Genomic DNA, 119840 nt, shown 5'->3' on the forward strand with positions numbered 1-119840 from the left:
CGTATACCGCGCGATCGGAGCTGTAAGTCCCGCACCTTGAATATACCGGTAGCCTGAACTCGATGTCACGCGAGTCAGCCCAACGGGATATGACCTCCTCGGACTCCTCTCCACTTGGCGCTTCAGGCTCGCATTTCTGAACGGAAACCTCATCCGCGGGTAGGTGGTCGTCCATGTTGATCGTACCGTTCACGCTATCCGACGAATAATGCTGAGGTCTCGACACGTGGAGTGACGCCGTATCGTGGAGATGCACCTACCGGACACGAAAGTTGGGATGTCGATCAGTCAGGGGATCACCGAGTCGTGTTAAGCGTGACACACTCACAAGGCCAACGGCAAAGTGTATGGCTGTAGAGTCCTGTTGCTGGAGTCCCTCAGTTACTCTGCCATGTCTGGAGCATGTCGCGCACTACTCACCTAGGCACGTTGTCCTAGACCGGCGTCGGTCGTGAGATGGGACAACACCGAGGGGTATACGCAGGGGAGAAGGTGGTGCGCCGTGGTTGGCGCAGTGAATGCGGATGGGACTTTCCTCTGGGATGGGGCGGACGGGCGAGAGGTCAACCGGTCAAGCTCAAGCTTCATAGAGCGCGACACCGGCGTTCTCAGGCTGCGCTTGAGATATCAGCGCAGACTCAGATTACATACCGCCTCGGTGCGAGTTTCGAGGTGCCCGGCCGGCACATGCTGCGCTACAGATAGAGTTAGTGTTCGCTCCACACAATGTCCATCCTGAGCGGATGTTTGATAACTTTGATTGAACGTTTGACTGGGACGTCGCGGCGCCGGGGCCTGCCGGGGCGCGTCGCGCGACACGGTGTGCACGTGATCGACGCGTCTTACGCGGGCGAGGCCTGCGCCGCCGCTGCAGTGCCCCTCTCACATGTACAGCCTGTTCCATATCTCCTTCCTGAACTCATGGCTTTTCATTCAGCTGCCAATCTACGTAGTGTCTGATACCGAAATGGCCTCATGAAGACACTCATGTCTTGGCGAAACTCAATGGCACAGTCACGGTGCGCGTTCCTCCCATCGTTTGGTAAATGGAAGTCGTCTGAACTATCCAAGTCATGGGTACTTGTGATTCGGAGTGCTGTGCTATTACCATAATGCAGTGTACTAACGTTGTGCAGACGGACCCGAAGCCAATCAAGCTATCCATTTGCTGGAGTACCCGAAGCTGGCAGGCAGTCTTGCGGTACAGCGGGCAGTGTCCGGGCCCATAGCTGAGTCTCGATAAGCTCTGTGAAGTGCATACCGAGTAGGAGCTGGCGGCGATGAAGGATGTTGCCCTAAATATGGACGTACTGATTGCACCTGTGCATAGCTGTGAGATCAGCTTCGATCTCAACAACGCTCTCAGCGCGCCCTGCACACGTTGCTGCCTGTTTATAACCTTTAGGTATGCTGTACTCGGATGCACGTCAGCATTGTGACACGGTTACATCTCAAGCTCCTCGACACCAGTGCGGTGCAGTACAGGGTACGCTCGGTATCCAGCTTGCTCCTCTCTGCGCCCACAAATTCGCTGCAGATTGTAGATGGTGGACTTCAACTACAACGTCGCAGGCGCTGTCACGGGCATCTTGGGGCTCGTACTCCCGTTCCTACTCTTCATACAGTGTCGCCCACGCCCCATGCTGAGAGCTCTCGAGGAGGCTCTCTTGGTGCTCGAAAAGGTTTTGAGCGACGGGCGCAATGATGGCATACCGGACGACGATTTCCCGTTCCATGGCTGGGAGCATGTGCAGCGGGAGTTTGAGCAGTGCGGTTTTTGTTCTGCTTTGTTACAAATGGGGATTCTGACGAGATACACAGGCATAAGAAGCACACCCATCTGCTTCGCAGCGACGTCAACCGGCTGACGTCGTATTTATCGGAAGCGAAGGCGATTCTACGCGGTTTGACATACCAGCTCTATATACGTCGTCGGAAAGTGCTCTCGACGCTAGCTACAGTCTCGGTGTGTTTTCGGAGTAATCGGCCTACGGCCTCATATAGCACGTTGCTCATATACACATGCATCCTAGGCAGCCGAGCTCCGTGAACGACAGCGCCAACTACTACATGAGTCGTGTTCTCAATCTACAAGTTTGACACGTGTCGTCGTCGCTGCACGATCTTCGGTCGTCGAGGCATCGAACGCCAACAGTGCGTCACGCACAACAGAATCCGGCATTGAGTTGTATACATTGTACGTCCTTCACATGTATTGAATACAAAATCATCTTTCCCATCATACTCCACAGACGCAACAGAAACATAGGTTCTGAATCAAGCATAGAAGACATTGACAGCCTAAGCGAGGTTTCCGCTTCGGGGCCACCCAAGTCGCAGGACGAAGGCACGGCTGTGAGTCTCGAGGATGGCAAGCGTGCGTTTTCATTCTCTTGTCTCGGACGCTAGCGCCTAGAACCTTCCTTGCGCAGGTACACTCGGCAGGATCACGGTTGACGACAATTTGAAGGTGCAGCCGGACAATGCTATCCGCATCCCAAGGTCGAATTGGGCTCGGCTCGCAAGGAGTGAGTGCCGTCAGACCATTCACACTTGCACCTGAGACTCTTGCTTACGATGATCATCTGCAGTTGACGGTGTTGAATATGGAGTTGACCTCGGATACAGCGCAGAGGCTGTCAAGGACGCTGCCACCGAGATGGCCCAGGCCGCACTCACGAAATGGCTGAAAAGTCAGTGAGATGAGCTTTCGCTTGATTATAGCCCCTGCAAGATGATGCTCACGATTGTTCATTGCATCGTGCAGAACTCTAGGTTGCAGACTCATGGATATTTTACATCCGGAGTTGAGTGAATGAGGTCAATCAAGGCAGTGTACGTCCTGGACCGACTTGAGCAGTAGGCATGTATAGTATCGTGTCAAGTTACTAGCTCCCCTTTCATTGTATGCCGCTCACTCTATCAAACGCCCTGACAATCGTGTTGCTTAGTTACAGATCCGTCATCCCATCCGGCTTTCGGGCTACTACCTGGTACCAGACAAGCCACTTTACCCGCTGTCCTGCTGACAGCTCGGAATTCGCAAATCTCTGAACATCGTACGTAGTTGTCTGTGTACTTGGAATTGGATTGCTCTTCGCTATGCAGGCAGAATATCACCGACATGAATGCGAGGATTGTTGAAATGCGAGGATTGATACACGCAGGATCCACAGACCGCACCGACACCTTGCAACCTGGAGTTGTATTTCAAAGTAATATCGCGTTCTCTCCCGCAGAAGGCAAACGTTGCGGCTTGCCTCATACGCCGATGTCAGTCGCCTTCAGTTGCTGCATACCAGCACCTCGAGCTAGCTCATATCAGGGACCACGGGATGACAGAGGCTGGCTGATGTACTGGGTGACGGTGTACATGGTACATGTGGTGAGACTTGGCAGGCAACAATCCTAGGCAACAGACCATGGAACTTGAGCAAAAGTTGTCGATACTAAATACATGAGTCTCCGTACGGGCTGCTTACATACAGTATACGCCAGGTACTGTATACGCTGGCTGGTGGTGAAGACACTCCCGGGTCCCGATATTGAAATCCAGAGGCCTTGCATGCGATGACCCATCATTAATCACCTCATCACACCCTCCAAGAACTTTGTCATTTCCGCATGCGCTATCCCGGCGGCAGCCTCTGCAGCTTCCTTCACAGCCTCCGCGTTGTAGCCCAAGTCAACTACGTATTCGACGTTGTTAACTAGCATGGATCACTGTGAGCACACATACCAAGCCACAATGGCAAGCAAAGATTCCACGTACACGTTGCTCGGAGTGGAGCCCATTGCAGCTCTGGCGGCGCCGAACCGCGGATGGCCTTCTTTGGATGCGGCTTGTCGTTGACCATTACCCTACCGACCACACCTGTTCACAGAGCATTTGATACACCAAATTCCCAGGAACAAGAGACAAGACGAACGCTTGCCGGCGTCGTGGCTCACAACCATGTCTTTCCCGGTCACTCGGGATGAGACCTCGGTCACGCTCACGGGATCTTCCACGTCTGTATGCGATCCTACATGTCTGTGGCGTCTGCGAAACATAACTGATTAGTAGGCGCATCGTATGCAACAAGAACAGAACGATCGTACAGCGTGTGTAACTCCACGCCGGTTTCCGGTTGATTGCACGGGACACTCACGCCGGCCGTGTCGATGGAAGACGTTTGGGCTGCGACTACGATGGACGTCAAATTTGAAGCTTGAGAATCCACTTCATGTTGCAATTGTCGCTGTCGTTCGCGGAGCTCCGCTGCCTAGTGTCCCATGTGTGTGAATAAGAATACGTTTGAAGTGGACCTATCTTAACTACGTACCGAGACCTCAGCTAACGTCGAAAGCACCTTTCGACGGCGGACGTACAACTGGTACGTCAAGCCGCGCGCAATCGCTTCCACTTCCGAGAAGCACGAAGTGAGTCTATTGACCTCACTACGCAGAATACGGGCGTGTTTCTTGTGCCTGTGGAGTATATGAGGATACCATTTTTGAAAGTCAACGCCAGATACCACTCTTCATATTCTTGTTGTACACGATCCCACCTGGGAAAGTGAAAGCAGTCGTCGGATATACCGTTACTTCGGCCGTCGCCCAAGACCTTCTCGAGATACAACAGACTCTCCTCGAGAGCCTGGAGCATTCGCCGTGGGCGAAACCGTATGAACAGGATGAATGGAAGAATGAGCCCGAGAATGCCTGTCACAGCGCCTGCGACATTGTAGTTCAAGCTGGCCATCTGCGAGCGGCTCAAGTAAAGCAGACCTTTGCCGCTCGAGATACGGGACGTGGCTTATAAGGAGACGGCAACGTGCGCTGGGCGTGCTGTGAAGACGGTAGAGCTCGAAGCTAACAACAACACAGCAATGCGCAGGCGCAATACTGCCATTGAACCTTATGATATGCATTGAGAGCGGCGTGGCCAACACGTCAGGCGACCATAATCATTTCCCTGGCTAGAATACCCACACCTTAATTGTGCTCTCAAGCTCCCTTGGAAGATATCCTACGACACATCCGAGCATCCGCAGGCCGCGGCCGACTGCAAGTGGCAACGTCTACGGCTGAACGCCACATTCTTCGTCGCTTCCTACCCGGCATACCCTGCGTTGAGCTTATCGGTAGCATACGCTGATAGCCCTGAGCACTCACCGCTATACCACCGAATGGGAAGCTCCGCGAACCCTATACTATCACGGTACCAGTAATGCAACTTTTTCACCTTTTGGATTCTACTGCACGGAGTACTTACCGGAAGCACTCGGAGTTTGCACCAGTAGATTTCTGAGGTTCGAGAGTATCTTGTACGATTTTACACGCCCTGTCTGGTGGGATGGGACGGATACCGAGAGGGAGCAACGACTGGAACAGTAATGCAACTGTTCTCCGAAGCTTGTCACGGCGATCGTCACAATGCCGACACGGCCGAGGTTCAAGATCCGCCGTGCCGAATGCTGCCGACCGTGGCTGAAGACGCGCTGGAACTGCAACTGCAGTGCCAGTGGTGCCGGAGCGAGGTTTACCGGCTGTTTACCTGCGAACGGGCGGACGCGGTACAAAAATGAGGTCGTGACGATAAAATCATGTCTTCTAGGCATGTAGTACAGTATAGTATGCACAAGATTCCGAAGTATGTACTCTTCGAATTATATCAGTGGATCGTAATGGTCTGTGCTACTAGGCGCGCTATTACATCGCCAAGTCGTGCGGCGGCAGGTTACTAGTAGAGCGGGGCTGTTCTCTAGGTCTATATACAATGTCAGGTGTGTCGTAATATGCAGGTATATAGGGTGAATATGCGTGAGGTGTCCCAGGTGCATACATCGCCACGGGTGGCATTATGAACGAGTCCGAGTCACCACGCGGCCGAAGGCCACACTGTGGCCTGAGCCGCTGGACCTTTTTGGCGATTGTGCGTTTACTGAGAGGGTGTCCAATTACGCTGAGATGTTTGATCCAATCAACAAAAGCCTTCTCCTGTCCAGGAGTGAGCAGCTGTTGAGAAGCATGGGCAGCTGAGCGAGGCTTTGTTTTCCCTTGGAGACGGCGAAGTAGAGTAGAGTAAGGTATGTTATGATGAGAAGCAACCTGTTTGATATTAACATCGCCGGATTGACCACGAATCTCTTTAACAGCTGAACTGATAGCAGCTTCGACTGCAGCTTTGTGTGCATGAGTACGAGCAGAGCTTGGCATCGACCTGCCATAGACAATTCTGGATGCGAAGACAGAGCTGGCCTTCCGCACTTGTAACTCACGGAGTCACAGCCACACATTGCCAAATGCCGTTCATCGGCAAGGAGCGGAGATGAGATCCTGGATCGTCGAGTGGCTGCTCATCACGCTCCGACCTCATCCAAAAGACATTTGCCTCCAGAGGTACGCTGCATGCACGGATCCCACCGGAGAATTTTGTAGAAGGTATCATGAGGTTGTAAATCCATATATCCAGCCTCTCAAAAGAATCGTACAGACCGCGGAGTCATCCGAGGCGATCTAAGCACTGAGATTGATGGACAACGGTATGGAATGAATTCTGTACATTCAGCCAGTTCAACAACACATCGTGCGAAGCGTGTAGTTGTAAGGAGCATGGTACAATACATGATATACAAAAATCCCAGAATATTTGGAGCAGGCAGTGTGTTCAGAATTGAGTAGTTGCATTACTATCCCAGTTGCATTACTGGTACCGTGATAGTACCATCGGCCTCGTGGTGTCGTGAGGCAGCGCTTCACAACGACATTAGCGGGGAGCGTACTCACGACTCGTATATCCGTTACACGGGCAGAAATCTGCCAGTAGGCAACCGTAGGGCGGGTAACGAGGCACCCGCAGGGGAATGATGATATTTTGACGGATAGCTTGACGGTGTCCTGTGAATCAAGGGTAGTGTCGCACCTGCAGGACGGGCCTGTGGTTTGCTTGTAGGTCTTACACGTGGGCCGCTGTGACATAATCCGCACCAGAAAGGGGAACCAAAGCCGGCCATAAGGACAAGGGGAAACTGTAAAAATAATTCAAACATAGCGGGAGTCGAACCCCGGTATGATATAATGGATGAAAGGCAACGTCGTAGCCAATTGAGCCATGCTGGCTTTGTTAGCATGACTCAACAACTTGTATATAAATGTTACTATTATCCATGCCCATACAACCTCTTCAAGTGCAAGTCCGGTCTTGACTTGCTTGACTCTTGAGCATGCTACATATGTATCGCGCGTTCTCAACGCGGAAGTCAGAATACGTGAGGATATAGGAAATCTTATTTCGGGCAAATTCATAATGTCTCTATGATCACAGTACCCTTGCAGCCTTGCTCACCACTCCAGTAAGTTATCCTCGCCTTGGACTTCGCGGTCGCTGCGAGTGCGTCACCTGACGCTACCCAAAAAGGTAGGTGCACCGTGCCCTCGGGTCCATCAAAGTACTCTGTGATATATGCACACGTAACCCGAGGGCAAAACGCCGACCTTGAACCGCAAGCAGATCGCATGCAGATCGCAGGCTGCTCATAGGCGGGACTGCGCGAAATTACACGGTACCTCCGCTGATAGGATTCCTCCAGATTTTTTTCCGGCCGTGTACTGAATATCAAATAGCGAGGCAGGCATAGGCAGCAGCACCGGTGGGAAGCTCTACACAGTCGGATGCGAAGGATTGTTGTTTGCCAGTGGCTCCTGAAGTGTGGGCTGGCAGCTCGGAGGCGGTACTTATATCGGATGTAGGGACGTGATGGGAAGTCGATGCTCACGCGTATCTGCGCGAGTAGGTGCACGGCTTGAAGGAGATAGACCTGGTCTAGGCCATCCAGTGCCGGCAATTGCAGACACTAGAGGAGAATACATTAGAAGGAGGTATGTGAGTAAGGGCGACGCGCCGTCACGCTGTGAATGAGAGGGCCGCACCACAGCATCTCACAGCCCCGGAATGTAACAGAGACAAAGGAGGAATCGGAGAGGGGAGGCGGTCTTCGCTATCGCGGCTTTGGTATGATCGCATACGCCCATCGGCCCCCACAGGCTGCAGATCTACCAATAAACACAGACCCAATCGTCGTCAGCGCGCGCATACAGTCACCTCAAGACAACTCGAGTTCATAAACGCATGATGGCTGCATCATCAGCACGGGCACTATCACCAGCATCAACATCGGCATCGGCACAAAGGTGGGCGGGGGCAAAGGCGGCGGTGGCCATAAGGACTGTGGTTGTGGAGACATGTTATGGCCTGCGGGTGCACGGTGCCCGTACGGCGTAGATCCATTCGGACCTCGACTGCCCTGACTGTGCGCTCGGGGGAGAGCCCGCCGCCGAGCGAGCATTCAGTGAGTCAGTTACTGCCCTGCGAGACCACGAGAGCGTGCTAGACCGGCGGGAGGAGCGGCGACGGAGGAGAGCCGATTATACTGTATCATACATATTCGCTCGTGTCGCTTGGCGCGACAGGAACAGGAGGGTCGACAGGTGCATGGGCAAGGTGTGGGCTAGCCATGTCGTCGCTGTCGATTTATCATTCTGGGCCGGGACGACAGGGACTGGCCCACGCATGCCATGTCCATGTCGTCGGGTCCGAGTCTGCGTCCGCGTCTGCGTCCGCGTCTGTGTTGATTCAAAAGGCGGGAAGACGGTCGAGACGTGCTAGTGATGAGTCGAATCTCGGACGGGGTGGGCATGCCGCGTCGTCGGTGCCCGGTTTGAGTATGAGGTTGGGTGTCAGGCCTTCAGGTGGGATGACAGGCATGCCACTCGAGATGTGCTAGTGGTGTTGGTGAGTGTCGTGCGGGACGGCGGGCGCGCGAGGCGGGTTGCTCGAGGTGTTGCGCGGTGACGAAGTTGTGGGTCGTGTCTCGGGCTTCGTACTGGGGGTACCGGTACTAGCAGTGTAGCACGTACTACCGGTTTTACCGATCATGCGTCAATCATGCGTAGTCGTACAGCGGCACTCTACATGTTCCCCAACGTAGGCCTTCACGTGACCCAGGTCTCCCCACGCGACTGGCGTCGGGAATGTGGCGCAAGTTGGGCGCAAGCGGCAGGCAGACACTTTGCAGAGTCCATCATGCTCTAAACTACATACTACTGGCGCAACTCTCGAGTTATTGTGCATCCTGGTAAGGATTAACCAATGAAATTGCTCAGAAGTGACGAGACGCGAAAATTTCCAAGCCCAAATCTGTCGCATGTCCTCGTTTCGCGATTCGGGAGCCACCTCGAGCTCGTCCTTTGTAAGTCTGACGGAGCATCTGGGACGAGAACAGCGTATCTCAAGCATTTGGGAACAGTAGACCCCTCGTTCTGCCAGTCCCAATTCCATCGTTTCGCGTCGAGGTGAAGCATTCGCTCGTACAGCTACTAGTCCTCCAGAAGCACCGGCACATCTCGTCTGGTTCAAGTTCACTAGGAAGATTACGCAGGTAGGCTACACGCCTTTGTGAACTGTCAGGAACTGAACGCTAACGAGACTCTGGCTGTGGGCTCAGGCATCGCAGCGTATCTGTCCCGCAGGCATTCGTCGCCCTCGCCTCGTAGGCCAGGATCTCACAAGCCATCGACCGTGAACCCTCCGAGCCGCGTCCATTGATTCCTATTCCGTTCCTCGCGACCAAGTATCTTACCTATGAGTGAGCCAGAGACCGACAGCAGCCCACCGCCATACTCTCCCACACCTCCCGATTCAGTCACCTTTGCCCAACTACAACGCGCAACCTCGACCCCGCAGTTCCAACAGCATCCCAATCGGCAAGTCCAACACCTCTCCGAGCCGACCTCATCTGCGACCCTCGCTCCTCAGGCCCTCTCGTCCATACGTGCGACCTCTCCTCCAACGCTCCCGCTGCCGAACCCGCAACCCAACGTGTCCGGTGATGAAGCCGACGAAACGTCAGCTTCGGAGGATGGCATATTGTACACCATGCCTCTGAGCCTAGCAGGGAGCCTGAGATCGCGTCTCTTGGGGCGCAAAGACCCGGGCCAGGACGGCGAGCGGTTGAGACCCATTACAACGGCAGCTGGCGTGCCCGGAGCGACGGAAACAGAGACGGAGAGCGATTCGGTGAGTCGATGAGACTTGCAGTGCCCCTGATGGCTTCGTGTCTTACTCGTTGATCGACCAGCCACGCAACCTTCCAACTGCTCGAATCACAGGTCCAGCACTTCCCGCTCCTGCGCCCTTCGCATGTCCACCCTGGGTCTTCGCATCTCTTTTCGTCTTCTCTCGTCTGCTCTCGATAGTCCCCGCTGTCTTCGGGACATTATGGAACATCTATCATATCGTTTGGCCCCCGAGTGGTCCACCGAGCCCTCTAAGCTGGCGTGTTGACTACTTCGTTAGTGTGTTATGGGTAAGTCCTTGTATTCTGCGCGACGCTTTCTAGTCAGGCTCATCATTTGGAGGCCAGTCTATTCTCACTGGTTGGCAGTGCTTGCAACTAACGACGGGAGTACTCAAGCGGTGGAGAGTTTACTACTCCCCGTTCGCCACTCTAATTCGGTTGTTCGCCCTCCAAAGTACGTTTCGAGCGTCACTTTGAAATCGCGATGCTTGACCCTCTGTGACAGCGATCTGCTGGCCAGCCACCCACCTGACGCTAACGCTCCTCAACCACGAGCAGCGCCCGGCCCTCTGCTGGGCTGTCATCGGTACAACCACATGTTACAGTCGTAGCATTCAGTTGTGGGTGACGTCCAACATAGGTCCCGCGCCCGCTCCTCAGCCACGAACTACCCAGCCTCCTTCGCCCTCGCCGCTTCGCCGATCGCTCCTTGCCGGCGCGAGCGGTATGCGGGAGGAATGGATCAAGTTGCGTCGTCGGCGCTGGGACTGGAACGAGGTAGTCGTCAAATGTGTCCTACCGGCGGGTGTGATCTACTTCATCATGGCTTGGGCTGACATGTTGAGGAGGGAGTGGGAGGTTTCGAGGTGCACCTTCGAAATGATGTAGTTAGTCTCGTATGTACTAAGGACGACTCTGTGTAACAAAACCTAATGTGGCATTCCTGTCACAACTGTCTGCTCACCCGTGTTACAGTACCATTTGGTATATGACACGATGCACTGGACCAGAAGTCGCCGCATATGGAGTGTTCAAGTTGATGCGGAGCGGCGTAGGCTTGCCTTTCAAGTTCCCCTGCCCAGGACGAAGCCGACGGCGTGTGGCCGTGACTCCGCCTTGTCTGTGGTAAGTACTCTAGGCGTCTCTATCGGGACGTCTTGGGACACCATAGAGCACTGTAAATCCGCATGCGGATTGGATGTCGGGACCAGGCTGAGACGCCTGTGCAGGCGGCACAGTGCGATAGCCTGTCGTCCCAGGTCGTCCCCGACTGCGGCTATGGCGCCTATTATCGCGGAATTCTTTGACTGCAACCACCGTCAAGTTGGTGCCCGCCGTCCCCCCTCGCCGCCACAAGACGGGGATTCCACTTTGGATTGTCGAGCAGATATATCAAGGACTAGAGTTTGCTCGGAATTACGGTGCGTGACTGTCGTCGTCGTGCGCGGGACATCAGCTCATTCTAGCTTCACTGTTCAGGTCCTACATCTGTACTCGGCGAAGACAGCATTCTGTGTTATACACGACTGCCTCGCTGCCTTGGAACTCATTATGACCGCTTGTGTAGTCCCCATCGAGGTGCTTGATGCCATTCTCGACAGCCTGGATGGCGATCCGGTTGAGCTGAGAACATGCAGCTTAACGTGCCATGCTTGGGTCCATATATGCCGACAGCGGCTTTTTCAATCCGTAGATCTCAGGTGCACCAAGGCGCGTTGTGACGGGTTCCTACGGGTGCTGCAATCGTCCGCCTCGACGGGTGCACCGATTGCTGACTACGTCCGCGAACTCACGCTCTACGGAGTCTTTTCTCCTAGCTTGGGCGGCGACTGCGACTCCTTATGTCGATTCATTGGCTTCAATATACTCGAGATGTTGACTTGTACAACCCAGCTCGTCCACCCTGGCCCCACTATCCGAATCACGCTGGGTCGTATACTGAAGCGACTTCATCGAACTCAGCTGCTGCGACTTGTTTGCTTCAATTGGACTGATATTGCACCTTTTGCATTCCGAGGCCAAGCCAGCGCAAGTTCGAGAGCCCTTGTGGACCTATTCGCCGGCATGCCCGCTGTGTCCTCATTGGAGGTCTTACAGTCGACCTTCCTCTCCCCTTCCGAACTCTTACGACTACTGGCTGCGTTTCCTGGATTATCCACCCTGACACTGCAAAGCATTCACTTCCATCCCGATGCCGATTCGTTCGATAGGCCAAACTCTGCGGCTCTCCGTCACTCAAGCGTCGGCGTCCGGCGCATCGAGAAGCTCTGCCTCGATGCAGATATCAAGATGCTGCCCTCGTTCGTCGAAGGCTTGTTGAGCCCACCGTTCGCCCCGGCGGTTCGTGAGATGTCAATCAACAGCTGCGTTCGCAGTGCCGAGAACTTGACCACTGCGATGCTCTTATCACGAACGCGGTCGACACTGGAGGTGCTCCGCGTGAACTACTATTACCCGGCAACGTTCCTGGACATACAACGTGAGTTGTACTAGATGATCTTCATGTATATACTTAGTTGACGATATGTCAAGTGTCCTTAAGGGAAGTGGACTGCTCACAGCACCACAAACTACGCGTCGTCACGCTCAGCTACTATTTCGACTCATCGAGGAGTATCCGAACTATTTGTCCCTACCTTCCTCAGTTCTTGAAATCGCTACCGAAGGGTATTCGACAACTCCAGCTTCGCTTCATTGTGCATTGTGTGGTTTCAATCTACCCCACTGTCTATCTAAACTTCACAGACTGGGATGTTCTGGACCAAGCGCTTGCCGAACTGCACGAGAGACTCACGGCGCTTCGGATTACAATCGACGTCAGGACTTTGAGGATTGACGGCCACCACATCGATGGGCTTCTCGATATCGTGCGGCCCATCATTGATCGCCTACCGATGAGCCTCAGAGGAGGGGCGCAAGTCTACCTTCTAGGCTCATGTTCACGAGGCGTGTATGTGGAGAGCGATCGTGAGCCAATCTGGCTCGGGTCGCCGTCTCTATGAATGGGCCTACCGAGCTCCTTGTGTCCACGCCCTCCCTCTGTGCGGACTTCACACTCGGTGAGTTCCTTGAATGTTCTGTGCTACAGTGCTGATTGCTTTGGACTATGTCTAGAACGCAAACGGGGTTTTCGGACCAACCGGGACACATGACGTGCATGCTGTTCCATAGATATTGGGTATCAAACACACGGAGATCATAGAGGGAGGGGAGGGTTGATCGGTCGAGTAAACGGAGAGCTGGTGCGTTTGACGCTGGCTTTCCGTGCGCCATTCGGATAATTACATGCACACGGAGTGATATCGTAACTTTCTTGCAGGGCCAAGTGCTGGGGTTGCCGATGTACACCACTCATACCCCCCAGTGTTGCTTCGTGCACTGCCTGGACTCGGACATGCTTTCTAATCCTATTCATTGCATCGTGGGTCATTGTCTGCAGGTACAACGTCGTATGTCGGTTGCTGTCCACCGAATTTAGGCAGCGTGTGGGCCCCCTTATGTCCTTTTGTTCCCTCGTACTCTGGCTCGCGCAAGGTCGCGCCTGGGTCCACGCGGTGTTTGATCCGATGACTGGAAGGCCAGGACTCACGAACCTCAGGGTACTATGTAGCGCATCGCGCACTGAGTCGTAATTGGCACACGTAGCGCAGGCATCGACCCGAAGCCCTCTACCCAATACGCTATCCTGCCGTTGAACGAGAGGCTCGTTGAGGTCACTTGCATTCTACAAAGTATATCGAAACGCGAAGCTCGTTGGCCCTCACGGCAGGTCGTATTACCTCGTCTCTTTGAACGCTACATGAAGCTGCAGAAATCGGCTTTGTACGAGATGTCGTCGGCACGACAGGAAGACTGGGACAAGACTCTGCTGGGGGTGTCAAGTTAGCTGGTAGAAGCTGCTGTAGCCGTGCATCCTCCGGCAGCTCTTATACCTTGCAGGCCTTAGCTTGTCAGCCGACAGGACTTACCAGCAACAGGACCTGTCAGCCAACAGGACCGGTCAGCCAAAAGAACCTGTCAGCCGACGGCTGAAACAAGAGTGCCGCTTCCGGATGACGCTGCATGTAGGCGGCACTGGAATCTATCACGCTTGGTTCGGCGATCGTATCCCGAAGTCTACTCATGTCGATAGAATTAGTTCTTCGTGACCAACTGGGTGGACGATGCAAGCATCACACGATCGTCAAACGCGAGATGCGCCAATATGCTGAATGACCATTATTGACGGACACGTCTATATATGCGTACAGCGGTCGGAAGAAAGGTCCTCGCATACAGGAACTCTTCCTACAGCAAATGTGAGTTACGGCCAAGTGTTCTCCAAAGAAAGACTCACATCGTCTCCCCTGAAGCTGATTTAGGACTTGAAGATAAGCTACGTGCGCCGCGGCGTCCTTCGCGGCGTCCTTGCTGTCGCCCTCACCACGTCCGTACTCAACGCCATTGACTGCATGGTCACAATATATAAATCGTTCACCCGGATAGTGACACAGAAGGGCACTCACTCATAGCGACCGCGATCCAGGGGCCCTGGTGGCCGTGGGCGGCGCTCTCTGCCCACGTCAGCTGTCCCAGGGGCTTGTTCTTCTGCAGTATGTTGTTCAGCTCCGTCCGCCAGTCTGCTCAATTGAAGCGGTGTCAGTCTGCCGTTCGTCTCGCGGTGTGCGGCCAACGCACGGATGACGGCGGTCTGGTCCTGGTTCTGGTTCTGGTTCGCAGACATGTCTTCCTTGTGTGCCGTGTGCTGTGTTGCTCGGTTTGCGTCGTCGCAAGTTGCTGACCATCGTGCGTCCGTTTCCAGGTTTTATACGGCGAGCGTAGGCATTCCATGATACTTCGAGACACCCAACGCGCAGTCCCGTGAAATCGCGGATGTCTTGAAGCATTTGTTTGGAGACCGGTATGTGGAATGAGGCCGTTCAGTCTGTTGTCCGAGGCGGGTCCGATCCTGCGACAAGACATCCACAGCGCTTCGGGCGGCGGACCACGAATAACGACGCCGAGACAGAATCGGCATAAGCGTGGACGGTATGTTGAGACCTGAACACCCAGATAACGTTGTGGTTGATTTCGCCCTCGAAGGGTAGCATGACCACGGGGTGTACGTCCAGTCACATCCACGCGTGGATTATGTAGCCAGTATCTGCTCGGATAGATGTGTTTGTCATGTACACAGTACACCGTCCTCACCTCCATCGAGCACACACGCCCCCCGTCAGGTCGTGGCCAATGACTTGCATGTGGCGAAACACGCCACACGAAGAGACCTATCGGCCCAGTCTGGCATCCGATGACATCCGAGGGAGCCAGCAAACAGCGGTATTAGGTACTAGTTCGAAATAACGAGACCGGTCAGCCTCATACCGCGCAATATGCCGCTTATATCAAACATTCCACAACTGCACTCACATGCTGCTCATATTTGGCCCAACTCTACCGCAGGAGTTGAGGGTCATATTGCGCGCGTCCACTGCTGGAGCGACGATACGGGGCATTCTTCTGCGACCTTGGATGCTACCAACCCGCTAAGTGGCGTCCCGTGGTGTCTCCCCGCCGACGCCCAAGCTCAATGAACGGAGGCGACACGGACGAGCTTGAGGGTTATTAAACCGGCAGCCAGAATGGTTCCCAGTGGGTATCGGCAACTAATCCTAACGGCATGCACGACAGCTCGCCCGAGCACGGTAAGTACGCACCGGCAGCTATGACATAACGCACCTTACTATCGACTGCCAGTGCCGCACCGAGTTCCGCGAGGCATTCAAAAATGCGTGAAATGGTGGCCAGGATCTGCAGGCTGTGGCCGGGTATGACGACGAGAAGCGAAGACGGGCTCGAATCCAATAGTGTTTGGCATCCGGAGGACCCACTGCTTGCCGGTATCTACTATCGAAGTCAAGATGTTCATCACGGCGAATGACTTGAAGTGCGGATGATTTCGTATAGAAGATGCGAATTCTGTGCGGACTACCTCTGGGGCAACTTTTGATAGCTTCGGATGCAAACGAGAGGCATTGTCCAGATAGCCGGTCGGTGCCCACCTCAACCAAACGTACCACCTATGTACTCCTGGGCGGAGCCTATAGCTCCCTGTTGTTCCCAGGTGCATTCGGATCATCAAACCTAGAACACACATTCGACGCAGCAAACGGTATGCACTCACACGTCAACTATGTGGTCCGAGTGTCTCGAGCCTAATTTAAAGCTTCAGAAGCGGGCCAACGGAGTCGTGCCTCGGCGACCTAGTGCAAGCACCAAGTCAGGACCCGAAATGCACGCCTGTCAAGTAGTGGCTGCCGCCTTCATGCAATTGCCACATGTACTTCCACGCATGCAAGCACACAGTGGACCTGGTGAACGTCGTCAGAGTTTGAGCCAACTAAGTTACAAGTCAACTCTCAGCCACAAGGCCGTGTCGGAGTTGACGCGGTTGTGGCGGTGGCTGAGCACCGATCGAGATCTCAACGCTAACGGTGCTAACATGCACGCGATCGTATGAAGCGTCTCAACACTCCATTGCTATAACTGCTAATGTTATCTCCAAAAACGGCTACGGCTCGTGTACGCATATGTAAACAACGTGTCGTGCCCGCATTCCAGCAGAGATGAGAGAAGAGGACGGGGAAGCTATCGATACAGTATCATGAGAACCAACGCCATTCAGAGAAATCATCGTGATATTCACTCAAGGCTCAGTTCCCTCCGTCGGCGTCGCCTCGCCGGCAAGCAATGAGGAGCTCGCCTCAGTTGCCGGTGACGCCGCCCGTCGCGCCCGTGTTGGCGATACGGCTCGCCGCATCGTCCTGCGTCGTGCACGTGATGCTCGTGCCCGCCTTGTTCACGAGGGGGAGCGCGAAGCAGCTGAGTGACGCTCCGCAGGTCTGCGTCACGTACGAGCCGCCGACGCACTGCGCAAACTGGCCGCCGACGCACGCCTCCGAGCCGTCTGCCGCGCACCGTTAGTAAGGAAGCAGGCCGTGCGAAGAGAGGGAAGACGTACCGTCGCAGGCAGAGCTCGCGCTGAGCGAGGAGAATTGTGCGTTCTGCTGTTGCGCTTGCTGGCCGTTCGAGAGCAGGAAGCCGCTGCCCGAGGAGCTGCTGCTTGTCGAGGACGCAGCAGCAGCGGATGAGGTCGCCGCCATCGCGATCTCCGTGTTCGCCGTCGGCGCCGCCGACGGCGACGCGACCGCAGAGGACGCCGCACCAGAGGACGAGGACGAAGACGAGCCGTCGCCGCTGACGCCACCGGTGGCACCCGTGTTCGCGATGCGGCTCGCGGCGTCGGACTCGGTCGTGCAAGTGATGGAGGTGCCGGCCTTGTTGACGAGCGGGAGCGCGAAGCAGCTGAGCGACGCCCCACAGCTCTGCATGACGTACGAGCCGCTGACGCACTGCGCGAATTGGCCGCTGACACACGCGTCGGTGCCCTCTGCGGTGGCTGCTCGTCAGCAATATTCACGGAGAGTTAGTGCGTGTGCATGCGTACCGTCGCAGGTGTCGTTCGCGGTCATCGTGGCGAACTGCGCGTTCTGCTGCTGGGCCATCTGACCGTTCGAGAGGAGGAAGCTGGAGCCGGACGACGACGACGGCGACGATGATGATGATGCCGACGACGACGGCAACGATGACGGCGACGAATCAGAGGCGGTCACAGTGGCTGTGACGACCACACACGAGCCGGTAGAACTCGCCACCGCGGCGACGGACGTAGCAGCCACAGAGGTCGCAACAGCGCTAGTGCCCCCAGCAGACGATGCAGCAGCGGTGGTTGACGCGACGGCGGAGGCGGAAGCCGAGCCTGAGCCTGAGCCGCTGGTAGAGCCAGTGCCAGGACTGTCGACGAGGTCGGAGAGCTGCTGGCCGTCGGGGATGGGTCCGCTGGGGTTCGCGGGGCACGAGCCGGCGGGGGAGACGGCGCTGGTCATACCGAAGGGGATGGTGCCGGGGGAGCCGACGGAGAGGCCCCCGACAAAGGTGTTCTCGTTCGCGCCCTGGAACTGGCACTGGAACAGCCCATCGAGCTCGGCGTTCTTGGGCGCACTCTGGCAGTAAGGCACGGCTTGTGAGGTCGGCTGCAATGTACATCCTTGATCAGCATGACAGGTGGACTGTGCGGGATGGTTGCCTACTGACCGTGTTGCGAGGCTGCTGCGCAAAGATCTGGGCAAACTTGATCATGTCAGCGTCGCTGTTAAGCTGCTTCGCGAGATCGATCATGGTGTCAGCGGCATCTTGTTGACCGCAGGCGTCAGCGGCGGCGAGGAGGTTGCCAAAAGCATTGACGGCGATGGTGTTGCACTGAGAACCTCCACCTGCGGCATCCTGAGCCACTCATCAGCAGTGGTCGCGCGCAGACAGCATAACTGGAGACGTACACAAGCCGCCTCCCACTTTGTGGTAGAGTCGGAGATGGACTGGGCAATGCGCTTTTCGAGCGGAAAGCCGTGCACATTGACGGCGACAGAGACGAGAGCGACGAGAAGAGTGTTGAAGATGCGGGCCATGGCGAGACACGTTATGCGTCACGTTAAGAATGAATGGATGGTGCTTGACTAGCAGCAGGGAAAGGTCAGTGCCGGACTCGGACGCTAAGAATGGCCAGAAGGAGTGAAAGCCGGGAGAAACAGTGGCGAGCGCAGCTCGGGAGGCGCGACGTCAGGGAAGGAGAGGAAGGGAGAGAGGGAGGAATGGTGGGGAGAGCGGAGGGAAGACGCGCCGTTATATATGTGCACTTTGCAAGTGCGTAAAGCGAGAAGCCGGTGATGTTGGGCCATGTGGATGCAAAGCGCGAAGAGAGGGGCCACATGAGGACAATGGCAACAAGGAGAACAAGCACGAGGAGGCAGTTGCCGGTCGCCAGGCGGCCATTGTGCCCTGTGGAGCCGCATTAGAGTGTGTGGGAGAGTAGTGCCAAGCAGCCATCCAGTGCCTTTCCGCCTCCAAGCGTCGTTCAACGCCCAATCGATTGTCCAGCACAATGTCCATCGCACAATGGGCGCGATCAGCACAATAGTCTCCGGAAGGCCCCGCTGGTCATGCGTATAAATAGGCGCCAATGCACCGTGGTGAGATGGCCGAGTGGTCTAAGGCGCCAGACTAAGGTGAACTCATGGAAACATGATAATTTAACTCATTCAGCCATGGTTATCTGGTCCGCAAGGGCGTGGGTTCGAATCCCACTCTCATCATTTTGCTCGAGGTATGTACGTGGTATGTTTTATTTCCGTGAGCCAGCAAACCGCGGAGGAGACGAGAGGCAAGACGTCGATCTGCCTCGGAAGGTTGCCCCACCACCGGATGAAACTTTCGATCCTTCAAGTGAAAGATCGATAAAATTGACAAAATCTTTTTCACGATATTTCGTATGAAAGATTGTCAATAAAAGTCAGAAACAATCAATTAATCATTCAGACTCGAAGTATCAGGAACAGATCACAGAAGGATTCATTGACAAGTGTCTTTGATCTGTTTGTGATCCTCTAGGCAAATGATTGAGAACATGATATTCAAAAATTCTTGGACACTATGTGGCTCAATTGTTCTGAAAGGATTGAAAACAGATTGTCACATGGGGTGTTACAATCTTTTCTCAATCTTTCAGGCTGTCACAATCTGTTTCAAATCCTTCCAGCTGTTGATATCTTGGTGAGATTGGAAACAATTTGTATCCCAGGGGTTCAAAACAATTTGCCCAAAAGGATTGACAAGAGATTGTGACACTAGCTGTGACACTGTGCCACTTCCCTATGACAGAGCAGTGAAGGCAATTATGCCAAACCTATGATAAGCTGCCTTCTGCTGGTATGCTCAGTCATTTTTGGTCCCTCATTCATTGCCTGCCATCACATGAGTCTCATTAGATGCACTCAGTGTACAGGGTTGTACTTGTGATTGTACATTCCTAGAGATGTGCATCTCATTGTATGACTAATGAACATGTCCCAGACCTGTGCATGTCCAGATGCAATGAAAGAGGGACCAAAATTGACTGAGCATACCAGCAGAAGGCAGCTTATCATAGGTTTGGCATAATTGCCTTCACTGCTCTGTCATAGGGAAGTGGCACAGTGTCACAGCTAGTGTCACAATCTCTTGTCAATCCTTTTGGGCAAATTGTTTTGAACCCCTGGGATACAAATTGTTTCCAATCTCACCAAGATATCAACAGCTGGAAGGATTTGAAACAGATTGTGACAGCCTGAAAGATTGAGAAAAGATTGTAACACCCCATGTGACAATCTGTTTTCAATCCTTTCAGAACAATTGAGCCACATAGTGTCCAAGAATTTTTGAATATCATGTTCTCAATCATTTGCCTAGAGGATCACAAACAGATCAAAGACACTTGTCAATGAATCCTTCTGTGATCTGTTCCTGATACTTCGAGTCTGAATGATTAATTGATTGTTTCTGACTTTTATTGACAATCTTTCATACGAAATATCGTGAAAAAGATTTTGTCAATTTTATCGATCTTTCACTTGAAGGATCGAAAGTTTCATCCGGTGCACAGTAGCCGATGGACGCCCAAAGCATGCCCGAAGCATGCCCGATCGTCCGCCCAAGACACTACATAAGTATGCGACCTAGTAGTAGTACTTGATCGTACCAGCCACGTCACTGCCTACTTGCTTTGGCAACATTAGGATTGTTGGAGTTTGCAATCTCGTGCGTACAGACGAGTGCTTGGTCAGCATACATAGTATATAAGCTCGTTGCTCATCTGTTTGTACCTTACGTGTTTGACAGAGCTCAGACAAACGCGATATTCAGTCGTTGCACGGTCTGTCCGCGGTCGCTACGAGAAACTTCAATAAGGATTATGATGATATCGTTGGAGTAAGTTAACAAATGTCTTGTGGTGGAAGCTCTGACAAGTCGAACTCAAGACACGGATTGTTCCGACGACTCGGATGGCAGTGTACTACTAGTAGTAGTAGTAGGGATGATGAGAAGGAATCAGAATCTACCCTCTCATCCTGCTTTTATCATCCTTTTTCTATCATTCGCGAGTTATGTGGGTCCGGTCAAAGATAAGTAGTGATGCCTCTCGCGTTTGACGATCGTGTAAGTACTACTTGATAGTACTCACGTTTGGAATCCACGTAGTGCCAACTGTCGGCCTCCGAGGTACCAGACACAAACGCTAAGCGATGCAGCCTTGAGCTCGTTCAGACAGCTTCGCCGCCGTGTCTTCATCATCTTGGTCACGACTCGTTTGGAAGGGTTGGATCTATGTAGTAAGTAATGATACAGTTTGCCCTCGTGTGGCGAGCCGAACTGTTCGGCATTACCGTCATGGTAGTCTACAACAGCAAGAGATGATACGACGAACGAGCCCTTGCAACAATACTAATGTATGTCCATTACCAGACGACGCATCTACTCTGACCCTGTCACCTTGCAGTAATCCTGGGAAACCCGGCGTGAGTAAGCGGTAAGGACAGCAGTGCCATGTAGACATACCGCGTTACCCTCAGGGTTGAGTGCCCAATTCGGGAAGTTGACGGTGACACCACCTGCTCCCGCAAGCGCGAACGAGAAGATGAACACAAAGATCTGTGCGCCACCATCGACGGCAGCGCCGAACAGGTACTACAAAATATGCAACCTCAGCACGCGGGTCGCCATGGTGAGCGACAGGACACGACGTACGTTGTACTTCCTGAACCAGCCTGCGCGGTACTTCCGGACGTAGAAGTGCGAGGTGAGACCGATCGCCATCCAGGTGTTGATGTAGCCGTTGGTGCCACCAGCGAGATCACCGATGTTGTCTGCATCGCGTCGTCAGCAGCCATATTTGCCAAGAACTTCATGGTATACGCACAAGCAAGGACAGAGGTGTTGACGAGGGTGAGCCAATGCCAGCGGTACTTCCTATAGAGAAGCCACGGGATGATTGGAAGCCCAAGGCCGATGACGATACCGAGCGGCACGATGAAGTAAGGTCCGCCAGGGCCGTCTGTCGCGAACGAGTTAGTATCGCGTTGTGAAGGGGCTGTAGCAGCGGCACGTACAGATCTCCTTGCCGAGGGCACCCCAGAGGATGGCGTTGGCGTTGTACGACTGCACCTGTTGTCCGCTCCAGACGCGAGTACCCTCGTTACTCAGCTACAAATTCACTGAGATCAGATCGTGTCCATGCATCTGACAGATGGACGACGTACGAGAATCTCGCGCTCGTTAGAGATAACGGTCTGCATGATGACGTCTAGATATAAACGTGAGCGATTCATATCACCATGGTAAGTATTGGTGGACGCACAGTTGAGCAGTGCGCCAACGACAGTGCCAGCCATCTGTACAGAGAACGTGGTCCTGGGGGGCACTGCGAGAACGGCTCAGATGAGTTGCACATGAGACACATCACGCAAGAACATACACTTCGTGTACTGGCCGAGCTTGAGGTCGCCAAGCATGGACGCGGCTTGCTTCAGCGCCTGACTGGAGTAGAGCTCAAAGTACATGTTCGCCTGAGACGACCCTGGGATGAGCGCAGCGCCCAGCATCTGGAACATGTTCTGTATGACGGGCTTGAACGCAGCGACGGCCCACATTGCACCGTAGAAGGGGAGACAGAAGGCCGCGATGATCAGCGCGACGATGAGTGCCCACCAGGGCAGGCCTGACTTCTCCGTGTACGCACAGACCATCGCTGTCACGAACGCGGCGAGGGTGGTGGCGCCATACCACCACATTGGGACCTCGCGGTAGACCTGCATGCGCTGATAGTGGTAGTCGTCGATCGGGCGGCGGTGGACGTAGTCCATGAACGTCGCCCAGATCTCCTTGCCATGCCAAAGCGCGATGTGGACGAATGTCGCGCCGATAGACATGTTGATGCCGAGGTTGTAGATGACGGTCGACCCACTCTGCCAGGGCTGGCCGTGGATCTCGAACGCCGTCTTGTTGAGCGAGAAGTCCGGGTTGAGAATGAGGGACTGGTTGTAGATGCTGCCGTCCTCGTTGAACAGGTTTTGCGAAATGAATGGGAAGCTCTTGGAGTGCCACACGTTGCTGGCGAAGATGGCGGGGAGGAGGAAGTAGTTGATCAACCAGCCTACGTAGTTGGAGATCTGCGTCGAGAGAGGGGCGTAGAAGGGAGTCGAGGTGATGTTCGCCCAGTCGATGCCGAAGCCCATGAGCCCCATTCCCTCGTTACCCTCCGCACCACCGAAAATGTACGAGACCCAATCCGAGTGGCGCGCACAGAGGCACACGATGTTGAACGAACCGAGTAGAGGTGCGATCCACTCCGGGAACCACTCATACACGAAGATGGCGCCAGTGACGATCCAGAAGAACCGGAGACGTTTGCCCTGGAGAACCTCACCCTTGGAACGGTGCAGGACATCGAACAAGTTGACGTAGATGAGGTTTTGCGGGTACAACATCACCGTGGGGTAGACCAGGAACGCACCTTACGTTTGATGGTTAGCATGACAGTATTTGGAGGTGACACCCGTCACTTACGGAACAAGCCAGCGAAGCCATACCCAATCAACTGAGAGGCCAAGAGAGTGAAGATGGCGTTCCCAGGCTGTATGCAAATGTCAACGATATGTATATGAGAGTCGTGTCATGAGACACTGACGTTGACAGTAATGCCGTAGAACAGGTCATCCGACGCGAACACAAAGCAGGCTTGGGCAGCAGTGGCGGCTGTGTTTGCCATGATCTGCGCTGCAACATGCTCCTTCAAGTCTAGCATGAGATAACGATTAGCCCATATGTACGATACAGTAACTATGCAGGAGACTTACTGAACGGGCCAGGGTTCACCCAGTTCCAGAACCAGTTGCCATTGTGGAAGCGCGACCCAGGGCCTGGGATAGCAGCCTCAAAGAAGCGTCCGAGCATGTAGGCGAGCAGCTGCAGGAACAAAGCAGACACATCGATAACTTGTGGACGGAATTGCTACAGGGAGCAATCAGCGCTCAGCTGACAAGAGTTGATCATTCCTACTCACGAAGAGCATGCCAAGGACAGCGCCAAAGACAGCGAGGCCCAGTCCAGTAAACCACATACGGAACGTATGGATCGGAAGGTTAGGATCGTCCTCGCTGCTGACCAGTGCCCGGGAGAAATCCGCCGCCGTCTCGAGGACCTTCTCGTTGCCCTTCTCATCGTGGGGAACGCCGTCGAGCTCGTCGACGTCGACGGAGTGGGTCGTCGCCGATTCCTTGCTGGCCAGCTGCTTCTCGTCGAGCACGTCCTGCGACTTGCTTTCGTGGGCGTAGTGGGGGAGCTGGTCGACGACTTCAGCCGCGTCGCGCGCCTCGATGGGCGACGCGAGCTCGGGATCCTGACGTGCCATGGCGAGGGAGCTGTTAGACGCAACTGAAGAGCAAGGTCAGTGCGGAGCAAATGAAGGGCTCTGGGCGCGAAAGGGCGGTCGCATGGGCGTGCTCGGTTGGCGACATGGGGTATATGTACACGGCCGGTAGCCCGGTTTGTCGAGATCAGGACAGGGTCTCCATACGTAGGATGGCCTAGGAACGACTCCAGAACGGGCGATACAGTTGGAGATAGCATGTGGGTATGTCGCCGTCCTCATGCTTCGCGAGCGGCGCCTTCCACAGAATTGAGATGGAACGGGTCCGCAAGGGCTTACCGCGGCTTCCACCGGTCTTGGCAGCAGCCCCGGGCGTCGCACGGACGCTGCGATAAGCTTACGCCATATTGGCAACGCCCGCGAAATGGCCTGCTTCCGCGTCGGTGGCACGCCACACGCGAGACCTGGTGGCGTTCTGAGCCATTCGGACCGCCGATCAGCCCCTCCTCCCGCCCGTGAATCGCGCTCGATGCACCCCCCGCGCCTTCCACCTACAGCGTCCATCTGGTTCTGTGAACGAGTTCATCCTACGCGGTAAGTTCGGGGCAATCGCATCCTTGAAGGCAAACACACCGATCGCGCACATGTGGCCAGATCAGAGTAGATCTAGCGCCAGATTTCTCGCTCACGATATCTAGATCCCGCGGCGGAAAAACAGCGCCAGCAGCACCGCACTCAGCACCGTCGTACCCGGAGCAGTGCGCTGCAAGTTTCATTTTGGACCCGGTCCTACCTGGCTGGTCTCTGTAAGTAGTATGCCATCGCCGCCGGATTCGACCCGGTCTTTGCTGCCCGGACACTGAACGGGTTCTTATCATTCGAAGCTCCGAGTTGCGGCCATGCTGCCATGGTCACTCATGATGCGGGGCCATGTTGAGCTGACGCTGATTTGCTCAGGTACATACGGTCGACAATTGATGCGGGGAGGCAGGCAAAAGACAGGAGCATTCAGGCTGTCGCCCAACTGTCGCCTGCGCGGGACCGGGAACTATCTGGTTTCTGGTAGGCGGTGCATCCACACCGAGCGGCGCAAAAACACTCAAGGCTATCTGTCCGTAGTTCCTGAGGACTCATCATTACAGTACTAGTAGGCCGTAGGTTTATTTTTAGACTCACGTACAGCCAATGGCAAGACTTCGCGCAGACCTGCTCGTACATGCACGCAAAACGCAACATCCAGCACGAAAGCTGAGGTCAGACTCCGCACGAATCAGCGAAATGGAGCGACACGGCGCACTTCTCGTCGCCACACGCACCGTCCGCTTCTACGCGCTACGACAACGCAGGCAGCACCGCCTTCGAGCCATCATCTGCTCCCACCCCCTGCGTCTCACCCTGCGCCGCCTCCGCCTCCATGCGCCTCCCCAGCTCGTCCGCCACGCGCATCAGCTCCTCCGCCTCTCTCCGGAGCTGCTCCAGTGCCCCGCCCTCGTCCGCCGGCCCCGCCGCGCTCTGCACGCCCCGCTCGCCCACCGCGCGCCGCACGACCCCCGCCCACGTCGTGCCCTCGCGCGCTAGGGCCTCCGCGAGCTCGTCCTTGATGCGCCGGCACGTGCCGACGCCCTCGTACGCAAACCGTGTGTACACCTGGACGGCTGCCGCGCCCGCCCTGGCGTAGTCGAGGGCATCCGCGCCGGACGAGATCCCGCCGCACCCGATCAGCGGCACGGACTCTGGCAAGAGCGCGCGCAAGGTCCGGAGAGTCGCGAGCGTGTATGGCTTCAAGGGCGGCCCTGACAGCCCGCCGACCTCGTCTTTGTTCGCTGATGCCGCGCAAGATTGTCGTGGCAGGAGGATTGGTTTATTCGAGAGGTGAGCGGCCCGTTGGTTCCATGACGTATGTCGACGTGGGAATGTACCCGAGGAATGGCGAAAGTTCGAATTCAGTTTTGAGAGGATGGCGCAGGACGAACAGGTACGTACGGTCACCCAGTTCCTTCGGACGACGAATAGTGGTGTTGCTCACGATGACGCCGTCCACCCCACTGGAGCGTACGGCTCCTGCAATGGCCGCCAGTTCCGCCTCATCCAAATCAGGGGCGATCTTCAGCACCAGCTTCGGCTTCGTAGTTCCCGTGGAAGCGGTTGTTCCGCTGGCCTCGGAAGGCACGAGAAGTTCGTCCCGGGCACGACCCACGCCGTCGAGCAAGCGTTCGAGAAGCGCCCGCGTTTGGAGAGATCTGGTCCAACAGTTAGCCAGGCACACAGACGAGAGACCCCGACGTGAGAGCATTGCAATGATAGAGTATGATGGTCGTGTTATCTAGGCGCAGGAGTGGGGGATCATCGTAGGCAATCGTGCCGCGAATGACAGCACCCCATACAAGGTTTTATCGTGGTTCGAATATGAGGCGTGGCATGGCCCCAATCGAGAGGTTCCTGACGCTGAAGCGACTGACAGTAGATGACACTTTGTTGCCAAGAACAACAATTGACAGTTGGATAGCAATGAAAAAGAACATACCGAAGACCGGGGGTGTTTGGACTTGATACGTTGATGACTAGCACGTCCGCATATGGCCCGAACATGTGCACTCCTTGCACGAAGTCGTCAATGGAGTCGGCAGGTGACGACTTATTCTTCCCAAGGTTGACGGCGAGCAATGCGTCCGGACGGAGCGACGCGTGTTGTGCGGCGGCTGCATCTGGGTCTTGGAACAGGGGTAGACGGGCTCGCAGGCGTGCTAAGACGGCAGTGTGTCCGTCCGAGGGGAACCCATAGCGGTTGATTATGGCTTCATCCGAGGGGAGCCGGAAGACTCGCGGTTTGGGATTACCTGGCTGGTGTTGGGTCAGCGGACCGACGGAAATGCGAGTCAATAGGAAGGAACGTCAAAAGGGAAAGCCCCTCAAAGATACGAAAACACCTTTAGAGAGCTGGAGCACATCAAATTCATCCGTGTTCTTTAGTCCAGCATCTCATGGTAGGGCATTAACAAGGCAACCGCGTCGAATGCAGCCTCGTACGGTTTGAGGGATAGTATACTGACCTGCGGTCTCGGCGTCACGCTACCAATCTCGACCCAGCTGAACCCGAGGTTGAATAGGCCTAGTCGTATGGCGACCCATCAACAGGATAGCGGTCAGGAGCCAGTGCGGGTACTCACCATCTGTCGCTTCCCCATCCTTGTCGAAGCCTGCTGCCATGCCAAGCGGATTACTCAGTTCCTCTCCCCAGAGCTACGACACGAGCAACAGTCAGGGCGAAGTGGCTGGCCAAGGGGGTACGGACGTACGCTCGTTCTTAACCGCTCGTCATCCTTCTGCGTATCCCGAGGTGCCAGCCCACTTCCGAGCACCCTGAGCGCGAGCTTGTGGCTCGTTTCCGCATCCAGCAGAGTCCTCAGCACAGGCATTACGACATAGCGGTGCATGGCGGCACGAGAGTCGACATAGTAGGCGACGAAGAGGCCTGTAGAGACGACAAAGACGGAAGCATAGATGCCTGAGCGCAGTGAAAACAGTCCTGAGGTTGCCGCTGGCGAGCTCGTAGACGCATGGCGGATTGAAGTCGTCGGGTGTCGTTCGACGAGACGGGGGTCGCGCCTCAGAGCGCGACGTGGCAGCAGCCGGAGAGACGCCATGCACGAAGACCAGCCGAGGAGAGGATGATTATGGATGGGGATTGGCCACCGCGCGAGGAAGCTAGGGTCGGGGCCGTCTGCTGTCCGGCAATATGAATGTGAGCGTTGCGTCCTCGCGGCGTTCAAGCTGCGCAGTGCGCGAAGGTGAAAGTGGCCGATGCCCAGCGCCAATCGTCCCCAGATCGGCGGGGCCGGCGGAAGCGGTGTGATCGGGGCGCGCAGTGGCGATCGCGCGTCTGGCCTGAAATGGAAATGCTTGGAAAATGCTGACAGTATAGAGCTGGCTGGCCACGGTGAGGGTTCAGACAATTCTGTAGAGAGACCGTGGCGTTATCCTTCATGGCAGCCCTCAATTCTGTGTAACGTCTGGCTTTGCCTTATGTAAACAGAGTTCTTGGAATTCAACCGACGCGCATATTTATCAAGTACTGGGAGCAACTTGAATCCTATCGTAATGGACCCGTACAATCATGGTTCCAAGTCAAGTTCATACGAGGCACCATGCCCCAATCTACGTCAGCTCACTCTGGCCCTTGCCGCACACTCCAGCTTCAAGCGTACCAATTATAGGCTGTAGGAACGTCATAGGGACACGCACGTTGACGTCTGGTGGCGCCGCGGCCAGCTTCCGCTTCATATGCATGAGCTCATCGCCCGTTCGTGCTGTATATAAGCACGGCCCTGTCTGGCTTCCCTCACCACTTTTCACGACCTGCGCATCCACCTCGCGCCCACTCACGACCTTCACGACCTCTACACGCACAACCTCAGAAGAATCATGGTGCGTACCACATATCATGACTGTGCTGCGACACAGACGCTGACCGCCACGCGCGCAGGGTACCGTCATTTCCGCTATTGTAGGCGCCATCGAGGCCGTCGTCTCCGCCATTGCGAGCGTGATCATGATTATCGTGAGCGTCATCGCGACGGTACGTGCTCTCCCCTGCCCTCCCGCGCCCCCGCCTCAGCACGGCCTGACCCACATGCGTACACAGATCATCGTCACCATCTTCGATGTCATCTTCGACATCATCTGCTGCAATTGGTTCGGAGGCCGCACACGGAGAACCGGCACACATTCATACAGGTGGGGGCTGTGAGACCACACGATTGTCCAGAGACATCCGACTCGGATAGTCAGCCTGCTCCCATTGTACACTTACCTTATACGATTTGTCGCATCCAAATCATCAGCTGTGGTATTCTGGCCTAGTGTGACGACATATTCATTGAGGTGTAAGACGCTTTGTCCGAACTTCGGTCTTTAAATAGCCGTCTAATAAATAGCACTTGCTGGTGTACAGATACATAGTCAAGTCGGCATGGCTGACATCGGATATCATCAATGCAGGTATGAAATCCAGGACGAACGAATGGTGCAACCACAGAGCAGCGAACGAAGGAAAAATGTCCAGAAGCATTGCCCGTACCTCTAGCACGCTTACGCCGTCAACCGAAACCACACCGGTATCATCTTCCACATCCGCTCCCGCTCCCTCGCAGCCCAGCCCTCCAAGCTCCTCGCACACGCCTTGCACTCCGAGAACTCCGCGCTCTTCAGCTGGCCCAGCTCCTCCGCGACATACAGCGGGTCCGCACACCCCCTCTCCCTATCAAACAGATAATGCTGCGTCGCAAGCTCCACGAGCTCCCCAAAGTCCTTCCGGCACGCGCTCGCCGACGTGCACACGAGCCCCGCCGAGCGGCGGCGGTGGTGCGGCGGGCTGAGCGGGTACCCAAACCCGAACCCGAACTGCCCGCCCGCGCCCGCCTCGGCGAGGTGCCGCGGCGAGTCGCCGTGCGAGCCGTGCGCCATGCTCTGGATCAGCCAGGTCACCGCGTGCGCTGCGGCCTCCTTCCCCACCGCGAGCTTCTGGATGTCCGCGTGCGCGAGCGTGCTCGCGCGCGGGGACCCCGCGCCGAGCGGCTCGTGGTCGTCAGGCTCCCCCGGGACGGTCCCGAAGACCTGCGCGTAGTGGTACCGCGAGAGGTCGTAGAACGCGGAGGGGAGCAGGTGCGGCGCGTCCACCTCTCGCGCGAGGTTGATGATGGCCTGTATGCGCGTGTAGTCAGCAGGAGAAGGGCGGTGGACGGGGTGGGACGTACGACGGGTGAGGGATACCGGAACCCGCGCTGCATCCCCGTCTCAATCTCGTACGTCCGTGCCAGGTCCTCTCGCAGGTCCCAGGCCCGGAGCGTCATCGGCCATGCAGTGCTGAGATGGTCCACAGCCGTACTGCGCAGCTTCTCTATGTCGTACTTGTTCGCGAGCCGGAGGATGCCCGATACGGCACGGAAGTCCTCGCGGCCGTTGTCGCCGAAGCTCCTGCGGGGGTATCAGCGAGCGCGTCGCGGGACCAGGAACCGCTCCAGGTAGGGAGCGATTGAGAAGGCACCATATAATCAGAGACTTACGGGCCGTCGTAGAGTGCGTGCAGGAGGTTCATGACGTCTTCAGCCTTGTCGTGCAAGAAGAGTACCGGGCATCCGTCTATCCTCTCCCCTTGCTCCCCATCACCGCCCGCATCCGACGAGGGCGTGCCTGCTGGTTGCGGAAACTCGAGCATGTCGGCGAACACGGTTGAATGCCGGGAGAGCTGGGATATGTGCACGCGGAAGAGCACGTTCTCGGCGCGCAGGACGATCGAACCGTCGGAGAACCAGAGATCATGGTGGCGCACCAGCTCGCCGTCGTCGCAGGCCGTGGCAATGGGCGCCGCCGCGCTCCCTTCCTGTATTGAGGGCGGTTCTTCGGCGGGTAGCTCTTCAGCGGGGTGCAGCGGCACCGTACTGATCACGGGCGATCGCTCGCGGGTGGCGAGCCGCTCGCGGAGGGAGCGGCTGCTCGGATGGTGCGACAGACTCGGGTCAGACATGGAGGTTGGGAGAGGCTGTCAGTAATATGCGAGTCGTTCAGGTCGTGAGGTTCATGGGACAGCGAGGGTGGGGGGTCGTGGATGCTGTCCGCGAAGGACGCGAACAGCGAGCGTCGCACGCGCGCGCACGCGGACCACTCGCGTCGAGCTCGGGAGGCGGAGGCGGCCGGGCCGCACCAATCACAATAGACATGATCGCGCCGAGCCCGATTGATCTCACGCAAGCGTCGAATCGCGATTCATCCCTTGTTTCCTCGGCCTCGAATTTGACTCGAACTGGACTTGAATGCTCTGCAAGTTGGCTGATCGCGATGTTACAATATTGGCTTTCTCATTTCATGGTACACCCCTCGTTTCTTGTTACATTTTTAGCCCTGCGCTCCTCGAGGAAGGTCGGTTCTATTATATATGGACCTGGCAAGTGACAGTCCTCGCGCGGCAACCGCCCCAGCACAAACGCGCTTCAAGTTCCACCGCTCTTGCTCATCGCTATGGGCCGTGACTGGCCAGTTGCACAGCTAGCACGGGTGAGAATGGCACGTCCTACTGAAGCAATCATATACGACAGTCGGACGCAGGTACAATCCGTGATTTCGGCAACAACGCCCGGTGCACAGCGACTCGGAAACAGCGTTGCACGGTGCGTGCGGCCTGCCATCTAACTCCGACTTTCTCGAACTTGCACCCGACTGGAGCGGCTCAGGCGTTAAGGTGGCGTTGAATCCGTTGAACACCGTCGCCAGACCACCGATATAGAACATGTCATTACTCGCAAGCATATTCTGCTCTCATCGTCATGACCACACATGCGACACAGTCGCTGCCTTCGACTCGCATCTCAGGCTGCGTACCTTTTCAACAACTCCAGTAGACATTTTGATAAGATGGGTCGCTGGGCTCTGGGGCAGACACTCTACATCGGCGATTTCAAAATGCTGCTTAATCCCCAGACGGTGGATGATCATTCCTCACGGCGCTGTGTGCATTCGTTTACAGGTTCGATATGATGAGACGCGGCATGCCGGGCATAGACATGCCTGAGGCAATGCAGGATGCGCGCACACCTTAAATGTGTCGTCACGGAGCAGAGCCACCGCCGACAGCCTCCCATCCTCCCCCACGCAGACTCATCCACTCCCCGTCTGTCACGGCCTCATAGCACTCGAGCTTCCAGAAATACACAATGAGTGTGCAGGCTTCCTATCGTCAGCTGGGCAAGAGCGGCCTCCGTGTCTCAGTCCCTATTGTAAGCGGGCGTTTCTTGAGGCGAACCATGCATTCAGGCTGACGGTCACTTCGGTCGGCAGCTTGGTGGCATGTCCATTGGTAGTCCGCAATGGGTTGTGAGTTATCCCTTGTCTCCCGCGAAATTGTGAATGCTGCTGAGAAATTGTACAGCCTTGGGTTCTGCAGGAGGATAAGGTATGAACACGAACCAACGCTCTGATACACGTTATGTCATTACTCTCCCTTTCAGGCGTTGGAAGTTTTGAAGGCTGCATGGGACAGCGGCGTCAACACTATCGATACTGCGAATGCTTACTCTAACGGAGAATCCGAGAGGGTCATCGCCAAGTTCATCAAGCAGGTGAGTGGCTCAGCCTTGCCAGTAACTGCAGCTGCCTCAGACGACTCGAATCTGTACAGAACAACATCCCGCGAGAGAACATCGTCATCCTAGACAAGATCGGCTTCCCAGTGGCGCCCGACGTAGGAACGTTCACCTTTGGAATGTTCGACGGGGACACCCGCGACTACGTCAACCGCACCGGCCTCTCGCGCGCGGCGATCTTCAACGAAGTGGACGCGTCGCTCAGGAGGCTCGAGACGACGTACATTGACCTTCTGCAGATCCATGTCTTCGACAGCACCGTCCCGATTGAGGAGACGATGAAGGCGCTGCACGACCTCGTCAGCAGCGGGAAGGTCCGCTACATCGGCGCATGCAACCTGCGCGCCTGGCAGCTCGCCGAGGCGAACCACGTCGCGGAGCTGCATGGATGGACACAGTTCACCTGTGTGCAAGTCGAACACTCCCTCCTTTACCGGCCACAAGTGAGTGACAGCAGACATACCTAGCACTCGTTGCGTCCTTATCGCGTCGTATGTAGGAAGTGGAGATGTTCGCGTACTGCGCGCACAAAGGCATCGGTGTCATCTCCTACTCACCTCTCATGGACGGCCATCTTGCACGGCCCATCGAGACCGAGACCTTCCGCACGCAGAACATCAACGGCACGCCCTTCGAGAAGAAGCGACGCCCGAGCGACCACGCAATCATCAAGCGCGTGCAAGAACTAGCGGACAAGCATGACTGGTCCATGGCCCAAGTCGCACTTGCATGGTCGAACACGAAGGTGTCCAGTCTCATTGTTGGCGCAAACTCGGTGAGAATATGTGCGTCCCTAGGTTGGGTATGTGGCGCTGACTGGCTCTCGTAGCCCGATCGTCTGAGGGGGTGCATCACAACGGGAAAGACTCTGACACCGGAGGATATTGCATACCTGGAAGCACCGTAAGCATCTTTCGCCTCTTCGTGCACGGGCGTCGAGCATTGACGACACCGCTACAGGTATGAGTATCAGCCATACAGATACTAACTTTGCGACTTTTCCCGAGTAGCTAGCTCTTGGGTTTTATGTGCGGCGCACGCTATGTATGAGTGACAGAGATGTAATGATGAGTGCTTTGATACACAGAGATAGTTGTTATGAGAGTATACAAATACAACAAGGTCCAGAAAGATAATAATGTATACAGCGAGCTCTGAGGCCTCAAATCTCAAACCCCTTCCTTCTTGACGTTGAAGCCATCCGTCACCCAAGAGGCGGATAACGACGGCGGACTAGGAGAAGCGCTAGGCGAGATACTGAGGTTTCGCAGATCGAAGGGCAGAGCCTTCGGTGGTGGCGGCGGCGTTACACTAGGCAATGGTCCCCAGTTGAAGCTGGAAACGGGGGGCGGCGTAGGCGATCCGGACTTCTTCAGCTGTATGGGCTTCTGGTGGAATTTCCCACCCTTCGATCGTCTATGTCCAGCAGCAGGAGAGGAATACTCCTCACTACTCGAGGCGAAGGCATCGTTCGGTGCACCTAGAACCATCGACTTCGTCAAAAAAGTGCGAACCTCTTGGCACAGGGCACTCACCAAACGGAGGAGACTCGGACGTCTGGGGCTCTTCCTTCACTTCCGGCAAGACGTAATCCTGTGCGACAGGCATCTTCGAGGCGGCCTGAGTGTTCAGCAAAGGCTCCTTGCGGGCAGCAAGAGCGCGTTTCAGCTTATTCGCCGACACCTCGGCGTTCAAGGCGGCAGCGGTAGACACGGCGAAATTGGGGGTCGCCTCCACGTGTCGCTTGATATCCTCGTCTGTGATTCTCTGATCCCACTTGGACCTACGCGGAGCCAGTTCTAGGCTGAGGTGAGCTGTACGCTCAGAGAGTTCCTCAATTGCATCCTCGTTCTGGTCAATAGCTTCCTCCAAATGGTTGCAGGTGTTGTTGATCAGCGACAAGGAAGGAGGTCTAAACATCATCAGTACGGCATCTCAGCGTATCGGAGGACCCGACTGCACCTTAGCGCGGCTTTGCCCGACTTCATGTGTGCGAGTTTCTTCTTAGCTTCTTGCATGTGCCCCTCGAGCTGCTGAAGCCTCTCGCGAACAGCCTATCCAAAATCATGTCAGCTCCAGGTAGTGTTCAACCATGCTTTCCACGACGCACTCTAATCTCCCTTCGTAATTGACTCTGAACCTCTAGATGTTCCGGGCCTAGAGTGCGGGCCTTGAGCATGCGGGCGAATTCCGGATCTTTAGACATCTTGCTAAATCGTATGATCTCCTCTTTTCTCGTACTCGCTAGAAATAGGGATCATTAGTGGTGTAGCATGCAAACGATGACTGGTAACCTACCCTTCAGCAACTGAGACTCGGTATCCCGTATGTCCGAGATATACGTCCGTAGTTGTTCCTTCACATGCGCCAAGTCCTTCTCTGCGGCGAACATCAATTGTTCAAGCCGGGGCAAGTCACTGATGCGCCAGTTGTTCGCTTCATCCAGACTTGCTAGGTTGAGACCAGCCTTGTACAACTCGAGTCTCCGCTTAGCTGCCAGTTGCGTCAAAGGCAATAACTAGAGGACCGTTACTGATACTGCCGCTCAACAAAGACCAAAGACTTACTCTGGTGAACTCCCCATCCAGATACTTGACCAGAAACGCGCATTCACTCTGCAAGTCTTTGACGACTGGGAGCGCACCTGTTGGCGTCGGCGGGGTGAGCACGAGAGCTTTGGCTCCTGGTCGGGCGGGGGGCACTTTAGGTGCATTCGGCTGACCAGACGAGGGCGAGAGTGTTCCTGCGGCTGTGGAAGTGCTCGCTACTCCGGGCTTGAGCACACCGGAACCAGCTTGAGTAGGCCCAGCTGTCTTGGATATTGGAGCGGATGTAGCAGGGCTTAGACTGAACTTCACGGGCTGAGGAGGGGTTAAACTCGGTACATTTAGGGCCGGGGTCGCCGATGGAACGGGCGCTTTCAGGGCAAATGGTAACGGTTTCTGGCCGGTTGCAGCTGGCGCTATTGTCGGTCCCGTAGCCTGTGCTGTTGATGGCGGCGCGAGGGAAAAGGGTGATGTCGCTGGAAGTGACGCCGGCTTGAAGGCTGATAGCGGCGGTGGCGTCTTCGACCGGGCGGCCTGTGGAACAGGCCCCGCTGAGGCTTGCTTGCCTTTCGAGCTCGAGGGCGGCGTACCAGGAGGCGATTGACCACTCTCAGAGCTATCATCATCTCCGGTGATAGGTTTGCTCGCTAGTGGTGAGCTACGGGCGGGGCGGGTTGAGGGCTTGGGCAAGTTCAGAGAAGGTCCAGACGAAGCAACGACAGGTGGCGGGGCAAGACTTGTAGAAGGCGCGGGCGGAGCAGAGGTACGCTTCACTATCACCGGAGAACCAGGAGGCGTAGTGCTCCCTTCTCTGCGAGGAACTGCTGCTGGTGCACTCTTCCGTTCCGTAACAGCTGGCCCAATGCGATCGAGAAGGGCCGACTCTTTCGGCTCGTTGTCTGCCTTCGGCACTGTGGCCTTGGCGGTCGAGGAGCTTTCTGCAGCGCCGTCGTCTGCTTGTTCTTCTTCCTCTTCCTCTTCCTCCTCCTCCTCCTCGTCGTCCTCTTCCTCGTCGTCGCTGTCTTCCTCCTCCTCTTCCCCTTCCAGTTCTGCACGTCGTACCCCCTCTGATTCGTTATCTTCCTCACTTCCTTCAGCATCGTGGCCACCCTCAGAGTCCGACAAGAATGAAGCCTCATCGTCGTGTTCGCCTTCCACTAGAAAGACAGCGCCTTCGTCCTCATCCGACTCGTCAGAATCTGTCGAATCTTCTTCACTCTCCTCTTTCTTCTCTGAATATCATCAACGTTAGCATGGCAATATAGTTCGGACACGCTCACATACCAGAGGGGTTCGAAAGCTTTGCAAACACAGACACGGGTTTCTGGTCATCGGGTCTCTTTGCAGGCTTAGCCGGCTGTATGAGCTCCTGGCCAGTCTTGTCGCGGAGCATCTCACTGAAGGACTTGCCCCCGCTCGAGGCAGCGCCGAATGGAGACTTGTTATTGCTGAACGCAGCAAATCCCCCACTTGAGGGCGGCGTTGTGGTCGGCGTTGTTGTCGCCTTGGGGCTCGAGGCACTAGGCGTACCGAACACAGATCGACCCCCACCAATAGCCGACGTCGTCCCAAAGGTCGGTTTGCTTGCACCAAGAGTAGCGCTCGGAGGTGAAGTGCTGAAGACAGATGCTCCTGTAGCGAATGCGGATTTAGCCGGCGTCTCCGGAGTCTTTGCCACTGCCTTGAAAAATGGCGATGAGGTGTCCGCCAGGCCGCCGCCAAATGCGCCAAACCCAGCATCCACCTTGCCAAAACCAAACGGAGACGCTCTCAATTGGGAAAAGGCCCCCGCTGTTGCCCCCGAAACGGGCGTCGCAGAGGGCTGAGGTGTTGTTGAAGTTGACGCAGTAACCTCAGACGGCTGTGGTGTCTGTGATTGCTGAGGAGATTCTACAGGCGTAGGCGGAGTGCGCGGCGGAGTCGTTGGACCTGCAGGTGGGGTAGGAGGAGTGAACACGGGCTTAGTCTCTTCTATGGGGTTCGCAGGCTGATCGGCTTGTTTCGCTGCCCAGGCAGGCTTCATGTCAGGCTTGGACGTTGTCGACCCGAAAGCGCCTGATCCCGCTTGAGCAAACGCACCGAAACCACCTGAGAGCGGCGTAGCTGGCTTGGTGGCGGCAGCACCGAAGGCTGATGTCGTCTGGGCAAAGCCAGACTGCCCAGGCCCTGGTTGACCAAAGCTCGACTGTCCGAACGCTGTAGCTGGTGGTGATTTAGCTTCCGCTTTCGGTGCTTCCTTTGTATCTGCGGACTCCCCGTCAGTCTTGACTGCCCATGCGGGTTTCGTATCTGGCTTAGACTGCGCTGCGCCAAAACCCGTCGGACCTGTTTGTGCGAATGCGCCGAATCCTCCTCCTGATGCGCTGGCAGATTGGCCACTGCTAGACGCAGGTTGTCCGAAGCTCGATTGTCCGAAGCTACCGAGTGCTGGTTGGCCGAACGCAGGCTGGCCGAATGCAGACTTTCCGAACGACGCCTGGCCGAATGCGGGTTGCGTCGCTGCGGATGGCTGCCCGAAAGCACTCTTAGGAGGTGTGGAAGGTTGTCCAAAGGTAGAAGTGCCGAATGCAGGGGTTGATTTCGCATCGGACTGCGCTGGAGGAGACGAGGCTGTAGGTGACGCACGAGAGAACGCTGACGTCGAGCCGAAGGCAGACGGTCCCTGGTTGGCGAAAGCGCCGAAGCCAGCGGTTGGCTTTAATGCGCCGAACGCACCGCCAGAGGGAGCCGCGGTCGACGAGCTCGAAAACGCTGAGGGTGCGCCGAACGCCGAGGTGCCCTGGTTGCCAAATGCACCAAATCCAGTGGCAGGTTTCAAGCTGCCGAACGCACCGCTAGACGAACCTCCGAAGGCGGACGCCGGCGGACTGCCAGTCGCAGGAGCTTGACTAAACGACCCGAAGACAGACGATGCTTTGTTCTTGCTCGCATCATCGCCGCCACCTCCACCACCCAGTGAAAGTCCGCCAAACCCCCCGCCTGCGTCGTTGTCTGCGTCCATTGTTTCCTCTTCAGGGGAAGGCGGCCTTTGCGAGGGCATCGGCGATGCTAACGCTGGTGCTGACGGTGTCCCGTTGGCAGCGTGATCACCAAAGCCCATGCTTGATGATCCGAACCTCCCCGCGCCGCCTGCAAAGGCGCCGAAACCGAATCCAGAAGATGTTGCGCCTCCCGATGGCGTTGCAGCCATCGGCGAAGCCGCGACGGGCGACGGTGCTCCAAAAGATGTAGAAATCTCCATTGGCGGCGCTTGCACCGCGGGTAAAGGTGTAATAGTCGGCGTTGGCTCTGCGTCCATCCCGCCATTCGCAGAGGCCGTCGCCGACGGCGTCACCATTCCGGGGTAAGCGACGCCCTTCGTGTTCACTACATGCCAACCGACGATCGTACCATCGCTCGCATAAGCATACAATACCGGCGGCGCTGGGACGTCAGATTCTTCGCCCGATGGTGCAGTGTAACGATATGGCTCCTTGCCAGTGAGGTCGACGTCCATGCCGACAAGAACGGTGTCGTTCATATCCTTGTCCAAGGGTACCGTCGGCTGTGACGTCTCCTCCAGGGACAAGTTAGTCCAATGGTTATGCAGCGGTGTGCCGATCTCGCCGAGGGCACCCAATACGCCTATGTCGGATGAAGCGCTGTCGCCGACGAAGGCAAGGATCCGCGCCGAGTCCCATGATCGGAAGAGTACAATGAACTGCCCCGGAGCACGTAGACCGGGGAACGGTAGGGCTGGCGGGTTGACTTTGACCTCCACGGAAAAGTTCGTCTTGGGGTCAAAGAGAGTGACAAAGTGAGTGTGCTCGGCATCCGGCGACGGGGGGCCCGGCGGCGTATAAACGCTGTAGAATTCGGTGTTCGAAAGCCATGTCGTGGAAATAATGGTCCCCTCGCTGAGAGCCTGCACCTTGGGCACCACGGCTTTCACCGCGGAGGGTGCGGTCGGGCTGAATGCCTCGATATCCCCGCTTGCTAGGCCCAGTGCAATCAACTTGCCCTTAGCAGACCATGACACTACGTGGAGACAATGAGTGACTGTTATGAACGTAAATATCTCGAACGTACTTGCAGTGGGCCTTGTGTTGGGCGTCGTACCACCTCGCCAGCCACACACCGATCGCATGTTGTGAATGTCAAGCACCTCGACGACAGGGATGTCGGTTCGCTCTCCAACATCTCGGAGTACTGCCACGAGCTCTGGAATGCCCCCGGGATTCGGTACTAGTTTTCGGAAACTAGCACCCGTAGTAGCAGGAAAGACATACAAGGGATTAGCAGCTGAGCTACTGAGCAAGGATTGTGCGTCATATACAGCGATCGAGCCGTCCGCAAGCACAACCACCATACGCGACTCGTTGTGTGCATAGGTAATGAAGTTCGTTGGTCCGGGGAGCGGATGCCTTGTGTGGGCCGCAAAGTCGATTTCGCCACTCTGTGAAGACGACGCAAAGGTTGACCGGAGCTGGGAAAGCTGCGTAGATATGAGATCTGGTGAAGGTGTCAGTCATAGTCAGCAAGAGGAGTCTGATTTTATGCAGTTGCAGTCAAGGAGAGCGAGCGTTGTGCTCTGCGACCAGACTAAGCCGAGCAACTGCTGCAAGACTTGTAGGAGGAGGGACGTACACCAGTTTGAACCAGAGTCTCGCGTCACGGCAGCAAACCATCCCATAGAGTTTGCGATCGCAAATAGTCTTGCTTGACCCGGAAGAGGGTCGAGATCAAGTTGCTCGGGCGACACTCGTACGCGTGCGCGTTTGTTCAGCAGCCGGAGAGCCAGAAACTGTTCATTTGTTACTTTCTGGCATAGTATAGAAGAATAATCACGTACGTCTGCGTCATTATCCCCAGCATCCCGTGCAATCCTCTCCGATACCTGTGGCAATGCAGGTGGCTGCAGTTGTGCGACATTCATGACGGGCTGAACAGTGTCCGGGTCACTTGCAAGTAATCGGAAAAGTAGAAGAGCACTAGAAGAGCTAGCCCTGAGGTAGCGACAGCGGCGACGCGGTGGGACGTGATGTAAGTAGGACCGTGGCGCGAACAAACGGAGTCTCAGACGCGTTCAGTACAGCGTCACGTGCTTGCCGCTCGAGTCGGTACCTGCCCAGTTCAGATTGAGATTCTGAATCTGAGTTCAATTAGTCTCCGTTGCTGACCAAAAAGAGTTACTCTCGAGTTCAATGCCCTTCACGCATACGCTTCCAATCAGTTTCTTATGTCCGAACATGCACTTGGAAATACCTCCTCCTCCTGCTTCCTCCTCCTCCTCCACTCTGATGAATATCCAAAAGATTTCAGACTAGTCAGAAGCCGAAATGCACGGTTACCGTGACCTAGGGTTACCTAGTCTCCCCTAGGCAGACCCTGAAGAAGGCCTCTTGGAGGGCGGTCTTCTACTAAGAAGGGGAGACTGTGACCGTAGCCTATAGGAAACGTGGCAAGGTCGTAAGAGCTACTGTCAAATATCGCCGACGTGCGGACGCCGTAGCTTCTCTTTGCCCGCCCTTACTATTGCCTTACTACTCAGCATTTTTGTCAGCTAAGTACGCCTCGTCACCATGGCGGTGCCGGATGAAACCAAAAGGTACGAAGTGTTGTCGGGCGAAGCTACAGCGCTCATCAGAGACCACCGGTCTGCACTAGGTCTGCACGGATATCAACTGAAACGATGCAAACGACTGCGGGAGCTGTTCTCAGCGTGTTCTACTTAAGGCACATGGCGACTGAGTGCCTCACTGTCAGACCTCCGGACCTCCGACAATGCCTGCTCTCGAAGTCGGCCCTAGCAAGAGCACGTTCACCTACACAGACAGCGGTGTACCACTATCCCACTCAAATGTGCCCTATATCACCGTCTTCGTCGTGCATGGCATTCTTTTCAACAACTGTAGGCGATGTCTACTCAGAGCCAAGATTCTCCGCGGCTGACATACTCATCCCAGTGATATTCAAGCGACTTCAATCCATAGCACCTCCGGCCAACCTGCGCATTGTCGCGATCAATCGGCGTGGCTACCGAGGTTCCACGCCTGTGTCAGAGGAGTCTGCGAAGCTGCTTACGACCGGCACTGCAGAAGAAAAGCTCCGAACATCCGATGAGCTCTGCAAAGAGATCTTGTACTTCGCGGACGCTTTCATACAGACAGAGGGAGTGCCGCCGATTTTGAACGACCGCCATGGTGGCGGCATCGCGCTGCTAGGTTGGTCCGCGGGAAACAGCTACGTTACTCGGGCCATCGCCGACATCGCCAACTACCCGCCCGAAATGCAAGCGCGTCTCGCGAAGTACGTTCGCGCTCTCATCATGGAAGGTAAGCCAACGACGCATCATACTTCAACGAGCCGTATCACATACTTCACAATGCAGATCCCCCCTCGCTCGCTCTCGGTCTTCCCCTACCAGAGGAAACGTGGTCGTACAGCCACCTCACATCGCTCCCCAAAGACAAGCGCGATGCGTTCAATGTGCAGTGGCTCACTGCCTACTTCGAGCATGGCGATCTGTCCTCGCGAGACAAGAGCGTCATTGAATACATCCTCCCATCCAGCTCGCGCACGCCTACGCTCTACAACATGACACTCGAGGAGCGTGCGGCGATGATCGAGCCAGTGGCAGACTCAGAGTTGCCGTTCATGCTCGGCATGTTCCCTTCAGCGCTGGCGGCGTACCGCAAGGCATGCTTCGATCGTGGGGTGCGCGCACTTTTGCCGGAGATGAAGGTGTGGCATTTGGGCTGTGGGGCGGCGCCGTCGTATGGCATCGCAGCATACTTCGACCTACTGGTAGATCATGAAACTCATGGCGGCGGTCTGATCAACTTCAAGATGATCCCGGGGGCTAATCACTTTGTGAGTGCTACGGCAGCCTATTGTGTGACGCGCCTGATTATATCACACAGCTGCACTGGGACGACCCTGAAAAGACGTTACAAGTAATCGTAGACATGGTGCAGTAGACGTGGATATTGCCTAAATCGGTTTTGAGAGTATGTAGGTAGGCACTGATCGAGATCGCCAGCTGACGTGACGTGACGAAACTCCTTCAATGCTTTGAATTATCCCCTTTGTCCTGCCATATCTGTGGGACAGCCTGAGCCAGAGTTCCGAGATGCCAGCTTCTCTTCAGGCAAGCGGGCGTATCATGTCAATGGAAGTCGGTTCAGTAGCTTGCATGGTGCGATACTAGTATTGTTCCAATATTTCGAGAATGTGACCACTCTCACAAACAAAAGGCATACACCTCGCAGCCTGTACGCGCAGAACTGCACATGAGGTTCTGAGGTAATGATGTCGTCGTCGTCAAAACCCTCCACACTGACCTCTACGCCTATCCCGAGCTAGCTCGAGGCCTCCGGTCTGGGTCCTCGGGATGTCCAACGGGGGATACCTTCGTCTGTCCCTTGGCCTCCTCGCCGGGCTCCTTTTCCGGCTCATGTAGTCATAAGTTCCAGCGAAACTTGAAGTTGAACAAGTGGGGAAGCTTTGTCCCGTTCAACATACATGAAACGGTATTGCTGGGAGGTGCGCTCATTGCGGTGTAGCCCATCCGAGTCCCGAGGAGTTGCTCTGGCTTCAGGCTGTCGATTGCTGTGAGCGATTGAGGCATGGTCAGCTTCTAATTTGGCTCCAGAGATGCATCCCCGGCAGACCTCGCCACACCGAGACCTTCAGGGATAGCATCGGCGGGGTACTATAGCCTGTTGGGCAATAGGCATTATAATTAGGAACCAACACTAACTACATCGTCTTTGAGAGGCGGAAGGGTCCGATATCGCAGTGACGTCTGTATGTCTATATCTTGACCCAGGAAACAGCGAAGAATGTAACACTGCCAAACAGGCGGTGGGGGACGGCTCAAGACGGCAGTAGAGTGCACTGCAACGGGATGACCTACTTAGTACTCGAGTAAGTAGTCCCGACAGTGCTAGTGTTTAGAACGGCGTGGATTCCAGACAGTCCCTGTAAATCCAGGAAAACATGACAGTACTATTGCAGATATGTAGTTGGAAAAGCGTGACAGAACAGATGGAGTACGTGCGGTTGATCGGTGTCGTTGTTCGCATACAAGGAGCCGTAGGCTCAAATCAGTATTGCAAGGACGTCCTTCCCGAAAGATATGAACATGCGAATAGGGGATATCGGTTCCTCTCTCCATAATGCATCATATATTACAATGTCCGTACAGTCACCCGACGCGACGACAGCATGTCGACTAGTGTAACTAACCACCCAACCATTGTCCATCAGACACGATGTGAAACAAGACAGACCACACATGCCACTCGAAGTCCGAGTCGTCCACGCCGCGCAGGGCCATTCCAGTCATATAAGACGTAGATGCGAAGGTCGAATATAAGCACTGAGATCATCTACCGCGATCACAGCAACAGGCTGGCCAGAAGCGCCGCCGACGCCGCGGACAGCAGGCCGACACCGACGCCGCTCCCCGCGCGCGACGCGGCACTCGACGCGCGGTTCGCACCCGTGTCGACCGTGCCCGTCGCGCTCACGGCCGCCTGCACGCTGCCGATCGTCGCGCTCGGCGCGGCGCCGCGTGCGCCGTTCATCGCGAGCGCGGTGGGCGAGAGCTGCGCGAAGCCGACCGCGGGCGGGTTGTACCTGAACACGGAGTAGACGTTCTTCAGGAAGGTGTCGCCGACGATCCACGCGGGCGCGGTCGTGCCCGTGTTGTCGACCTCGAAGAACGCGCCGATGCACGTCGTGCCCGACGAGTCGGCCGCCTCGAACTCGAAGTCGTCCGACGAGATGGGCCACGCGATCGCCGAGTTCCCGAACTTGAGTGTGATGGTGACCTGTTGGGAGCAGGCTGAGGCGGACAGCGTCAGTGAGCGGGCAGCTGCGGGAAGAGCGCGCACGTACGATATGTCCAGTAGCCCGCGAGCTGACCCGTGCCCGCCGTTGCGCCCGGAACCTTGGCGTAGATGGCGGAAATGACCGCCGCAGGGCCACCAATGAGGGTCGTACCTGTGTCAATCGCAGCGTACGCGGACGAGCCCGAACCGACGCTGACGGAGGCGCCGTTCACAGTCAACTCTGAAACGCGAATTGGATGAGCACGGTCACAGCAACAAACATACCGAGACACATACGGGTGATCTGCTGAATCCAGTAGCCTACTTCGCCGGTGGGAATATTCTGGAAGTCAATCTGGCCCGTGTACAGGCTCTGGTTGGTCGCCCCAAGCGTGAATGTTCCTCCAGGCTCGAGTGCGGTGACCTTCGTGTCGTTGTTATACCGCGTGAGCTGCACACCGAAGAGGCCCTCCGTGAGTGTGCTGTTCGATTGCGCAAGAGCCTGCCAGAACGGTGTCGCGCCCGAAGACGCGATCGCTTGCCAGGCGAGACCCATAAGACCCGATACGGGCGCGTTCAGCACGTTGCTCGACACCTCGGTCACTGTCGCAAACACCTGCGAGTTGACCTCGAAGCCCGCCATTTGTACACTGTCTTGCGCGAGCGCACCCTGGGCCATGCCAGAGTCGTACGTGATGGAGAAGCTCTGGTTGAGCGACTTGAACGTGCTCGACGCCGCGGCGTCGAAGGTCGCGATTCCGCTCGGGATGTTGGATGTTGCGCCGGTCTGGGACGATGCTACCCAGAGATCGGACGAGCCTGTGTCGAGAATGACGTCGAACGATACGGCAGGCGTACCGATCGCTAATGACCCAAAGTAACTGGAGTCCGCGTTCTCATCTGTAATTCTGCGCAGGTGATATCAGCATGGGAGGTCGCAGAGCGGAAAGCGTGGGCGAAGGGACATCGAGGGAGGGCAAAGGGAGAGTATGGACTACGCACAAGTTCTGCCCACTGGCGCGCTTCCTGTTCTTAGCGTTGCCGATGCCATACTTGGCCTCCAGGGCCAGCTTGCGCCGCTGCAGGGACGCAGCGACCTCGTCCGGACTCCGGCGCTTGGATGCTCTGCGCGAGAGGCCGATGTGCGCGCCGGGGAAGATGCTGGGATGTGGCGCGGCGAGGGAGTCGGCGGCCAGGGACAGCAGGCAGGAGACGGTGAGGGAGATGGGGAGGAGATGCATGCCGGTGGGTCGTTACGGGGGGAAGAGTCTAATAATTACGGGGAGAAAGGCAGTGGTGGGAGGAAAAGGAGAGGAGGCGACCGCGCGACCAACTCAAGGGGAGATGGGTAGCTGCGCGCTGCGCGGCGAGAAAAGACAGACGGCTGTGCGTCAGAGCCCGGGTGGGACGGCCGAAAAGCTGGCCCGCGGTGGTCAGCGGGATGGAGCAGGCGGGGCGCTGGGACTGGAGCACGTCCGGGGGCGAGAAGAGAGAGACAAAGAGAGACGGGGGGCAATAGGCGGGATCCCGGATATGAATGTGACCCGCACGGTGATGGACGAGCAGCACAAGCCTAAGGCACCAGCACAAGCCGCTTGTCCTGCACTCGCTTCTGCCCGCCCAGCAGCGCCCAGTCCCGCAGCCACAGCGACCGTCGCCACGCGGACCGCAACATTTCCTTATCCGGCATTCCGTCTCAGCCTACCCACGCAGCGGCACGCCCCGCAGTCCGCCGCAGCCACGCGCCGAGGCGACATTTCAGTCATTATTCAGTCAGTGTGGTCCATCTCACGCGCGCGCCGCTGTCCTCGACCGTCAACGCGTTGAAAGAGGTAAATGTTCCTGTGCAGGCCATCCCGCAGGCTGTACAGCTGTGTTCGAATCATACCTGGTTCATACGTCATGTGTTCTCATCCCACGGCGCCACTGCCGTTACAATCGATATCAGGCATAAACCCATCAATACACTGCAAGAATTCAATCAAACATCCGTATGTCAATCATGCTATCAAGTATGACCGTATCCGACGTCGTCGAATGCCTTTTTTTTTTTTTTTTTTTTTTTTTTTTTTTTTTTTTTGGAAAGCTCTTTGCGGACCATAGCAATTGACAATTGGTCAATCCCGTGATCCAGCCAGCCAGCGGGTTCCCCCGCAGTTGCGTCCAGGGTGGAAAATGCGTTTACGCACGGCCTCATAGCCAGTGTGGGACTCTATCATCCGTCTCCATGATCTTCAGTCACAGAGGGTGAAATACCCACTAAAACCCCTTTAGTGCCCGTCCAGTCGTCTGGTAGAGCATATTCATCCTGCAGTGTACCTCTCCATGTTCCTATGACTATGTCCTTTCGTAGCGCTTGTCTGCCGAATCTCCTGTGTGTCATCGACATGTCCAGCTGTAGGCGTTTATTCAGCATGGAGGTCCATCTGGCCGCTATTTCTTTCTTCGAGTGAGTCCACCCCGGTTCGTCTGAGTGCCCTATCGTACGTTCACATCTCAGGCACCATATCAGGTATGCTGATTCGGATATCAGTATCCTCCAGAACCGTTCGGCCGTCGGTCGGCGCTTCATCTTCGCGGTGTACCATTTCTTAAGGCCAACGCCCATTATCTCCTCATAGCTAGGTCTCGTCCATTCTGCTTGTTTACTCATCCATACTGTTCCTGCCAGGTTCCAAATGGTGTTACAGCCTGGGGCTTGACATTGCGTCATTATGTGTTCTAATGTTTCTGTTGTGTCACAGTATGTGCAGATAGCACGTTCTTCGTATTCTGGGATCTTCTTCCAGAACTCCCCACAACGGTGAGCGTTATGTATGCATTTCCATAGGAAGTCAGAGACAGACTTCCTTATCTCATTTGTGTTCAGGCTGGTCCATATATCGGCTTCGGAAGCGGTGTTTCCGTTAGGGGAGTCTATGCCGGTTGCTATCGCGGTAAGGTTTCGTTGTGTAGCAGGGCGTTGTGTGTGTTTAGTGATCCTTATCATCCTATAGGCTAGGCGTTGTGTTAGGCTCGACAGTTTCACTCCGGACAGGTTGAAGTGATGGATCGTCTTCAGTTCTATCGTCTGTATTGCGTTCTCGCTTGTCAGCCTTCTCGCTGCTGATCTTCCTTTATCGATTAGGTCCCATTCGATCTTGTCTTTCGCCTTGCGGAAGGTGGTTGTTGCACATCTCTGTCGTAGTACATTCACCAGAGCTTTCCATGCTCCCCGGTTAGTAATTCCTCTCCAGTCGAGGTTCTCCCACTTCTTTAGGTCGCGTATGATTACTGTGCTAAGAGTGTCCGATTCACAGATGAAGTGTAACGGTACATCCTTTGGTACGAGTTGCGCCGCATGTATTGCAGCCGTTAGTTCTCCACTTGAGTACTGATCATCTATTAGGTGTGTATCCAGGTTGACGAGGTCATTGTATATGACTTTGCATCTCATGATCAGTAGGCCGCTACCATCCGGTCGTCCGCCTCTACGGTGTCCGTCTATCGGGTCGGGCCGCGGACTTGCCAAGACGTAGGCTGAGACTCTTTCCGGTTCTATAGATATTCCTCTCCTCGGTCTCACCGCTGGTGGGTTATCGATGTTTTCATTGTCTACAAATACTCGGAATGCCTCTGATAGACCTCCTCGCTCGGTCACCGAGGGGTTGAAGGTCGCAGCTTTATCCTTGTCCAGCGCTTCCATGTTTTCTTTCAATTTCTTCGTTGTGAGTGTCAGACCATCGTTCGGGCTCCGTTCCGCTGGGTTCCACTTCTGTTCGAGGCGATTGAGGAGACGACCAGCTGCGTCCCTGCAGCGTAGTGGGTCTTTACATCCCATCTGTCTATCCATTTCACACTGATCGCATGGGCATTTCTCATCAGCTTCGCCTTCATTCGTCTGGATAAGTGCATCGTGCCTCGTTGCCCGTGCAATATCTGCCACTGTCTTGACGTTATGAACACGTCGTAGGCATTTGCTCAACGATGTGTTATCTAGCCTTCGTAGCTCCTTCGTGGCGCTAATGTGGTACCAAATCGGTAGTTGTTCTTTCAAGTGTCTGTCTAGTTTAATCGCTGCAAAGCTCGCTTTGTATTTCTTTGCCGTCTTCAGCATTGATCCTATGTATTGAGGCAACGGTGAGGATGCATCTAGCCTCGGCTTCCAGTTTTGAATGAACATGTTGAGTTGTGTCGACTTGTCTATCGTGCCTGCGGCTTTACTCACATGTAATGCGATTATTACGTCAGTTATGTAGGCCCACAGGGGGCGGTCGTCTCCCAGGTCTAGGTATCTTTTTAGCCACATCAGATCTATCGCCTCATTCCTGCTTTTCAGGTCAAGGATATCTTTGCCACCATCGGCTGCTTTGGAGTACAACGTTTCCATATTGATTGGGGGAGTCTTCCCTTTCCCCCATATGAAGTTCCTCGTCATTCTAGTGAGTGTTATCCTTGTTGACTCCGGCATGCCTTGCACGGCTGTTAGGTATTGAGTCATACCTCCAAGGCCAATTTGGATTATATGACGTTTTCCAGTTATCGTCGGATTACAGAAGCTCCATCGCCTCAGGAACTTGTCCACCTTCTCGATCGTTGGGCTCCATATCGTCGCGGCTTGTGTCTTATTGCCAATCCATGCTCCCAGGATTCTGACCGCTTCTCCGTCTTTTGCTATGTGGATTAGGTCTGGTATCTGTTCGTCTTCATCATCATCGGGATCAATTCTTCTCGATTGTATGACCTTTGTCCTGTAGCGTTCACTGCCTATTGGGATCACCTCCGTCTTCCCCGTGTTAAAGCGTGCACCCGATGCGCTGCACCATGTATTCAGGATAGTCCATAAGTCGGTCCATTTATCTGTTTGGGACAGGAATGCTGATGTATCGTCTGCGAACAGGGTGGTTATCAGGTGTTCGACATACCCCGGTATCCTGAATCCTTTGAGAGAGGAGTTACGTAGCGCACACGCTAGCGGTTCAATCGCTATGTCAAACAGAAGGCATGACAAGGGATCTCCTTGTCGGACGCCGCGTACTACTCTAAACGCTGAGCTACACTCTCCGTTGATGATTACAACTGTAGTGGCGTCCTTGTAGAGACATTGGACTCTCTTAATGAACGACGCAGGTACGCCCGCCTTTTCGAGTACGATCCATAAGTACTCATGTTTGATCTTGTCGTACGCTTTCTCTTGGTCTAGGGCAATGATCACGCCATTGTCTTCGGTCGCTTCTGCGTAATCGACCATCGTTCTACAGGTTTGTGTTTGGTCGGTTATTCTCCGCCCTGGTATGAATCCAGCTTGATTTGGGTGCACTATTGATTTTACTACAGACGCTAGGCGCGACGCAAGGATTTTCGTATACAATTTATAGTCTGAGTTTAGTACCGTTATGGGGCGATAGTTGCTGATATCTCTCCGGTCCTTCTTCTTGTAGATTGGGCACATCCACCCGTCAGAGAAGCCCGATCTCGGGTCGACTCCGAATCTCTCTATGTCCCTGAACACCAGCAGTAGTAGGTCGATTCCATCGAATTCGCCCTCATTATCACCTTCTGTCTGGTCGTTGTTATATAGGGCTTTCCACAGTTCGTACGGTATCCCGTCAAGGCCGCTGGCTTTCCCGGTGTTAGCTTTCTTCAGCGCTACTTTTATCTCATCCTTGCTAATCGATGCACGTAGAGATTCAGCTTCATGATCCTGTAGCCTCATGGTCATCTTGTCGGTTGCCCTCAGGGCCCGCTCTTGTTCTCCTTCTAGGCTGTTTCCCTGTTCCCCTTCCCTCTGTAAGTCATCATGGTATCCTTTCGCTAGTTCTGCCATTTCATCTGACCTGGTCACAGTGGTTTGCGAGTCCGGCAGTCTCAGGGAGTATATGATGTCTCTGGGTACCTTTTCTCTATTGATGTTTGACCAGTATTTGCTAATGGATTCAGCGTTCAGCGCATACCTGGCTGTCGTTGACTCGCGGATATGTTGGTAGCGTTTTCGTTCTAGTTGGATCGTTCGATCAAGAAGGGCTTCTACTTCGGTGAGCAGCTTATGGTCTTCCGTATAGTTCGGAAGGTTTTGTAACCTGTTGATCTCCTTATTAAGCTTCCTAAGTGCTGCATCTAGCTTCGGGGCCTTCTTCTTCATCAGTTCTCTGGCCGACGATATCAGTTCCGATTTGAATTTCTTGTAGATTAGCTGGGGGTTGTTGTCGGGGGTACGGTTACCTCCTTCGGCGCATGCCTTGACCTTCACCAGTGTGCTCTTTCCCATTACTTTCACGGTGTCTAGGAAGCTGATATCGTTCATTAGGTGAAGCGGTAGCGACCATCGTCCTTTCCCTATAAACGGCGCACTCGCGGTGCTGATCTTTGCTAGCACTAGTCTGTGGTCAGTCGGTATGCTAGTCGTTCTTATTTGCCATGTGTGTGATGAGTTTAGGATGTTCTCATTAGTGTATATTCGGTCTATTCGTGATCGCGACTCAGAGGCACGTTGCGGGAATGAGTAGTCCCGGCCGCTGGTTTCTGTTGCTCGCCATCCATCGCGGAGCTGCAGGTTGGACAGGAGAGTGCGGAGCATTGTCACCGCCTCCGTATTGTCCTCTCTAGGCGGTAAGCGGTCGATCGCGTCTTCAGTTAAGTTGAAATCCCCGAGCATAATATCAGGCCTGCGCCCTCGGTTGCTGTCATAGTAGGTGGCCAGGCTCGCCCAAAATTCTTTGTTTGCTGTGACGTCATTGGGTGCATATACATTGAGGATTGTTATCATCTGGTCGTTGTGCCACTTTGTTGTTATGGACAGGGCCCTTCCTGGCACTATCTGTGTCGACGTCACCTGGGACACATCGACTAATTCCCTGTTAAGAACAAAGGCGGTTCCTTGGGTTCTTTCACGGCTTGTCGTTCCGTTAATGACATGCATTCGGCGCCCATACAGCCTATGGATTGAGTCGACATCACCTGTGTCGAGGTGTGATTCTTGCAGCGCTATAATCCCTATTCGGTCCTCTCGCAGGACCTGATTTAACGAGTTCCATTTATTGTTTATGAGTCCGGTCAGGCGGCCTTTCCCGTTTATGTTTAGGGAGGCTACCGTCATGGTTGCCTTCGTCTTCCGGCCTCTCTTCTTCACTGTCGTGACTGGGATATCCGCGTTGTCAGTGTTGTTGCTGGGGATGTGGTTGCTACCCGCCGTGCCCAGCGCGCGTTGTGCGCCACGGGGGGTCGCCCTGCCGTCCGTTCCTTCGGGAGGGTCATTGGTGCTTCCACGGGCAGGGGGGGTATCCGCTCCTATCCTCCCGTCGGCGTGTTGTCCGTTTGCCATCTCATCGTCCGTAGTTGGGTTATGTATTTCGTTTGGCGCCGTTGCTAATCTTACCTGCTGCTACAACGATCCACAGCAGGCGGGAGCTGCTCCTGAGCTCCTCAGGTGACATGCTAACTTCCGCATAGCGCAGAGTGTTGCTTGAGCCTCTCGGCGGGGCAAGTCTACGAGTGCCCCGTTTTTGTTGTAGGTGTCGAGGCCAATGCGCGACGGCTTTCCTGTCCCGCGTTGCGGCCAGTAGATGTGGGCTCATCGCTGGTTGCATTGGTTTCGACGGTGTAAGGGTTCTTTGTTCATGTATCCACAGGTTGAGTACGCTTCGCGTGGCGACACTTGATCATAGCTAATGGTATAATGTAATGGTTCTTTCGACTGAGTTTAGATGGGTAGTATTACAAGTGTCGTTTGGGGGCATGAACAGGCGGATCGACGTACTCTCTAGGGAGGCGGTTGTATACATTGTAGTCTAGGTCGTCGCAGACTAGTATCCGCGCATCTTACCGCCCCTGCCGCCGCGTCCACGGCCGTTGCCATTGCCCCTCCCTCCCTGATATCCTCCGCGTCCCGCGGACGACGATTGCGTGGGTTGTTGTTTCTGAGGTAGGGATTGTTTGGGGAAGAAGAACAGCTTGGCCGGGCAGCGACCCGTTGGGTGGCCCAAGGAGTGGCAGAAGCCACAGAAGACTCGTCCGAGGAACGGGATGGGGTGTCCGGCCGCCGAAGAGCCGAACTTGTGGGCTTGCACCGCGTCCCTGAAGGTGATCCACTCCTGCCAGTCAGCCGTAGGGGAGGAGATATGGATGAACGCTATATCCTCAGACGTATGAGACGTGATTCGGCTGTTATGAACTTCGACGTCTACAGAGTCTAGAATTGCGCCGAATGCGTTGTCCAGTAGCGCACGACGCCACTTCCCTCCTCTCTCGATGTCGCCCTCGAGGAGGTTGAGAGTCAGTGTCATCAGCTCGGAGTTAAGGAGTTCCCGTCGCACGATGGCCTCATACTCCTCCTTCGACTGCGCTTTGAACCGGAACACGGATCGGAACTGCGCGCAGAGAGTGGGGGGGTCGTGTCGCCAGAGGGTGAAGTTGAGAACGTACTTCCCGGCGCGGAGCCAGGCCGCTCGGGCCAACGCGATGCACCAGTCGTCGGGTAGGTTCTCGATAGCGATCCAGTACGGCTCCTTGTTCGGTGGGGCGTCTTTGTTGTCTTCGTACCTTCCCTCCTCCAGCGGGCCGTGTCCGGGGTTAACCTGGACGTCATTGCGCTCGGAGAGACGAGATAGGAGCGCGACAAGGAAGACAGCGCGTTCGTTCATGCCAGCTTCCTCGGCCCCAAGCTCTCCGAACTGGACGACGATGAGGGGTCTGCCTCTGCCTAAGTCGTTCCACGCCTTGGCCTGCTTGAGGCACAGGCCCTTCTTCTTCCAGTCCATTCGGTCGCCCTGGGTCTCCTTCAAGAGACCTTCCGGCGGGATCGTGATGTCGGAGTCAGCGAGGAGGACGTCGTAAGGGCTGAGCTCTGGGGATGGCGTGCGCTGGACAGGTGGGTTACCGACGGCGTACAAGGAGTAGCGGCCGCGGCCGTGGCGTATGGCTGGTTCGCGGGGCCGAGCGTCGTGCGTAGAGGCGTCGGACTGTACGGGGGCGTCGCTAGTCGGTAGCATCTCCTCGTCACTAGAGGTCTGTCGCGCCCGTAGGGAGGACTGCGTTGGGGACTTGGCGGCGCCACGTTTCTTGACGAACTTCCCTGGGATGCGGGGAGGTGCAGCGGGAGTCGGCGTCCTAGCGTGGCTGCTGCGCTGCTGGGTGGGAGTTCGTGACTGTGCGGCGGGGGACGAGGATCCATGCGTCGCATTGATGGGCCGGTCTACTGGGGTGTCGTATGTTACACTGGAATTTCATACATTTTTAAGCTGCCCTCTTACCAATGAAGGACCTAAGGTCGTGTCTAGCATTGCTACGTTTGTGGCCCTTCAGGGGTCGCACGCTAGGTCCAGGCTCGAAGTCGCCAGCGCGGCTACTGGGAGGGGTGCTCCAGCCAGTGGACTCGTTACGAGTGAAGAAGTTAGGGCGTCCGAAGTCGTGATTACGTAGGTCCGCTTCGGAGTCGACGTCCATACCGACTTCCTCGTTGGGGAATTCGTTGGCACTCTGAGAGTCGATCTGGGCGGGCGACTGGGAGGACGCAGAGCTTTGTTCGAACAGCAGGGGCAATTTCGAGGAGTGTGAGAGGCTTACAGGGGCATCCTGTCGCTTGTCGGCTGTTAGGCCTTCGTCTCCGTAGTCGGTCCGCCTCCGCTTCCGGGGCTCACTGCTCTTCGGCGATGCATTCGGCGTCATAGTAAGCCCGGGGGCCTGGGTGTCCTGCTGTTGGACTGGGACGGTCGCCTTCGCTTTGCCTTTGCCCTTCTTGGGCTTTGACTTCTTGGACTTCAACGGGGCTTTAACCGTGGTCCATCCCAAGTCCTCGTCGTCGCTCGCTGCGGCGCCACGTTCTTGTATGTATGTTAGGAGCAGTCCATGTAAGGTTCAGATCGCATACTCACGCGTGAAGGGAGCTTCAGCAGGGCTCTCCGTAGCGAGGGGGGTCGGAGGGGGAGGTGCCGGCGCTTTATGCACAGCAGTGGTTTCGCTGGTCGCACTGCCGCTCCTGCGGGGAGACGGAGGGCGCGACGCGACTTGTGCATACGTAGGAGAAGGGGCCCGCCCTTCATTGCTGAGGTTGTTGTTGTCGGTCGCATCCGCGGGGCGGGCTTCCAGGCCGTGTTCGGCAGGGGTAGAGGCAGAAGTGGCGTTGGTCGGGGTGCGAGGCATTGTGAGATAGGCTAGCGAAGTTCTGGTGCTTTACTGGCAGTTGAGTGTCGTGGGGTGCGGCTGTAGACTGCTGGTTGGGCGAGGGGTCTTCGCTCCAGAGCTGGCGTTTTTATGGACGTCTAGGGCTTCCACTTTCTAAGACGCCGTGGAGGGAAGGTGTCGACGGCGTCGTCCTCTTTGGGCTTCGTTGTCGTGCGGTCGTCTTTACAGGCAAACAGGTACGCGTTCTCGTCATCATCTATCCTTGGGAGGGTTAGGATCCCGTCGACTGTGTGATCAGTACTCACCGATTGGGTTGTCTCAAGCCCAATATTGCGCCGCAGTGAGGCCACCGCGTAGGCAGTGGATTAGGTTCTGTCGAGGTCGCTAGACGTATGCCGTTCGTCGTCCGCGGTGCCCGTTGTCTCGCGGGCTCGTCAGCAGCGTCAGGGTCTTTTACTTCTGCTTCTTCCTGACCGTGGTTGGACGACCATTATCGCTGTCCGATATTCTCGTACATTGTGTCGTTAGTATTTGTCCCTTTGACATTTAATTGATCTTACGGCGCACAGGTACAGGGGCGCATCACTCTCCCATTCTTTTTGTCGCCCAGACTCGTCCATTCTTTCGTGGGGGCATTAAGCCGTTGCGGTGTGCTGTGTTCGGGATGGCGTGGGCCTGTGTCCTCCATGGCGGGGAGGGCTAGTGTCGGATGGGCAGCGGGGTGTGCATGGTCGGTCTGTCGACAGGCATGCTGGCGTTAGGCTCCTAGGGCGCTATTCCGTTACCCTTGTTTGGGATCCGCCAGCGTCTATTCCGTTCCCCATAGAGGACATAGGCTCGGCCAGGGGTCGCCGTGTTCGAGCCGGATCGTCTTCTCTGGGCCTCGTGTTCTGTCGAGTGTTCTAGGTGCGGTCCAGTCTCTGGTCGTTATGGATATTGCCTCATCGGCACTTTTCGGTTCCAGACTCTATTCGTCGGTACATGATAGGCTGTGCAGATTTTCGTACATACTCGGGTTCCCCAGTCTCATTCCCACGTGAGCATCTCCGTTTGGTCGTGCTCCGGCGAGATCGATTTGAGTTTAGCGAGGAGCCTGATCTCCTTTCCCGTCGTCATTTCGAACTCGTACGGGTTTTCGTCGGGGTCTGCGAACGGCGGGGAGTCTTTGAACAGTGCGTGGGGCTCTGGAGTCGGCGATAGAGCATGGAATTGGGATGTGTGGGTGTATGACCTGTACCCGCTAAGGCCGGCCCACGGTATGGGGACACGGACACGCATTCCCTCACGTGCTCCGGCCAGGCGGAACGTGACCCAGTGGCGAGTGAGGGCGTCAACAGTTGAGATCCTGCCCGATCCGATCACGTGATCTCCAAGCCGCAAGGTCAAGATGTGACCGCGAGCAAGCGGCCTTCCTGGTTGTTTGTCTACAACCCAGGTCTCCGTGCCAGCGGCGGCGTCGACTTCAGTCGTTTCGCATACGAAGACGTCTATGGCTATGGCGTAACTCGGTGGGTTGGGCTCCACAATCCGTATAGTTTCTTGGATTCGTTCAGCCATCTCATGGACTCACTCAGGAGTAGATGCGTAGCATACCTTCTTGTTGTGTCGCCGTCGTCACAGCGGGTGCGGCTGTCTTCTTCTTGCCAACAGAGAAGGTGAGAAACATTGTCAAGCGTTGCGCGTCTCTTCACAGGAACGTATCCTGATTTTTATATCTTCAAGGAGTCGCCGAAGCGTGACGTGACGTGCCGGCGTTTATAGGGCTTTCACTAGGATTATGCATAGTGCATGGAGGACATAAATGAACATATGGTGGCATGGCATGGGGCATGTTGGGTTGACTATCCCTTGTCGTGTTCACGTCTTTTATAGGACTTTCGGTTGGAGTCCATCTCGGCGCAGGCTGATCTCCTACGCGGTCGCGGTCACGTGAATCGGCCATGGCATCCCGTGGTCGTCACACTTGGCGCCATCTAGAACCTTGTTCGCTGGTCATGTGCGTCTCGGTTCATCTCCTGGGCCGGGGTTCCCGGTTCATTGTCTGGTGGGTTAATTATTTCATCCCTCATCCGAGTCGTCCTTGGCACAGCTGCCATCGTTTTCTACCGGCTTAGTCATTTTACTTCTTGGCGTCTGTGGCACTGCCTCCGTCGTCAGGCTGCTCATCGCGGTTGCTACGCTCGTCGTTGTGGGCAAGCATATTGTCATACAGTAGCTTCCGTACTATAGGATATCCTTTGAGTTGGAGGAGGATCTATCTCGGGCGTTCGAGGATCTTCGCTAGGAGGCAACACTCCGGGCCAGCTCTCAGTGCTGTTATGGATGGTGTCTCCAGCCCTCATTCTCTGGTCTGGCGTCCACCAGAGAATGTTATAGCGCAGTTCGTTTCGTCTCTTTGGAGACTACTTACCCCCCGGACCACGAGAAGGTCTGCGCAGGACGCGTACAACGACGACGCCCTCCCGGGGGGTCGTCGAATGCCTGTAGAAGGCGTGTCTCTGGGAGTCCATCTGCGCAGTACCAAGGCAGTACGTTTGCAATGGGAGTGCATAAGCATCCGTCCGGGATGTCAGCGGCGCGCAGAAACGTCACACCACGAATGACTAACCTCCTCCGAGTCGTCCCCCTCGACCGACGTCCGGCCCCGTCCATCTCCGGCCTTTGTCACTCTGCCTTGGCTGGATACGGACGCGGGGTCGGAGCTCGCTACACTATTCGGTACGCACCCCGTTGCGCAGCGGCAAAGGCTGCTAGCAAGTGCGCGCTCGGACGTGTCCTGCGAGTGCCGTCCGGGTGAGGACGCACGCGTTGCCAGTGGGGGCGGGGTGGACGTCGCGCTGTCAGGCACCATATCGAACGCATCGTAATTTAGGTCGAGTTCCCGCTGGATCTGTGACCGCACGGTCTTGCGATGGTTCAATCTGTAAGGCTAGACGGTCGGTCATGGAGTATTTGGCGGGGCACAGGCCCGAACGCACGATGATACCAGGCTAATGAGGAACACTGAGGATGGCTGGTGAGCGCAGTTTAGCTAGATGATCCGTGGATTTACGCACAATTTCCTATCTGGATGTAGAAGGGGGTGTAGAGGTTTGTATTTGGCCTGCTGAGCAGCTGTGACGGCGCCGCACGTTTGTATTGCTCGCTGACAAGACTGACTGGGGAGCACTCACGGAAATCAAGGTGGCGATACCGAAGCACCTACGCCAACACGGTGAGTAGATACATCAAGCGCCACGCGTCCAGCACCTCGACATACGTGGGAAGGAGACCTGCGACGATATGAAGCACACGCGCTTATAGAGGGATACAACATGACCTACCATTGTAAACCGAGTAGAGAATGAAGAGCGTCAGTGCGGAGTCGGTCCTGGTTGAAATGACTTGTTATGCAGCCTATCAGTTGAATATGGATCGAGTCGACGGCGTACCTCCGGAGCCCTGAGCGCGCTCTATACAGCGAGAGACACAGCGTCACGACGAGCAGGATGTCCGCGCAGATACCACCTGCGACAGTCGCTTCCAGTGCTTTCTGTACAGTATGTGCGTAAGACAGGGATAAGAGGGCGATGACGCGCTTACTCTCAAGTTCCCCGGACTCCTGAGAGACCGTGGATGGAAGCTGCGGTAGAATGAGTATCTGTCAACGTTCACGGAGCCAAATGGGAGGTACGCACAGGTAAATGGATATTGCTAATGTACGTTAGTTAGCTGGAAGTCAAGGAACGTTTGATATGGCACACAAGGATACGAACCGATTCCTCCTGCTGCACACGACTGTACGTCAGTTGCATATTAACCTTGTTGTGACGTCGCAAGGACTCACAGATACCCAACAGGGAAAGCAAAGCCTGTGCGACGATCCCGCCGTGTCAGATCCATTAGCGAAGAATGCCTCCTCGAGACGTACCACAAATATTATCACGGCGATGAGCGGGATGTTCCACTCGCCCTTCTTCTGCTGGACTGAGAGGCACTCATAAGCTGACATGCTGATCCTGCCTGATGCACTCACATCTCCATATCCTGCTGAGATAGAGGCTTCGCGAGAACGATGAGACAACGACGCATAAGTTTCACGTCCTACTTACAGCCTCACAGCTGTTGTCGTCGATGTCTGCAGCGAGGGCTTAGTTGAGCACGGGTACTCTTCACGACGGAGTGCCACTTACGACGACGGCTGTCAGGAGCTGCCGTAGAATACAGCAGAATTGAGACCGTTGCATATAAGAATGACAATGGACCACGCTCACAGACAGGCTCCTGTTCCTCCGTCAGCAACCAATTCTGTGTAGCAAGCGACAACGGGACTCACCATGGTGGTCGCACTGATAACAAAGAGTCGTCGCGATGGATCACCGTAAAATAATAAACAGTAGAGATATCCATGGCAGTGCAGAGAGTACATAAAAGCCTGTTTGGGAACGGTCCATGAGCGGAGTCGGGCGAGAGACTGGCTGTCTTACCAGACGAGCACAACCTATAGCACGTTTGATATCATGCTGGCTCCGCGAGCTACAAAGAGGGACTTACGACAGATGGGACCCACCAGGGGTCATTCCTAGGTCTTCTGAGATAGCTGTACGTCAAGAGCGAGGCGATGCCAAATGTCCTACGCACATCTCGGTAAGCATACCGAGTAGAGACCAAACTTGAATTACGGCTTACACCGTCTGTGCGTAGGTTCCAACGACGAAAAATCCCAGCCGCCCATCTGTCGGAACAATGAACTGCGTTCCGTCCATGGCGTCGCTGTCTGCAACGTGGACCGGCCAGATCCTGCTAGTGCGCTCAGCAGTGGGTCAGCGCGGAAGTCAGACATTCGGTGTCGATGGAATGGCTGGATTGATACGGCGGATCAGACTGTGAGGCTGACATGCCCGCCCAGTTGAGCCATCCTGTGGACAAGTGCGGGTATTGGTCGTTTTCGGAATGCTCCCGCTATCACATCAGCAAAAGTGCAAGTTCCTTAGCCGACTTAAATGGCGCTTACGGCGCTTTGTGTCTTACGTCCCCTTAAGTTCCGTCTTAGTGATTTACTTGAGCCCCTTGCGACGCTTGACAAGCTTGATCGAGGTGAGCCGTCCAACCACAAAGCAGGTGACTCTATTTAAGCGCTACCAAGGGGTTTTAAGGAACTTCAACGGAACAAGGATGTAAGTACAATCAAGTGCAGAGGTAAAAATTTCTGTATTGAATCTGTTGATACTGCATGGCAAAAGCACAGTCACGGTGCAACTATCTACCATTTGATACACGAATACGTGTAATATGTACCAGATGAATGCGCTGTTTGTGGTCCTTCAAGTTATCTAGAAGAGACTCAAAACGCGCTCATCCTCTCGCAGATCAAGATGCATGTGCCGAACAAGGATAAGTACGCACTCATCGCGACCGTCGCCAACGAAGGCATCACGCCGCTGGCAACGGGCGCGACAACGGTTTCGCCCGGCGCGTGTGCGACGTGCAAACGCAGTGGACCAGATGTGGGCCTGTGTACTTTAGGAACAAGGGCGCAGCGGGCGTGCAGTTCTGCGTCGCAGGGAAGGACGGCGGCGTGGGCGACGTGTATACATACGTCCGTCGTTTGCTCGTGCGTGTACGGTCTGCGGATGGATTAGACAGGTTCTTGTTCGCATTTTTGATGGCGAGAACACGTACGTGCCCCATGTCCCATTCCCTTCCTGGCGACACATTCCAGCATGACCATCGCCGCGCTGCTTGCGGGACGTCGATACATCGCGTCCAGTGAGGCTAAATGTCCGGCTCAGCATCTGTCGCGGCTCGACGGCTGATACGTGCGCGAACGCTGACCTCTCTTGTGACGTCACAAGTCTCCCCCTCATGCATGCCCTGCTCGCTGGATGTTGATCGTGTCCTTGCCCGTCGCACCGAATGCTGTACACACCGTGACAATTCATGACTACTGTACGACAACTCAAAGAACATTGCGAGCCGGCTTCCGGATGAGGGCTGCGACACACAGACAACTCGCCACCATGCTGTTCTGGTCAGTGTCTCGGGCTCAAACCAGAGTCCAGACTGATGGCACTGACCATGACCTCGGCGTGCACCTCAGCGCATCGCATCGCGTCCGACACCCCGCTCGCCGGGCGTCCATCTGTCGTGTCTTCGCACATTGACCTTCTCGCCGCCACGCAGAGTGTTCGTTCAACAGCGTGGCGCAAGACGAGCCCATCAGGAAACCACCCCTACCCGAATTCGGGCGAATTTGCCCAAAATTCACGCGAATTTGATTTAGAGCCATTTGACTGACCCCCCCATGAATTCGCACGAATTTTGTGCAAATGCGCCCAAATTTTGGGTTCTCAGCTCATGCATCTCATCGTTTTCATTCACAAATTTTCACACTTTTTTTAGACACCAATACCCCTATATTTTCGACATGCTACACAGACCAGGTATAAACAGTGTCGCCCACGAGAACAGGCTCTAGGACATGTACTACGCTATGCGACACCGGGATTTCAGTCGTGCAGTAAAGAACCCAAAATAACAGTCTACAGAATGATACTCATCCCCGCGGTCGCGGGATTAACGAGCGTGTTAGCCTTGGTTTTGTCAGCCATCGCCTGGACATGGTAAACCCTGCGAACACATGTCCTCAGTTTGATCGATCCGCAATCATTGCGCGGACACTCACTTCGCAGTCTTGAAGAGGTAGCCGAGGATCTTGTGGCGTCCGATAGCTGAGAGTTCCTTGAGCGTTTGAAGGTGTACCGCATAAAGCGGCGCTTGCGTGTCCGCATTAAAGCCGCCATTCTTTCGTAACGTGGCGCGGACGCCATGCAGTCCCTCGTGTATGGCTGCACCTGCCTACGTAGGAAACCAATAGTTAGTTAATGGCCACAATGACCCAATATAAAACGTACTATGGTGGCCAGCAATGCTGCCATGACTTCGGGTATCTCGCGTTGAGTCGCCTCAACACCAGTCTTGATCGACGACGTAAAGAACTCGTCTGCAAGAGGCGTGACAGCGTCGGGACAGAAGAATAGGGTGCTCGCGATCTCAATGATCGCCGGGGCGCAGAACGGTAGGTCGGCCTTGAAATCCGTGTACTTTCCGTTCTAGGCAAGAGATCAGTGGCGCTCAGGATAGCGTGTGGTGTGCACTGACCGAGAGCTTGCCCGGACAGATGAACCGATTGCCAGAGAGTAAGACGCGTACCGCCTTCTTCAGCTCAGCACCATCATGTTCTATGGCCTTGAGCCCGTACTTCTCCCATACGATGTCCCGGCTAGCATCATAGAGCGGCCCTCGGACTGACGACATCCTGTCGACAGGCTTGAGATATAGAAAGATCAGCAAGGAGCACAGCCTCAGAGTATAAATGACAGGCCTTACTATCTTCATGAGGAGCTGCGCATACAGCGAATCATTGAGCAGCCTCTCTGTGATTTTGTCGAACTTGAGGCGCCGGGAGGCATCGACGAGCAGGTCTAAGAAGATTTGCGGTCGCTCAGTCTTACTCGGAAACGCGTGCACTCGCAGGAGAGCGTGCGGCAGCTCATGCGCGATCATTTCGGACAGGAAATTCCTGATCTTGACTGATCGCTGCGACAGGATACCCACAACCGTCTTCCCATCTTTGGCCAAGGTGATGTAGGTTTCTGCGGACCATCCGCCCGCGTCACCTTCGTCTGAGGTATTCTCGTGAGACTCTCCATCCTGGGACAAGGCATGTCGGAGGTATGGGAATATATGAGCTAAACCGGCATTTTAAAGCAGAAAGCAACATGCTGACCTTCTCCGAGTCAGCGAATATTGGGGTGGGTTCTCTGACTCTTGTGACACTCTACGAGGGCCATAACAGTCAGTATGGACCGAAGGTGCGGTAGCGACAGTGCTACCTTGCTAACGCCGACCTTGCGTGGGTCAGCTCCGAGTCGTGCAGTCGACTGTTATTGACACATGAGATAAGCCGAAGCAAGGCTCTCGGCATGGACACGGGACATTCTTACCGGTTGCGATTTCTTGGAATGCGTCGGCTTCTGCTTAGAAGGGGCTCGGGACGAATTGCCAAAGAGGTCGTCGTCTTCACTGGTTTCATACAGCTGCAACATCTGCAAACGAAACACCGTAAGGCAAGCTGACTGTGACGCAGGTATGGACTTACTAAGTTGCGCTGAATCAATGTACTGATGTTAGCAATCTGGCCTTTGAGTAGCGCCTAACCACGCACCGTCGATGGATCAGCCCGTCCCGTAGTCGCTTCATTCTTGCGGCCCGTGCCAGGCGTATTTTCCGTCTTTGACGGACGATCCTTGGTCGTCTTACGCGGCATGGTCTTGCTCGTCAGTAGTGCAAGGATAGAGATTACTTGTTTAGATGTATACCTGAGCTTCAACCTCGTCTATAGTCGCCTTGCTTTTGTTCTTGCGGGTAGGCTCGTCGTCCGACACGATGAAATGTTCGTGCTCTGATCTCTGCTGCTAATGAACACCGTTAATTTAGCTCACAGCGGTATGCTAGACATTGATGAGCGACTTACCTGTTGGGCCATCTTAACCTTCCCGCCCTTCAGTGGCACCTTACGGGCCGTCTTGCCTGCAGACTGCTGTATGGCAGGTTTCTTAACGGGAATGGCCAGCGACATAGTGCGTTCATTTGCGTCATCGTTCTGCAAGTAGGACGAAGATGTCCCAGTCACGCCAGGTGTCAGGTACTTATAGTTGAGAGTACTCACTACGGTTTCTTTCTTGTTCCCACGGGCCTGCGACTGCTCCTGGGCACGTCTCTCGCTTCGGGCCTGGCTGACTTTTGCATGGCGAGCTACGGTGGCCTGCAACAAGGAGAAGGTCAATGTGTACAAGACGCTATCCACGAGGTAGACTGACCGTCCATTCGGGGTCCGAGTCCTCGCGTTCCGGGAGGTGATCCCGGTGTCCGACGGACCCATGCGTGCTGCTGCCATCTTTGTCCAGGAAGTCTGCGTTGTATTCCGACGACGATGTATCATTGGACGCATTGCCGCTACTCTTGCCTTGTTCTTTCGCCCGAGAGGTCGAGACGAGGGTAGCAGTCTGCGCGAGTCGTGCGGTGACTAAGCGTGGGAATCCTCGAACAATAGTCAGTACTCACGCCTTGTTTGAGCTGCTCTGCTATCTTCTGCGCCTTACGTTTGGAGACGGCAGGCTCTCTGTCCGAGTCCACTCCAAAATCTTCATCACTCTCTCGACCCGCATCTGACACGGCGGCGTCATCATCTGCAGAGTGCTCGCTGTCACGATCCGAGGCTTGGTTTGTTCCTGCCTTGTCTCGCTGCACTCGCTGTTCTGCACCTTGGGCGATGGGCTCCGGCGTCGAGGCGGTGTACAAGTCGCCCATCTCAATATCTCCATCATCTACGCCAGCATCCCATGAACCGGCATGCCCATATCGGGTTGGTGAATGGTAGAGCGATTCGTGGGCACGGTACGCACCTGCCAGCTTCGCGTTATCAATGCCGCTGATGATGTTACGGCTGGAGTCGGCGGCGGCGAGATTATGTGTGGGGACTGCGAGCAGGGACCCTTGGTGGGTCCAGATGTTCACGCGGAATATGCAGTAAGTACATACCGTCCTTTGTGTTGCCACGGCTTCGCTTGACCGCAGTTGATACAGGCGCAGCATCCGATTCTTCGCCTGCGCGCTCGCGTTTCTGGGGGATCCACTCTTGAAAGTCGTCAGTACGATGTTGCAAGGACCCAAATGAGCAGGCATGAAGTCAATACCGGCTAAGTTCTTGTACGCTTTGGTCTTGGCTGTGCGTGGCTGGGTAACTGGCCAGCGAGTAGTGATCAGTGTAGGTATTGAGGTCAATGAAATGTCAGTTACTCGTTGGATTGGCAATCTCCATCTCGCGTGCATATTCGAATGTGTCTCGCTCTGCGCGTTGTTGTGCCTTGATCTCTTTCTCCAGCTCCAGGAGACCAGGTTCGGCATTTTGCGCAGAACGGCGCTGCCGAGGCTTCACAGAATCAACGACTGCAGAACAACCTTAGGTGAGCCCATATCTGCAGCCTGTCCACAGGGACAAGCGAGGAATACCTTTGTTGCTGAGTTCGGTTTCAACAGAGTCTGCATTCTCGTTCTCTTGGCCTGCCAGGTCGGGCGCTACTAGTAGCGGTCCATTTCCGGCCCTCTTCCTGCCTCGTCTTCTCTTGGGAGGGGCCTGAGACATGGCTAGGCAATATACTGCCCAACAGCTGTATTGGAGAATGTTGTGTCAGCGGACGCGAGGTGGGGGAGGAGGGAGAAGGAAGGCAAGAAGATTTTCAGGTACCAACCCAGGTGTCGATACAGGGGTCTCCACGGCGGAAGCCGCACCGCAACGAGTCCGACCAGCCAGTCCCGGTCCCCATGCCTCCGGCTCAGCCCGGGCACATATCACGGGCCCTCTCCGACCAGCGAGTGCAAGGGCGGCTCGTGAATTAGTAGCTGCAGAACCCCGGACTTCCACTAGATTGCGTACATCACGAACATCTGCACAGTGAGTTCATGTTCATGCCATCGGTGTTTTCCTTTCATCCACTCATAGCTCATCCATATGATGCTCAGGACGGCCAGCTATGCCATCAGCCTCCCGGCAAGGCCGCCAATCGAGGCGACTCCGAGGGTGGCGTAACAAAGTCCTAGCAGGACTTTGCACCATCGCGCCGACTGCGATTGTTGTCCACCCTTTTCAATACATCGCGACGGCACTGTTCATTCTTATAGTGCCTGCGTTGGCGTGCATCTCTTTGTTACCGCTGCAGTCTGTATCAGGCCCTCAAGTCGAGGCCTCGCGACCCACGCCTCAAGGAATTGAACTCACGGCTCAAGAAGCCAGTGTAAGATGCGCAGTCAACTACGTTGCTGTGTATGGCTATCTGTTTGTCTGGGTCGGAGTGTGTGGTATGCGTAGTGTATTTGCGACTTCATACAATTGACAAACTTGGTCACAGCATCCCTAGTTCAACCGGGCTTGATTCCGCTCAGAAGAGTGCTTGCCGGGTTCATGTCGAAGGCACGCCGCCATCGAGCTCATTTTTCGCAGGTTCGGCTCGATCGTCGCCGCCGCCTCGTTGCACAATGCTCCCCCTACACAATATTCATTCGCCCTTGCACAGGGCGCAGTGTACCAATAGGTCGGTCACCGGTTCCGAGATCAATGGCACAGTGGTACAACTGGCTGACGCGTGTTCTCAGTCGTGTCGCACCAAACGACGGTGGCAGACCTAAGAGGCCTGCTTATCACCAAAGGTTTCCCTTCTTCACTTGCCCGCTCAGTCGGCCTTTCAATTGCACGACACCCATTTCGCCATCTGGAGGACACTCGATCCATGGGAGAACTTCGCGCAGGTCCTCTCACCCATATTGCGATGAACGTCGCCCTTCCTGGTGCGTGGGGGCCATTCCCGCGCGTCTCATCACCTCGCTTTATGTGCTGAACAAGCTCTGGAACAGGTGGTTCGCGTCCTGGCTCAAGTACCCAAGGCATAGCCTCACATCAGTGCCTAGGATGTGGGGCGTCCGGTTTTGAGTTAGACAGCCTCTCGCGGCATGTCGCTCGGTCAATGGATCCACGATGCCAGGCCAGCATCATCCGCGCAACCGACCAAGCGCGAGAACGGACTCGCGCTCGCCTCGCGCGAGATGATGCGCGCGATCGCGGCGAAGGTTCATCCCGCCTGGGTCAAGCCGGCAATAGGCCGGGAGGGTTGGGCTCGGATGATCCGCTTGGAGATCACCTGGGCGGACAAAGGTCACGGACGCCGTCAGGTATGTTCTGCGGGCGATGCTCACAATTGCATTGCTCATTCCCTTTTTTCGCTGTGATGCAGATCGGCCTGCGGGGCCAGCACACACCGGCAACAACTTGCCCTTGCCAGAGGCCAATGACGATCGCGGCATGGAAGATTTCGATAACGACTTCGTGGATCAAGGTGCTGATCGTCCGGAGGAGCCTTCTTCAACCTCGGATTCCTCAAGCGACGAGGAAGAACGTGAATATGAAGATGTTCACCGGTGGGTTGTCAATGTTACACGGACCTGGGCCCCTGTTGACCATAGTTGCACTCAGGCCACCACCAGAGCATGTGAGGTCGCCGTCTCCTGCGGCCGATGATCAGCAAGCAGGCGGCGGCGAAGGCCTGGGAGGGCACGAACAGGGACGCCAGGATGACATGGACGTTGAACGCGAGTTACCAGGCCTCGAAGGTGTCGATGAAGACTTCCTGTTCAACGAACCGTACGTGGTGCCGTTTGGTGGGGGCGCCGGTGCCACGGTCATGGCTCCCGGTCCCGGGGATAAGAACCCATTTGCACGTTATGAGGTGGGCATGTCTGAAGTTTTGGAAACGAACGTCTTCGCGCCTTTCAAGTCAAAGATGGAGTGGTGTATCGCACGATGGGCGAAGACGCGAGGGCCAAGTGCGACCGCTTTCAATGAATTTCTGGCCATCAATGGGGTATGTTCGCTGGATCCTGTTTGACGCATTTGGCTAATTACCTGTGCGCTCCACTCCTAGGTGCTCGACGCCCTGCAACTTTCGTTCAAGAACACTAAGGAACTAAACAAGATTCTGGATTCCTCTCTACCCACGCGCCCCAAGTTTGTGCGGCACGTCGTCAAGGTCGATGGCGAGGAGTATGATCTGTGGCTCCGAGATGCCATGCAGTGCATTCGCGTGCTGTTTGGATCCTCGGATTGGGCCGCCGACATCCTCGTGGCTCCCGAGAAGCACTACGTCGATCAGACCAAGACCACACGAGTGTATGGTGACATGAACACAGGCGAATGGTGGTGGCGCTTGCAGGTATGTCAAAGCTTCTGAACTGCTCCGTGCTGCCCATGTATTGAGGTTCGACTACAGCGCAAACTCGAGGACAAGGAAGCAGGTGCCACAATCATTCCACTCATCGTGTCATCGGACAAAACGCAGCTCACACTGTTTCGGAATCGGTCCTGCTACCCCCTCTATCTCACCATCGGCAACATACCAAAGGATATTCGCCGCAAGTCGAGTAGGCAAGCTCAGTTGCTCATCGGCTATCTCCCTGTTACTCGGCTTTCCCACATCAAGAGCGATGAGACTCGCCGGCGTGCGAGCAGCAACCTGTTTCATGCATGCCTGCGCCAGGCCCTCGCTTGTACTCGCGATCCTGGGCGCCATGGGACGGCCATGAGCACAGGCGACGGTTCAGTCCGGCGCTGCCATCCGGTCTTTGCGGCCTACGTTGGTGACTACCCGGAGATAGTTCTTGTCACCGGAGTGAAGAACGGCGAATGTCCCGCGGGCGTAGTCGCACCGGATGTCTTGGGCGAGGATGTTGCCTGCACTGCGCGCGACTTGAACGCCATCTTGGCCGCGCTGGACACACTGGAGCACACGGGCGATGCTGTTGCTCACGTCCTTGCCTGCCAGGCTGCAGGCATCAAGCCACTCGCGGATCCCTTCTGGAAAGGGCTCCCCTATGTCAATATCTACGCATCACTGCCACCTGATATCCTACATCAACTCTACCAAGGCATGGTGAAGCATGTCGTGGCCTGGATCAAGTCAGCTTACGGCGCGCGGGTGATCGATGCCCGCTTTCAATCCCTCCCTCCGAATCATAACCTACGCCACTTCTCCAAGGGCATCTCGCACCTCTCTCGTGTTTCCGGGACCGAGCATCAAGACATCTGCCGCGTCCTGCTAGGTACTATCATTGATCTGCGTTTGCCTGGGGGCGAAAATCCTTTGCGCCTCATTCGTGCTGTCCGCGCTCTGCTCGACTTCGTATATCTTGCCCAGCTCCCAGCCCATACATCAACGACGCTCGATCGACTCGACGATGCGTTGGCCCGCTTCCATGCCAACAAAGGGATATTCGAGGTTCTGGGTATTCGCGAGCATTTCAATTTCCCAAAATTACATTCCCTTCAGCATTATGTGTCAGGCATCCGACTATTTGGCACGGCAGATGGCACGAATACCGCGCAGTCCGAGCATTTGCACATTACCCTCGCAAAAGATCCATGGCGCAAATCGAACCGAAAGGATGAATACCCCCAGATGACGAACACCGTGGTTCGTCTCGAGCAAATTCACGCGCACGCACTCTATGTCCAATGGCGGCTCGACGGCCGACCCGATATTTCCTCTGAACCCACTCGCATACCCCATAAGCCACATCATCACGTCACCCGTCATCCCACATGCACCTCTGTACCCTTCGCCAAGGTCGAGTCGCGCTACGGTGCCTCCGATTTTGCGCGCACTTTAAAGGAGTTCATTATCGGTCATAAACATCCGGAACTCTCGGGCCGCGAGTTCGCGGACACCGTGTCGTTATACACCCTCCCTTTCCGCGCTGTCTCGGTCTGGCACAAGGTAAAGTTTTGGAATCAAGATGCCTTCCAGCGTCAGAACGCACCAGAGACCTTGGATGCCATTCATGCTCGCCCAGGCTACCGCGACTCGCAAGGAAGAGCGGTTGGCGGGCGGTTTGACACCGCCCTGGTTGATGAGCGAGGTGGTGGCCATGTTGGAGTCGCTGGTAAGCACAGGTCAAACATGTTAGGCGGGTTCACAGACTGACCGAGGCTTAGGATACCGCGTTGGACAGGTCCGCGTCATATTCAGCCTGTCAAAGAAGGCTCATCAGATGGTATTCAAGGACGATCCCGACGCACCTTCGCACCTCGTCTACTTAGAGTGGTTCAGCCGCTTCAAACCCCAACCTGAGGCCAACCATCTATTCTATCGCGTTCAGCGATCGCATACACACGACGGTTTTCGAGTTGCGGCGATCGTACCATTACAGAGCCTTCAACGGAGTGTACATCTCATCCCGAAATTCGGGGCAGAGAAACCACCTGAATGGACCAGCGAGAATGTTCTCGACCTTTGTGACACCTTCTACGCCAATTCGTTTACGGATAGGCACACTTACATTACTGTTGTATAGTCGTAGATGTCGACTATAGCATCCCGGGAGCTGGACTTGGTACTACTAGGCTGAATTGAAACGATGCTCTCCGGGCGCATAAGCGCCCGCGTTAACGAACCTCCCCACTTCAGCGTGGATGATTAGGCGTCGAAACTTGAGATACTGAGAGTACATACCTGACATGAGAGGATCGTGCAAAGAAATAACTTCGGGAACTACAGCTGCTGGCAAAAGTTCAATAGTCGTGCTGAGACCGCGTCCGGCGCTTACCAAGTTCGGCGCGTGTATCACACACTGCGCGCGGACAGCTGCTCACGACTTACCGCCACCATCCTTCTCCAATATCCCATTCCATGGCTTCAACACCCCGCCCTCTCTCGACCCCATGGCAGTCACTCACCTCTCTAAGGCTCAACTGTTCAAATCGTCTTTAAGAGCAGGGCAGGCAGCGCGCGAAAGTACGACACCCCTCGGAGACCTGCGGCGATGACATCTGAGCATGGCGGAGGGCATGGACGACTCTGACACCAGTTAAGTCCTTAGCATCCTTGTTTTATGACAAGCCTCGGAGTGTATGAGAGTGCCGGCACGCCACACATGAGTGCATGATCTTTGCCTGAGGTCTGGGCCCGGGCTTGCTGTCGTGTGCACAGACCAGTCTCTGCAGGCCTGCGTCGATGCATGCGTTGGGCGTCGACCCGGGTGAGGCATCCGCGACCTGCAGAACAGTGTCATGGTGTCTGCAAGCGATGAGCTGGCCGGACTTCATTGTCGGCGAGAGTATGGCCCAACCTCTGCCTAAGGCAGGGCTAACCGTCGTCGGCCGCCGTTCATGTCGACCAACCTCTGCAGACCCGCGTCGATGTGCGCGTTGGGGATCGGCCCGGGTGAAGCATCCGCGGTCTGCAGAAGAGTGCCAAGTCGCCTCCAGGATCCTACCTAAGTTATGTCGTGTGCATGCCCACTGCTTCGTCCATAGCCTACGCCTGCCCCTACATACATCATGCTGATTCACAGGCTTGACATCGCAGCTCCTCTCATTTCATTCATCACAGCCACAACCCCGATCTAGACCCAACATGGCACATGAAGGAACGACGCCAAAGCAGAAGGTCCCCGCACAATTGCCGGGCCTGCCTGGCCTTCAGAAAGGCACGACGCTCGACTTGTTTGACACCTCGCTAGACACGGGCTCCAGACGAAAAGGGTACGTCGGCATAGGCAAGCGGTGTGGCAAGAAAGTTGCCAGGCTGATCACAGTTGGTCAGTGAGTCTCCGCGTCACCGACCGCAGACACCACGCTGACCCGCCAACCGCCAATTCAGGTATTGGGCATGCAGATGCGATCCTCTTTGCGCGCCAAGACGGTGACGTGACCATCGTGCACCTGCCCGCGGAGCAGAAGGACGCGGAGGATGCCTGCGCGCAGTCCACTGGCAGCACAAGGAGCAGCGCACTCTCTCAGTCGCGGACGGCCTCGAGGGCTTCCGGGCACGCACGCGACGGTTGACGCGGACCTGCGCGTGTCCGGGCGGCTTGACGTGCTCGTGAACAACACGCCCAAGCAGGTGATCACCAAGGACCTCGCTGAGAATAATCTCAACACGGTCGACAGCACATTCCAGAGCAACATCATCAAGATGTTCGCCCTCGCGAAGACCATGAGTCTCCCTCTACTTGGCATCTTGATTTGCTCGCTGACCCTCGCCTGTAGCGGGTCAACGCCGTTGCCCCAGGCCCCGTGCACACGCCCCTGCAGCCTGCGCCGCGGTCGGTAGACAAGATGGAGGGGTTCGGCGACGATCGCGCCGACATCTTCGTGGCGTCCGCGGAGGCAGAACTGCACTCCGGCCAGATCATGCACCCATACCCACTTGGGGATTAGGCAAGTGCGCGGCCAGGAGTACCACCTCCGCGCCTTTGGTAATGTCGAACGCGCCCTGGGCCGAATGATGGCGTATTCCTACCTTCCTGTTTGCAGTATCAGCCCCAAAGCTTGCTGCCCGACTCCCTCGCTCTACCTTCCTCGCGCCCGGAGGAACAGGGTGCGGATGGAGAGCGAAGCCGGCGGTCATTCGCCACGGCCACGGAGTCTCCCCTCCTCCGGCAAACTATCGTGAGAGGGTTGTACCGAGCTATGCCGACTCACACTCTAGCACTCGGCCGCCATGCCCATGAACCGCCTATTCTGTAGTTGTAGCTTTCTTCCGGCCTGAGCCCGAATAATAGGGAAGGGACTTCGAATATAACTCCCATGTGATGACTACTAGTTTAGAAATGGTTCGAATGGATTCATTCGTGCAATACATCCTCAATCTTAGCACTGTTGCACGACTCCGATTGGAGGTGTTCAAGTGTGCAGGTCCAAGGCCATTGAACGGCGTGGGAGAATTGGTGCGATCATTAGACTTGAAGCTTGAGACGTGGACGCAGCGACCTCTACGCTCATGACCCACGTCCCACTGGCTACAGCGGTGGACATCCGCCATGTCTACTCAGAAGACACGCATACCATTACGCTGCTCATACTGCCAGGAGGGCCTGGGCCAATCAACCTCGTATGTGGTCAATAATTCTCAGGCTCACTTGCGATCAAAGTGCCCATCCGGATGTTACAGACTTTGAACCTCTGTCGCCACAACACGACTTTGAATACGGACGAACACGCCGTGACCTCTCTCATACCCAGCCAGAGCCGAATTCGACGCAATCGGGCTTTCTCAGACACTGCCACCGTTCCCGATTCCGAACCTCCAGAGTACCCGCTCTCGGAGACGCAGGCTCTCGTCACAGTCCCCATCATGGCTGATTCTGATGCACTGGCACCCCTACCCACGCCTTGCGCAATGCGAACCTTCTCAAATGCAACAACCGAACCGGATTCCGAGCGAGCTCGGGAACCCATCACATTCCGGGGTCACCGAGTCACTGGCACGCGGACGCTCTCTCCGGTGGCGATAACGGGGCCCGAATCAGAACCTGCAGCGTCCCCAGCTTCGAAAATATCAGACCAGCTTGCTCCGTCTGGCTCGCTCGGGCTCGGGATCAATCCACCGCGCGCGTCGTCGTCCGACGCCTCCGAGTCCTCCGTTCCCAATCGCACGGACTGGCCGCTTGACTCGCAAGGCCTCCCGACTACCCAGGCGATGTACGAAATGTTCGGGGTGCCATGGCCCCCTCCGATGGAGGACGGTGGGATGAGCGACGGTTGGGATGATGGGTAGCAGGAGGATGGGTGGGTGGGTGGACACACAGGCACAACCTGTTAGTCGAACAATGAATATATTCACGGCACCGTCGATGAGCCATTTACACACACTTACGCTGCTTGACACTGAATTCAATTGCGCCGCCACGGACGACTCAATCTGCAAACGCCAGCGATGACTCAATGAAGGTAACCGTATTCCCCGGCTTCCCTGTGACATTGCACGACGGTGAGCATCTGGACTGCAGTTGTATACATGTACGGTTGTGTATTATATAGAATAGTATATTGGTATGCTATCAGATCAATGCCACTGAGATGTATAATATTTCTCGCTTCATACTAACAGGGTAACATTTTTGGCCTGCATTCGTGAGGCTTTCACACCAATTTACAAACCGTTCACGATGAGAGGCGCGCCACAGCGATTTGGCGCCAATTTGCGCCACATTCGCGTAGGGGGGTTTTCCTGATGCCCACGCTACGTGTCCAGGGCCGTGATCTGGCGAGCTCCGGTCGGCCTGCCAAAGTAGCTGTTAGGATCCCGAGAGTCGCCGTGAGTGAAGCATATTGTGGGTGTTTGTATCTCAGCCTGAGAGTGGCTCGGGAAAGCAAGTGCAAACTTCGAAGTTCAGACGCGCGGCAGTGGCGGGCGATGCGTCCAGTGTTTGGTAATGTTTGCAGGATTTGCCACGTCACCGAACTCGGTAACACAGGTTGAACCACGGTGACGTCTGTCGCCTCCCTCATCTGCTGAATCCAGGCATACTTACTACGACATTGCTTTTGAGTCTCCCTCTCTGTCCGTGCCTCGAATAGGCCAGACGGCTCTCTGAGTGCCCATTCGCCGGGCGTTGCTCTCACGGTGAATGGGTGGGCGAGCAATCAAGTGGGCGAGCGAGTGCGTGAGCAGACGGGTAGGTGAGCGGGAAAGCAGGTGAGTGGGCAAGCTGATGAGCTGATGAGTGGGATGCGATTATGTAGATTTGACGCGTATGCAACACGGAAACGGCACGGGGCGTGAGCAATCGCAAGACATGGAATGGTTCGGAGGTAAGCACGGATTAAGTAGTAACTTCCACTTTTGCTGACGCAGGCAAGGCAACCAGACAATGCCGACTCGGATACTGACGCGGACGGTGTCGGTGAACCCGCAGACGGCGTCAGCGACCTCGCGGACGATCTGGCGGAGCAAGACACATTTCACTCGGATCATTCTGATGGAGATGATCCTGACGCCAATACCACGGAGGGCAATGAGATGGGGTATCGGATATGATAGAGCAGCAGGCCTCGTCTAGTGACGAGGTCGGAGGGATGATGCATACAGTGATGACGGTGAGTCGATGTGGCAAAGTCTGGTCGTCAATAGCATCCTGAAACTTGTTAGTGCGGTTTATAGATGGATAAGCACCCTCACTAGTGCGGCCGGCTTCCCCTAAACAAGGACCTGTTCATGTCTACATTTACACGGTGAGTCGTGTAGGTAAAGCTCGAAGCAGGTCATGGTACAGTATGGCTTTGGTCCTAGGTCATGTACTGTACATTCCTAGCATCACCGTGTCGGTTCTGATTCAAGTTCGCGTACAGTACACTTTACATAACTATCATTGCATAATGCGATTAGGATTAGTTTCCACATTGTCCGTAGCACGTTCTGGACCACTCTCAATAACACTTGATGAGTACTTGAATATCTTGTGTGCCAGCTTGTTTCCCTTACACGACGTCTTAGGGCTGCTTTTTGCCCTTAAAGCCTAGCTTAAGTCGTCCTTACTAAGGGTGTCAAGGGCCGGCACCTTAATTAAGAGAATGGATCTCGTTGATTAAGCACCGTTCCTTGAGGTCCTTATTCACTTAAAGTGCTTGTTAAGGCTTTTAAGCGTGGAATAAGGAACTTGCACTTTTGCTGATGCAGGAGTTACGAGTAGAGTCACTGGTAAGTCTGCGTTCCATGCTATCGAGATGAATGCCATAGTTGCTGTGGATTGTGTCAGGAAGAACGCAGTGACGGTCGTATCGGTGTATGCTCTGCTGGTCCATGTACTGCATCACTTATGTCCGTACGGCAGTACAAGAGGGTCCAGTCAACGATCTGCTAGTACACGTGTTAGCGCCCAACGACAGATCCGCCACAGAGGTCGGAGCTTGATCGGGATCAAGATCTGAGAATGGGGCCTGCCGAATGAAGCAGTGGTCAATGAATTATGAATAAACGATTCAACTTCGTCAACAACGAACGTCGAAAGAGACGTCGACTCCGAGCAGCAAGAACATTCAGTCTGGAGGCCTTATCACCTATCGTACTTGTTTGGTTCTGTATCCTATCTTCACAACTTGACTGAAGCGTGACTCAGGCTTGCTCAGGGTGTTCTCTGCCAGTCGCTTCCACTGCGTCATCATCTCTCCTGAGTGCGAACAAGATCTCGCCGCCACCGTTGGCAATGCTTCGGTCACATTCCACCCGCTAGAAGACTCGGAAGACACCATTGGTAGTATGAAGTCTCTCCGCTACGATGGGCAGCGTGACTCCGATATAGGAGGCGGTTCCGCTCCCCATATCCGAGCGGCCGGGATACTAGACTGTGTCCCTTTGGACTGTTGTTCTGGATCTATGTCTGGTGATCGGCCTCATGAAAGGGGCCCGAAGAGAATGTTGAGCCCCTCAATCCTCACCCAACGCTTCGTTCGTTCCCACCTCCTCGCTAGCAACCTCTCATGCCCCCTTCATCATGAGCAACGGCACGAATACACAGACTGAAGTCACTGAACAGTTCAAGACAAACGTGGGGGGATTGCTGGTCGGGGTCAACATCCAAGCCATGTCGGTTTTCCAGTACGCTACGCATCGCGCGCTATGTCTTTCTGACCGTCGCCACAGAGTCTTTGGTTTGGCGTCTCTAGTCACAACCGCGTACTTCAGGCAACATCGAAACTCGGACGCTAAATGGATAAAATCGCTGGTACGTCTTCAATGGATATACAAGGTGCTGTGCAGTTCATATTCACGACGTACCAAATTGCCAGATCATGATCGTCTGGTAACGCCAATCCACCACTGGTAGCAAGGCAGCCCGTCATTCTTACGTATATGACAGGTCCCTGTGCGGCTTCAGCACCGCTATCGACTTCTACAGTACATACTACTTCTTGGTCGTTACCCTTACCATCCCGAATAAGCAGATATGGGCACCCTGGTACGTGCCTGCCTCATGTGTGTAGCGATTGAACTGAAGCCAGTCTACAGGAGCCTCTCGGTGCGTGGTTATCAATGTATAAATGAGCGTTCATGGACACTCAGATACGCCAGCTTCTCATATCCATCGTCGTACGTCTTTCGCTACGGATATAAGATGTATCGTTAAGTCGGGTATTTGAGCAGGCAACCGTATCGACGGTAGTCAGACTGTAAGTGACGTGTCTCCCTATGGCACAAATCCCTTCTCAAGTTCACTAGTTTGCTGCTCCATCGCCTAGCTCGATGTACGTTTCATTCCCCTTTGTCCTGTATGCGTATTGAACGTCTGGACAGTTCACCAGCGCAAAGGAGATTTGTCTATTGGTCTTGTCTCTGTCATCGTATTGGTGGTACGTCAGACGTGACTCTACCCGACGACGCACTAAGTGACAATTTTTAGGCATTGCTGTCGCTCGTTGGAATAGGCGAGTACACCGCCAAGCGATGTTCCGGCCCAACTCACACACGTTCCGGGGTTGAATAGCGGGTGGTATCGGTATGTTAGATTGCGCATTTACGAACGGATCATTGGTGTTCACACTTCGATTACAGGTATCACGGTCCGACTGTACGCCTGAAAAATCTTCGCCTACGAGTCGATTACTGAGCTCGCATCACAGGCTCCTGCCCAACGATAGAGCAGTAGGGAGGCTGAAGGTGTTTATTCTCCCTACAATTCAACGTCGACTCTGTATCTGATAGGACCACGTAGGCGATCTTTGATGCTCTGCTAGTATGTGCAATCGCTGCAGACGTCTGTTTCGTCTTCGTGCAAAGTTACTCCCTGCATCGGTCGCGGTCTGGGTTCCGAAGGTAGGCCCTATCTGCATCAGGCTCTTCATTCACTGGCTGATTGCAACCACGTCTAGGACCGATTCCGTGATCAATCTCCTCATTCTGTACACAATGTCGACTGGTGCGTCAGCCGCTTCATCGTTATTACTGTGAACATTCAACGGTCGGACGTATCTATCAGGGCTTATTCCAACGTCAGTGAGATTTGTTCACACAAACGTCGTCCTCACTGAGCGCCTGCAGTACTCTCGCAATGGCGACACTTATATCAGTGAGTCACTCTGAGCAGCTGCGTCGGACATGCCGATTGAGTCCCAATACAGATGTTTGTCGAGCCTCAAGCGCTCTTATATGCGTCTCTATACATGCAGGTCGGAAATCGTGAGTGCCCTGGACCCTCTCGTATTCACTGTCTGACATCATTTATCAGTGTATTTGATCACACTAGTGGCATCGTGAGTGACGCGCACGATCACGTCGGTCGACTACTTGTTGAGCCTGGCGTTGAAGCCTCAACCATCGACAATTCGTACTCAGGCGGATAGCGCGCCCACTGGAGCTAAATTACAGCGCTCTTGGCAGGTTATCAAACCCGAGAGGCGACACACTGCCAACGAGGCTCACAATCGCTGTCAATGTTCCCCAGCTTCGCTACGCAGACGCTCCGAACGCGACTGATAGCAAAGAAGGGCCATCGCAGCCGTCTGTATGTTGTCTCACGCTCATGTACGGCATCCGCAGATGAATTATTTTGCTCACAGAGGCAGTGCGCCGCTTCGACCAAGGAACCTCTTGACAAGAGCCCTCGTACGGATCCGACGCCCCTTGTGAGTGATACGATATGCCGGTCGGACGTCTGCTCACCTCTGCACCCTCAGCAGGGCCGCGAGAGGCGTGACGCGTTCGAGTGTGATCGTCTACATGAGACGATAGTGCTTGAAACGCGCAACAGAGACGACCATCGACATGACGAGCCGCCTGGCTAGGCCAGGACTTTGTACTGTTCAAGCATCCGTTGATCGCATATGCTTTAGCGTTCGAAGTCGTGCTTCATATGGATCGTTCGGTCATGGTCTTCACCACAAAATCATTTTACCTGTGACCGGTTAACTGATCGGAGCGCTTGGTGTGTTCTGCTGCATCGCTTTTACCGGCTTGCTTCCTCATCGACAATGATACACAAACAGATGGATATATGCGCTCTTTGGAAGCCTGACGTGCGTTATCATCCGAGGGTTCTGACTCCTGTGGTCTAGTAGTGCCTCGCGATATGCACAGACGATTGCCAGTCTTAGTTTGGAAGGCCTCGAATCCCACATTTGACGGACGACAGGTCATCGACCTTCGCTACGTCATGGTCACGACCTGCTTTGTGGCGCAGGGGACGCATCCGCGTCAGGGCATAGTCGGACTCATCCGCGCGGAATCTCCCAAATAGTTCTATTCCCGATTTGCATCCGCCCCTAAACGATATCCGTCACCGAGCCATTGACACTTCCGCAAGCCGAGACACGACTTGCATATAGTCATGGCTTGTCGCGGCGGGGCGCCATCCTCCGCGGCACAGCGTATCCCTTCCCCCACCAAGCTTTTCGAGCTTGCAGACGAACCCGACCATGGACAGTAACGCCAACCCCTACACTCGTCCTTGGATATACGACCGTGCGTTAGGGGCTCTGCTTTTAGGGGCTGATTTTCAGTGCATGTAGGTACCGTTTCCAACTTTCTGCGGCTGTACATAGGTTGATGGCTGCATAGCGCGTATGGGTGTCTATTGGGCATGGCGTACACGTACTACAAGCGGTCCACGCAAGATCCCAAGTGGCTTAGGTTCGCTGTGAGTAAAATGGCTGTAGTCTTGAATACCTACCTGAAGTGCGTCGCGGCCGCAGATTCTGCTTGCATGGTGAGGTCCATCTCTAGCATCACTTTGCCCCTACTGACCTTCATTAGGCTGCTCTGTACGCTGTGCTGTGTGATAATCCTCCACGGGATATACTGGTTCACCATCACAAACTACGGCAACACTTCGGCGATACAACGTAGCCCTTGGTGAGTTTGAGCAATGGATCCGAGACGTCTGTTGCTCATTCGATTATCACACGTAGGAGCGTCTCCGTGCGTAACATATATTACAACAGCGCATGCGTATGTTCTGACCGACTATTTAGCTTCTGACGACCATGATGGTACGCACAGGCTTACGCGTTCATTTCTGAGCACCTGCTGATTATTACCTATACCCAGTCCGCTGTTATGACGATAGTCCGATTGTCAGTACTCACTGTTGTCATACGACACACCTCTGACATCTTCGACAGAGTCTTTTTAACCCGCGTGTACAAACGTACGCCACTTTAGTGTCTGCCAAGGCCGTTGTTCACGCTGACATGCATGCCTCAATCTAGTCTACAGAGCCAAGCCTGTCCTCTCGCCAGCTATAGTGCTACTTATAGTGCTCGTGGTATGTCGGTAGATGCAAGACACGGGAATACATACTCATCGCCGTTCGTTCAACTTCCGTAGGCTCTCCTTTCACTCGCCGATTTAGGTAAGTCATCGGCTATACATTGTCGTATATGTCCACTTAACCAATCGACAGGCGGTGCGATCGGTAAGAGTCGCAATGAGTGGCTCGCTTCGCATATGTCAGACTAATTTCGTTTCACAGCTATCACAGTAACATTGTACGTTGACGTTAGAGACTCTGACATGTCCACCTATTTACACCTACCTCAGCTTTCAAAGCATCAAACTCCTAGGTCTCACTAGCATAGAGGTAAGCGCGAACGCAAATTTCCCATTGTCGTCTGACGTCTGACGAAACTCTCGATGCAGAACCTCTTCACGGCCATGTTTAGCGTCGGAATCGCCGCAGACGTCATCCTGACGGCGATGCTTTGCGCAACTCTACATCGGTCGCGATCCGGGTTACAAAGGTGAGCGTATTTCGCATTCGCAGCGTAATCCACAACCCATATGCCCACAGGACGGACTCCGTCATCAACCTTTTGATCATGTACACGATCAGAACCGGTACGTTCAATGCCGGAGCGCCTCGTGGTCGCGCTAACTGCGTCGCTGCATTGTAGGAGCCATTCCGTGGTAGGTTCCCCGTGTATCTACCTGCCCATCGACCTGTTTACCGACGCTTCAACGTACAGTGGATGCGCAATTGCGACCCTCATTGCCGTGCGTATACCATTGTCGGTCACGTTCAACAACATAGCTCATGTCCCATGGCGCAGTTCGTCTGCAGCCCTGAGAGCATGATATACGCGCCGTTCTACGTGCAGACTGCGAACTGTGGGTAGCCCCGTACATTCTACGCATGCAGCGCACATTGACACCCGTTATGCAAGTGTACCTTGTCTCACTACTCGCCACGTACGCATACAGTCGCAGAACGTAGCTGTGGTGTCCCTGACGTAGCACGCAGTCTCAACTACCGCAAGACCATCCAGACGCGGATACAACAGCCGATCAGCCTTGATTTCGGCGCGTTCGATCGATGCACAACGTTGAGCGGAGAAGCGCAAGCAAGCTATTTGGACGGGCGATCCATCGATGGGTGTAGCTCACCGACAACCGTCCATAGCCGAGTATCTTTGCCCGTGAGTCTCCAGCACTCTACAGTTAGCGGTCCCTCTCAAAGCGTATGCTCGGAACAGAAGTCGCTGCGCATACTTCGGATACATAGCCGCAAGCACTCAACAGCATCGGCGCACGAGGTAGACCTGAAGACAGACGAGAAGGACCATAGGGAGCTATCGGAGGTCATCCTAGGCAGCGTGATCAACCTCAGGCTCCCTGATATGTCTGCTTCACCTTGACGTTTGGTTCATGTTGTACAGAGCGGGGATTCAGATATTGCCCTATTTCTGTTGCCGAGGCGACTTTCTGCGATAGTGCTGAAAAATAAAGCAAAAATGTATTCATAGCTTTATAAGTTACCAAGAATGCCAGGCGCTGTCCATGGAAACTGCACAACGCAGCAGTGTGCTTGTACGGTCTTTGTCAAGCGGAGTCTGGTTGTTCACTCGTGTCCTTCGGTCCGGGTAAGATGGTCAAGGACGGGGGCAAGCCGCCGAGCGCCGCTTCCCTGAAGAACTCCCAAGCTTGCGGGCCGTACGCCCAGTAGAACGCACCGAACGCAGCACCGCCTAGATGCGCCCAGTGATTGAATCTCCTGTAGCGTACTCGTCAGTCAGAGGCCAGACTCGGAGTGACGCACGTAGGGTGGACTTACCGCCAGGCACGCCAAATACCTATTACGTCGAGCACGAGTAGGGAGCCAACCGCGTACTGTATAGGGAGCGGGAACGTGGGTGGTATTTGCATCGCCAGTACAGTGTCGGGGTACGCGAGAGCGGCAAACGCCAATGTGGCATAGACGACCCCCGATGCACCGAAGCCGGGTGGTACGTTATCACTCGGTTGTGCGCTGAGCGGTTGCTTGGGCCGAAACACTTGGGCAAGGAAGCTTCGCGGCGTAGTTGCTGAAATGCCACCAGGCGTGGTAGGAGGCAAAGATCTCAGACGAGCGACCAAACGAGGGTAGGTGATGCGTGAGTAAGCCACGTGAGAGACGAGGTTGGCGAAGACCCCAGCTGGGGAAGGCGTCAGACTGAGGACATCACATTGGCGGAAGGCGTACCGGATATGAAAAACGCAAGGAAGTGCCACTTTGGTGTTGCTTCTCTCAAATTATCCGCACCCTCGCTCTGCGCCTCGAAAAGATGATGGGCCGTCGCGGAGCCTCGAGAACCATTAGTCTTGCCTTTCCCCGGTTCAGAAGTTAAGCGGATCCTCACCGAATGCGGCCACTAGCATAGAACTAGTGATCACATGTACAAGTGACCGATGGCTGTATAGTTCCCTGTCAATTCGCGCCTCAGTCCTCTCAGCACGCGCAAACGCACCTGAAGAGGCTTGTCAACATAGTGTATGAGAGCCCGGAGAGAGGGTTATGGGTGAACTTGGCACGCAGTATTGGCTTTGCGCGCGGAAAGTGCCATGCAAGGTATAGCATCCCGTTCAACGCGCCCACTGCCCAGCACCACCGCCTTGTCTCCGAGGTGTCTAGGATGGGCTGTGCTACTTGAACATAAGCCCAGATCATCAAAACTTTCAGCGTTTGCGGCCATTCGTCCACGGCTTCCTTCAGCAATACCAAACGTTGCTGCAATGTCTATTCGAGGAACGTTGATTAGTGCCCGCGGACGAGGGGTGAGCGTGAGGCACGCTCGATCCGAGGTGCATGGCAAGACGCGAGGGACAGCAGCCATACAAGCAAGTGCACAGCGCTGTGACGACTGGGCGCGGACTCACTGTATGCAGAGTCGTCCGGCTGCTGTGTCCATCGTTCCACGCCGGCGCGTCGCATGCCCACCAATCACCGGACAAGAACTCACCTTTCCAAGTGCGTAATATCTCGCTCGTCGCATCTCATCGTTCGTCGGTGGTCTGTGCCTCCACGCGGGCGCAGACAACGTCAGCCGGACCGACCATGCGAACGTTTCGTCGTTGGTCGTCCCGGCCGCCAGGGAGAAAACGACGAAGGAGCCGATCCCAAAAAACTGATCAGGTCAGAGCGTCGTATCGACGCGAGCGTGCTATGGCTGCTCACCAGGAGTTGTTTCCTCACTGACGGACACCTGACCCGTTCGCCAAAGGATGGCACCTTACTTGACCTCGCCACTTGCTCCCGGAAGGATGGAATGGAGGTAAACCACGGAATCCTGGATACGCCGGCAGCATGAGAGAGATATGACCGAGGGGGGAATGCTGGCGAGAAAGAGCGTTCATGCGTTCGCCATGGTGCTGTCCTGAGAGCGGACCGAAGGTGGCAGTACCAAGTCATGGCCCGTGTGGCTTGTAGGCGCCCTCTGGCACTTGGTCTCTACCATTTACTCATGGACTGCACTACCGCTGAATCCAGCTTTGGCCAATCCAACCGCTCGCATCTCACCGCCGATTCCATATATATAGTGTCTCAGTGCTCTCTTTATCCGGTTGTGCTGTAAGTACTGTCACCTTAGACACCTCGACGAGCTTACGCAGATGATCCCTCCCCAGCATGCAAGTGAGGTGCCCTGGCTCGTGCTCGCGAACGGCTGTTAGCACTGCTGATGTATGTATGTAGCAACACGGCTCTCGGCCGCCCTGGTCTTATGTACCGACAGAGCTCCGCCCATCAGCCTATCAGCGCGCGTCAGGTCGCTGCCATATTCCCGGGCATTGCTAGCCAGGCCTAAGCCTGCAGTCAAACGGCATCCCTGTACACTAGCCCTTGTGCCACGTATATAGGAGATGAGGCGCGATATCGCTAGTACAGCTTCCACTTTCCTCGACGGTGAGTCGCACTCGATCTATATCCATGTTGGATTATTTCGACTTCGACATGCAGCTCTCCGCAGGATCGTCTGCGGACAGCGATGCAGAGTACAAATTCCTTCCGCAGACTCCGGTACGTCCCGTGCGCTGCAAGATTACGCACAGCGACTCACGAGCACTAGGTCCGCACACCTACGGAGACCCCCGTGTCGGGCAATACTCCCAACGAACTAAGCGTCTCTGTCTCGCGTACTTTCCATCCGTACACTTCCTTCAACAACCGTGCCCCGGACATCGTGTTCATTTCACGAGATGATGTCTTCTTCTACGTGCATTGCTCCAAGGTCCTGGCCGCATCCGATAACGGCTTCGCGATGCTCCTCCCAACGGCGTTCGAAATAGACGGGCACCTTCCCGCCGTAGCGACGCCCGAACCCGCTAACGTGCTCGGCATCATCCTGCACATCGTCTATGGGCTGTCTGTCTCTGGGTCCGGGCCCTCGCTCGAGACGATCTCCGCGACGCTCGACGTGCTCCCACAGTATGGCTTCTCGTCGAAGCAACATGCCCGCGCGGGTATGCCGCTCTGTAACCTCCTCGCCGCCTGTGCGCCGCTCCGCCCAATCGACACATACGCGCTTGCCGCGAAGCACGACCTCCTCGACGCCGCGATCGCTGCGTCCGCGCATCTCCTCGCCTTCCCGCTCGCGTCGCTCACGGATGAGCTCGCCACGCGTGTTGGTTCGTTATACCTCAAGAGACTGTTTTTCCTCCACATCGGTCGCATCGAGGCCCTGAAGCATCTGCTATCGCACCTACCTAGTCACCATCCGGATACCGCTGAGTGCTCGGATGTCCAGCAGAGGTGTTTGGCGCGTGCGTGGGCGTTGGGTGTTGCCCATATCATGTGGGATGCCGGGCCTAGTGAGTAGTGACTGAGAAGGCCGAATATTCGAGCTGATGATATGCACAGATATATCCACACAATTATTGCAAGCCACATTCCTCCCTCTGCTGGAAGACTTGACGTGCTCAAAGTGTAATGCTGCCCTCCGCGATAGGGTAGCAAGTCTGGTTGTTGACTGGGCGTCGGTGAAGGTACGGGAAACGTTATTCCGTGCATTGCTTGGGCTGTACTGAGCTTGGATACTAGAGGACCATTTAATCACGAGGGCTGCGTTTTCTAGGAGCATATGCTGGGTTTTATGGGATGTCCGGACACGGGATTGTACTCTGCCGGTTTACTGTAATGGTACCGCGAGCCGCCTCGCCCTCGCCCGCTGTTGCGTTTATCACGGTGACGAATGTTCGACTTTCTGTCCAAGCGGAATATTGAAGTATTGCTGTAGGCTTCCAGGGCAGTCCAGTCACATTAATATTCACACACAAGGACGGCCCATCTGCTACCCTTGGACTCCCTCTTAGTGCCCCTGGATGGGGTTACGGCGGCTGAAGCACTTGTGATGTGCGAATCGTCGTCCTGGGCTTAGTCTGTGACGTTAAGCTGGCACTGACGGACGGACACATGGGTCACAATAGATAGTAGCAAGTGCATAAGTAGTAGGTGAACGCTCGATCGAGCGCTCAGTGCGCACCGAGCGGATGGTCGGGGTGTCACTACTACAATTCTTACTCTTCAATGAATATTGTGGTATGTACGTATACTGCTGCTCACTTCAGCTGTTCGACCGCGGTGCCACTGGCGGGCTGATCTATGTTAGATCTATGTATTGTGCAAAGCCAGTGCCAGTTCCTTGGTTCACTAGCGTTGCCTACAGGGAATGAGCGCGGACATGAATCGCAAAGCTTGAGAGCTTGAGCCGGAGCAACGGCAAGGCATACCTTTGAGATGATTTGACAGATTGAATAGCTTGCCAGTCTGCTGTGGATTGCTGTGCACGCGCAGGCCAAGCGCAGGCCACGAGCGCAGCAGGAACTACGATATAGGCGCCCATAGGCTATGTCTACTTACTCGTTGCTGCAATATGTAATGTCCACCTTGTTCTTTACCTCCGATTCTGGTACCCCTCCTCGACGATTTCAGGCGTAAGCAAGCGGAGATGAGCCTGGATCAAAACTTGTTCACTCTCAACGTGACAGTGAGCTCGGAAGGACCGGATGTCATCGACCTAGTCGATCCGGCGGGCACTGTTCATTATAGGAAACGAAAGGTGCAGAGCGAGACGTACACCATCGAACTATACGGTACGTCTTCGATTCTGGAAGGTGTCAACGGTCTACTGGACAATCAAGATAACCTGACGCGCCGACACCTGTGACCGCTGTCCCCGTTGTAGATCCTCTTTCTACATCCTTGCTTGCCACCGCTACCGCGCCGCTTGCCACAAGCAAGCAGAAGACGATTCAGCTATACAACCCTGATGCAGTAGTGGAGTTGAAGTACACAGGTACCTTGTCTTTCAAATGGGGTTTCAAGTGGGAGGAGTACGTCTGCTACATCATCCCTCTCGACCGTATGTCTGAATTGTCATCGCCAGTCACGAATTCGAGTGGCGGCGCGAAGAGTGCTACATTCTGCGCAAGCCCGACCCTGCTGTTCTGGTCGCGGTCACGAAGGAACCGTCGGGACGACTGAAGACGTCCTCCGTGCAGATCCTCGACTACAACATAAACCGGTACGCATCGCGACCGGTCGAGATCGCGTCTTATTGTGACCACTAAATCATGTACAGCTTCGATATCGATGACCGCAAAGGTCTGGAGATCCTCATTCTCACAGCACTGCTCACTTTCCAGGACACCAACGACGCCTACCACTCTCCGCGTCCTGAGGACGTTTCCAACGCGCCTGGCAGTACCAGTACTAGCAACCCTCTGTCGAGCCTTCTAAGCATCGGGACCAGGCGGGAGGCAAGCAGTTCTCCTTCAGGCACACCCACACCCGTTCCTCCTGCCATCCCTCCTCGTCCGCCACCGCGCACGGGAATCGAGCGCGTCGCGGAAATGCACATGCTGCGCACGCTCCAGGGCGAAGGCGAGGCGAACGAGCTGGAAGTCAGCGAAGAAGGCGCCGTGGAGGACTACGCGCAGTTTGCGCAGCGATTATTGCAGGTACGCGGCTACATTCGTCTTTTCCTCCGCTTTGTGATTCACGTGTGCAGGACGAGGCTATGCTGTTCATCACGGTGCGCTCCGCCTCCGCGACCGAAGTCCCCAAGGTGCTTCGGGTGGTGGAAGAGACGAAACGTCTTCGTTACAAGTCCGGTACGACCGTTTGGCCTCTAGACATGAATCGTTGAGTGAGATCCGACTTTCAACTGGCAGGTCTACAGGAGGAACTCCATCAATACGTCTCTTACGATACTTCGAACAAGACGAAAGGCCCCCGACGGATCAACCTCAATGATCCGGATCCGAAGGGTAAGAGTCGTGGCAAGGACGGTTACACTCCTCCCGAGAGCCTCGTCATACACCTCAGCAAGATCGACATGCCCGAGCTACGCCCTCGAGCGGAGGTTAAGGACCCTGGGCCGGAGCTCGGCTGGATCCCCGACGCGGCGACTGCCGACCTGAACCCCGCGGCGACTCGGAAGGGGAAGCACAAGGAAGACGCGAAAGCGCAGAAACGCGCGGAGAGGGAACACAAGAAGGCGGAGAAGGAGCAGAACCTGGGCCTGAAGAAGCAGCGTGCGTTACCCAGCGGCGTTCCTCTCCCTCCCGCGCAGAGCAGCTCAAGTGACTCCGCAGATGCAAGCACGCGGCCTGCACCGAACAGGTCGACGAAGCCGGCCTCGGCGTATCATGCGCCTCCTCACGTACCGTACCCGTACCAACCCTCGCCGTCCCAGCTAAACAATCCTGGTATCTACACCGCGCCGCCGTTCCCGTCTCCTCAAGCACCCGGGACGGCGCCGAACGCGCCCAGATGGAATGGTCCGGCAGGTCCACCTCCCAATATACACTCAAGCACGATCTTGAGCCCTTGGCTGAGGCGCTGATCCAGCACCACATAGCTTCAATGCGGATCGGATCTCAAGTCCCTGCCGCCCACACGAAAGACCTTATCCCCGCACTTCTGGAAGGTTAGAGGGGCCGTAGCCCAGTCTTGCTGTGCACGAGGCCTTCTGTCTGATAGTGATTTGGAGTGCTGCGTCTGGATTCGCCGTCGCGACGCCACATGTAATGCTTAACTTATAGCAATCTCTCTGTATAACGGTCATCTCGATAGCATTTAAAACAACATATGTAAATGGACCATGAACGTTTGACGGATACAACTCTGAAGATATGGCTACATAACTTACAAGAAACTTGAGCGACGTGTGTAGCCGCGATGAGGCACGTGACAGATGTGTGCGTACGTCGTACGCACAGACCAAGCACAGACCCAACCCTAGCAGGGAGCTTCGAGACTAGAAGGTGCTTCCCCTCCCCCGCCTACTACCGTAGACACCCGTGTGCGGCGCGGTATCCGTTGTATAGGATGACGGGCCAGCATGCGCAGGACGCAACTCTCGTCTCTGGATACTCGACCGCTCCGCGGCGTGCGAGCTCTTGCGCCGTTTGCGCTCGTGCTCGCGTGAGTTGATGCGCAAGCCGAAATTAGCGATATGCTGGTTTGCAGATATATCGGTGGCGAGCACCATCGGCGGGGGAGCGGAGAGATCCAGGGAGGAAGCGAGGATACGGGTGTGAATAGGGGAGCACGGGCATACAAGGGAGGGCAGACCTTCGTGAGCTCGGTCGATGCGCGCAGACCGGGGAAGTCCTTCGTGCTGTACACCCTGAACGGCCCGCCGACACATTCGGCGAGGATTTGAATGGGAGTACTCCCCGCGACGTTGTACAGGGTGTTGAATGCCCTGTAGCGAAGGAAATAGTCCCCATCCTCCTTGACGGCGAGATCCTGCATGAGATAGCGGTCAGACCAGGTCGTAACAGAGGTCACGGGTGGAAAAAGACTACGGAATGGTGTCGGATAAGAGACGGCTTGGATACGCACTGGGAAGATGAACAACAGCTGCATGACTCGCTGGTACTCGATGCACGACGACGCCGAGAAGGTTGTTCCCACAACAAAGTGCGTGCACCGCCTGCTCTCTGGCACGGGAAGACCATTCATGTACGTGGCCACTGTGTCAGGTGGTCCATCCTGGAGAGATGAGTTACTCATGGAGGCTGAAGAACTCATCCCAGAGTCGCCACGGTAAACTTCCCGCTGCTGATTGGTTGCATACATCCTCTCAGCTTGTACGAAGGGAATCGATCCACTAGGGCTTGTTGTGAGCGGCAAAGAGGTAAAGGGCGAACTGCCGGCGTGTTCAGGGATAGCAAGCCGTTCGTAGGACTGGTTACTGAGTCGCCGCGTGCGGGGCGAGTCGCCGGCGGAAGCCATGGGCATAGGGAACAGATCGACATGGCATATGAATCCATAGTTCTCGACCTCGCTATGGACGGAGGACGGACAAACGTCGCTGTGAGTGAGCAGGTCGCGCAAGCAGACGAAACGAGCGCACGACAGGTTGACAAGCTCCTCTTCCCACTGAGCGGAAGTGTGTGCGTCGTGGACCTGGAAGAGCCGGAGGCGGACGACGGGCGGGGGATCTACAGGCCGCCTGTCCCTGATTCCGCACCTGAGCGGCGGGGTGGCTGTCAAAATACGCTGACTTTGCGGCAGTGAGAGAAAGACCCAACTTCCTGCCTAGATCGGGCTTCTGCAGCTCCACGAGCTGTGCGCGGATATAGCGTCCAGCAAAGGGGCCTGTGGCGAAAAGGATGGGTTGGCCGATCAAGGGCGCGGCGCGGTGTTCGGGTCGGGTCCGACTGCCCTGCTGCATGATGAATGGCCGGGTGAGGGAGGACTACTGTGCGACTCGGAGATGACGGACGTACGGCGGGCGAACGTTGCATGGCTGCAGGTCCCACGGATGGCTGTGGGCGACGGATTGGAGGCGGGTGTGTCCTGGAGGCTTGATGCGACTTATATGGCTGGGGCAGACATGCTGGAGAGAGCAGGCCTGGAGGAGAAAGACAGCAGCTGGGCGCAAGTCGCGACTTGCGGGGACGGCGCCGCGTCCTGGGCGTCCAACACGACCGTGGCACTGGCAGGCCCATCCATGAAACGGATAAAGCCCGGCAGCTTGGCCGTCAATGGGAAGCTCGCGCGTCCCACATCCGTGGCCTCACCTGCCCTGCTTGCCCTTTCTGCTCTTCCCCACACCCTCCTCCATCAACACACGGCCGTGTCGAGGCGGCTCGACGTCGCTCCGTTTGCAGGTGGCTCCAGCGCATGGCCGTCGACTGCTGTCTCTCGACGAAGGCCACGCTGCCTTACGTATTCCGCGCACCAGGCTTGCACCAGGCCTCCTAGCGAGCCCAGGCGCTCACTGCCATTGCACCCACTCTCGACGCGTGCCTCGCTGCCGCCTCACCGTACAATGGCCCTGGGTGCCAGTCGTCCGCTTGCATGCATGAACATCTGAAGACGTCCCACATATTGTCCGCTATCGCAGACAAAGACGAGCCAGTCCATGTGCTTATGTAACCTCGCCTCCATAAGCCACAAACAACGTCGCTCTATTACTCGCCGCAAGCAGTGGCCCAGTCATGGAGGAGCAAATCTGGTATGCGCGGGCGCAAGAGCCATGAACTTACCCCTTTCTGATGAGGTCCTCGGTCGCTTCCGCTCGTTTACACGCGAATGCACCCTGACTCCCATAGACGATAATTGCTATTCCAAGGTGCCCATACATAAGTACTACGTATTACAGCCGATGCAGACAACCTACTTTGGTCAGGTCCGTCGACGCGCGCAGCCCGGGAAAGTCTTTCGTGTTATACACCCGGAACGCGCTGCCGTAGCATTCAGCCAGTACAGGGATTGGCGCGGCTCCCGCAGCGACGTTGAGGATGTTGAACGCTCTGTAGCGCAGGAAGAAGAGCCCTTCTGCTTCAATGGCGAGATCCTAATTCAATTCAGCACAGTCAGGTCTCGGCAGAGATATGCACCCACGGAGAAGGTGAAGAGCATAGAGTTCTTCCCGCCATGGGTAATGCAAGACGATGCGACAATGGTAGTGCCGGCGAATAGCCTAGTGCAAAGCTCATCATCGTTCGTGGCGGGTGCTTGTGGCTCAATAGTCCTCAGCGGTTCAAGCCCAGCGATAGGGGGATAGTACGAGGAAATGCCTCCCCCGGTCACGGCGGCGTGGTGTGTTGCGTCCGAGCCCGCGAATCCTGCAGCAGAGCTGAAGGCCATCGCGGGGTCACGGTGGCTGTTCACGTTGCGCGGAGAAGCCCGGTAGGTCGTCTCGTCACTGTATCCTGGAAATGGCCCTGCGGATGGTCTAGCGTGGTAAGACGTCGATATGTCAGGTGCGGAGTGACCAGGAGCACCGTACATGAATGCTGAAGGACCAGCAGTAGCATCGCTCCTCCAAGCGTCGGGAGGCGACGATGCTGGGTCCTGCACGTGGAACAAGTCTACATGACACAGAAAGCCATGGTTGTCCACCTCGCTGTGCGAGCCGAGTCAGTGCGTGACGGAGAGCAGCGGGACGCGCGACGTACCTCAGGTTTCCCAACTCCCACTCTGCCTGAAGCGGAGTGCCTGCGTCGCGGACTTCGAACAGCCGCAGGCTCACGACGGGGGGCGGGTCGAGCGGCCGCCTGTCCTTCGTCCCGCATCTGGTGCCGGGTACGCATCAACTCGCGCAAACGAATGGCTCGATGCGACGTACTTTCGCCCCGCTGTAGCAGCTTGCAGCTCGTAGAGCTCTGCGCGGAGTGTCCTCCCCGCGAAATGTCCGGCGAGGAACGAGACCGGTCTGCCAATGTATGGGTCGAGAGGGACGGATGGTGAGGCATGTGTGCTGTGATGCATGAGATGAGCGGCGACGGTGGGCGCGGGTGCAGGTGCAGGAGTGCGGACATGGTTGGGAGAGTGGTAGCGCTTTTGTATAACGCTTCGCGCGACATGCCTGGGCCCTGCTACACTGGACGGTGGAGAGTTGGGCCGGCATCGGTTCAAGATAAGGTCGTATTACGTTATGTGGTGTTGTACAGGGCGACTCATGACCCGGACCATTGCCAACCAGCCACAGCAGCATACTTGGACGCCCATCCCGGTCAAACGTTCGGCGCCTCTCATCGGACCCGTGCTTGTTATGGAAGCAGTCTGGTTTGACTTCAAGGGCAACCCGCCGTATCCTGACGCAAGCTGTGCAGACAAACAGGCGCAAACCTCAGTATACATCTTCGTTGGATCTTCTATACTAAGGGGCAATTTAAATTAGATTCCGCGCAGAGCTGATGGCAGCCGTTTGTCGCAGAACATCCCAGTGCAACAGCGAACGTGCAACAGACAAACTCAGCAAACACACGATGCTGGCTGACACTCCGATTGTGGCCACGTTCCAGTACGCCCCCACCTCTCCAACGTCATCTCGATTCTCAGGGCTTGTGTAGATAACTAGGAGAACTCAATTGCGTATTAATTCGATCATTCGACATGCTGTTTTACTTCAACCTCGGATGTACTCCTAGATCCAGTTACCAGTGTATCAATGTGATTAGAAGTACCAGAGTCGGTCGCGGGCATGTCGGCCTACAGTCAAGACATAACTGCACTGCAACATCGGCGTAGTGTTATTGCGGCGGATCCTCAGTAGCCCGATGAGCAGTAACTTATATTTTGCGTACAACCAGTACTCAGCTTCTCCTTTAGGCAACGCTGGAGGGCTTAGGACGGCTCGCCTTGCAAGCGTACCCTCCGTACGCCAAACTCGTGGATGCCGGGTAAGCCCCGAACAGACAACTGCCAGCCGATGGGCAGCTATCAACAGGCGTTCTTGAAAATGTCGCCATATTGGCGGCGGAATACTCCGCACAGCGAGGCATAAGCTCTGCGCGGGTGCCGATAGGCAATACTTCATTGTATTGGCGAGGAGACTCCAGCTAACGTCCGTGCCAAGGCTTCCTGAGCAGCTCGCCGATCCCCTTTTTGTAATCTGCCCGGCATCGTGCTGCAGGGCTGGTGACTGACCATGGAAAACATTCGAGTCCCGCACCATGCAGCGGAAGTAATGAACATACCTCAGATGAGTCGCGATGATCCCGCATCCGTCAAGACGCCAACTACCGGGAGACTGGTAGCCAGCTGCACATAACTTATTTGAGGAGGTCAAGGTGTGCGGAGATGGTCCGACGCGGCTGCCGCTCTCGTGCGTAGGGACACCGACGGATTCGTCCCGGAACAACCAGTCATACAGTCTGTCTCGACGGCCTGTCAGCCGAACGCTACGCTGGACGTTACACTTACCTTGTTTTACGTGCACAAGGCCCGTCTACTTGGAGTGACAGTCAATAGATTCAACAACCTCATCCCCTTCGACTCACCGAAAGACTGAAGTCGTGAACTGCTCCCCTTGATCCCCCCCGGCAAGCGCAGAAGTACATAGTATCGTCCTTCATACTTCCCCATGCTACATCTCCTACCGTCCTTTGGGACGGTTTCCACGGGGCTTGACGCCCTTCACAAGTACGGAATCACGACTACTGTTCTCCCTTTTACTCTCCTTTACGCCCTAGAAACCTATCGACACGTTGATTTCGAGGATGTAGCGGTAGCAAGCTCGGCGCACCTTCTTTCCTTCTTATTGTCCACGTTGATAGACCGTCATAGACGAGCTGGCGGGGCGTATAGGCTCTGTCTACCTCAAGCGGGTTTTCTTTCTCCACTTGGGACGCTTGGAGGTCCTCAAAGTCTTGCCTGCTCCACCGCGCAGGCATCAAGAGAGACATCGGACTGTGAATCAAAACAGTAGGCAACGCTCACGAGAGCGTGGGTGCTGGTGACTGTCCGCCTGGTATAGAATTCCAGACCAAGTACGCCGTTCACCGTAGCTACGCCGTTGAGTTAGAACGATGTAAAGGCTTCAGCGCCGTTAAGTTGGACATACTCGTCGACGCATATGCTGCGAGCGACGCTTCTGCCGCTCGAGCAAGATAGTGTTCGCCAGGTGTTCCCTCTGCAGGCAGGCTCTGCCTCAAGACTGGTCGAGTCTGAGGCCCTGCATTGTCACGGTGTCAAAGTACTAGTAGTACTACTGTAGTAGCACCTACAAAGTGTAGCTGGGATCACGGATTACGTACACATATCGGGCACGATACTCAACATCTTACGTAACCAATGACAGGGAGTTCCAAATTAGCTTTAGTTCTTCGACCATCTCGACGCTGACTCTGCCCAGCTCCTCCCTGCATAGGCCGCTCGTTCCGGACGTCTGATCGTGGTCTGATCCTTGGGAAGCTTGTAACCCACTGATCATGATTTCACGCTCCTTTGGATATCTCGTTCTTGTCGGTTCTCTATGCTGGCGCTGTCTCGCGGCACAAGGTATGCTCAGACTACTTATGGCTCGTTCACAAGCTATGCCCTCCGACTTGGAGCTCTCTCTAGGCCCTGTTGTCTCTCGTTCGGCCTCCCAATGCGAACCGTTTGAAAGCAGCTTCGCTCCTGGCGACGTCTCAGGCAACACAGACACATCTTTCCTGGCACTGACTCCGTCCGGATCCTACAGTACTTCCGATCATAAGCTGCAACTATACTTGGAGAGGCCTCAAGGGAAGATTACCACCAAGAACGGAGTCAATGACAAGCTTGGAGAAGGCGCAACCGTCAACTCGACGTTCACATTCCTGTGAGCCGCTATGCTCGCTTTACTTGAAGCTTCTGTGCCGATACTACGGATTTATTAGGTACGGGCGAGTGACCTACACGATTGCGGCCCCGCCTGTCGTTTCTGGCGTAGTGACTGCGGCCATCCTAATAGGTATGTATCACTAGTGTCTCTTCCTCACTTGCCAACAAGTCATGTTCCTATAGCGGATGAGGGCGATGAAGTGGACGTCGAACTCCTCGGCGGCGACCCCTCTCACTGGCAGACGAACGTTTACGCTCCGAACCCCAAGGACCAGGGACCACTCTGGGGTGTGTTTGGCGAAATCGAGGACTATCCGGACGGCGGCGACGGCTCACAGTCTCATGAATACACTGTCGACTGGAACGCAGAGCGCATCGTCTGGAGCGTGGATGGCCAGTCCATTCGTACGATCACAAAGGGTACGTGGTATGCAGCGCGACTGCCCTGGGTCCGGGATTGTTCATGCGGTCTTCTTTAGGTGGAACTGAGAAGAACGGCGCTCTGCATTACCCGTCACACCCTACGCGCCTCTCGCTTGGAATCTGGGATGCAAGCTCTCCAGTTGGTACCGCGCAGTGGGCGAAAGGACCGATCGACTGGTCGAATGCTCCTGAACGCATCACTGCTACAATCACGAAGGTCTCACTGGAATGCCCGTACTAGCTTATATGTTCTCTTGGGTCTCTTATTTCCGGCATTCTTGCATGGCGTGGTACCATGTAACTTGTACTTCGATTGTTGAATGTACATATGCAATACAGCCTATTCTGATCACCGCGCTGTCCCAAGGCCCGCTTACTTAGAAAGTCGTGTCAGAAGCAACTGCAGAGAAAGTTCGCATTCGGGCTCTAGCGTGACATTCAATAATTTGTCTGCTCAATGTCCGCTACATAAGTACTGTTGTTGCGTAATATACACTCGTCGGCAAGTCTTTAGATCCCACCTAACCAGGACGCATGCATCCTATATTACCTATATTACACTAGTACACTGTGCGTAATATTCCAATGCACTCTCCCATCAAATACAGCAAGCGTAGATTAGAAAGTCAGTACAAAGCCAGCGGTGACTCCCGCAGCCACCAGACACACACTCCACCGCGCCGAGGGTCCCGCGCCGTTATTGTTCGTGCCATTCAGGCCCGAGTCGACGCTGCTGGTCGAGCCGACAGCAGCGGCCACAGACCCAATTGTCGGACTCGGTGGATCGCCACCTGCCCCGTTCATCGCAAGCGCCTCTGGCGAGAGCGTCGCAAAGCCGACGGACGGCGGGTCATGCCGGAACACGGAGTACACGTTCTTCTGCTCGGGGCGTTAGGGCGCGCGGACTTTGTGTTACTGCATGGGACGCACCAGGAATGTGTCCCCGAGGATCCATGGTGGGGCCGTGCCGCCGCTGGTGTTCACGACGAAGGCGCCAATACAGGTGCTTCCCGTGGAGTCTACGGTAGCGTATTCGAAGTCGTCGGGGGAGATAGTCCACGTCCTCGAGCTGTTCCCGAATCGCAGCGTTACGTGAACTTTCGTTGAGCAAGCTGCGTGATAGTCAGTCGCCGAGCCGGAAAGGGAAGGGAAGATAATGCTCACGATATGTGTAGTAGCCATTGCTGTCTTCAGCACTCCCTGGTATTGCTGCGTAGATCTCCTCAATGACATCCGTGGGACCAGCTACTAGAGTCGTGCCGGTATCTATTGCGGCGTACGATGCGGATCCAGACTGCAAGCTGATTGACGACCCCTGGACCGTCAAACCTTGATGCGACAATGAGCACGAAGAAGCAGAAGGACACATTCTAACGGCACGCACCGCTGATCTGCTGTAGCCAGTAACCTACTTGCGGTACATCCTGGTAATCGATATCTCCCGTGAACAAGCTCGTGTTCGCCGCTCCCAACGTAAACGTCCCTCCAGGTTCTTGCGAGCCGGCGTTCGAATCGTTACCGTAACGTGCGAGCTGAATGCCGAACACCTTGTCGCTCAACGTGTTGTTTGACTCGGCAAGTGCCTGCCAGAACGGTATTGCACCGGACGAAGACAACTGTTGCCACCCAAGCCCGAGGAGGCCGGAGATTGGACTCGTGAGTACGCCCTGGGTGATCTCGTCGACAACTGCAAATGTCTGGGCGGTGATGGCGAAGCCCGCCATCCTGATGGTGTCCTGGGCGAGTGAGCCCAATGCACTGCCCGACCCATATGTGATGGAGAACGATTCGTTCAGGGAGGCGAAAGACGATGAAGACGACGTGTTAAATGTCGTAACGCCGCTCGGAATGGTAGACAAGCCGGTGAGACCGCCTTCGGACGAGGCCACCCAGAGGTCGCTGAGATGCTACATCAGTGTGATGCGCGTGCGGAAATACGCTGATCGAGTACATACGATGAGCCCGTATCAAGAATCACGTTGAATGAGACAGGAGGTGTTCCTATTGCCAACGAGCCGAAGTATCTGCGACACCTCGTTAGGGAGGAGGCAAGCATTACTTGCGGCGGTAACGTACGTGAGGTCCTTGTCTTCGTCCGTCAGCCTTTACAGCGCATGCGCGGGTGAAATCAGTTCAGCACCTATAGAAGTATGGAGAAGACGCACAAGTTGAAGCCATCCGCACGCCTCGCTAGTCCCCCCGAATCCCGTCCGTACTTTGCGTCTAGGGAAAGCTTCCGCCTCCCCAATAACGCATGCAGCTCTTCCGTGCTGCGTGTCCTTGGCCTTCTTCGAGATATCGGGATGTGCTGGCCCAGCGAAACGGTGGAAGACGGGGCAGAAGAGGTCTCGAGGACATACGAGAGCAGGCAAGTCAAGACGAGAGGGAGGGACGCCAGGCGCATGGTGGGGGTCGTTGCGAGCTAGGGCTCAGCACAAATGACTAGAAAGACAGTGGAACTAGACTGGCAATGTGAAAAGTCGTGAAATGGACCGCAGCTGGACGACCTGCGCTGGCGGTAGGAGCGTGAAGAGCGGCGACTGCGCATGGACACTCCGGGCGGACAAGTCTCGAGACGCCAAGCCCGGGGCGCTAAGCGAGCAACTCTCGGTGGCGCAGCGTAGGGCGCAGCCGGCGCTTCCCGCGTCCACGCCCCCGGCATCCCGGCACCGCCGCTAAAGATAGTAGTACGCTGCCATGTCAGTATGTCCCTGTACCACACAATGAAGCTTCGTACCCATAGAAAGAGCCACCCGCAGAGCCAAGTCAGCAGTAGTGTGAGAAGAACAGTGCCTGGGTCCCGGTAGGAACCGAAACGCTCAAGCCGGTCGTGATTTCCTTGACGAGGCACGCGGTGCAGCGCACCATTTGTCGAAGACATACATATCACATAGTCAATAATCCTTTCGACCTCCCGTCAAGCAGAACCAATCTCGCGCCCTTGAACAATCGTATCTTGGTAGAAGGAAGAGCGTCGCCGAATATTTCCTCCACGGCCTCCGAGTTGCGAATTTCGAAGCTCCACGCGTGCAGAACACGGCGCAGGTGCATCGAGTAGCGGGTGTCATGGTAGATCTTGAAGTGATCCATGCCGAGAAGCGTTGGGTGGGTGTTCTGAACAGCATTGCTGGACGAGCCCCTGGCAGTTGACGGGTCGCTCGAGACCGCACGTCCGGCGGCATTGCGGCCACCTACGGCCGAAGACGTCGAGGACTCGAGTTGCGGCGGAGGCGCTGGGTTGAATGAGAGTGAGATAGCTCCGAGAGCGCCGCCACTACGGACGTCGAGGAGGAAGCCCCAGAATGCTGCGAGAGCATCATGCGTCCAGATGATATGTCCCGCCGGCAGGTTTCCTGGGGCATAATTCTCAGGGGCGCGCGGATGGAACATCTCCGACATGGTCCTGTTTGAAGCCTGCCCGGGCTCGAGGACGGAGGCCGGTGTGCAGCCTTGCCATGGTGGGGTCCCGCGTATGGGCACAATCCATGCTGTTCTGGCATATTTTTCGTCCAGAGCCTTGTGCATCGAGTAATATGTGCGAGGCGGGATGGGAAAGGGCGGGTTCTTGGTAAGATACCTGTCCAATCCTATCTCGGGGGCCGGGACCGCAAGGATATCATCTGGCGGAAAATAAAAGTGTGGCTGTATGCGTCGATAATCAGGATGTTCGTAGCGATCCGGGAGTTCACGGTGCTTACTCGAGGAATGGCACTGTGTAGGGATATATCTGGGAGTCCGAGTCGTTGCTTCTTCCGCGGAGAGCTTCCCTCGGCGGAGTCGGAAGCTTTCCTGCAGTACAAAGGTAAGAAAGAAGTCCTTTAGGAGTCTGTCGACACTACCGTCTGTGAGTCTGGTTCTGTGCGGCAGGCGCTTTGCGAGAAGCTCGGTCGAAATCGGTGCTCTCGAACTCATTCAACTTGTCGAGGGAGAATGTTTCATGTTCATCATTGGCATCAACAGCGGGCCCCCATGGCTTGACTGAATCCAGAGACTTGTTCCGCTGCTCGATGACAGTCCTGTCGTAGGAGGGTGGTGCCTGCATATATATATAACAGCGCCCTTGGAAGGCTAGTTTCCATTATGAGTTCAGTCTATCAATACCGCGTGTACAGAGACATTGGCACACCAAATCTTTGAGTGTTCACGTCTGATGCGGGAAAATGCCAACCACTCGCCGTGGTGCACGTCTCGATAAGCTTCTCACCAGAGCGCAGCAGCTCCTGGGGAGACGGGGCCTCCGAGGCGTGGTAATAGAGGTTGTGGACGGTCAACGGCGCGAACTCTGGTTGCGACATATTGATCGATGGATCCGTAGAAAGATATCTCAATATACCAGACTAGCTCATTCAAAGAAGCTCAGGCGATTCATGTGGAGGCGGAGGCTGCAGACGACATGTACGGCCAGGACGAAGCCACAGCGATCGGGGTTTGGCGGGAGATCGAACCTTGTGTGTGACCGACGCGGCTGTCACAGTCACGGCTCTCCTGCGCTTGTGCCGCATGATCGATCTTTGCCGGCTCGGATTATTTGAGGCTTTCTGGCCATTCATTGGAAGTTCGCCGACTGCATTCACAGCCAAGCGCAACCTTACAATGGCGAGGACCAAAGTTCGTCTTTATTTGCCATCGAACGACCCCCCTTCAGCTGATGGGTCCAGAAAGCAGCACGCAGAGGCCGGGGACGAGGACGAGGCGGCGCTGCAGTTGAGGGCACGTCCGACCGCGAACGCAACGACGGAAATGCACGGTCGAACATGATTGCGAAGGAGGACATGCACAACGAGCGCTTTGAGCGATACTACAAAGCTCAGAGGATCCTGCCGGAGGACGAGTGGGAGTCGTTCATGGAGGCCATGAGAACCCCGCTTCCTACAACCTTTCGGGTGACTGGGAGTAGACAGTGAGTCCAACTTGCAAAAACTTCCCGGCAAACACCAACAAAGGGCATGCAGAGCAGCACGTTTGCTGAACGACACGATCAAGGATGTACATGTGCCGCACTTGGCTGACGTTGTCTTTGAGGGTGAGGCGGTCCCCCCGCCGACCCAGATTTCTTGGTACGCCTTTCCTCTCAGAAATGGCAGGCACAGGATGGCTTGAGCTAGATTTTCAGGTATCCAGAGGGTCTTGCCTGGCAGTTGAATGTCGCGAAGAAGGTCGTCCGCAAGTCGCCGGAGTTCAAGAAGTTTCATTCGTTCCTGGTATACGAGACCGAAGTCGTGAGTATTCGCATTGAGTTTCCCGCTCGTGGAACGCCCTAAATCTGTGTCGTAGGGCAACGTGTCACGACAGGAAGCTGTCAGCATGCTTCCACCGCTATTTCTAGAGGTTGAGCCGCATCACCGGGTATATGCGCTTCTCCCTGGTTCAAAGAGTTGTACTCATGCCCAAGCCTGTAGGTCCTAGATATGTGTGCTGCTCCAGGTTCTAAGGTATGACTACAGCGTATCATTGAGGACGACTGCCGATGCTCATTGCCACAGACCGCTCAACTGCTGGAGGCCCTCCACGCACACGACAGCATGACCGCATCGTCCTACCCAAGTGGGCTACTCATTGCAAACGACAGCGACTACAAGCGCACGCACATGCTCATCCACCAAGCCGCCCGCCTCCCGTCACCCGCGCTCATGGTCACAAACCATGACGCGTCCATCTACCCCGCTATCAAGATCCCTTCCGAGCAGGTCGTCTTCCCGACTGCCACCAAACAGCGCGTGGCCGCCAAGAAACAGTACCAGCTCCTTTTCGACAGAATCCTGTGCGACGTGCCATGTAGCGGAGACGGCACGCTCCGGAAGAATATTGCGATCTGGAACCACTGGCAACCCATGGATGGGAACGGCCTACACAGGTACGTCAATCGCCTCTCTGGAATGATTTCAGCTACACATTGCGTGATTCAGCCTCCAGATCCGTATCCTTGAGCGAGCAATGCGCATGCTGAAGAAAGGCGGACGCATCGTTTACTCCACCTGTTCGTTAAACCCAGTTGAGAACGAGGCGGTAGTAGCAGCTGCCCTCAAGTCAATACCTGGTCCGTCCTAGCACGAAACATGCAAATGCGCTGCTTACCGTCCAACAGGTTTCGAAGTGGTCGACATGTCCAACCATTTGCCTAGCCTCATCCACCGACCGGGAATGACTACCTGGATACCTACGGTCGACCGCAATATCACGACGGACTTCCACACCTACAAGGACCATTGGGATTCTCTCTCAGAAGATCAACGTAAGCAGAGCAAAATGCTGGAGTCCCACTGGCCGCCTACGGGAGAGGAGGTGGAGAAGTTGAACCTGACGCGATGGTCAGTGACTCGACACGTTCCCATCTGACTTTGGTTTGCTCACTCTCCTTCGCTTTCGCGGCATCGCAGTATGCGGATATATCCTCACTTGCAAGACACGGGTGGATTCTTCATCGCGGTGTTGCAGAAGATCCCCGCACCGTCGACTAGTAATCAAGGTGCAAGCAAAAGGTTGGCGCCGCGGCTCCCTTATGCAATAGCTCTACTAACTGACACATACGACCGTCAGCGACGGTAAGCGGCAGGCAGAAGCTGTTGACGGATTGGAGACGTCCGCTGTCAAGAAGCCGAAGCTCGCGACTGAGTTGTCTTCAGCCACGGAGGTAGAACCGACCCGCGCTGCTGTTGAGACAACCGAGGACATCGACGAAGAGCTCCCGGACGAAGCCGTCGAGGAGAGTGATCCCAGTATCGTCGATCCCTTGCCCCAACCTGCACCGGCCGTCAATCCAGAAGAGTTCAAGAAGCAGCAGAAAGGGAAGAAGCACAGAGGCGATGGAGGGGGTGCCGGCCATTTTAAAGAGAATCCCTTCACCTTCGTCTCTCCGGATGACCCGATCATTCAGGCGTGCATGTACGTCCGGTCTCGCTTCGTGGTCTCTCAACTTACTTAGTCGTGAATCAGGGCGAAACTCCGCTTGCAGCCTTCCTTCCCTACGCAAAACATCCTTGTCCGGAATCCGGAGGGCGACCCCGTCCGATCTCTCTACTTGACAAATGACATCGTGAAGCATGTTGTGCAGCACAACGACTGCATCCGAATGCGCCTCATGACTGCGGGCACGAAGGTCTTCGCGAAGCAAGAGGGCGTCGAGGCAAAGCGCGAGGGCACTGAGGCGCAATTTCGAGTACTCGCAGAGGGCTTGCCCGCCGTGCTGCCGTACATCGAACCAGGCGCGATCGTTGAGGCCGACGTAGCGTCGCTGAAGATCTTGATGGAGACTTATTATCCGCTCTGTTCGAGGTTTTCGGAGCCGTTCAAGTCGCTTATCGAGTCGCAAAGTGAGTGAACACGAACGTCTCAGTGGGCCTGTTCTAATCCCAGTCTTAGCAACTGGAAGCTATGTCGTTCGCTTCCGCCCTGGACAGGTCGACGACACAACGTGAGTTACATACAGATAATCTCATGACGGCATTCGCTCATTCATGATTGCGACCCAGACTGGCACATGAACTGGTTCTTCCTATTTGGAAGTCCAATGTGTCGGTGACGCTCATGATTGACAAGAAGGCAAAGAGGTCAGTCGCACTATCATATCCCTAAACCTCACCGGTAGACTCAAGTCCTGGCAGTGCGTTGAGCTTGCGATTATTCGGTCAAGACATTACCATAGCAGCTAAAGAAGCATCCTCAAAAAGGAAGGCAGAAGCATCCACACCGGCCGATGATGATACAGAGGCTCAGAAGGATGCTATGATCGTCGACAGCTCAGATAGCAAAGCGGAAACCACCCCGTCATAATACTTTAATAGTGCAGCCTGTATACATACCTGCAATGCCTGCACGTCAGATTTCCTGACATAACCTTGGTATTGAGTAAGGCGACCTCGGACTCACACCCATCACGAACGGAAAGGGTATTATAATGAGACTGCGCTAGCTAAGAGTACACCATGATACAAAATTTCTAACCCAGGGCTACAATCATCAAGCTCATGACCGCTCGCCGCGGAGACGGCGCGCAAGTGCAAGGTCCTTCGGCTGGATGGTGACACGCTTCGCGTGGATAGCGGCAAGGTTGGTGTCCTCGAATAGTGAGACGAGGTATGCTTCTGAAGCCTCCTGAAGAGCCATAACGGCTGAGGATTGGAAGCGGAGATCGGTCTAGACAACAATGAGATGGAACTGGTATCTGTGTGCAAGGAAATACTTACCTTGAAATCTTGAGCGATTTCGCGGACAAGGCGTTGGAAGGGGAGCTTGCGAATGAGCAGTTCGGTCGACTTCTGGTACCGACGAATCTCCCGAAGGGCGACAGTACCCGGCCGGAAGCGATGGGGCTTCTTGACACCACCAGCTGCCGTCTACCAAGACGTAAACGCGGGAAGTAGCACTCTATAGCACACCAACTCACCGGTGCTGCTGTCTTGCGCGACTTAGCTGCGAGTTGCTTGCGCGGCGCCTTGCCTGCGAAGGATGTACAAATTGAGAACGAGTGCGTTGCACGATCTACGAAGTCCTAACTCACCACCAGTGGACTTGCGAGCCGTCTGCTTAGTACGAGCCATTGTATGTTGTGAGAGACGAGTAGGTACTTGGTGGTGTGAGGGTGTGGGTGTGGGTGTGCGGACGGGTTGGGGTGACAGGCAGCCTCCGGGCGCGGCGCTTTATACTCTGGCGCCACAGACGCGACGCGCGCTTTGCACGTGCTTCAAGACGCGGTGAATCGCATTCAACAAGGTCACGTGTGGCGCGCGGCCAGCCACAGGCGCGTCCTATAAGACGCGGCGCCCGCGCGCCGTTACCCGCCATCTACTCCCGGTCTCTCACCACACTCAAAACACCACCTCAACGCTTCATCTCACTTTTACACAACTCGAACCATGTCTGGCCGTGGAAAGGGTGGCAAGGTAAATCGTGCACGTCGTTGTTACTGTTCTTTTAACTAACCCAGCTATCAGGGTCTTGGAAAGGGCGGCGCGAAGCGTCACCGTAAGATTCTCCGTGATAACATCCAGGGTAAGTTTACATCTTCTTCAACACTTCTTGAATTAATGGCGCCTTAGGTATTACGAAGCCTGCCATTCGTCGTCTCGCACGTCGTGGTGGTGTGAAGCGTATCTCCGGTCTCATCTATGAAGAGACCCGTGGTGTTCTCAAGATCTTCCTTGAAAATGTGAGTCATGTATACCACTTCGCTTGCCTTTATCTTACTGTCTCTTATCAAGGTCATTCGTGACTCTGTCACATACACCGAGCACGCGAAGCGGAAAACAGTCACTGCGCTCGACGTTGTCTATGCCTTGAAGCGATCAGGGCGCACCTTGTATGGCTTTGGTGCATAGGAGTTTTGTCTGTATTCGCGACGTATCATTGTATCCTTACTGTAGTTGTATTTATCCTTATGGCTAGGGTTTATCTATGAGTCTATTCGGATTCAGATGGGTGCATACTGGGTATTCATGCGCATGAAGTGCAAAGCCTATTGAGTACTTCGACTTCGATTGCAACTTCTCGCAAAATCAGTTCGTTTGCGTGCAGTTCTCGCTGCTTTGAACATTGTCGCATCCAACGGCTGAATTATTCTAGCTCTTAGCATCTGCTTGGGATGCGAAGCTTCGTAAGGCGACAAGATCTCGATGGTACGAGATACAGAGTCGACGTCGACTCCAATTTCGTGGCTGTGGTAACTTTACCACTTGTGCCGTGACGTCCGCGATCTTTTGTGCGGCACGTATCTCCGCCTAAGTCCCCATCACCAGCTTTCCCAGAATCGACATGCTTCCACAACACATAGTGGAATGTCAAATGGGGAAACCGTGGCCCAAGTATTCTGATGACCTTCCACTCACTGGGCGATAAGACGTAAGGTTCGCGCCGTGGTCCAGTGTTCGTCGCTGACCATGAGCGAGAAGACGACAAAGCGGCAAGACACAGAGCGCCTTCTAGACTATTACTTACGACCATCGTAAAGCGTAGAAGGCGCACGGCAGTGGACGCACCCGCACTCGGCCTCGGGTCGCATCACCGCGTCCCCGGACGCTGGCTTGGGCGGATTGCTTGCATATAAAACAGTCGGCTTGCCAGCGCAGACTGCGCCTTCCCAACCCTCACGAACAGGCCCGTCTTACCCTCCTGCGAGAATGTGCTACCATCTCATAACGTTCACCGAGGGCGGCTGTAATCATCGTTGGGCCACCAAGAGGCACTACGTGAGCATAGAAGTCAGACAGAACTGAGGACTTACTGAAGCGTTTTCATGCAGATCGATTGTAACATGACCGTGTGTCGGCTGAGCCAGCGGCATAGCTCAGAGACACATAAATGTCCCGCCGAATGCATAGACATGTGAGTCGATACGTACCAGAGACGTGCACGATTCCTGAAGGGTGAACAGGAATCTTCCCGATCAGTCCATTTGCTTGTACCAGCAGCCTGGGCTCTGCTATACCTGCCGTGGTCTGGAGACTCCGCGCATGAAGAACTATGATAGCGAGGATGACGAGTATGATAGCGAGAATGACGAGTAGAAGACCGTGAACAGCTAGAAAAAGCGGGCTTGAGACTTGCCGCAGCGTCCATGGCCAGTGTCGATGCTTGTCCTCGAACTTAGCATCTGCCTGCACCACATCTCCTGGCCATAGGCTCATAAGTTCTGGGGAGTCGGGCGCTAACAAGCCGGTGCCGCAACATTGTCATGTTGGTCCACACTGTTGGAATAACGAAGCTGAAGAGAGACCGAAGCTCACTGGGGGAGACTAGAAGGTGAAAGAACTCTGAAGTTATGTTCCTCTTGCGGGCCCACCGATTCGTTCTACAACTAAGGTGTGAGATGACACCACGTAGCGAGCCAACCGGTGAAACGAAACGAGAACTCGCCGTCGGTTCTTATGTACACGCACGTTGTGATCATTACGGGCTAGACTCCTCGGTACCATCCGTCAGAAGCACTGAGAATGACGCGGAGCAGATCGCTTACGGGACCATAGCAAGACCGGAGTCACCGGACAGCTCGTCGTGGACGGCCGGCCCAACACGGTCAGACGCACCAGTAGTGGGAAGAGGGAAGGTGATTGGAGCACTTCACCTAAATAGCATCTGGAGTCTTGGTGTGTCTCGACTGGCATATGGGTGACTAGCAGAGGTTGATCTTTGCCAAGTTGAATCGAGGAAGAGCCCGGGTCAGTGCCCTTCTACTACCAGGAGGTCTTAATAGTCAATAGTGTAACCTGACGAATCCAGCAAACGAGTCTTGAAGCTTGAACGATCGCGCGCGTTGGAAGTGGTTCTCGTCCAAAGGCGAAAGGCCCGGAAACAAGGCCAGACAACTACATATGTAGTTAGTTGTGCTACTTACTTAATTAAGTACTTACATCAGTAAACAGTACTAACGATACCGCGAAACTGACGTAAGCTAAATGGATCATGTGCTTAACGCGCTGTGGCCAGTGAACGCGATCCGAGTGCTAGCCGTTGTTGTGCTCGCCACACTCACCCTTGTCCGCGTCGCAGAGTCGACCTCTGTCACCGTTCTCCGTCCAGCTCACGACCTTGAGGAAGCTCTGCTACCAGAAAATCTGTCGAAAAAACCTCAAAATGCCGGCACTCCTTCCGCCACTGTTCCAACAAGGCCGAAGCGACGAATTCGCGCGTTCAGGCAAGATTTTGTCACTAGCGGCTTCCCCACGCGACGATGCCGTCGCCCTGTTTGCCTCCTCGAATGTGCGTTGAACTCCTTTCGTGCTCATGTCCTATTTCTTATGCACCATCAATAGGGAAACGTACAGCTGCCCCAGGAGAACGAGTCGTCCTCATCGCAGCGGAACATCTACTTTGCGAGGCCGCATGATGCTCCTACGTCCGAAAGGCGTATTGTACGTGCAGAACTACTACTCTTGTGTGAGATGCCGACTCTCCATAGTTCGTTACAGACACATCTATCATTTTCGCCGCCATGCAGAAGCTGCGAAGTGATGCTCGCGCACGAAATGTGGACATGTATGTCGCCTCGTCTTGCGTTGTGGTCATCTCACATATGATCCATATAGGTCTGAGGACGATACTTGTGTACGAGCGATGAACAAGCTTACGTTGGACTACATCAACTTCTGCAAAGAGTGTTGCGTATATTGCTCCGTAAGACGCGCTGCCACGTCCATCAGTCCAGTGTTGACTAGTATTCTCTGCAGCGAGATATGCCACGATCCGAACCTCTGCAGTTCAGCGCCGAGCACTACCGCAGACTGTACACCTGCTTCTCCTTGTTTTCCATGCTCTATGTACCGGAGCCTGGCTATGACAGCGTTCCTGTTGGGGACGAGTTGATGGAGTGGCTCAATGTCCACTATGTAGAGCCGACGACCGAGGAGGGTGATCACCTCAGTAGCCTCGAGCGGCCTTGGGAGGACGAGACATTCTGGCCGTACCTCACTCGGTGAAGCATCTTAGATGAGCCTCAACGCCTTCCTTCGACTGACTTTCGTCTTAGAGCAGTCGTTCGCGGCCTCTCTCGTGCTTCATCCTTCTTCCTGGACACTCTGTCCGGCCATCCATCTCCTTTTCTCCAAGAGCTGTCGAAGCACCTCATGCCCCTCGTTACAAATCACCCCCGCCTACATCAGTTCACTGCCGAGCGCGACTTCGCGATAGCCGCGCGTCGTTGGCACGACAAGGTGAAGGGTTTGCGTCTCGAGCTTGACCGCGTACCGGAGGACGTGCGAGAGGACAGCTTCGAGAACTGGTGGGGCAGAATCGATGATATTGTCGGTATCCTCGAGGGCCGCGAGGAGGTGGTCAAGCGAGTATGCATTGATCTCGGAGGCGACTGGAAGGAGGTCTGTGCGGTGTGGTGTGTGTTCGTGAACACACGCATCCGCAGGGCGGAGCTTCCGTGAGCGAGCCATTCCTTCATGCTGTCCGTGGAACAACTGTACTGACGTTGCTCTGGCCTAGTGATCTAGTATCCGACTTGTTGGACGAGATGCCACCAGATCCGACCAATTTGGAGGACGTGGTCCACTCAGCGATGTTCCTGGGCAAGCCGACCAACGTACTTGCAGAGGCGCAACGATTGGACATCTGGCTCGCCGCCCATCTCGCTGACATGATGGAGGCTCTCGACCTCATTGACAAGGAACCAGACGAGTAAGTGGCGTCAAGCGTAAGTGTACCATCACTGCAGCTGACATCTCCGCGCATCGTGTCGCAGCTCCGAGCTAACCCTTCGTGAGCACTATATCCTCTCTTACTGCGAGTACATGCGGTCGGACCCTGGGCTCTGGCGAATCACTGTGGACTACTTGTGCACCTGTGGCGAGATCGGACAGCAGATGGCTGACGAGGTGTTGATGAGGGTGCCCCTCAGGCTGCAACCACCAAAAGACGCGGCGGACGCGGATGAAGAGAGCGCGCGGATACGCTCCGGCACCCTCGCCGGTGTGCTGAAGGAGGTGAACGCCTCATGCTACGAGCACAAGCGCGAGGCGGTCCGGCGGATGGTGTGCAGGATCGCTGCACAGACGTTCATGAAGGAGAACGAGTATGGGCTGGCCGTGTCGTACTGCGTATCCGCCGAGGACTGGACAGGACTTGGACATGTCGTCGATCGCATGTTGGACGTGTATATCACACATGGTATGTTGTTCAGCCGCTCGTGGATAGTCACAGTGACGCTCACTTGGCTCCAGGACCCCAACAATACGCGCGATCGGTGGCGAAGATTGCCCCATCGCTGCAGACGTTGCGGGCGGAGTCTAAGGCGAATGGCATCTTCGTCTACCGTTTGATGTTTGCCGTGCGTTTTGCTGAGTTCCATCACCGGCGGTTGAGCGGCGACCTGCAGGAAGCCGCGTTCGACCTTGTCTCGATGCTGCGAGAAGAGATTGCGCCCAAGTCATGGTGGGCTGTTCTGCTCTCGGACGCGGTTGAGCTGCTACAGAATAGTGAGTCTTCCCGCTCTACGTCTTCCCAACTACCGGGGTAACATGGTCCCACAGGCGAGAACATGTTCTTCACGTCGGTCGATGCAACACTGCTTTTACATCGATTGGAAGAGATCCATATCCGGTCCTCGCAAGGGTCTGCAGACGAGTACCTCGCAATCCTAGCGAGAACCACAAAAACGGGGGGAGAGGCACATGCACTCCAACGGTTACAGGTCGTTCGTCTCGCACTAGCTAGATATTACGCAAAGTGCGCCGTGATAGGCGTCGGAGGGAGGACAGTAATTGGGGCGGTTCATTGAAAGCATGTATCTATAGCATTGTTGTACGCGTGTAGCGAATTACGGTTGCGCTCTATGATTTGCACTACTGTTTGTGGCTGGGCTCTGCCACGAAACGATATATGCACACACGACGCGAATGCGACTCTTGTCATTCCATAAGGTCGTCATCATCGTCATCGTCTAACGGTATGAACCGCTTCTGCTCTTTACGCTAGGAGGGCGGAAACATATTCAAGCTCTGCAGGTAAGATTACGTGTGTGTACGACTCACAAATGCTGGTGTGGCAGCCAATGCCTTCACGTCTTTGATGCTTATAGGCTTGCCGAGTGTCGTACCAGGCGGGTTCGCGGAAGGGCCTGCCGTAGGCGGATACGGTGCACTTTTAAGTACACTGAGCGGCGGCTGAAAATTGCGTCTGATAGGGGTAGAAGGTATGTCATCGTAAGGTGTAGTATGTCGAGCATCAGCGAGCTTGATAGCAGATGTGTTGTTTTGGCCTTGAAATTCTCTGCGTAGCATCGCCGGGCTGGTGTGTGCCTTCGATGCACGCATACCGGATGGATCAACGACTGACGGAGGCCTCGTATGTTCGGTTTGCGCGACAGACTTTTGAGAGAGCGTGCTTGTGGTCGACGCCAGCGAGTCCGCGTTCTTCGGCGTTCCTTGGACCGGAGGCAGGGGTTTCGGCGCAGTGCGCGCAGCTCCGACGCCAGGCTTTTGTGAGCGGAGAGGTGCCATAGCAGTACGCGCAGCAGCGGGCCCCGATGCAGAGGCATGTCCAGTAACTTGACCAGAGACACCAGATTTAGCGGCAGGTGGCAGAGCGGAGTCAGATATGCGAGGCGTCACATTGGGTCGAAGTAAGTCCACAAAAGGCTGTCTGTGGGGCGTCTGGAAGGCAGTCCGCTTCAGACGATCGAGGCGTGCAGATATGTCGGGAGAGGCGGGGGAAGGTCCAGAGACGAAGCGATGAGGGGTTGTACCATTCGCAGCCAGACGCATATCGGGAGGTGAGCGTTCGGTAGCAGCAACAGGCCGCAAGGAATGCGAAGAAATAGTGGTGGCGTCGCCGTGGAAAGCGGGGCTGACGAGGATCCGCGATGTACCGTTCTCAACTCCCAGCTTGCGCTTCTTGTGTCTGCCACGATCCTCGTTTTGATCCGTGGGAGATGAGCTCGAGGAAAGAGGACCACACGGACGCTGAGGAATTACCGGTTCTGTTGGCGGCTTCGGGGTAGAGCTGTGGGGTTTACCAGCAGGATACAGAGAGCGCAAGTCACGAAGCCCGTCCAAGAGTTCCCTTCTTGAGTTGTCGATGTAGAGGGGGATGGCCTGTAACAGGGGAAGCACAGGAGAGATAGCAGTTATGATCTGTCCTTGCTGGTCCTGGACCGTCTGAAGGGCTTGCAGTTGTGCTTGACTGAGCTTCGCGAAGTTTCAGCTGCATATATGCGCCCAAAATCAACCATTGACGTACCACTTGCAGCATGTCCACCTTGTTTTCCAACGCGGTCAGCCTGGTGTCGACCTTGGCAACTTCGACGCGCATGTTGTCTATATGCGACACCTGAGAAGGAGAACCGATAACTCGCGTTATCTCGGTTTGACACCTATTGACTGCATCGATGAACACCGCGAAGGGTCTGAGTTAACTCGGAGACAAGAGCTGATCATGTACGCCGACTCACCTAGATCGACCATTTCTTCTACCAATTTCTCGTGATCGCTTTGAAGCAGCTCTCTGACCAGATGGATTTCTCGCTTGCTCTCGTCGATGCCCCCAGTAAGCTTGGTCACCCGGTCAGAGAACTTTTCCAAGTTAGCCTGAGTGTCGTGGAGCAATATGCGCAAGGATGCTCCATTTTTATCCGTAGGAGTGATACCGAAGGATGAGGATCCGAGCGGACCTTGAGAGCAGCGGTTGCTGATGGTTGTCTGCGATGTGTCCGTACTGGAGAGAAGGTGTCCCCAGAGGACCGCCGAAGCCGTAGGCCGAGTCTTGAGACGGCGCGTGGCTGGCTCGCGCACATTTCGATCCGTCTGTTGTGTGGACATGGTCTCGCTACCCACAGCGAGTTCTGAGCGCTGGATACGCCCGGTAGATGCAATGCAGCGGAATAGCGGGTGAGTATCAGGATGCAGCGGAGAAAGTTGAAGAGGCGCCCACGCCACAGACGCGCCAGACTGAGAGCAAGCAGGTTCAAACTCCGCCACGCGCCCCCATGCACGACCATGTCGACCGAAGCGAACGCGGCCTCGCAGTCACAGCCGGCAAGCAAGCGATGGTCCTACTTCCACTCGGCCCTTCAGCTCGCCATACAGCGTGCCGCACACAAATGGACGTGAGTGCGCCTTCTCACTTTCCGGATGTTACACTAAGAACAGCGCTCGCTCCGTGCTAGCTACGAGGACTTCACAGAATGCTTCTCGATCTGGTGTGAGGAGCAGCCAGAGAACGCACCGCGTATCTTCACGACGGTCTCGCGGCACATGGAGGACTCGATAACTGTGAGTCGTTCTATCTTCGCGTCCCCACAAGCTGACCGATCGCAGGAAAGCTGCGAGCAACTGCTCAAACGGTACAGCGTCCGAGAGAATCTCGACAGCCTGCATGCGGTCGTCACAGAGGCTCGGGCGCGGAAGCAAGCTAGCTATGACAAGACGGACGTATGGCGTGAAGACTTGCATCCCAGCGCAGCTGTTCGCGCACGTACCGTTCCCCTGCTGGACAAGGAACGGGACCGTCTCCGTGCTGAGTTGCAATCGGTATGTGTGCCGTTCTTCATGTGTTACCTCTGCATCCTGAGTATCGAATTTGATTGTAGCTTGACGCGGAGAATATGCGATTACAAGATGACATGCGGACGAACGTGCAGGCACGTGAAGAAGTCGACACAGAGGCGGCGCACTTACTAGATTTGTTGGTGGAGGTGCGTTCCCTACTGCACATATATCAATCTCATTCACATAGATCATCGCGCCTTAGATTGAGTCGAAATGGGGCCAGTTGCCCATGGAGGAGATTCAATCCTGGGCTCTGCAGACTGCAGAATCTGTCAGCAACACTCACCCCGTGTGACTCCTCAAGGCCTCACGTCGTGTACAGTAGGCGACCAAGAAGTACCCTCTATCCGCTGCGATATATGGTTCATATTGACCCTTTTAGCATAGCTCATAGCCAGCAATGAGTACACTTGAGCTTTCGACGCCGACGTTCGTACTGTATTGAGGTTGACAACTGATCATACCAAGCGCGGACCCCTGCTCTTGTTGGCTTTGCGCGCGGGTCGCTCAAGCAAGACGTGATTACCCGGACATGGCTTCCAGTGTCAGGATGGGACCTTGAGGTATCTGCGTGATCACAATGCTCGGGTTACAGGTACATCATGCATGTAGGCACGGTCAGTTGAGAATGACTCGGAAGCAGTACTAGTGCACGTAAGTACTTGAAGGCCCGGAAAGATAGATGCTGTTGCAGTGGAAGCATGTTCAATGCTTTCGATGAACGATGTCGCCATAGCATATGATCGTTCACGGGTACAGTAACGTTGTATATGATGGGTGGACATTGGGAATCAATTGCAGTGTATGCGATACGAACGAACAATGAAGTAATTGTATCAAAGATCACCCAACGGCAGGCGCAACGCGATACAGACTGGACGAGCACCAGTGGAACCTCCGGGATCTGCGCTTCGAGGACAGTTGGGAGTGGGAGAAACACGATCTAAGTCTTAAGTACCTGAAGTACGGAAGTCGGGCAGGGGAATCAATCGACTCGGAGTGCTATGTATAACAGACGAGTCAGACTGGTCCGAGCTCACCACAGAGATAACCACATATAACCCGCATGTGCTAACGCCGCCACCAGTCTGTTACCACCACCGTCTTCAATCGGCGATGAAAGGTTGTAGGGGCCACGGAGTTCGGCGCCCGAGACGAGTCTTGAGCCAGCGCAACGAGTATCGCGAGACCTGGCGGCTTCGCGAAGAGTACAGTGTCTTCTGACGTATAGAAGGGCAATTGTGGGCTTTCCTGAAGGCTGAAGCTCTGTGCACGGCGAGGTGGCGGTCGAAGAGTAGGGGCGGGCGCCAACGCCCGGGCGGTACCGTACATATGATAACAGTCTGTGGCGGCGGTGGCGGATCCGGATTACAGTTAAGTAGCAAGCTCGTGAGCAGGCAGCAGCGCCCAAGGGGCCAGGGCTTGCCAGTAACAACACCTGCGCATGACGAAGAGGGCTAGATGAACGCGTACGGCGGCGTAGTCAGCGCCGTGCGGGCTCCACAATCCGCTCAGTTCTTCGCCAAAGCACGTCGCACGTCGCAAGTCGCACGAGGAGGAGGTCAGCCAGGAGAGAGTCGGCAACGTGTGTAGTAGATAGGCTCTCGGTGAGTGGTCCTTTTTTTAAGCTTCAAAGCGGGCCGTTGGCAGCGTGGGTTGTGTGCTCTGGTGGGGCTCGAGGATTGCCCAGATCCCTAGGCCCGGGGCGCACAAGTTTGCCTTGTAGGGGCGCCGCGCGTCGAAAGACACCAACCGGCGGCAGGCAGACAGTAGGAGGAGGTTCCGTGGGTCCCGGTCATTGATGACGAACGTAAGTAGTGTACTGACTCTTCCACAGTGCGATATGTCCGCCTTCCACTTGCCGGATATTGCTCGTGGCCCAGATGATTGCCTCTAACGTTTGCAGGAGATCCTAGAAACGCAGTATAAGCGTCGCCGTGAAGTGAAGCCTCGTTTGATGCCTGGTTCTCAACGAGTCGCTGCAGTCATCAAGCATACAAAGTGACGCGGCACAAGTACGGCCCTAGGCTAGAGCTTGGCGGGAGCACGGCGTAGACTGGCACCGGTGGCTCGCCGTATATAAAGCACCCCAGCCCAATCGTTCCGAGTCAATGTAGACTCGGCCGTTCGCTATCCCGTGCACGCTCAGTAAGTACGTACCCACCGCCACGAGTAGGCAGACTCACTGGATAGCGTGCAGGATGGACCGTGCAGTGGTGACGCCTGGACCAGCAGATGCCTGGACAGCATCCCACCTATGGCACGGCCATGGGTCGTGGATCCAGCAAAATGGACACGACCTAGGGCACGTACACAGCGAACCAACGACATGCATGCCATGGATGAGCCGCATGACTGGCCTTGCCAGGATCAGCAGTCGCCTGTAACTCGGGTGGTCCTACCGCAAGGCCTCGAGTACCATACACTCGTCCCGATGCGGAGTATACTGAAAGTAGTTCAGAGGTCAGTGAACACGAAGATGCAGCTCACAGTTTCAGACCCACCGTTTTCACCAGGCCGTTATGATGCCAGATGACCTAACAGTCCTGCCCTTGCAGACCTTGAAAGGTCCCCGACCTTGGTGGGTCTAGCCATATTGTGGGCGCGCGGCGACCGTCCTGAATAATGGCAGCGAAGAGGGTAGCGAGTGGCACGGACGCATGCGCGGTGTTTCGCGACTGCGAATGGGGGATGTGTCCAACGATGTCGCTGCGGTGAAAGACGGCTTCCCGGCAGGGGGCAGATGGCCTGGGGTTTGCCTGGGGTTGTCTGCAGACGGAAGCCGGGGCCGCAATGCTAGGACGGAGGGTGTTGCTGCGTGGATTGGCTGGCCAACCTGTTGGACGATGGCGGGCTCCAGGCGACGGGTCAACCACGCAGCGTTATTGGGATTTTTGACCTGTGTCTACGCGCATCCTCCCGGCCACATCGTCTGCGCTGCTCATCCCACCGTTTCGCCCGACGTCCGCGCCCTCGCCCTCGCCCTCCTACTCAGTTCATGTCCCAGCGGCGCCACTGTCTATCGAACTGCCGGGCGATCTACAAGCAGCGTGCAGGGGTCGCTTCTATCCATACGAACCACGATTGGTCTTGACGGGCGAGAGGTAGGCCGGAGGGTCCCAGAGACTCTGGGCTAGCTCGATGAGGAGTGCTAGTGAGGGGCGGTGCGAACGTCGGCCTCAGGATCAAGGCTCCGCGGCGAGACGGTCCACTCTGGGTTGCCGCTGGCCCCGACACGCTGGCCTGACCTCGGTCGGGGCTTTGTTCTCCCACCTCGCACCACCGAGTGGATGCAACCACACTCACCACCAACTCACCACTCGGGCAGCCCTCAAAAACGGCTCAAGTTACTGGGGGACAGCCGGCCCTCGTCTAGCGCTATCCGTGGCATCGTCAATTCCTCTCGCCGTACTCGACCCTTCCCATTGATCGTCCCCTATTCAAGCCAGTCCGCCGTGTTGTTCTCTCCATTGCCGCGCGTGGAGGCTCGTGGATAAAAACAGCCTCTTCTTGCCATACAATTTGACGAGGAAGAGGAGAACCTTGGCTATGGACATCAAGGCTAGAGAAGTGATGCAGTGTCAGGAGACAGGATTTGGGACGCACCTTCTGGTGAGCATTCCTCAGCGGTTCTGTTCATACAGGCCAGGCGGTGACAGAGGACACTCGTAGATATCAGCCTGCTCCCAAACGCATCTATTTGCATACACGGCATAATTCAACGGGGTTCAATCTACAATAGTGAGTTCCGTGTTCTGCTGCAAGCAATTTCAGACTTCTGCTATATACCCTCTCCCGCCGTCGGCCTCCTTTGCTTTGCCATGAGCATGTCGACTACGTCTCTGCCCCTCTTCCCTCCTCTCCGGAATCGCCAGTGCCACTGTGCGTGCCATTGACAACACGCTGCGCCACGCTTGCGGGACCACTTCCGCGACATGTCTCGCAGAGACCTATGTGTCTGTCCATTACGAGACGCTGATCGGGCAACAGTCTGTGACAGTGTCAATGGGCTTGTGGCTTCGCACGCCGATGCTCACTCACGCTTGTGCACATTCATTGGGGCAGTCATGCTCGACTGTCTTGTGGCGCATGCTTATTCTGCACACTGTCATGTTGCAATCGATCTGTGCGACGCTCGGTCACCCTCTCCGATAACGCGCTCTCCGCGGGCCACTCACGTAGTGTGTCCTTGCCGGCTGGTTGTGCCCACAACTATACTGGCTGTACGTGACCAGGTAGTAGCACATCGTCGGGGTAGATGATATAGTGGGCGCCTGAGAAAGACTTCGCCAGATGCTATGCGCTGTATACTGGCTCCTGCACCAAATATATATGATAGCTCAGTCGAGAGTGGAGGCCCATATTGCGTCCGCGAAAATTGATGAAGCCAAACCTAGTGTTCACTCCGGTGCGCGATGTCTCAGCTCTTCTGTTGGTCCCATGTTATGAGGTCATATCCCGTTGCTTATGTATCTGCCATTGCTCCACTTTCCTTTAGAAGTCAGTGGGCCCAACCTTCCCCGGCTTTCGAAATTCGAAGTGATCCTGAGGATCGTCAACGCCTTGTACGCTTCAGATTCATTTGCACATGACATATCAATTCAGAGCCTGTTATTCTTGGATGGGCTTATAACCTGGCACTGCGTACGCCTGCAGTCCACATACCATGCTCCGTTGTCATTTTGCATGCCCAACCCAATTTGACTGTGGTGTATTCACAGCGTGACTTGCATCGGCGGTCGCTGAGCGAGTACTACATAAAGGCCAACAGCCGCGGTGGTTACGTGTCACCAGAACCGCGTGGCCTTCGACGACTCGACAGCACGTACAGGTACTGCCTTCACATTCCGCATCCGCTGCTATAAACATCGTCATGCAGTTTTGTGATTCAGTACACGGTGAGAAAGTTCAGAGGCAGTCCTCGTTATGTTGACAATTTGTCCACTGGCAGTGCCGTGCTCGGCCATGACAGTGGCTTCGCCTCGCCGTCTCTACGGCCAGATTCTGTCAAATGGGCCGTCGTGGATTTGGAGCGCAGATCGCACGGTGATATTGGCGGTTCGGATGACCAACATCGCATGGATGGTCATTAACAACAGACTACGCAGCGGAAACGAGTCCAAGCGCTGCATCCAGCTATGTAAAATTTTCACAACCGTTTAACGCGTCATTTGAGTCATTTTCTTCATAGGCTCAAACTTGGCTCAAACATCTGACTGTCCGAGTTCAGTTCAAGACCCAGCCGCCGGTTGCACAGCATTGTCCGTGAGGGTTTATGACTGAGCTCATCCGAACATGTTGGTGGATTGTTTTCACGCACAAATCACAGACAGAGCTGCCTCGCTGGTCATGCAAGCCTGGAACGAGCTCCAGCCTCTTATGAGTCTGTGTGCGTGTGATGAAAAATCTGCTTTAACCGCAAGAATACGAGGCCGCCTCTTTAGGAGCCTCGCGCGCGGAGGAGCTGGTGTCCCTGAGGCGCGAAGGACGGACGGAGCTACTTTGGCCCGCTGTTCTTGAACGGCCGGGTCGATCACTCATCCCGACGTGTTAGCTCGTCACAATGATGCGCCTGCCGAAGCCAGCGCAGTACGTACGTACGACGCCTGAACCACAGTTTTGGCTGGATGGCGGGTGAGGTGTATCCCGTCCTCCCTCTTTTTTCTCGCGACAGCGGATGAATGGAGGACGACAAGTTGGTGTGTCCGGCCGCCCTTCGATGATGTCCGGGCACCGGGAATTTGGTCGAGCAGTAAACTCTGTCTTCGCCTATGAGGACACCTGACTTAGTACAGATGGCATCGCGGACCAGGTCGTTTGAACAACTGACATACGACGGTGAATATACCACCAGGCAAACGACAACGCATTGGGGTATGGGACGCTATGTATGTCGAGCGTGGCGTCATCAATAGCATATCATCAGATTGATGTCAGCTCCTGCTGTGGGGACTTGAACAAGACATCAGTGGTATGCCTTCGTCAGAGTTTTGGCAAGGGATTGCCCATACAAATGGGATCTTGACTCAGCTCGATGACCCAGAACGTCTTGTCCCTGGTGGTTGTCGACCTTCCGCGATGGGCATCAATACAACTTCAGTAGAGTATGACTGGCCGTGTCTAGCCAAACGAGTGCGATATGGCCCATGGAAGACACCGCTCTGCATTGGTAACTCGCCGATTTCCATCTATATGTAGCGGGTGTCTGCCGCAGAGGGAGGGTTTCTCGGGTTGGACATACTCCTCACCGATCTGCCGGATAGTGCATCGATATCTATCCAGAAGCGCTAGCTGATGCTCTCCGAAATGAGGGCGGATACAGGGCCATGAGATATCGTGCCCAAGCAGTTGGCTCAAGGTTTGGCTACGGATTCAATGGAAGGGGCCCACCACGGGGTGCCTTTCACGACCGTCATATAAGAGACGATCTACGGCCCACGGACCCTTGGAGCTCCTATCCACCTTCTAAGCAGACAATGTGCTTCTACCTGATCACGTACCGTCAATACAATTGTGGACACCAGCTCCCCTTCAGGAGACACTACGTGAGTAGTTCATGTAGGACAATGTCGTAGACTGTAGCTTAATTGTACATACAGCTCGACTGCAATAGGACGGTATGCAAAATAAGCGTACGCCACAAGAGAGAGGTGCACGACTGTGCTAACGAATGCGACCAAGTGTGAGTAGGCATCATGGAGCATCATGATCCCCTGCCGACCATGTCCCTCCAGGATGCTAGCCGACCAGCACCTCGTAATGGAAAGATGTCTCACCGATTGTGATCCATGTCGCGGGATCACTACCCCCACAGTGGTAGAGGGTCTCAATGGGTCCCATAGCACAGATGAATCGAGTGACTCGGGTGACTCGGAAGGGGAAAGTGAGGGAGACGACTAATCGACGCGGCGGGAAGTAGAGACCGATGGCATGAAGTGTATCTAGTAGATCCATAGTAACTTGTGAAGACATGACAAACCACCCCGAGCAGCGAGTACACTGCAGTGTTCATGGACAATATTGTCATGTTTCCGGGTGCGGGAAGCATTTGAACCGCACGCGTATAGGAATGCTCACGATAATTCGGAACATTCCCCGCATGCTGCCTCCAACGCTCGCCGATCTCTCCACATCCCAAGCCAAAGTCCTGGACGACTTGAAGTAGTGCGCGAAAAATGTGGCTGCGCAGCTCCGGGGACGTACACGCACAAAATGGTCGTGTGTCGATGATTGAGGTATTGATGAGAGAGTCGGAATGCGCTCGAGTTGACAAGTCCACGGGGGAGAGGGTACGCGACTGCTATGAAGCTAATCTCAGGGCCATGAGATCCGGGATGGCCATCCTATCACGATCTAACTTGTGTAGAAGTGCTGCCCGAGAGTGAATGAGGCTGCATAGACCCCAGTACAGGGCCGGCGGAGAGACAATCAATGGAATGGGCTCCTGCGCTGTTGCGAGACTCGAGAGCAAGCCTCTGCAGCTGGAATGGGCGCCCCCGAATCGAGCCGGTATCAGGACCGCTGAGAGGGGGGCTGCGGAGGGCGCGCGGGCCAGGCCGGGCACGTTGTGCGAGACGGCGACGGGGGCAAGGTCGGGGACGGGCAGAATAGACGAGGGGGTAGTGGGGTGGATCCAGAGGCACGGTGTATGGTTGGGCCGTCGCGTTCACCGAGAGCATGGCCATCCCCACCGCCCGCCCAACAGATTGGCCAACCAATCCACGCCCCACGCCCCACGCTGCCCGCCCCACGAGCCTCCCCGTCCTGCCTCAACGAGACCAATACCGAACGCCAGCACGGGCCGCGTCCTCGTCCACCACCGCATGATCCAGGCCGATAATACAGTCGCAAAACGATGCGTACCGGCCGTCTTCCTCGCCATGTTTGCCTCGCCGGCCTCCGCAACATCGGAGCGCGTCCGTTCAGCATCGGAACCGCCTGCGCAACTCTGCGTCCTCATTCGCATCGATGGAGAGGGCTGAGCCCTCTGTGGTGATGGTGAGCATACAGCTGCGAGTTCCGACTTGATGTTTTGCTGATGGACATAGCGTCCCCGCTCTGTACCCATAGTAGCGAGTGGTTAGTGTAGTGCATTTTGAGGCCTTGCATACCTCTCGAACCACTTTCTCGATCAGCCGACCAGCCTGTCAGCGGCTGCGCCCCATGTCGCGTACGCTGTTACAGGGCAGCAGGCGACCAGTGGCCGGGCGCGCGCATCTGAGCGATACGGTGTTCTAGTTCGCCGTACCCAAGGGTTTGGTTCATCTTGGTGGGCCTACGACACCTGTCGTTGTGTGAGGCAGTGTGCTCGCCAGCGACGCCAGAAGTTCTCTAACATACGCGTCGTTGTTGCGATATATGTTTCCGCCTTGGTACGCTGCGGAGTTGGTGAGTCCCTACATGATTCCTGCCTCTGAGCATGTACGTACAGGGTAGGTGGGCGTTGAGGTCCGTGTACCGGTCGTACTTGCGAGCAAAAGCCCCTTTTCAAGTTGAACGGGCAAGACCCGGCGAAGTGTTGTGCCGCCGTGAGGTGGATCCCAGGCATGTAGTTGTGCCGCGTCGTCGCTGTTGTAAGGCATTCTGATTGAAGATCTATTGTTTTCTAGGCGCAGGACCTTTTCTGTCCCGGACGAATGTCCACAGACATTCTCGGATCCACGCAGCGTTCCAGTCACGCACTGGCAGGACATTCGACCGGCCTACCCGGAAGGCACCGTTCACACTCTGCAGGCAGCATATCAGCATCGTGCGCGTTATCTCCGAATCAACCACCAAGCAAAAATTGTCTTCTAGCATCGTTACTGTGACCTACGGTGTTACACGGTCCACCACAACTCGATCTGTATCGGAGCTACCCTCCTCGGTGTCATTAGATACGCGGGGCGCTTCGACAAGCAGATCCGGTGGGACTTGGACGTCTGGACACCTGTAGAAAGGTTTGGCAGCGGCTTTGGTCGTGTGTGCCACTGCTGCACCACCAATTCAGTCTTCTCACTCAAAAGCGCCACCTCGATGGTTAACTTTGACCGCGGAAGTCCTGCCGAAACTCTCTACACACAGCCTGCGACAAGCCCCGCACGGAACCAGGGGACGTACCAAGCGGACCACTCACTCGGACTGGATCCGTCGCATTCTCGCAGCAGCAGCAGTACCGTGCACACAACCTCCCTTCCCCTACACCCCCGGGCCTCAGGCTGCACTTGTGAATTGTGACGCGGCAGCGCGCATGGCGACACTCTTCCCCGCCGTCCGCTGCGCCATGGTTTCTTCCTTTCTTCCTGCTCGTCGTGATGTGGCGGTCGCAGAGACCTCGCCCGTCGCTGACGTGCTGACGGCCCGATG

General features: G+C 55.4%; 42 protein-coding genes and 1 non-coding gene across 43 annotated transcripts; 20 read left to right on the top strand and 23 right to left on the bottom strand.

Annotated features, from left to right (window-relative positions):
* Nucleotides 1–1420: 1420 nt before the first annotated feature.
* Nucleotides 1421–2701, top strand: C8Q71DRAFT_727729 (uncharacterized protein; the record flags this gene model as incomplete). The annotated part of the gene is made up of 7 exons (XM_047921886.1): nt 1421–1486; nt 1545–1768; nt 1822–1966; nt 2034–2154; nt 2270–2377; nt 2433–2528; nt 2592–2701. 7 exons carry the CDS (start codon nt 1421–1423, stop codon nt 2699–2701), a joined length of 870 nt encoding a protein of 289 aa, XP_047773318.1.
* A 495-nt stretch (nt 2702–3196) lies between these two features.
* On the bottom strand, nt 3197–4744 carry C8Q71DRAFT_887353 (uncharacterized protein; the record flags this gene model as incomplete). The annotated part of the gene is made up of 6 exons (XM_047928587.1): nt 3197–3710; nt 3773–3874; nt 3930–4042; nt 4102–4265; nt 4326–4470; nt 4518–4744. The coding sequence occupies 6 exons, from the start codon at nt 4742–4744 to the stop codon at nt 3586–3588; spliced, it is 876 nt and encodes a 291-aa protein (XP_047773319.1). The 3' UTR covers nt 3197–3585.
* A 1752-nt stretch (nt 4745–6496) lies between these two features.
* Nucleotides 6497–7095, bottom strand: C8Q71DRAFT_788043 (uncharacterized protein). The gene is made up of 2 exons (XM_047925196.1): nt 6772–7095; nt 6497–6716 (listed from the first exon to the last, which is right to left on the bottom strand). The coding sequence occupies exon 1, from the start codon at nt 7032–7034 to the stop codon at nt 6786–6788; it is 249 nt and encodes an 82-aa protein (XP_047773320.1). The 5' UTR covers nt 7035–7095; the 3' UTR covers nt 6497–6716; nt 6772–6785.
* Nucleotides 7096–9919: 2824 nt separating this feature from the next.
* C8Q71DRAFT_799539 (N-glycosylation protein-domain-containing protein) lies at nt 9920–10949 on the top strand (the record flags this gene model as incomplete). Its single annotated transcript, XM_047925893.1, has 4 exons — nt 9920–10060; nt 10122–10349; nt 10428–10515; nt 10567–10949. 4 exons carry the CDS (start codon nt 9920–9922, stop codon nt 10947–10949), a joined length of 840 nt encoding a protein of 279 aa, XP_047773321.1.
* A 303-nt stretch (nt 10950–11252) lies between these two features.
* Nucleotides 11253–13160, top strand: C8Q71DRAFT_384581 (uncharacterized protein). Its single transcript, XM_047918220.1, has 3 exons — nt 11253–11482; nt 11541–12540; nt 12594–13160. The coding sequence occupies exons 2-3, from the start codon at nt 11613–11615 to the stop codon at nt 13061–13063; spliced, it is 1398 nt and encodes a 465-aa protein (XP_047773322.1). The 5' UTR covers nt 11253–11482; nt 11541–11612; the 3' UTR covers nt 13064–13160.
* A 1035-nt stretch (nt 13161–14195) lies between these two features.
* On the bottom strand, nt 14196–14784 carry C8Q71DRAFT_862817 (uncharacterized protein; the record flags this gene model as incomplete). The annotated part of the gene is made up of 5 exons (XM_047928078.1): nt 14196–14268; nt 14338–14348; nt 14441–14508; nt 14567–14680; nt 14739–14784. The coding sequence occupies 5 exons, from the start codon at nt 14782–14784 to the stop codon at nt 14196–14198; spliced, it is 312 nt and encodes a 103-aa protein (XP_047773323.1).
* A 1869-nt stretch (nt 14785–16653) lies between these two features.
* C8Q71DRAFT_384598 (uncharacterized protein) lies at nt 16654–18495 on the bottom strand. Its single transcript, XM_047918221.1, has 6 exons — nt 18437–18495; nt 18195–18373; nt 17548–18133; nt 17062–17490; nt 16747–17007; nt 16654–16688 (listed from the first exon to the last, which is right to left on the bottom strand). The coding sequence occupies exons 2-5, from the start codon at nt 18276–18278 to the stop codon at nt 16805–16807; spliced, it is 1302 nt and encodes a 433-aa protein (XP_047773324.1). The 5' UTR covers nt 18279–18373; nt 18437–18495; the 3' UTR covers nt 16654–16688; nt 16747–16804.
* A 630-nt stretch (nt 18496–19125) lies between these two features.
* Nucleotides 19126–19249, top strand: C8Q71DRAFT_t149. The gene has a single exon. It is a non-coding gene; the product is annotated as a tRNA-Leu (tRNA).
* Nucleotides 19250–21172: 1923 nt separating this feature from the next.
* C8Q71DRAFT_788064 (OPT oligopeptide transporter) lies at nt 21173–24463 on the bottom strand. The gene is made up of 12 exons (XM_047925197.1): nt 24031–24463; nt 23825–23978; nt 23656–23765; nt 23535–23601; nt 22444–23481; nt 22327–22389; nt 22229–22272; nt 22079–22172; nt 21889–22023; nt 21717–21835; nt 21528–21656; nt 21173–21473 (listed from the first exon to the last, which is right to left on the bottom strand). The coding sequence occupies exons 1-12, from the start codon at nt 24376–24378 to the stop codon at nt 21444–21446; spliced, it is 2331 nt and encodes a 776-aa protein (XP_047773325.1). The 5' UTR covers nt 24379–24463; the 3' UTR covers nt 21173–21443.
* Nucleotides 24464–25668: 1205 nt separating this feature from the next.
* On the bottom strand, nt 25669–27980 carry C8Q71DRAFT_862820 (dihydroorotate dehydrogenase; the record flags this gene model as incomplete). The annotated part of the gene is made up of 6 exons (XM_047928079.1): nt 25669–26159; nt 26320–26576; nt 26861–27177; nt 27387–27445; nt 27504–27576; nt 27633–27980. The coding sequence occupies 6 exons, from the start codon at nt 27978–27980 to the stop codon at nt 25669–25671; spliced, it is 1545 nt and encodes a 514-aa protein (XP_047773326.1).
* Nucleotides 27981–28777: 797 nt separating this feature from the next.
* C8Q71DRAFT_862821 (uncharacterized protein) lies at nt 28778–29083 on the top strand (the record flags this gene model as incomplete). The annotated part of the gene is made up of 3 exons (XM_047928080.1): nt 28778–28783; nt 28820–28912; nt 28979–29083. 3 exons carry the CDS (start codon nt 28778–28780, stop codon nt 29081–29083), a joined length of 204 nt encoding a protein of 67 aa, XP_047773327.1.
* Nucleotides 29084–29193: 110 nt separating this feature from the next.
* C8Q71DRAFT_818035 (uncharacterized protein) lies at nt 29194–30994 on the bottom strand. The gene is made up of 4 exons (XM_047926140.1): nt 30399–30994; nt 30090–30309; nt 29720–30036; nt 29194–29656 (listed from the first exon to the last, which is right to left on the bottom strand). The coding sequence occupies exons 1-4, from the start codon at nt 30857–30859 to the stop codon at nt 29425–29427; spliced, it is 1230 nt and encodes a 409-aa protein (XP_047773328.1). The 5' UTR covers nt 30860–30994; the 3' UTR covers nt 29194–29424.
* Nucleotides 30995–32082: 1088 nt separating this feature from the next.
* Nucleotides 32083–33524, top strand: C8Q71DRAFT_788081 (Aldo/keto reductase). The gene is made up of 7 exons (XM_047925198.1): nt 32083–32202; nt 32258–32281; nt 32337–32447; nt 32507–32914; nt 32971–33246; nt 33301–33374; nt 33432–33524. Exons 1-7 carry the CDS (start codon nt 32176–32178, stop codon nt 33457–33459), a joined length of 948 nt encoding a protein of 315 aa, XP_047773329.1. The 5' UTR covers nt 32083–32175; the 3' UTR covers nt 33460–33524.
* A 116-nt stretch (nt 33525–33640) lies between these two features.
* C8Q71DRAFT_717653 (uncharacterized protein) lies at nt 33641–34923 on the bottom strand (the record flags this gene model as incomplete). Its single annotated transcript, XM_047921177.1, is given in 5 exon segments — nt 33641–34001; nt 34021–34383; nt 34434–34525; nt 34582–34711; nt 34766–34923. Coding segments are annotated over 5 exon segments (1104 nt in total), but the record flags the coding sequence as incomplete, so codon positions are not given.
* C8Q71DRAFT_384781 (uncharacterized protein) lies at nt 34780–40044 on the bottom strand. Its single transcript, XM_047918222.1, has 7 exons — nt 39849–40044; nt 39644–39800; nt 39086–39508; nt 36302–39034; nt 35608–36249; nt 35039–35551; nt 34780–34989 (listed from the first exon to the last, which is right to left on the bottom strand). Exons 1-6 carry the CDS (start codon nt 39930–39932, stop codon nt 35175–35177), a joined length of 4416 nt encoding a protein of 1471 aa, XP_047773331.1. The 5' UTR covers nt 39933–40044; the 3' UTR covers nt 34780–34989; nt 35039–35174.
* A 440-nt stretch (nt 40045–40484) lies between these two features.
* C8Q71DRAFT_384822 (uncharacterized protein) lies at nt 40485–42068 on the top strand. Its single transcript, XM_047918223.1, has 5 exons — nt 40485–40604; nt 40664–40907; nt 40963–41331; nt 41388–41869; nt 41920–42068. The coding sequence occupies exons 2-5, from the start codon at nt 40781–40783 to the stop codon at nt 41974–41976; spliced, it is 1035 nt and encodes a 344-aa protein (XP_047773332.1). The 5' UTR covers nt 40485–40604; nt 40664–40780; the 3' UTR covers nt 41977–42068.
* Nucleotides 42069–43398: 1330 nt separating this feature from the next.
* Nucleotides 43399–45074, bottom strand: C8Q71DRAFT_717573 (aspartic peptidase domain-containing protein; the record flags this gene model as incomplete). Its single annotated transcript, XM_047921172.1, has 4 exons — nt 43399–43847; nt 43901–44074; nt 44131–44741; nt 44836–45074. 4 exons carry the CDS (start codon nt 45072–45074, stop codon nt 43399–43401), a joined length of 1473 nt encoding a protein of 490 aa, XP_047773333.1.
* Nucleotides 45075–46087: 1013 nt separating this feature from the next.
* On the bottom strand, nt 46088–47143 carry C8Q71DRAFT_685566 (uncharacterized protein; the record flags this gene model as incomplete). Its single annotated transcript, XM_047919800.1, has 1 exon — nt 46088–47143. A coding segment is annotated over one exon (1056 nt), but the record flags the coding sequence as incomplete, so codon positions are not given.
* Nucleotides 47144–47347: 204 nt separating this feature from the next.
* Nucleotides 47348–47929, bottom strand: C8Q71DRAFT_681820 (uncharacterized protein; the record flags this gene model as incomplete). The annotated part of the gene is made up of 1 exon (XM_047919757.1): nt 47348–47929. A coding segment is annotated over one exon (582 nt), but the record flags the coding sequence as incomplete, so codon positions are not given.
* A 3685-nt stretch (nt 47930–51614) lies between these two features.
* On the bottom strand, nt 51615–53949 carry C8Q71DRAFT_727740 (uncharacterized protein; the record flags this gene model as incomplete). Its single annotated transcript, XM_047921887.1, has 3 exons — nt 51615–53002; nt 53061–53630; nt 53682–53949. 3 exons carry the CDS (start codon nt 53947–53949, stop codon nt 51615–51617), a joined length of 2226 nt encoding a protein of 741 aa, XP_047773336.1.
* Nucleotides 53950–54957: 1008 nt separating this feature from the next.
* On the bottom strand, nt 54958–55597 carry C8Q71DRAFT_727741 (uncharacterized protein; the record flags this gene model as incomplete). The annotated part of the gene is made up of 2 exons (XM_047921888.1): nt 54958–55469; nt 55525–55597. The coding sequence occupies 2 exons, from the start codon at nt 55595–55597 to the stop codon at nt 54958–54960; spliced, it is 585 nt and encodes a 194-aa protein (XP_047773337.1).
* A 453-nt stretch (nt 55598–56050) lies between these two features.
* On the bottom strand, nt 56051–58676 carry C8Q71DRAFT_727742 (uncharacterized protein; the record flags this gene model as incomplete). The annotated part of the gene is made up of 19 exons (XM_047921889.1): nt 56051–56154; nt 56342–56441; nt 56540–56637; nt 56737–56852; nt 56910–56934; nt 56988–57045; nt 57105–57132; nt 57191–57203; nt 57255–57301; nt 57363–57463; nt 57514–57624; nt 57687–57731; nt 57842–57957; nt 58104–58121; nt 58185–58218; nt 58247–58259; nt 58398–58411; nt 58465–58543; nt 58600–58676. The coding sequence occupies 19 exons, from the start codon at nt 58674–58676 to the stop codon at nt 56051–56053; spliced, it is 1197 nt and encodes a 398-aa protein (XP_047773338.1).
* A 1776-nt stretch (nt 58677–60452) lies between these two features.
* Nucleotides 60453–64117, bottom strand: C8Q71DRAFT_727743 (uncharacterized protein; the record flags this gene model as incomplete). Its single annotated transcript, XM_047921890.1, has 17 exons — nt 60453–60540; nt 60596–60768; nt 60825–61022; nt 61072–61239; nt 61300–61623; nt 61700–61750; nt 61917–62018; nt 62072–62125; nt 62292–62387; nt 62447–62575; nt 62642–62737; nt 62793–62978; nt 63037–63299; nt 63378–63467; nt 63514–63609; nt 63772–63921; nt 63985–64117. 17 exons carry the CDS (start codon nt 64115–64117, stop codon nt 60453–60455), a joined length of 2397 nt encoding a protein of 798 aa, XP_047773339.1.
* A 5771-nt stretch (nt 64118–69888) lies between these two features.
* On the top strand, nt 69889–70738 carry C8Q71DRAFT_887395 (oxidoreductase-like protein; the record flags this gene model as incomplete). The annotated part of the gene is made up of 4 exons (XM_047928588.1): nt 69889–70116; nt 70179–70281; nt 70319–70518; nt 70590–70738. Exons 1-4 carry the CDS (start codon nt 69933–69935, stop codon nt 70736–70738), a joined length of 636 nt encoding a protein of 211 aa, XP_047773340.1. The 5' UTR covers nt 69889–69932.
* Nucleotides 70739–71300: 562 nt separating this feature from the next.
* On the top strand, nt 71301–72077 carry C8Q71DRAFT_862832 (uncharacterized protein; the record flags this gene model as incomplete). Its single annotated transcript, XM_047928081.1, has 2 exons — nt 71301–71411; nt 71472–72077. 2 exons carry the CDS (start codon nt 71301–71303, stop codon nt 72075–72077), a joined length of 717 nt encoding a protein of 238 aa, XP_047773341.1.
* Nucleotides 72078–74793: 2716 nt separating this feature from the next.
* Nucleotides 74794–77140, top strand: C8Q71DRAFT_887399 (uncharacterized protein; the record flags this gene model as incomplete). Its single annotated transcript, XM_047928589.1, has 22 exons — nt 74794–74897; nt 74943–75024; nt 75089–75102; nt 75160–75258; nt 75309–75318; nt 75372–75389; nt 75444–75469; nt 75519–75544; nt 75594–75649; nt 75700–75745; nt 75784–75795; nt 75852–75867; nt 75920–75956; nt 76012–76112; nt 76169–76215; nt 76276–76288; nt 76338–76365; nt 76418–76475; nt 76525–76549; nt 76605–76800; nt 76856–76921; nt 76973–77140. The coding sequence occupies 22 exons, from the start codon at nt 74794–74796 to the stop codon at nt 77078–77080; spliced, it is 1188 nt and encodes a 395-aa protein (XP_047773342.1). The 3' UTR covers nt 77081–77140.
* Nucleotides 77141–77571: 431 nt separating this feature from the next.
* Nucleotides 77572–80283, top strand: C8Q71DRAFT_384885 (uncharacterized protein). The gene is made up of 21 exons (XM_047918224.1): nt 77572–77799; nt 77853–77931; nt 77987–78000; nt 78048–78146; nt 78203–78212; nt 78266–78283; nt 78342–78367; nt 78416–78441; nt 78503–78558; nt 78621–78645; nt 78697–78708; nt 78766–78781; nt 78834–78873; nt 78933–79033; nt 79084–79130; nt 79187–79199; nt 79259–79286; nt 79343–79400; nt 79457–79481; nt 79534–79708; nt 79766–80283. The coding sequence occupies exons 1-21, from the start codon at nt 77711–77713 to the stop codon at nt 79925–79927; spliced, it is 1119 nt and encodes a 372-aa protein (XP_047773343.1). The 5' UTR covers nt 77572–77710; the 3' UTR covers nt 79928–80283.
* Nucleotides 80003–81958, bottom strand: C8Q71DRAFT_788101 (uncharacterized protein; the record flags this gene model as incomplete). Its single annotated transcript, XM_047925199.1, has 7 exons — nt 80003–80283; nt 80344–80704; nt 80752–80853; nt 80909–80961; nt 81017–81285; nt 81509–81673; nt 81724–81958. Coding segments are annotated over 7 exons (1357 nt in total), but the record flags the coding sequence as incomplete, so codon positions are not given.
* A 515-nt stretch (nt 81959–82473) lies between these two features.
* C8Q71DRAFT_862837 (uncharacterized protein) lies at nt 82474–83595 on the top strand (the record flags this gene model as incomplete). The annotated part of the gene is made up of 4 exons (XM_047928082.1): nt 82474–82563; nt 82613–83354; nt 83404–83528; nt 83584–83595. 4 exons carry the CDS (start codon nt 82474–82476, stop codon nt 83593–83595), a joined length of 969 nt encoding a protein of 322 aa, XP_047773345.1.
* Nucleotides 83596–84387: 792 nt separating this feature from the next.
* C8Q71DRAFT_788121 (uncharacterized protein) lies at nt 84388–86642 on the top strand. The gene is made up of 7 exons (XM_047925200.1): nt 84388–84635; nt 84728–84875; nt 84929–85066; nt 85124–85502; nt 85553–85655; nt 85716–86078; nt 86139–86642. Exons 1-7 carry the CDS (start codon nt 84491–84493, stop codon nt 86387–86389), a joined length of 1527 nt encoding a protein of 508 aa, XP_047773346.1. The 5' UTR covers nt 84388–84490; the 3' UTR covers nt 86390–86642.
* A 161-nt stretch (nt 86643–86803) lies between these two features.
* Nucleotides 86804–88228, bottom strand: C8Q71DRAFT_717577 (velvet factor-domain-containing protein; the record flags this gene model as incomplete). Its single annotated transcript, XM_047921173.1, has 5 exons — nt 86804–87004; nt 87121–87297; nt 87394–87838; nt 87908–88024; nt 88086–88228. 5 exons carry the CDS (start codon nt 88226–88228, stop codon nt 86804–86806), a joined length of 1083 nt encoding a protein of 360 aa, XP_047773347.1.
* An 813-nt stretch (nt 88229–89041) lies between these two features.
* Nucleotides 89042–90273, bottom strand: C8Q71DRAFT_727750 (velvet factor; the record flags this gene model as incomplete). The annotated part of the gene is made up of 5 exons (XM_047921891.1): nt 89042–89121; nt 89176–89356; nt 89404–89908; nt 89961–90077; nt 90131–90273. The coding sequence occupies 5 exons, from the start codon at nt 90271–90273 to the stop codon at nt 89042–89044; spliced, it is 1026 nt and encodes a 341-aa protein (XP_047773348.1).
* Nucleotides 90274–92555: 2282 nt separating this feature from the next.
* C8Q71DRAFT_788163 (concanavalin A-like lectin/glucanase) lies at nt 92556–93937 on the top strand. Its single transcript, XM_047925201.1, has 5 exons — nt 92556–92787; nt 92851–93091; nt 93150–93223; nt 93277–93513; nt 93573–93937. Exons 1-5 carry the CDS (start codon nt 92718–92720, stop codon nt 93755–93757), a joined length of 807 nt encoding a protein of 268 aa, XP_047773349.1. The 5' UTR covers nt 92556–92717; the 3' UTR covers nt 93758–93937.
* Nucleotides 93893–96130, bottom strand: C8Q71DRAFT_385385 (acid protease). The gene is made up of 7 exons (XM_047918225.1): nt 95682–96130; nt 95593–95619; nt 95472–95540; nt 94901–95415; nt 94681–94845; nt 94447–94628; nt 93893–94395 (listed from the first exon to the last, which is right to left on the bottom strand). Exons 1-7 carry the CDS (start codon nt 95918–95920, stop codon nt 94135–94137), a joined length of 1458 nt encoding a protein of 485 aa, XP_047773350.1. The 5' UTR covers nt 95921–96130; the 3' UTR covers nt 93893–94134.
* Nucleotides 96131–97635, bottom strand: C8Q71DRAFT_385465 (uncharacterized protein). Its single transcript, XM_047918226.1, has 4 exons — nt 97356–97635; nt 97215–97305; nt 96254–97158; nt 96131–96191 (listed from the first exon to the last, which is right to left on the bottom strand). Exons 1-3 carry the CDS (start codon nt 97556–97558, stop codon nt 96403–96405), a joined length of 1050 nt encoding a protein of 349 aa, XP_047773351.1. The 5' UTR covers nt 97559–97635; the 3' UTR covers nt 96131–96191; nt 96254–96402.
* A 368-nt stretch (nt 97636–98003) lies between these two features.
* C8Q71DRAFT_788173 (cytosine-5--methyltransferase) lies at nt 98004–101349 on the top strand. Its single transcript, XM_047925202.1, has 14 exons — nt 98004–98416; nt 98469–98573; nt 98630–98735; nt 98791–98862; nt 98916–98948; nt 99000–99370; nt 99423–99553; nt 99602–99824; nt 99894–99995; nt 100054–100398; nt 100450–100826; nt 100876–100927; nt 100986–101063; nt 101118–101349. The coding sequence occupies exons 1-14, from the start codon at nt 98271–98273 to the stop codon at nt 101284–101286; spliced, it is 2310 nt and encodes a 769-aa protein (XP_047773352.1). The 5' UTR covers nt 98004–98270; the 3' UTR covers nt 101287–101349.
* Nucleotides 101350–101391: 42 nt separating this feature from the next.
* Nucleotides 101392–102117, bottom strand: C8Q71DRAFT_788174 (histone H3). The gene is made up of 4 exons (XM_047925203.1): nt 102014–102117; nt 101900–101952; nt 101700–101849; nt 101392–101649 (listed from the first exon to the last, which is right to left on the bottom strand). Exons 1-4 carry the CDS (start codon nt 102051–102053, stop codon nt 101479–101481), a joined length of 414 nt encoding a protein of 137 aa, XP_047773353.1. The 5' UTR covers nt 102054–102117; the 3' UTR covers nt 101392–101478.
* A 186-nt stretch (nt 102118–102303) lies between these two features.
* Nucleotides 102304–102925, top strand: C8Q71DRAFT_851471 (histone-fold-containing protein). The gene is made up of 4 exons (XM_047926764.1): nt 102304–102395; nt 102447–102504; nt 102552–102661; nt 102714–102925. Exons 1-4 carry the CDS (start codon nt 102369–102371, stop codon nt 102828–102830), a joined length of 312 nt encoding a protein of 103 aa, XP_047773354.1. The 5' UTR covers nt 102304–102368; the 3' UTR covers nt 102831–102925.
* Nucleotides 102926–103551: 626 nt separating this feature from the next.
* Nucleotides 103552–104117, top strand: C8Q71DRAFT_385567 (uncharacterized protein). Its single transcript, XM_047918227.1, has 3 exons — nt 103552–103697; nt 103751–103833; nt 103883–104117. Exons 1-3 carry the CDS (start codon nt 103629–103631, stop codon nt 104013–104015), a joined length of 285 nt encoding a protein of 94 aa, XP_047773355.1. The 5' UTR covers nt 103552–103628; the 3' UTR covers nt 104016–104117.
* An 821-nt stretch (nt 104118–104938) lies between these two features.
* Nucleotides 104939–107844, top strand: C8Q71DRAFT_385579 (Nup85 nucleoporin-domain-containing protein). The gene is made up of 10 exons (XM_047918228.1): nt 104939–105207; nt 105261–105359; nt 105407–105483; nt 105534–105621; nt 105675–105919; nt 105974–106375; nt 106438–106629; nt 106694–107118; nt 107172–107426; nt 107481–107844. Exons 1-10 carry the CDS (start codon nt 105082–105084, stop codon nt 107726–107728), a joined length of 2157 nt encoding a protein of 718 aa, XP_047773356.1. The 5' UTR covers nt 104939–105081; the 3' UTR covers nt 107729–107844.
* On the bottom strand, nt 107643–109721 carry C8Q71DRAFT_887455 (uncharacterized protein; the record flags this gene model as incomplete). The annotated part of the gene is made up of 3 exons (XM_047928590.1): nt 107643–109126; nt 109185–109328; nt 109400–109721. Coding segments are annotated over 3 exons (1632 nt in total), but the record flags the coding sequence as incomplete, so codon positions are not given.
* Nucleotides 109722–109925: 204 nt separating this feature from the next.
* C8Q71DRAFT_385636 (uncharacterized protein) lies at nt 109926–110930 on the top strand. The gene is made up of 5 exons (XM_047918229.1): nt 109926–110053; nt 110114–110219; nt 110265–110477; nt 110537–110641; nt 110698–110930. The coding sequence occupies exons 1-5, from the start codon at nt 109944–109946 to the stop codon at nt 110788–110790; spliced, it is 627 nt and encodes a 208-aa protein (XP_047773358.1). The 5' UTR covers nt 109926–109943; the 3' UTR covers nt 110791–110930.
* A 5898-nt stretch (nt 110931–116828) lies between these two features.
* On the top strand, nt 116829–117672 carry C8Q71DRAFT_788195 (uncharacterized protein). The gene is made up of 3 exons (XM_047925204.1): nt 116829–117040; nt 117095–117177; nt 117230–117672. The coding sequence occupies exons 1-3, from the start codon at nt 116972–116974 to the stop codon at nt 117393–117395; spliced, it is 318 nt and encodes a 105-aa protein (XP_047773359.1). The 5' UTR covers nt 116829–116971; the 3' UTR covers nt 117396–117672.
* Nucleotides 117673–119840: the final 2168 nt, after the last annotated feature.

The sequence above is a fragment of the Rhodofomes roseus genome (assembly GCF_022264815.1).
Source record: "Rhodofomes roseus strain CIRM-BRFM 1785 chromosome Unknown C8Q71scaffold_34, whole genome shotgun sequence".
Classification (NCBI taxonomy): Eukaryota; Fungi; Basidiomycota; class Agaricomycetes; order Polyporales; family Fomitopsidaceae; genus Rhodofomes; species Rhodofomes roseus.

Coding starts and splice junctions, on each gene's coding strand:
- C8Q71DRAFT_788081 (XM_047925198.1), top strand. CDS start 32,176: ATGTCCATTGGTAGTCCGCAATGGGTT. Junction 32,282..32,336: donor GGGTTCTGCAGGAGGATAAG/GTATGAACACGA, acceptor TCTCCCTTTCAG/GCGTTGGAAGTTTTGAAGGC. Junction 32,915..32,970: donor CCCTCCTTTACCGGCCACAA/GTGAGTGACAGC, acceptor CGTCGTATGTAG/GAAGTGGAGATGTTCGCGTA.
- C8Q71DRAFT_384598 (XM_047918221.1), bottom strand. CDS start 18,278: ATGATCGATCTCGCGAAGCAGCTTAACAGCGACGCTGACATGATCAAG. Junction 17,491..17,547: donor CGCGAACGACACCTGCGACG/GTACGCATGCAC, acceptor CAGCCACCGCAG/AGGGCACCGACGCGTGTGTC. Junction 17,008..17,061: donor CGCGAGCTCTGCCTGCGACG/GTACGTCTTCCC, acceptor GGTGCGCGGCAG/ACGGCTCGGAGGCGTGCGTC.
- C8Q71DRAFT_788163 (XM_047925201.1), top strand. CDS start 92,718: ATGATTTCACGCTCCTTTGGATATCTCGTTCTTGTCGGTTCTCTATGC. Junction 93,224..93,276: donor GACTGCGGCCATCCTAATAG/GTATGTATCACT, acceptor ATGTTCCTATAG/CGGATGAGGGCGATGAAGTG. Junction 93,514..93,572: donor CATTCGTACGATCACAAAGG/GTACGTGGTATG, acceptor GGTCTTCTTTAG/GTGGAACTGAGAAGAACGGC.
- C8Q71DRAFT_818035 (XM_047926140.1), bottom strand. CDS start 30,859: ATGTCTGACCCGAGTCTGTCGCACCATCCGAGCAGCCGCTCCCTCCGC. Junction 30,310..30,398: donor CACGCACTCTACGACGGCCC/GTAAGTCTCTGA, acceptor ATACCCCCGCAG/GAGCTTCGGCGACAACGGCC. Junction 29,657..29,719: donor CAGTTCGGGTTCGGGTTTGG/GTACCCGCTCAG, acceptor CACGTCGGCGAG/CGCGTGCCGGAAGGACTTTG.
- C8Q71DRAFT_788174 (XM_047925203.1), bottom strand. CDS start 102,053: ATGGCTCGTACTAAGCAGACGGCTCGCAAGTCCACTGGTG. Junction 101,953..102,013: donor GGCTCGCAAGTCCACTGGTG/GTGAGTTAGGAC, acceptor CATCCTTCGCAG/GCAAGGCGCCGCGCAAGCAA. Junction 101,850..101,899: donor CGCGCAAGACAGCAGCACCG/GTGAGTTGGTGT, acceptor ACGTCTTGGTAG/ACGGCAGCTGGTGGTGTCAA.
- C8Q71DRAFT_851471 (XM_047926764.1), top strand. CDS start 102,369: ATGTCTGGCCGTGGAAAGGGTGGCAAG. Junction 102,396..102,446: donor GCCGTGGAAAGGGTGGCAAG/GTAAATCGTGCA, acceptor CCCAGCTATCAG/GGTCTTGGAAAGGGCGGCGC. Junction 102,505..102,551: donor TCTCCGTGATAACATCCAGG/GTAAGTTTACAT, acceptor ATGGCGCCTTAG/GTATTACGAAGCCTGCCATT.
- C8Q71DRAFT_384781 (XM_047918222.1), bottom strand. CDS start 39,932: ATGAATGTCGCACAACTGCAGCCACCTGCATTGCCACAGGTATCGGAG. Junction 39,801..39,848: donor CTGGGGATAATGACGCAGAC/GTACGTGATTAT, acceptor ACAAATGAACAG/TTTCTGGCTCTCCGGCTGCT. Junction 39,035..39,085: donor CAACACAAGGCCCACTGCAA/GTACGTTCGAGA, acceptor GTCTCCACGTAG/TGTCATGGTCTGCTAAGGGC.
- C8Q71DRAFT_384885 (XM_047918224.1), top strand. CDS start 77,711: ATGGACAGTAACGCCAACCCCTACACTCGTCCTTGGATATACGACCGT. Junction 78,874..78,932: donor TAGGTCTCACTAGCATAGAG/GTAAGCGCGAAC, acceptor CTCTCGATGCAG/AACCTCTTCACGGCCATGTT. Junction 79,287..79,342: donor CAATTGCGACCCTCATTGCC/GTGCGTATACCA, acceptor CCCATGGCGCAG/TTCGTCTGCAGCCCTGAGAG.
- C8Q71DRAFT_385465 (XM_047918226.1), bottom strand. CDS start 97,558: ATGCAGGCACCACCCTCCTACGACAGGACTGTCATCGAGCAGCGGAAC. Junction 97,306..97,355: donor CAGAACCAGACTCACAGACG/GTAGTGTCGACA, acceptor TTTGTACTGCAG/GAAAGCTTCCGACTCCGCCG. Junction 97,159..97,214: donor TACACAGTGCCATTCCTCGA/GTAAGCACCGTG, acceptor CGACGCATACAG/CCACACTTTTATTTTCCGCC.
- C8Q71DRAFT_385567 (XM_047918227.1), top strand. CDS start 103,629: ATGTGCTACCATCTCATAACGTTCACCGAGGGCGGCTGTAATCATCGT. Junction 103,698..103,750: donor GGGCCACCAAGAGGCACTAC/GTGAGCATAGAA, acceptor GTTTTCATGCAG/ATCGATTGTAACATGACCGT. Junction 103,834..103,882: donor CCCGCCGAATGCATAGACAT/GTGAGTCGATAC, acceptor AAGGGTGAACAG/GAATCTTCCCGATCAGTCCA.
- C8Q71DRAFT_385385 (XM_047918225.1), bottom strand. CDS start 95,920: ATGCGCCTGGCGTCCCTCCCTCTCGTCTTGACTTGCCTGCTCTCGTAT. Junction 95,620..95,681: donor CGTGCGGATGGCTTCAACTT/GTGCGTCTTCTC, acceptor TGCGCTGTAAAG/GCTGACGGACGAAGACAAGG. Junction 95,541..95,592: donor GACGAAGACAAGGACCTCAC/GTACGTTACCGC, acceptor GAGGTGTCGCAG/ATACTTCGGCTCGTTGGCAA.
- C8Q71DRAFT_384822 (XM_047918223.1), top strand. CDS start 40,781: ATGCCTGCTCTCGAAGTCGGCCCTAGCAAGAGCACGTTCACCTACACA. Junction 40,908..40,962: donor TGGCATTCTTTTCAACAACT/GTAGGCGATGTC, acceptor TACTCATCCCAG/TGATATTCAAGCGACTTCAA. Junction 41,332..41,387: donor TCGCGCTCTCATCATGGAAG/GTAAGCCAACGA, acceptor TTCACAATGCAG/ATCCCCCCTCGCTCGCTCTC.
- C8Q71DRAFT_788173 (XM_047925202.1), top strand. CDS start 98,271: ATGATTGCGAAGGAGGACATGCACAACGAGCGCTTTGAGCGATACTAC. Junction 98,736..98,790: donor TGGTATACGAGACCGAAGTC/GTGAGTATTCGC, acceptor TCTGTGTCGTAG/GGCAACGTGTCACGACAGGA. Junction 98,949..98,999: donor GTGCTGCTCCAGGTTCTAAG/GTATGACTACAG, acceptor TCATTGCCACAG/ACCGCTCAACTGCTGGAGGC.
- C8Q71DRAFT_385579 (XM_047918228.1), top strand. CDS start 105,082: ATGCCGGCACTCCTTCCGCCACTGTTCCAACAAGGCCGAAGCGACGAA. Junction 105,208..105,260: donor CCCTGTTTGCCTCCTCGAAT/GTGCGTTGAACT, acceptor CACCATCAATAG/GGAAACGTACAGCTGCCCCA. Junction 106,376..106,437: donor ATCCGCAGGGCGGAGCTTCC/GTGAGCGAGCCA, acceptor GCTCTGGCCTAG/TGATCTAGTATCCGACTTGT.
- C8Q71DRAFT_788195 (XM_047925204.1), top strand. CDS start 116,972: ATGTGCTTCTACCTGATCACGTACCGTCAATACAATTGTGGACACCAG. Junction 117,041..117,094: donor TCCCCTTCAGGAGACACTAC/GTGAGTAGTTCA, acceptor TTGTACATACAG/CTCGACTGCAATAGGACGGT. Junction 117,178..117,229: donor GCTAACGAATGCGACCAAGT/GTGAGTAGGCAT, acceptor ATGTCCCTCCAG/GATGCTAGCCGACCAGCACC.
- C8Q71DRAFT_788064 (XM_047925197.1), bottom strand. CDS start 24,378: ATGGCACGTCAGGATCCCGAGCTCGCGTCGCCCATCGAGGCGCGCGAC. Junction 22,273..22,326: donor CGTTGGCGCACTGCTCAACT/GTGCGTCCACCA, acceptor GTTTATATCTAG/ACGTCATCATGCAGACCGTT. Junction 22,024..22,078: donor TGCCCTCGGCAAGGAGATCT/GTACGTGCCGCT, acceptor CGTTCGCGACAG/ACGGCCCTGGCGGACCTTAC.
- C8Q71DRAFT_384581 (XM_047918220.1), top strand. CDS start 11,613: ATGACCGCTTGTGTAGTCCCCATCGAGGTGCTTGATGCCATTCTCGAC. Junction 12,541..12,593: donor AACGTTCCTGGACATACAAC/GTGAGTTGTACT, acceptor CGATATGTCAAG/TGTCCTTAAGGGAAGTGGAC.
- C8Q71DRAFT_385636 (XM_047918229.1), top strand. CDS start 109,944: ATGTCGACCGAAGCGAACGCGGCCTCGCAGTCACAGCCGGCAAGCAAG. Junction 110,054..110,113: donor CGTGCCGCACACAAATGGAC/GTGAGTGCGCCT, acceptor GCTCCGTGCTAG/CTACGAGGACTTCACAGAAT. Junction 110,478..110,536: donor TCCGTGCTGAGTTGCAATCG/GTATGTGTGCCG, acceptor ATTTGATTGTAG/CTTGACGCGGAGAATATGCG.
- C8Q71DRAFT_788121 (XM_047925200.1), top strand. CDS start 84,491: ATGAGCCTGGATCAAAACTTGTTCACTCTCAACGTGACAGTGAGCTCG. Junction 84,876..84,928: donor TGGGGTTTCAAGTGGGAGGA/GTACGTCTGCTA, acceptor TGTCATCGCCAG/TCACGAATTCGAGTGGCGGC. Junction 86,079..86,138: donor CCTGGGCCTGAAGAAGCAGC/GTGCGTTACCCA, acceptor GTGACTCCGCAG/ATGCAAGCACGCGGCCTGCA.
- C8Q71DRAFT_788043 (XM_047925196.1), bottom strand. CDS start 7,034: ATGTTTGAATTATTTTTACAGTTTCCCCTTGTCCTTATGGCCGGCTTT.